This window comes from Furipterus horrens, unplaced genomic scaffold, assembly GCF_987537825.1.
Source record: "Furipterus horrens unplaced genomic scaffold, mFurHor1.1.pri manual_scaffold_3, whole genome shotgun sequence".
Taxonomy (NCBI): domain Eukaryota; kingdom Metazoa; phylum Chordata; class Mammalia; order Chiroptera; family Furipteridae; genus Furipterus; species Furipterus horrens.
Window position 1 is genome coordinate 135,436,332 of NW_028327173.1, and position 108,135 is coordinate 135,544,466.

The window sequence follows — 108,135 nt, forward strand, 5'->3', positions numbered from 1 at the left end:
ATGAATGTTGCATTGAGATCTTCCCAGCTCCTGCCCTGAAATCCCTGCCTTTGGAGAGCAGATAAAAGCCTTCAAGACAAAGAATCCCATTGCCTCTTGCTATGGAGCATGCCCAGCCTTTTTGGACCCTCTTCCCCCAGGTGCATTTTCCCTGCGTCTCCCTCCTAAGCTTCGAGGGCCCTCCTCTTGTCTCTGTAACTTGTTTCCTGAGCCCACTTTTTCTACATCTCACTTCTATTTCTGTGACTTTCTAAATAAACTCTCTCTTTTTTAAAAAAGATTTTTGTATACTGTATTTTTTTTTCTCTTACAATTTGAGTCTTGGCTCTGAATTCTTTACTCAAGTATTGAGGTTGCGGAATCAAGGTCTGCTCTGACTCCACCGGTCTAACAGCTGGTGCTGCTTTCACCAACAGCTGGAGCCAGTTCTTTATCAGGGTGACCCAGGCCTGCTTACCCCCGTTTCCCACCAGCAATCCTGTCACACTGCACTGCAAGCCCTGTTTGCTCCCCCACACACTGCTGCTCTCTTGTCTGGACTGTCCTTCCCTAGCCCCCGACCCTTATGATTCACAAAGTTCACCCTGACTCTTCTGAAAGCCACCTGGCCCACCAGGTGGTCGGGGCTCCTCCTCTGTGCTCCTAATCCTGTCTCCTTAATCCATCATGCCTCCTCCACTGGGGGCTCTACCACTGGCACCTCCTCACATGATCCTGCAACACCACCTCCAGAGAGGCTGCTCCACATCTGAGAGGCTGGAGCCCCTCTTACGTGCCCCACTTCTTCTCTCCCACAATAGGTCATGGAGAGCAGATGGGTCCCTAGAGCCTAGCAGAGTGCTGGGCACAGAGTGGGGCTCAGCACACTAATTAGTTGTCTGTCCCACAAGAAATGTCACTGGTATTAGAGTCCTTTGTAGCCTGGAGTCTGCCCCAGAGCAGGATAAAGCCCCTCTTCCCCCAAGATACAGCCTGCAGAGCCCTCACAGCTGAGTGGAGTGGGGAGGGGCTGGGGGAAGGAGGGAGCCAGGCTACACATGCCCTGATGGGAGGAAAGATAGGCCCAGGGGAGAGGGGATGGGAGGGGGTCCCTTGAGATTGTCCCGACATTTAAAGAAACAATTCTAAAACAAAGGCTGTTTGTACATGGAGAGATAACTGTGAGATCTAAGTTCTGGATTTTTCTTTCAAAAAGATTCATCCAACATTGGTGTTAAATATTGTAACCCCCCAAAAGTGGCCAACCTGTTATAAATGGAGACCATGGACACTGTCCTCCCCAATATGACCATTACTCTTTTTATTGTCGTTCCTGGCAGCAATCTCTTCTACTTATAGGACTCCGCTCCAGGTATAACGGAACACCCTTCTTTTTTTTTTTTTAAGTGTATTTTATTAATTATGTTGTTACAGTACAGTAGTCTTGGGTTTCTTTTTCTACCATTTCTACTTCCCATTCCAAAAGGAAAAAATAAAAATGGGTGTCTGGAAAAATGTGTTTTAAAGTCTTCTTCCCACACACATCGGGGACAGCAGGCTTTGAGTGCCGTGGCGGCCCTGTCCTCAGTGCAGAGCCATGGCAGCGGTGAATGTTAAGGTCTCTGCCTGAAGTGTGTGGAAAACTAGGATTAGACTTGAGCCACTACTGTAGTGCCGCCTGCTTTTGTTGCTCCTACTCACCAGATTAGGGTCTCGTCCAAATCTAACAGGAATCTAACAAGGGCAACGTCAAAGCCACCACCTCCTAAAAATGCACCTGATGGCTCCTGGAAGTGGTTTTCTGTCTGGCTTCCTAGCACTCTCCTGTTCAGTCCTGATGGCAATTCCTTCTTGTTCGGGGCCACTCAGCTCCTTGTTTGGTGGGCCAGCCTCTTGTTGATGGTCAGCTCCCCAGGACCGGGGTCTGAGGCAGATTCCAAGTGTACTGCAGTTCTTGTCTTGGCCAGCTTCCCAGGAGCTGGTTACTGCTAGAGTAACCCCACCCCAAGCACACACCGTCTGGTTTCCTAATTACTGCATGTGCCAAACCCTAATGACTCCCAGGCCTGCCACGAGCGCAGGCCCAGCATTCAGGCCAGGAGATGCAGATTCTGACAGCAAACCTAGAAAAGGCTGGACTGTGAGGCGCCGGAGCTTAACCTTGGCTGAAGCTGAACATTGGAACCACCTGGGTCCCACCCAGAGAGAGGGTCTGCTTAAGGACGGGTGTGGCCAGGTGTCGGGAATTTTAAAGCTCCTGGACAATTCTGATGTGCAGAGTCCATCGAGAGCTCCTTTTGTGTGGTAGCCGCCTTCTCTGAGCCCACTTTGTAGTTGAGTGTTTCTTTGAGTGATTTTGGTTATATGTTATTAGACTAATGTGAGCTCTCTGCTTTTCATGGTCTGGTCATTTCTTTGTTGGGGGCTTGCCATGTGCCACTGTGCTATGAGGCCCTTTTATACACTGTTTTCAGACCTTGAGACTGTGCAGGGGAGGTGCTGTTACTCTCAGTTTACCAATGAGCAACCTCAAGTTTAAGCAACTTACTGAAGGATGCACAGTTCTTAAGTATCAGAGCTAGAATCCAAGTATTGACCAAAACCTCTGCCCTCCCCACCACACCACATGGCCTCTGCCCGCATGGAAGTGATTTCAGCAAATAAAACAATTACTTCTGTCTAACCAAGTTTGCCTAAAATAGGTGAGAAATTAGAATTTGTGCAAATGGGTGCATATATATGTATATATAGTTAAATTTGTGTCTACAATCACATGTATGGAAGGCTGGCACTTTTAAAAACCAATTAATTTTTAACTCATAAATGTGTGAATTATAGAATGATTTGAGGATGTAGAACTATGGAACTTTAGAGCAGAGGGACCACTTGGTGTCTGCCTGTCCAACCTTCGCAGATGGGAAAAAGGCCTGCCGTGGGAATTCACCGGCCATATACCATCTGACTGACAAAAGGCCTGACTGTAGGCCAGGTGCCACATCCCTAAACTGGGCTACTTCCAGTTGATCTCATTGTATTAAGAGAGGTCTGGCTGAATCAGCCTTTGATATAGAAAAGCCTTGTAAGTATGAAACAGATACTTTCCAAAGCAGACAAATACAGGAAGTGCAGTGATTTGCCCAAGGTCAAGTTGAACTGAAACCTAGGTGTCCTGATTCTTAAGCCAGTGTTTCTTCTAGTAGGCAGGGGCAGTATAACTTGGTTGAAAGAGCAGAAGACACATAATTCTAGATTCACCTCTAGGACCTTAGACAAATTACTTGCCCTTTGTATATTTCAGATTCTTCATCTGTAAGTAGCCCTCATGATAATGGTACCCAGCTCCCAGTGTTGTCTGGAGGTTGGCTGAGTTTCCTTATATGAAATGCTCTCAGGAAACACTTCCCTCATACCAGATGGCTTCGGGAGTGCCCCCAATGGGAGCTCAGGTGCTGCTAACTTTATCTCCAGACCTGGATCTTGTTTTCTTGTGATGCTTTACAACCTTCCTGGGAATGCCACCAACAAGAACTAAGTAACGCCTGTGGAGTGGTTGCATCTCCTTAGAGGAAAAGATGGAAATATTCAAATTGTGTACCTTTTCTCCTTCCTGAACTTGCCAGTATTACCACTTGCCATAAATTGATGAAATGGAAATGCTTGCAAAATAACAGGTACAGGCTGTACTACTGCTCATTCCTTGGGGAGCTCTAGCAACAACTTGCTGGGAAATATTTAGCAGAATACTTGGGGACAAAGGCTGATGCCTAATAAAACCATCATATAAATCAAGCTCAGGATGTAAATCCAGGGCTCCACTAATATTCTGTGTTTTAATGGAAGAAACACCTGCTGAGCTATCCATAAAGGACCTTGCAGAAATCTGTTGAAATTGTCATTTCCTTAACTACCTGAGTGCCGGGCCCCTTCACAGAGTTCCCACCCTCCATTTCTACACCAAAGAGGCAGAATGTCTTTTTAGAATGGATGGTTATGCCTCCAAGGGCATGTAAGGCCTTGTCTTAGAGTTAAGAAGAGTTTTTATAATTGTGGATAGTTTTCTATAATGTGGAAAATGGGAACACATTTTTATGATATTGCAAACTTAGGGAACATTTGAAAAAAATCAAGGTCCTTCACTTAATTGAAAATAATGGCTTATATCTTAGTGACCCATACTAGAAACTCAAGAGCAACTTCCTGGGCCACTTGATAGCCATGTGCCTTTGTGCAGGTATGACCTTCCTCATATTCCCAGCCCTTCCTGGTCAGTAAAATGGGGACAACAGTGCCTAACTCAGAGCAGTTGATTGGTAAGTGGCAGCTGCCCTTGTCAGACCAGTTAGCCCTTTGCACACAGTAGGTGGGCAGGTGGCGCATGTGGGCCAGGACATTAAGTCACCACTTTAGGCATAGTGTCCACTCCTGTTAAACCTGCAGCTCTCAAGGCTGCTATGAGCTTCCATGGTGAAAGCTTAATTGCCATTGGCTAATTAAAACTGTGTAGGACCAAGACAGCGAGGAGGAGGCACTTCCCAGTTAATGCTAACTGAGGATGTCCCATTTGCAAGGGTAGAAGTTGTTGACTAGGCTCACCTAGGAATTTTGTGGGGTGACAGGAGCCCCATTGGTAGGGTGTCAGGTGCTATGGAGTTCAACTGTGGGCTCTGGTAAGGGTTTCTTCGGGCTGTAGATTCTTCTACCCAGGCAGACAAATTGGGAACATTGCAGGACTGAATGCCAAGACTTGACCATAATCTTGGAGTGAGTAGACAAGGGCCATTGAGCCTATTGCCAAGTCCTTGAATGCAGGCGCCAACCTTGTTACTATTAATGTCTCCTGAAGGGTTAGGGGAGTCCTGAATTCAAGTTCTGGCTATACTTTTCACTAGCTAGCTGACTTTGGACAAGTTAGCCATTCTCTGCTACTTTTCTCATCAGTAAAACGGTGCTATGAAACTACTTGCCTCCTAGAGGTGTTGGGAGGATTAAGTGAGCCATTCACATAAAGCACCTACAACATTGGCACATTCTAAGTGTTTTGCAGATGGCAGCTGTTATTACTAAGCCAGGCCAGCCTATGCACTGCCCCTGGAATATGCCTTTGCAAGACTCCTTGCCTTTGCTTAAGGGCTTCCCACTTCACCCCTTCCCACCAATGCCTTGTTCAACTTCATGGCCCGCATCCATCACGCGTTCAGGGGTGAAAAAGTTCTGCCTCGAGTCATGGGTGCTAAGGATGCTGGTGCCTTGGCCTTGCTCCTCCTCCTCTCTGGACCTCAATTTCCTCATCTGTAAAATTAGGTGGAGGAGGGTTGAGTCCTTGCAGGAGCTGTGAATCAGCTCTGCTAGAGTCTCAGACATGGGCAGGTGGCCAGGGTGGCCCCAGGTGAGCTCAGCTGGAAGCATCTGCACCTGCAGCCCCACCCTGCAAAACCCTGACCCTGACTTGTGGGGTCTGGCGGTGGGGTGTACATGTGCCAGTCTTGTGCAGCCTGCACAGAGCCCTGCCTTGCAGGCCTGCTCCTAAATCTGTGCCTGTTCCACTCTCCTGGAGACCAAAGAGAATGGCAGAAGTCAGAGGAGGCAGAGCCCATGGCCTTGGCAGGCCAGGAGCCTCCCTGGATGTGTAAGAGGGCCACACTGGGCTTGAGCTTGGATGCTAGTGTGTGCACAAGTGGTGCCTCGGAACAGGACTTGATATATTTTTTTTCCAGTCATCCATTTATTCTTCAGCACACTCACCCTCACTGAGCTCCCACTATGTGTCAGACAAATCTCCATCTGGCCCCTGCCCACTGAGAGCGTGCTTTGTGGAAGGTTTAGTGCAGCATTTCTCAAACTAGTATTGACAATTTGGGACAGACAATTCTTTATTTGGGGGGGGGGGGGCGGGGGCATCCTGGCACTATAGAATGTTTAGCAGCATCCCTGGCTTCAATTCACTAGATGCCAGTAGCATTCCCACCAAGTTGTGATGAAGAAAAAGGTCGCTAGACATAAGCAAATGTCCCCTCAGTGCAATGACGCTTGTTGAGAACCACTGGTCTAGTGTTACCAGTCTGCATAGTTGTACACCTGGATCGCTTAAGAGCTAGTTATTGAATAATTATGTGCCAGGCACTTGACTGAGCCCTTTGATACAGTACCTGCAGAGAAGTGCCAGAGACACACCTATGAGGTAGGTATAGTGAAACATTTTACAGATGAAGGCAGTTCCTAGCACAGTCCTTTACAGTCACAGCAAGTCAACAGCCATTAGGATCCTACCTCTGGTCTAACAATTTGCCATTCTAAGTCTCTTCCATTTCTGTCCTCACCCTTACCTGGAGGGATGGGCAGGGACTGACAGGAAAGGAGAACAGAAGTTGGCTAATGACCTGGCCTGCCAGGAGCCTTATGATGGGACGAAGGTCATAGAACGACCCTTGTCAGGTGCATATATTTTTCATGGTACAGTCTGGTCGCTTCTGTCATCTCATCCCAGCCTCACAGTGTCCTGGGAGGGGGCAGAATAATCAGTCTGTTTCACAGAGGAGTAAGGTGACCCACTGGAACCTGCTTTGCCCAAGACAGTGAGGTGACTGAAGGCAGCTGCTGCAGGGAACCCTGCTATACCTGATAGAGTTGTTGCTAACTGAATGTCACAATGCCTGCTAGGGTCGTTGCTAACTGATGTCAGGCCTCTTACACAAAATGGCTGAGTTCTTACAAAGAGAACCAAGCAGGAGTCTCTAGCTGGGAAGTGAGGGACAACGGCCTCACTATGGCTTCAGCCAGGCTTCGGATGGAGGCTGAACTTCAGCTTCCTGGCCACGACTGCATGGTTCTTTGTAAATATTCCACAGCAAGTTGCCTTTCAAAGACAAGGAAGCACACAGCACAAAATCCCACAGCAGTCCATCTCAAGGACAGCAGCTGGTTTCAGTTTAATGATGTATTAGTTAGCGTTGTTGTAGTAACAAAACAACCCCAAAATCTCAGTGCTGTTACTACAACAAACATTTTTTTCTCATTCATGTTGCAATCAGTGGCTGAAGGGCAGCTGCTGTAGCTCTGCTCCATGTGTCTTACCATTCTGGCACCCAGGCTGAAGGAACAGCCCCAGCCTGGGAAATGTGTTCTCATGGCAGAAGAGAACATGAACCTTCCACACCATGGCTCTTCAGGCAAGTGCACTCCTCCATGGGGGATGGGGTGGGCACTGCAAGAAGTCACATGGCTACAGGTAAGGACATATAAAACCCACTAGATACAACCTATGACAATGACTCAACATGCAAAGACTTTCCACTTTCAAAGACACAAAATCCTAAAATGTGAAAACTGGGAAGAATGCAGAGTCCACTGTCCAAGAATATCACAGTCCTCCATATTACAAAGATCAGGAAAAATGGCAAACCTGTTAGGGGCTCTGGAGGATCCCAGATTGTAGGTTTTTATAGATACACAAACAGGACCCGGCCTTCCTGGCCCCATCTCACCCCAAAGCATCTACAGCAGTGGCTCTCAACCTTCCTAATGCCACGACCCTTTAATACAGTTCCTCGTGTTGTGGTGACCCCCAACCATAAAATTATTTTCATTGCTACTTCATAACTGTAATTTTGCTACTGTTATGAATCGTAAGTTATCTGATATGCACGATGTATTTTCATTGTTACAAATTGAACATAATTAAAGCATAGTGATTAATCACAAAAACAATATGTAATTATATATGTTTTTTAGGATGGTCTTAGGTGAACCCTGTGAAAGGATCGTTCGACCCCCAAAGGGGTCGTGACCCACAGGTTGAGAACTGCTTATCTACAGTATCCCCACAGAGCAACCCTCCGTGCTCATGAAATAACCAGAGGCCAGAGTCTCTCAGCTTTAATGCCTTAAAATTACATGCATGGTTTGTATGTACATGCAGTTTGAGGGCTAGCTTCTCTAAAGCCTCTAACTCCACAAAGGTTCAGAACCAGGTCACTGGATCTTGAGTCAGTCCAATGAGCTCATTCGGTCAGTTGCTATGGTAACTGCAACAGATGGTCCCTTCAGAGAGAGAGGCTGGTTAACACAGCGCACAGTGAGTCCAAGGATGTCATGACCAAGGCACAGAGTTTTGTATCAACAGAGGAGAGTGAAGACCAGCTCAGGCTCAGCACTTTGACCAGGGAGGCTGCAGTTCAGGGAAGTCAGCAGCTCCTCCCTGCCTACAATTTGAGGAAGGACTGTCCCCAGGATAACAGAAAAAAATGTTGGATTCTAGGAGCATGTCCAGCTGATACAAGTGTGCTATATTCCAGGCAGAAGAGGATCAAGAAGGGGATCCAGGGGGCCTGGCTCCACAGCCTGGCCCAGTCACTTTACCTGGTGCACCTTTCTCTCCCGGAGATAATTTCTACAAAAAGGGGAGGATCCCACACAGACCAGAAATGCTGGTGTCAGGCCTTTTACAAAGTACCTGCAGTGAATACAACAAAAAAGAGGGGTTAATTGAATTGCAATCTTAATCATCCATGGACCTTCCCAACAACATTCAAGGTGAACCTCTGGATGTGAGTTCAACATTAAAATGCAAGTTTAGCACATTTATTTGTTGGGTTGTTTATAAATCTGGCAAATTAGCATAACCCTGCCCCCTCAGAATCTTTGGGCCAGTCCTCTAGCACTGACTGTCTGTGACTAAACATGACATAAAACTAAAAGGACATGCTTTCATTCATTCATTCAATAGTGAATGTCCAGGGTAAGCCAGGCACTGTGCTGAAAACAGACTTTACAAAACAAACAAAAACCGTTGTCCTGGCTCTCGAGTCCTGGAGGGAGGGAGATAAATAATCAATGAACGACAGCAAGGCAAAACTGTAGAAGCATTTGTGAGGTACACCCTTAGTCCAAGGGGTGTGACTCCCTCTATGGGAAAAGGGAATCAGGAAAAGCTTCCTGGAAGATGTCATGCCTGAACTTGACTTAATTCAGGAAGTGGGTCATGATGGGCCTGGGGGAATTAAGCCAGGCAGTGCAGGTCACCAGAATATTTGCTGTTGTTGGGCATAAAGCAAATGGACTGAGGCAGGTTGGAGAAACGGGCAAGGCCTCGGCCTCCCAGGTTGAGGGGTGTTAGCATTACCCGGTGTGCTTGATTTGGACAGAGACACAGAGGCGGATTTAACGGCAGGTGCACCGGACACGTACCCTGGTCCCCGACTTCTGAAGGGCCCCGCAAAACCCCAACTTTACACTTTTTTCTAATGACACCAAGTTTGGTTTCATGTGTGCAATTTTAATTACATACAAGTTGTAAACTTGCAGGACACTTCAGAAGTCGGGGCCCAGGGCGCGCGCCCCGTGTACCCACTGTTAAATCTGCCTCTGACAGAGAGACTTGTATCTTGGCTCCACCCAATCTTGGTCGGTCCCAGTTTATTTCCAGTAATGTATAGGGTCTGAATTGCTGGAAATCTGTCCTGGGTAGCCTCTTACTAACTATACTAGTCATTTAAAAAGCAATAACTTCCAACCACATTTACATTTTTGGAGAAGCATAAAATTGGTTCATCTCCACAAATCAGTCTGCTTTCTGGTTAGATTTCGCCCCCAACCCCCTTTTTGTTCTTTTTTTCTTTTGGAGATGGGGGAGAGTGGACCTCAGGCCTTTAAAGAATCTAGATAATTTGCTAGTAATTGAGAAAACTGTTAAAAATTTGTCAATAAAATTGAAAGATTTGGAGCCAGAAAAAAACCACTGCCAAGCAAAGTAATTGATCATATTTAAAGAAATCGTCACCTCCCGTCTGCCAACCCAAAACAGAAGCATAAAGACGAGTGGGGCACCCCTACCCTGTCAGTCACATCACCAATTCTCACCCAATCCGCCTCCTAAACCTGTCTCCAATCCATCCCCTATTTCAGGCCCCACCATCAACCAATACAACACTTCTTCCAAGTCTGTACATCACTGTAAATTTTACCAACACAAACACCCTCTGCGGCCCCGTACGCCACCATCAGAACACAGGTCATGTTCCTTCAGTAGAACATTCAAGGCCTTCACACATGGCCTTCACCTGGCTCTCCAGCCTCATTTCCCACCACACCCAACCATCCTCGTTCCCCTAACATACTGGGCTCATTAAGCCTGAATACAGGAGCATTTGCTTTGCTCAAAGATAGGGAAAACTAGTCCAAGAATCAATTTTTACATCTAGTGAGGGCATTCCTTGACAATCCAGAAACACCCCAAAGCAAAAGAAAGAACTGCCAAATCCATCTGGCTGCTACTGCTACTGACGAAGGTACTGCCCTTAGCACAAGACCGTCCTTTACAGCTTACAAAAGCACTTTGACTCCTGCTCTCTCATCAGCTCTCAAATACATGAGAAATATATAGGCAACAGTTATTATTCCCACTCTAGAGATGAGGAAATCGCCCCAGAGAGGCAGTGGGTACCTAAAGAGTCACACAGCCAGGACTTCAAGAGCCAGTGCTCTTTCCATATAACAGAATCAGGGGACAAGGCACAATTGAGAGCAGGAGAACCACCCTGCTGTCTTTAGGTACAAGAGCCAGACAGCTTTTTCCTCCTTAGACTAGTCCCATTCACTTCTCCCAGTCTCAGGGTACCATGGCTGCAGTGCAATGAGCTCAGTCATCACACTGCCACCTGTTTCGCAAATGGCCAGGGCAGTCTCCATGGTGCCATCTCACGGTGTTGTGTCCAGGGCAGAGGGCAGGAAGTGCGAGACAACTGGCAGTGGAATGAGAACCGGCAGTACCCCAGGGATGATGGGTGGGCATCTTCCCTGTTCTACTCAGCCCCATGAAGTGACTCACCGGGGGTGCTGTAGCACCTCCAGCAGGGTACTCTTGGAAGGCACCTGGTACAGGTCTGCCCTGTCCTCATCCTCAAAGTAGACCTGCAAGATTAACAGAGGAGCAGAGGTCAGATCAAACAAAGGGCTGCAGCAGCATCAGGCATGTTGAGGCCAAGTCTAGGGTAAGTTAAAGAGATATGACTGCTATTAGCTGAATGCCTCCCATACAGAGCAGTGGAATATAAAGTACTCAGTCCTCCCCCAAGATACTAATAAAAGTATTATCGGCCCTGACCCATGTGACTCGGTTGGGCATCATCCCGCAAAGTGAAAGGTCGCTGGTTTGATTCCAAGTCAGGTCACATGACTGGGTTGTGTGTTCAGTCCCTGGTTGGCATATGTACGAGAGGTAACAGAGATGTTTCTCTCTCACATCGATGTTTTTCTCCCTCTCTCTAAATAACTAAATAATTTTAAAAAATAAAAATAAAAAGGGTATTATTGGCTCCATTTTCCAAAGACAGAACAAAGGCTCATCTTACGTTCGTAAGATAGCTCTCAATCCCACATTGGGTGAGGAGGGTGTCCATGCATGGGGACAGCCAATATGAAGTGTCAGAGACCAATGAGGGTGAGAAAGGCAACCACAAATGGCAGGGGGCGGGCTGCCACAGGGAGTGAGAACCCAAGAAGGATAAGGGGTATGTGTGCAGAGTGGTTGAACGGTATGCATGTAGGAAGAGGCACCCCGCTTACACTGGGGCAGCAGCCTGATGTGCGAGTCAAAAGTCTAGGTAGGGTGAAGAAGATTCTACATGGAAGAGGGGACCGTGGTAGTGACAGGAGGGGGACTGATCAAATGAATAAATATATGAATAATAGTAGAAGCCACTATTACAAATATAGAAAGGAAGAAAAGAGAGCCTGTGGTGTTGGATTAGAACTGAAGATACCTGTGAGACCTCATGTTTCTTTCTCTTTCTCTCTCTCTCTCTCTCTCTCTCACACACACACACACACACACACACACATTTACACGCCCACACCCATATTGTACAGATCTTGGCTCCAAATACACTTTTCTACTAAAAACAACCAGGACTGCTTGGGGAAAAATGGTTGATTCCAGAACTGAGACAAAAAAAAAAAAGCACAATTTGAGCCTAGAACAGCTTGTGCCAGAAAGCAAAGAAATGCTTACAAAATGGAAACAAGTCAAAAGGACACAGAAACAAATTTAGAGGGGTTCCCATTGACCAAATCTGAGATAATATGAGTATAACCTAATCATAGTAATAGATTATAACTCAATGAATAAAATAGGAAACCATAAGTCAACTGATATAAAGAGATTATTATGTTGAAGGTTTGATAAACAATGGAACATTTACATCATTTCAAAGTACCTCCCTATAAATTACTAATTACAAAGAAAAAAAGATTTACAGTACAAAAGACTGTCAGACCCCCACCTCAATCAGGTGATCAAAATGAATGTCATCAGTAATGGGACAAATTGAAATTAAGAGCAGCTGACAGGATGCAACAAGACGCATCACTTCTGTGGTATTCTGGTCAAATATGCATAATCCATATCTCGTCAGGAAAAAACAAAGACAAACCCACGCGGATGGACTTTACACAAAATGCCTAGTCTGTACTCTTCAAAAGTAGTAAGATCAAGAAAATCAAGGAAGGACCGAGAAACTCCTCAATAGACTGAAGGAGGCTAAAGGGACATGACCACTAAATACAAAATACAATGTGGGATTCTGAACAGGTCTGTTTGCTACAAAGGACATTACTGGAACAAACTGTAAATGCTGAATGGAGTCTGAGGATTAGGTGGTACTAGTGCAGTGATCTTCAACCCTTTTCATCTCATGGCACACATAAACTAATTACTAAAATTTTGCAGCACACCAAACAAATAGGTATAATTTTGATTGATTCACACTGGATGGCTATCGTGTTGGCTGTTGTCATTTTTTTATTTGACAATCTAAGGGAAAAGAGATCAGTGCCCCTCTTTGTATGTTTTAAAAATTCTTGTGGCACACCGGTTGAAAATCACTGTACTAGTGTATCAAAGTTAATTTCCTGATTTTGATGGTTGATTAGGATTTTGAAGGAAAATACCCTTGTTTGTGGGAAATAGAAACTGAAGTATTCAGGGATGATGGGGGATCAGTCGGCATCTTATTCTGAAATGGTTAGAAGATAAATTCTTTGTACTGTAATTGGGATTATTTTGTTGATCCCAGTGATGGAATATTATTCAGCCCTAAAAAGGAAATTCTGACACGTGCTACGACATGGATGAGTCTTGAGGATGTTATGCTAAGTAAAACAAGCCAGACACAAAGTCCAATATTATATGGCTCCACTCATATGAGGTACCTAAAATAGTCAAGTTAGTAGAGACAGAAAGTAAAATGGTGGTTTCTAGGGGCTGGAGGAGAAAATAGGGAGTTATATTGTTTAATGGGGACAGAGTTTCAGTTTGGGATGATGAAAAGGGAAATGGATGGTGGTGATGGTTGTATAATAATGTGAATGTACTCAATGCTACTGAACTATAATAATAATTATATAACTAATTAAAAAGAGCTAAAAATGGTATTTTATGGTAAATATACAGAACATAAAATGGCAAATGGTAAATTTTATGTTCTGTTTTACCACAATTTTTTTAAAAAGCAATGAAACCTCCACACCCCCGCAAAAAATCCCATAGAGGAACAAAATAAAACTTCTCTTACCTCTAAGTTATCGGGGCAGTATTTCTGCTCTAAGTCCCAAGAGGGCGTTTCACCAAACATCACCATTAGATGATCAATAAACCTAAGGATATAACATGTACTTTCTGGGTATCAATAACTCATGATCTACTTTCCCACATCATAGTCCCCAGACACCAAATCACAGAGATAACAAGAATGTACAGAACATGAAATGCAATGTAAGTCATTTTTACAACAGTGCCCAAACTGTGTATGTGTATCACTTGTCCTATTAGGACATAGTAATTTTCTTTAAATTTAAGTCTGACTCAAGCTTAACAACATTCCTCACATTCAGCCACATTCTAAGCATTAACCCTAGGAAATCACGTTATAACTTCTAGTTATATATTGTCTAATAAAATACACTTAAATTACTATGCATATACCACCTACAATTATTTCACATCTCACCAGATATGTACAAACACCGTACCAACCCCGTCAGTACAATGGTGAGATTGTGTCTGTCCCTGCAAGGGTAGTTAGCAAAAGGACAATCAGCTACAGGATAGAGATTACGCCAAACCAGACTGAAACCCTCTACACTATTCTCTTCCCTCCTCAACCAAGATCCACCTGTCCCTCCTGCAGAGACAGCAGGAAAAGAGCATGCTAGCAAGAGCAGAAGTTCTTGGGCAAGTAAGTACCTGGAGTCCTCATGAAAAGCAGAGATGAAGTCCGACTGGGCATACTCTGGGTACAGAAAGAGCACAGGCCAGCTCAGTCGGCCCTGGTCATCTACACTCAACCTGGCTCCATAGGGTTTCTCAAAGCTGAGCCCATCCAGCAGTTTACCTAGACCTTCTGAGGCTGAATCTTCATCCTCACTGGCAGCTTCAGCAACTAGCCTGATGTTCCTAGCCTAGCCTGCGGTAAAGACAGAAACACAAAGAAACCTTATTGTGTGGAAAGATGCAAACACATTTCACTAAAACAGGGAAACCACAACACTGCGAGCTCCCTGATTCGTCTTCATTATCCCTGAGGCCTGGCACATAGTAGGCATCATCTGTTTAACTCAACTTCCCCCGACGTGTACCACAACAAAGACGAACTAGACACGGTTCTTGCCCTCAAGACCTTGCTCATGGTCTAGTGGGGAGACCTAAGGAAATAAGTACAATATACAGTAAGAAGTAAAGCTGTGGAACTGCAGACCATGAATAATTAGTTCAGTCTGAAAGCTGGAGGTGACTGGGGAACTCTAGGCCTTAAACAAAGACTTCGTAAGGCAGAGAAGTAGAAGTGGGGGAAGGTGGAAGGGCATTCTGCCCCAAGGAACAGCATGTACAAAGGCACAGAAAAGATCAAGAGTGTGGCATGTACAAAAATGACAATGCTTGTTTAGCTAGGACATGGAATACTAAAGATAATGCACACTGATTTAATCTTGACTGTCTCATGGAACTAAGGATAATCTGAAGTCTGAATAGTAGAGTCACCTCTTATGTTTGTGTATGGAGATTCCTAAGGTTACAAATGAGAAGAAAATTACATGCACTCAAAATTGCCTTTGATAGGATCTCCTAACAGGGGTTGGCAAACTTTTCCTTAAAGGGTCAGATAAGAAATATTTGAGGCTTTGTGGTTCAAATGGTCTCTGTTGAAGTTAACTACTCAACTTTGGCATTGTAGTGTGAAACAGTTACAGGTACCACATAAACACACAGGCAGGACTGCAATTTGTTGACCTCTGCTTTAAACTATTGGTAATAGTATGTGTGGTTTTGTGTATACACTGTCTTTTGTACAGTGAGGTTTTTGAGATGCAGTTAAGACTAAAGGAGAGAACCAAAATAAGGTGTGTGTGCAAATGCCTGGGCATTTCAATATTCTACATTTTAGAAAATGACCAAATCTCTGATTATGAATGAGAATTAGATGGAGAATCAGGAGTATTCCATTTTGTTTAACTTGTTTATATGTGTGAACAGACTGCTTGTTGTGGGGGCGGGGGGACTAGTGGAGTGCATCTGAGTAGTGTGAAGTTCTCAAAGTCAACAAGTCACTTAAATGGGTGCGTAATTTAACTCACCAAAGAATGAAACCAAGAACCTACCCAACACCAAGACCAAGTAATCCAAGGCTCACCGAGTGACTTGCTCACCAGGTAAAAGCAAGGTTTGGATCAGACTACATTCATTTACAGCAAGGACCTGACTGACCAACATTAGCTACGTGAGGTTTCTTTACCTCTGTGAGACCACATCATCACCTAGCAAAACAGGAGCCAGGAAACCTACCTCAGAATGCAACTGTGAAGATTAAATGATGCTTAACCCGTAGCAACTATTCAGGATAGGTTACCTGAGACCAACACATGTACACAAGTGGGAGAGCTGACTGAACTCAGGGAGTCTGACTCCACAGCCCCTTCATCACACAGAGAGAAAATGAACAAATCCATTCAGGTAAAGCATCCCAAGAAAGGTTCCCAAGAGGCCTCAGGATCAGTGGATTTGACAAGACCATAAGGGCCTAAGGTTTGAGAACTCACCTTGATGGCCTGGAGTAAAGCCTCATTCAGATCCTGCTCCTTCTTTTCTTTCAACTTTGCTTTCCTCAAATCCCTCTGTTCAGTTCGCTGAAAATGAAATTCAGACCAATCATCACCAGGGAATTTGCTTCCTCGTTACCCTAGCCTGTTCCTAAATTACTATCTCTTGACTCTATGCAATCCAGGCTCCTGTGTCAAGGGACACCAGTAGCTAAATTCAGTTCAATAAACATTTTAAAAGCACATGTCTGGGTGTCAGGACCAGTGACAGCAGAAATTTAAAAATCTACAATTCCATGCCCAAGGAGCTCACAGTCCCTGGTGGTGTGAACCAAGTGCTTTAAAATACAGAGGAAGGAGTGACTAATTCTGCACCTTTGAGAAGGTGGGTTTAAACAGGCAAGGAAGAGTCTAGTCCACCAGATGAAGAAGAAAGGGCATTCTTGGTAAAGGGACTGACATTGCATGGATACCACTATGGGGCCTCTTTTTTTCTTTCTTTTTTTTTTATCCTCACTTGAGGACATGCTTATTGATTTTAGAGAGAGGGGAAGGGAGAGAGAGGACGAGAAACATCGATGTGAGAAACATTGACTGGTGACCTCATATGCACCCCAACCATGCACTGAACCCACAGCCTAGGCCTGTGCTCTGACCAGGAATCAGACCCAGAACCTTTCGGTTTATGGACAACACTCCAATTAACTGAGCCACCCAGCCAGGGCATCCCCCCACCCCCCCCAAACTATGGGGCATTTTAGTTTCATTGGTATGGATGGGAAAACCCAGGGCAAGAACTTATCAGAAGCTCTGTCTTTTTCACAATTATTATATAATCCACAAGAGAAAAATGCCACCAGTCTACTTAATCTGGCAGGAAGATAATTTAATTTCCATTTCCTGCTAATCTACCCCAAATCAGTTGATCCTGCTCTTACCCTCAAGATTGTGATTAATAGGGATCAGCAAACTCCTTCTGTAAAGGGCCAGAGAGTAAATGTTTTAGGCTTTGAAGACCATGTGTGGTCTCTCTCATCTAGTATCTGGTTTTGTTGCTGTTTAGAACCCTTTAAAAATGTGAAAAACATTCTCAGTTCATAGCATGTGCAAAAACAGGCCTCTATTTGGCCTGTGGATCAGTTTTCTGACCACTGCTCGAAAATATAGCACCAACCATTCATCAACTTCCCCACAAATGCCCCAGAAAGGCTAGTTTCTTTTTGTTCGTTTTTTTTTTTTTTTCTTGTGGACAGCCTACCCTTTCAGGGAGATAATGGCTGATAATTCTTGGTCATTCCTTCTCCAATCCAGTCTGCCAAGAGGGCTGCAAAAATCCTTTCTGCTGTTAGCAAGTTTGATTGCACTATCAAGAGTGCCCCACTCATGGATACCACTAGAACTATACCCAATTCCACCTTCCTAGTTGAGCTACACTTGACCACTGTCTGGTCCACATTAGAGAATGATTAAGATGGATTATTAAGGATGACTCGGACTGTGTCTCATGTTTTACTGATTTACAGAATGCAAGTGGGTGAATATGGCTTTCTGCTGTATCTCCTGAAGTTTTGGGTCTCAGTAGCCCACATAAAGTGGAATAACCACCAGGTCAGGTCAGAGGAGCCCTGAACTATGGAGTTCACTGCTCCCTCTCTCTTTTTTTTTTTCTTTAAGATTTTATTTATTTATTCTTAGAGAGTGACGAAGAGAGAAATAGAGGGAGAGAAACATCAGTGTGTGGTTGCCTCCTGCACACTCCCAACCGGGGACCTGGCCTGCAACCCAGGCATGTGCCTTGACTGGGAATAGAACCTGTGACCCTTTGGTTCGCAGGTTGGCACTCAATCCACTGAGCCACAGCAGCCACTGCAACTGCTCCCTCTTTTTAAATCAACTCTGTTGAGTTATAATTTACAAACTTTGATAAGTTTTGACAAATATATACCCTGAGAGCTCAATACTCCAATCAAGGTAGAGAATATTTCTTTCCCTAGAAAGTTCCCTCATGCCCCTTTGCAGTTGGTCTCCCTCCCATCTCAACACTGTATGTTTGTTTCTTTTTATTGCCAAGTAATATTCCATGGTATAAATATACAACTTTGTTTATCTACACTCCTGTTATTGGCTACAAGGCCTATTTCTGGGTTATTATAAATAAAAACAGACTATAGCATTCTTATACAAGTCTTTCTATAAACTTGTTTTTATTTCTCTTAGGTAGATTCCTAGGAGTGAAATTCTTGGGTCACAGGACAGGTATATGAAACTGCCAAACTGATTTCCAACATAGTCATACCATTCTATATCACACTGGCATTGTTTTAGAATTTTAGTTGTCCCAGCAACATTTGTTAAAAAGACTATTCCTTCTCCATTGAATGGTCTAGGTACTCTTGTTGAAAATCAATTGTTTATAAATATGAGGATTTCTGAGCCCCCAATTGTTACATTGATCGATATGTCTATCCTTATGCCAGTACCACAACACAGTAGTCCCTCTCTATATTGCGGTTCACTTATCGCGGCCTCACTGTATCACAGGATTTTTAAAATTATGTTTATTTATTTATCATGGATTTTTCGCTATATTGCGGGATTTTGCGGTACTGTATACATATGTTGTTCAAGTTACGTAGGTTTAAGAGTGTAGAATATGTTTAAGAATGAAAGTAGTGTTTATAAAAGTGTGGAAAAGGTTAATAAGGGAGTGGGAAAGGTTAATAAGGGACTGGGAACGGTTTATAAGTGCGTGGGAAGGGTTTATAAAGCCTTAAAATATATATAAATACTAAAATAAATGTAAGGTTCCTACTTCGTGGATTTTCACCTATTGTGGGGGCGGGGGGGGGTTCTAGAACGTAATATCCGCAGTAAGTGAGGAAATACTGTATCTTGAGTACTACAGTTTTGTAGTAAGATTTAAAATTAGGAAGTATGAGTCTTCTTTTATTTTTCAGGATTGTTTTGGCTCTTCTGGGTCCCTTGAATTTCCATATGAATATTAGCATCAGCTTGTCAATATGCTACAAAGAAGCCAACTGGAATTTTGATGCAGAGTGCACTGAAGAGTATTGTCACCTTAACAATATAAGATTTCATCCATGAACATGGAATGTCTTCCCACTCATTTCAGTTTAGTTTCTTTCAACAATGTTTTGTATTTCCAAAGTATAAGTTTTATGCTACTTTTGTTAAATTTATTCCTAAGTATTTTATTCTTTTTGATGCTATTATAGATAAAATTGTTTTTTTAATTTCATATTGGGAATGTTCATTAAAACTCTATAGAATACAAATAATTTTTGTATATTGACATATCCTACCAGCTTGAACTAATTTGAGTTCCAATAGTTCTTTTAGTGGATTCCTTAGGATTTTCCATATTTAAGACAATATCATTTGCAAACAGAGGTAGTTTTTACTTCTTCCTTTCATTCATTTCTGAAGGGTAGATTTGCTGGATATAGAATTCTTGGTTGAGTCTTTTGCTTTCAGCACTTTGAACGTCATCCCATTGCCTTTTGGTTTCCATGGTTTCTGATGAGCTATCAGCTTTTAATTTTATTGAGGGTCTCTTATATGTGAAGTCACTTCTCTCTTGATACTTTTAAGATTCTCTTCTTTGTCTTTGACTTTCAGCAGTCTATGATGTGTCTGGGTATAGATTTAAGTATTTCCTACTTGGAGTTTGTTAAGCTTCTTGGGAGGGTAGATTACTGTTTTTATCAAATCTGAGAAGTTTTCAGTTCTTATTTCTTCAAATATTCTTTTGCCCCTTTCTCTCTCTCCTGGAACTCCCAGTATGCCTATGATGATGTGCCTGATGACACCCCACAGGTGTCTCAGTCTCACTTCACCTTTATTCTTTTCTTTTTTCTTTCTGTTCCTCAAACTGGGTAATCGCAAATGACCTATCTTCAAAGTTCGGCCATTAAGCTCCCTAGTGAATTTGTCATTTCAATTCTCATACTTTTCAACTACAGTATCGTGCAGGGTTCAAAGTTCCAGACAACGAAGAGAAAGAGTATGTCTTTTTCCTCCCCTAGCAATTTCTGATTTCTTCCTCTCTTGGTTTAGTTCTTCCTTTTTCAATGTATTTTTATTTTATTTATTTGCATTGACTTATTTTTATTGATAATGGTGGTATTATACATGGCAATGTACTCTCATGGCAGGATACTATCCACTTGAGGTAAAGATACTGCAGCATCTTTCTAGGCATTTAAATTTGTTGTGTTTGTTGAGCAATTACCAACCATCCCATTTGTTAAGAGGTTCACTGAGTGCATGAGAGGGCGAAGCAAAAGGAAGTGGTGACAGCAGAGGGTTGCTTTCACCTGGAAGACTTGGATACCGCCTCTTAGTTGGAGTACCTGGTATTGGTCTGGAATACATAAAAAGACAAATCAGTCTATAACTTATCTAGTTTTTTTTCTAGTGATTTAAACTTAGCCTCCATGAACTTGGCCAAACTATCAACTGCACCAAGGACAGAATCAATTCTCTCTAGTAGATGATCTCTAATTTCCTTTGTGTCAGTTAATAATATCACAGGTCTCTTCACCTGACTCACTTCCAGGTGGCTCTGTGTCTCTTCCCTTTTACTCTTGTCATTTGTAGAGTCGGCTCATCTGTTGATATTGCTTCCTTTCTTGTCTCTGTTTCTGTGACAACTAGAGATAGAGCTTGGGTTAACGCTGCTTGTGGTGTGTCCTCCAGGAATGCTGGTGGCTCTCTCTATGCTGGATCTTTTGGTGGACCTGCCTGATGAGGATCTGTTGACCTGGACATCATGACTGATAACGGCCTGCTTGGGCAGCTCTGCAAGGGCCCAGACATCTTGGTTAAAACTTGTTGGTTCATGGGTTTTATTTTTAAAGAAGAAAAAGTTTACAATGACCAAAAGACACAATCTGAGGAATACTAATTAATTCATTAATGCTGACTAAATGTCAAATGGCTGCTGATTTTGCCACCAACCTTTAGTTTGTCTGCTTTAGCCCTCATTTCCAGAAGCTTCTTCTCTCTGGCATCTATCTGCAGCCCCTCATCGCACCAGTGCACAGCCTCGGCAGAGTTTTTTAATTCCAGATGGCATAAGACACCTGCAGAACTCAGAACCCTTAGGATCCATGGACAACATGCATAGGAAGAGCCCCCCTTGAAGAGGAATCCCCACCTCCACTACCTACCAGCCAGCACCCTATATGGAAAGTCCCTTGTACTGCATTCCCAAAACTAGAAAGACTATTTTTTATATCTTAGATCAGTAAGATCTCTAGTGCACTCAGCTCAAAACTCCTGTGAGCCTCCCTAGTCTTAAGGACTCAAAGTAGGAAAGGCTACAGCTTAGTGGCAAAAAGCAAAAGCCTTGGAATCAGACAGATCTGGGCTAGAAATCTGGTTCTGTCATTAACCAACTAGGCATTAGACAAAGGACTGAGCATCTCTGAGCTTCGGGTTCTTTATCTGCAAATGAGAAGAATAAAGCCTGTCTCAGGTGTTTTTTCTAAATGGAGTTTGAAAGTACAGTTTGCCTCAGCCATTAATCAAAGCAGCGGCAAGACCAAAGACATTAGGCCTCTCCTGAAATTGTTCTTGATGTCTACCAGTTTAAGCTGCCTCTCCTTTAATCATGCTCAGTTTTCTCCCATTAGCCTCTTTGGGCTTTCCATAGAATTTCAAAATATGAGAACTATAAGTGCTTACATGTCAACAGAATCCAACTTCATCTTTCAAAGATGAATGAACTGATACTCAGAGTGGGTATCTTGCTAAGATCACATAGTAAGGTAAAACTGACAATTCAATGAAGGATTACAGACGCCCAACTTGAGGCCAATTCCACAGGACTATACTCAATTTACTTGCCAATCTTTATTCAGTACCTTCTTTCCCTATGAGCATGGATCTGCTTACCACCTCCAATCATAAATATCTAAATAGCTAAAGCATAATTTCGATAAAGCATTTTACGTTGGTCCATGGGGATATAGGGAAAATTAATACTTGAGAAATAAATTAAAGTTTGCAAAGCACCTTTAAACTTCTCAAAAAACGGTGAAGTATAAAAGCAATAAAACACTATTATTACATAGAAAGGTCAGACTACAAGAGAAAAAATAACCTGGGAACATTTCAGCATCAGAGTTATTAGCACAGGTTGCATAACTTATCTTTTAATTAACATTAACATGGCATTTTAATATCTCGCCTTTCAATCAACAAAAATAAATTTTTTTAATCCTCACCAAAGGACATGCTCATTGATTTTCAAGAAAGAGGGGAAGGGAAGGAGAAAGAGAGGGAGAGGAGCATCAATTGGTTGCCTGTTGTATGTGCCCTGGCTGGGTACCGAATCTGCAACCTAGACATGTGCCCTGACTGGGAATTGAACCTGCAACCTTTCTGTTTACAGGATGATGTTCCAGCCAACTGAGCTACACTGGTCAGGGCTCAATAAAAAAACGTTTGCAAAAAAATTAGAATGTGGCTTTGGAACTGCCTTATTTTAATTAATTTTTATTCTTTATTAATTTGAAATGAGGAATTTCATTTTCTCTACAAATTCTTAAAACACAAAGGGTTAGATTATTCTCTGGGGAATTCTTTAAAAAAATGGAATGTTGTTATTGATAAGGACAAGGAACTTAATATCAAGATTGCAAAAATAAGGTGACTTCATTAGTTTCTTAGCACCTTAATATCAAAGCTTAAAATGTCTCAACTTTTGGCACAGTAAGTACTAACTTTTCCTTATTTCTAATCATACTGTACAAAACTTACCTCTCACTATTGCTTTGAGGTGGCAGGGTTTTAGTTTTCTGGCAGCTGTCACATCATTGAGAGCCGAACAAAAATTGCCTAATGAAACACCATTTAGTTAAAAAAAAAAAAAAAAAAACCAACAAGTTTTAAAATCAGAATATTTCCAAAATTTTGTGCGTAGAGACAAAGACACTCTGTACAATCTTGGATAAATGTAAATCAGAGCAACTGTTTTTAGAAAAATATCCATAATTATGCTCATCAAAAGCCTTAGAAATGTTTTTATCAGGCAACCAATCCACAGAACTATAGATGGCTAGCTAATAAGCACATGAAAAGATGCTCCACATCATGGATGATTAGAGAAATTAAAATTAACATGAAACTGGCAAAGATTGATAATATCCAGATAGGGGAAAAGGGTACTCCAATGGTAAATTAGAGAGCAAATTAGCATGAACTTTGTGGGTACATTGTGACCCATGAATATTCTTCTAAGTTATCCTACCTTACATAGTTGCTATGAGGTCAAGAGGGATAACAAATGTCAAAGTCCTTTATAAGCCCTACCAGTGACATATACAAAGAATGGCTCTCACTATTATGCATCTGCTCCTCTGGTGTCCCTGTACACGCACAGGTTTTTTTCTTGCAAGGTGCTTGCTCATGTTAGCCCTATAAATGACACCTTTTAAGTTCACCAAGGAAAGGAGCTATGTAGCTCTTGTTCGCAGTACAGTGCCTAGCACACAGTAAAAGTCAGGTCTTACTCATCTCTGTGATGCCAGTACCTGGCACAGCATACTGTCTGTCTGCTGAATGAAGAAAATATATTCCTCCGGAAATTAGAAGACTGGGTCTCTAGTCCAGGTTCAGGCTTTAACCAAGGAGTCCCTCTCCCTGGGCCCATGCTAAATGAAGGCACTGACTGGCCCAAATAATCTCTGAAGTGCTATACCACTCTTATTTTCTTAGGATTTTATAATAATAAAACAGGTTAAATGAGAAAACAGGTAGAGCAGACAATGGTTGAGAAGGAACTCTGCTCAAATGGTGATGAGTCCCAACAGACTCATCCCAGCTAGACTGCAAGGCTTATTCTCTCTCAGCCCCTCAGAATGCCTGGGGTCATTCCCAGGTCCTCTCTAAACTGTGATAAGAAACGTGGGTTTAAAATGATGAAGACTAGTCACTAGCAAATAAGCAGTGTTTCCCAAGGTCATATCTGCAGAACAGTACTGCAAGTGTTACCTGAAGAGGTGGTTTACAGACCCTGAGAATCATGGGGTAAGGTTCTTTGCTGTAGGTTATCTAAGAGTCCTTAACATACCAATGTGCACTGCAAATCCCCCACAGAGAAACAGCACTTTCCAAACTTACTTGTGCAAAGAATATTTTTTACTTCAAGAGTCCCACAGAATACTCTTTGAGAAATTCTCCCTTAGATAATATAGTTTCTCTCACACAAAGTTCTCTATTACCTTAATCCTTCCACAAAAGCATCCTTGAGAAGGCCGGAAGCGGGGGTGGGTAGGAGGGAATGGGACATTTTTTTTGAGGGAATAGAAGCATGTGAGCTTTAAAAAATCCCAGATCATACCAACTCATATACTAAAGTATTTGATGTCACCCATTTGTTCAGATAGCAAAAATTATGCAATCTATCTGGTTTCCCTTTTCACCAACTCTGCCTGGAAGATCAGAATTCAATTAGAGTAAACGATCCTAGGTATCTGGGATAAGCAGCTCTTCTTCCTGACATTCTCAAACTCCCCACTGACCATAATAATGCCTTTATCATAAGTTAACTCTTTAGAAAGCACTCAATAATGGAATAAATTACCCAAATAGTACTGTGCTGCTGCCCGGTTGGTATAAAGAACAGCATTCAAATCAGGGTCAGCACATTTCTTCTTTAAGCCTTCAGTATATGATATCACAGCTTTTTTATAGTCTTTTTCTTTAAAGTAATCATTGCCCTCATTTTTATAGGTCTTGGCCTGTTCTGCAAAGAGAGAAATAATCATTATCTCCTATTTTTTAAAAGGCTCATTAAAAATATTCTAAATCATGCAACAATGAAACATAATAAACCAAGTAGAAGAAACCAATAGGGAAACAAAATTCAAAAAATTCTATAAACCTGCTTATTAACATGGAGAAATAAAGTCATGTGTACTTAATACTACAATCAATTCCAAATATTTTACAAGGTAGATTATTAAGTGCTTACAAAAAAGAAAACATACAGGAAAAAAGGTATACGTACCCTAGTTTTTGAAGAACTTTTTTTTTTAAGTTACTGAAGAGATGGGGGGAAATTATACTTTTACTTTTGCTTATGTTATTTTATTCCCTGGAATGCAAATTCCATCCTCACCCTAGTAAGAGCCTACAAAATTGTTAAGACTCAGTTCAAATTTCTGATCCATTGTGAGCCCACCCCTACCTCCCTGCCTTCAGTGTTCCAGCAGCACCTTGTATACAGCTACATGTTGGCACATATCACACAGGTTTGTCCTGATTCTTTAGGACAATCTGGTTACCCACTGGAGCATGACCTTGGAGACTGGTCTTCTTCACCCCTGTATCCTTAATGCCTAGCATTTAGTAGGTGTCCAAAAAACTGGATGTGGAATAAATAGTGACAGGTTATCTCAGGCTAACTACTACGTGTTATAAATCAGAACGACTCACTTTTTTTTTTAATCCTCACCTGAGGACATGCTTATTGATTTTAGAGAGAGGGGAAGGGAGGGAGAGAGAAACATCCATCTGTTGCCGCTCACACGTGCCCCGATGGGCCCACTTGGACCCCCACGGGACCACCTGGACGCTGCGGAACCCGCAACCTAGGAATGGAATAGAACGCGAAACCCCTTGTTTATGGGACAACGCTCCAACCGAGCCACACCGGCCAGGGACAGAACGACTCACTCTTTACCTCAATTCAATAGACACGGAACAAATGTTAAGAGTCATGGAAGATACCTTCTGGAGATCGCTCGTCATCAAAAATAATTGACTGGAGGCAAGCCAAATCAGGATTCTCCTTGGGATCAATTTCTGATGGCGCTTTCTTCATAAATAGGGGGATCTTTTCAAATTCCTAGAGATTGTTAAGAGAAGAATGAACCACAGAAATGGGATTTGCCACTGAGTAGATCCAAGTCTCTACATCAAAATTTTCTTACTTATTATGATGTGCAAAACATCATGATTGCCTATGTCGCTCCCTACCCAGGCCTCAGTTTCTCATCTATAAATGAGAGTGTAGAATAATGATCTCTAAAGAGTCTTTCCCTTATGACATTCTTACAAGAGTGGCAGTACACATCTTCACTGAGCGCTCAATGTTCCTTCATCTTCGCCACAACCCCATCACATTCGTGCTATACCTAGGGCAATTTATAGATCCAGGAGACGGATCAGAGAAGTTAAGTGACCGACCCAGTAGCAGAGCCAGTGGGTGGAGGAGTCACAGGCCTGACTCCTAAACCTGTCCTCCTGAGTGCACTGACAGAGTAAGAAGGCCCCCAATCCCTCGAGGCCGACTGTTAACACTCGAGCAGAAACCACGCGTCTGCTGGCAGCGTCAGGGGTCTAGGAGCTGAGGGAGCCGCTAAGTCCGCACGACGCCCTCACACGGTGAGGAGCCCACAGGCCTGCCTACCTCTTCCCAGTGGTCCTCGTGGAAGCCGCCACGGTAAGGCTGGCTCGGGGATTTTTCCGTTAACGAGTCCTGAGTGTCGTCGGACGCGGGGTCCGGCTCAGGCCGCTCCATGGCAGCTCCTCAGCTCTCCAGCCACGGGCTCGCGGTCCCGGCGCCGCCGGAAACTGCAACCCGGTTTCCCCGGTTTCCGGCCGCGCGAGGGCCCTTCCCTAAATCCTCCGGGTGGCGCCCGATCGCTTGCCTAGTGTTCCGCGGTACGGGGGGCGTGGCCAACCTGGCTCCAGCCGTCCCTCGGACTGACACCTGTCCCGCCCAGCCCTTCCCCGCCACCCCCTCAGCCGCAGCCCCGCCCCCCGAATGCTTTTGTGGTGGTGGATAAACCCGGCTTCCCCCAACGCCCCACTGTCCACTCATTCGTTCGCTTGTTCAGCAGGTTAACACATATTGCCTAAGCTCCTTCTGGATTTCCAGGACGGTTGTATTCTGTGGGTATACAGGGCTGGGCAAAGCAGATAAAATCCCAGCCTCCTAGGAGTTGATAAGGTAGTGAGGAGAGACAGACAATAAATAAATAAGATGTGAGACTTTGTCAGGCGGTAGCAAGAGCTATGGGAGTAAACGTTTAAACTGGTGGACAGGCATTCAAGCAAAGAAAGCGTGGAGTGGCCCAGATATGTGTGTCGGGGTGGGGGATGGGAGCATTCCCTGTGGAGGGAACAGTCAGGGCGGAGCCCCAGCAAGGGGAGCTTCAGGGAGCAGAATGAGAAAGGAGGTGAAGAGGGAGGGATGATGGGCGTGATTCGGAGGACTGGGGTTTTCCTCTGTGCGATGGGACCTTTTGGAGAGTTTGGGGGACATAAGTGATGTAATCAGACATGTTGTATAATATTTCCAAGATTAACCAACCCCTACCACCCGCAGTTGAGATGGAAACAATGTCTCCAGACCAGGTGAGCCTTTCTGCAGACACTGGGTTACCCAGCAAATGGCTGCCAGGCCCGCATTGGGTGCTAAGCGTCAGGAGGCCCACAGCCTGGTCTAGAAGGAAAGGCAGACAGGCCGCAGACCAGGGGAAACCAGGGCTGCTTACAGGTCTGCACAGAGGAGTCAATGTTACCTGGGATGAGGCAGGATAGTGAGAAGCTAGGAAAATTCCTTGGCAAGTGGAACGGGGGAAACTGAGACATAGCTGAACAAACTGGCCAAGCAATTTACAGCCAGATACAGAAGGTGACCTCCCTACAGATAACATCTAGGCCTCAGCTGTATTTCAGCTCCAGCCCCAGAAAAGCAACAAAACCAGGTGGGTGATGCCAGGTCCAGCTGCTATGACTAATGACTCCCCTGCCCTGATGCTGACCAATCAACAGAGACCACAACCCGGAAAGGATACACCTGGGAAAGCTGACAGATATTCTCCTGAGCTCTCCCTTAAGACCTCGCCTAAACTCCCAGCCTTTAAAACCCTGGAGATGAAGCTCTTGTCCATACAACTGCCGCCACCTGCTGCCCCACCCTTTCATTCCACTTAGAGTGAGCTTTCTATTGCTCATTTTTTTCATTATTCCTGTTTTGCCCCAGAGCCCTCTTCATCCCCTCTCACCACTCTAATGTGTTTATTTTATTTTATTTTTATTGTTTTTCTATTACAATTGCCCACTTTTTCCCTCATTGCTACCCCCCACCTAACCCACCCCTTCTCCCAGTCAATCCCCACCCCGTTGTTCGTGTCCGTGGGTTATTTATACTACTTCCTTTACTAAACCCTTCCCCTACTCACCCCCCTTCCCCCCCTCCCCCCACCCCCCTGATAACTGTTACTCTGCTCCTTGTTCAATTCTGTTCATTTGTTTGTGTTGTTCATTAGTCTCCTGTACCAGGTGATATCATATGGTATTTTTCTTTCATCGCCTGGCTTATTTCACTAAGCATAATTCTCTCCAGTTCCATCCATGTTGTCACAAACAGCAGGAGTTCCTTCTTTCTTTCTGCTGCATAGTGTATTCCATTGTGCAAATGTACCGCAATTTTTTGATCCACTCACCTACAGATGGGCACTTAGGTTGTTTCCAGCACTTGGCTATTATGAACAATGTGGCTATGAATATAGGGGTGCATAGGTTCTTTTGAATTGGTGTTTCAGGATTCTTCGGGTATAGTCCTCACAGTGGAATCGCTAGTTCAAAAGGCAGTTTCATTTTTAGAGTTATGAGGTAATTCCATACTGTTTTCCATAGTGGCTGCACCAGTCTGCATTCCCACCAGCAGTGCACTAGGGTTCCCTTTTCTCTGCATCCTCGCCAGCACTTGTTGTTTGTTGATTTGTTGATGATGGCCATTCTGCCTGGTGTATCTAATGGGCTTTAATGTGTATTTTCAACTTGTATATGTTCTTGCAAAATGCAACTTCTGTGCATACTTCTTTTTTTACCCTCGTTGGAAGATGTTTATTGATTTGAGAGAGAGAGAGAGAAACATAGATGTGAGAGACAAACCTCAATAAGTTGACCTCCATACTCACCCGGATTGGGGATTGAACCCACAACCAGGTATGTGCCCTGACTGGGAATCAAACCTACAACCTTTTTGGTGTACGGGACAATGCTCCAACCAACTGAGCCACCCAGCCAGGGCCATACATTTTTTAACATGCTTTTTTCACTCAGCACTAAGTTTTAGGTTCCATCCACGGTGTTACATGTACCCCCACTGCCTCTAACTGCTCCGTGGTACTCCATGGCACCCACTCACTCCTGAGGATGGATACCCAGGTCCTACTCTCCTACTCTCCCAGGCACCACAAATAACTGTGATAGACTTCCTCATACATTGCTCTTTGCGGACCAATGAGGGGATTTCCCTGAGATGTGCGCCCACAAGTGGAATTTCGGGGTCATTGGGTATACATAAAGTTAATATGACTGAAGAGAGACAGATTCCTGTCCAGAATGGCTGCACTTATCTAGCCTCCCACCAGCAATGCCTACGAATTCCTGTATCCCCATGAGGAGGGAGCATTCTAAAGCAGAAATATGCCCACAGTTCTCCCCTGCTTGCCTCTCCCCTCCCCATGATGCCTTCCCACTGCTCTCTGGATGGAGTCTCCCTGCTTAACACAGCCTCCAAGGCCACAGTGGCCAACACTTGCCCTCCTCTTCCCTCCCACTGGGCTTGGTTGCACATATGTATCTGCACTCGGGTCTTGGCCCCATGTGCCCTGTTCTCCATACACACCCACCATGTGGTCATTTTTCCAAACCCACTGGAGGAGCACCTTAACCCCAAGCTGGTCTATATACCTCCTCTGGATTTCACAGCTCCATGCTTCCCTTCACCACAGTCCTGACCTGCTGGGCTGTTGGTGTCTTTATATCTCTTGTACTTCCATTAAAACAAAGTTTTCCAACGCCGGCACTTTTGACAATTTGGGGTGAATGATTCTTCCCTGTGGGGGCTTTCCTATGTAAATATTTTAGGATGTTTAGCAATATCACTGGCCTCTACCCACGGATGCCATTAGCATCTCTTTCTCCAAGTCATACCAACCAAAACTGTCTCCAGACATTGTCAGATATTCCCAGGGGACCAAAAATCACGCCCTTGGGGGAAACCATTGCATCAGACCATAAATTGCCCAGGGCCTGGGGTTGGGTCTCGTTTATGTTTGTATCTCCAGCACCCAGAGCAAACCTGGTCCAGGTTAGCTGCTCAATAAATGTTGCCCAAATGAATGGCAACCAATCTTCGTGCAAAGATCTGAGGGTAGGACTCAGAGATTCAGATTCTGGGATATGCATGATGTCATGGGGTGGGAGGTGTCTCTTTTTTTCCTCCCTCAAAAACCACCCAAATCATCTTCTCCTTTTGTTCTTATGCTCTCCCTGTTGGGGAGGGAAAATCGAAACTGCCAACAAACTTACTGTGTGGCCTTGAGCAAGCCACCACACCTCTCCGAGCCTCAGCTTCCCCACCTATAAAATGTGGACAGATAGCCTGTGTGAGTTTGTAAATGCTGACTGAGTCAACAAGGTAGGCCACGCTCTACTCAAAGACTCGTGGCACAGAGCAACAACTGCCCCCGACCCTGGGGCCTCTCCCACAAGGAAACACTCAGTGGAGAGAGGTAAGCCAGGTGGCATTTATAATGAGCGTGGCGGGGGCCTTGGTGTTTGTTGTATTAAATATAGTCGAAGATGCAGAAGTAATTCCAGCAGGGAGAATGAGTCAGTTGGAAGGCTGCCGTACGCTCTGGCAGGTCAGCAATGAGCAGCTCAAGGACCTCTCCTTTTATTGAGTTTTACAAGTATAGAAATCAATAGGGAGGGTAAGAAATGAGCTCACAGGCACATTCCAATATTGATTATAATACACAATTACTTACTTGGGATTAAAACAAAAGGAGGTGAATATATAAACTATAAAGAATGTTTCCTGAGGTGGCTAAGATGGCGGTGGAGTAGAGGCAGTGTTCTCTGCTCGCTCCTGTTAAGGAGAGACTCCAGGAACGAATGCGGAGAGGAGTGACTGAGTGGGTGTGGATCGCCGATAGCGTGAACAGGGAGGGGAGTGTGGGAGCAGCGTGGAGGGGGGTGGAGGGGTTTACCACACACTGCAGGCTGAGTCATTCCGGGACCCAGTCGTCTGCAGTACCATGCCCAAGGGCTCAATAGCCGAGAGCTACTTGGAGGCTCCCCCTGCTAGGGGCGCACTGGTAAGTGAAGTCTCGTGGGGAGTTAGGGAGAGGACTCGGCTGAAAAAGCCAGAGGAGTGGGAGAACAGTGAACAACCAGGACTGGGAGAAACTGTGTGATCTGAGTCTAGAGGGAGGCCTCCTCAGCTGCAACCTCCGACCGAAAGCTCGGCATTCTGGGCGCACGCAGCACCCGCGCTAGGGCCCTACAGGACAGAGGGACAGTTTGGGGACAAGGAGACGGGCTGTGCAGAAAAGCCGCTGCGGAACTCCGGACCAGGGGAGAGCTTCTGAGCAGGAGAGCAGTGCATGCCCCCGGAGCTTTGAGTGATGGCGCTAGAATCCCACAGAACGAAGGGTGGGTTCGGGGCTAGGAGAGAGATAGGGCGCGCAGGGCGTGTAAGCAGGGAAGCGAGCGGAGGCTGTGGCTCGGGAATGGAGATGTTTTAGGGCGGGGAGAAGGGCCCACAGGGAAAGGCCACTGCAGAGCTCCAGACTGGTGGAGAGCTCCTGGGTAGGAGAACGCCACGTTGACCGACCACACTAGAGTTCTGCAGAACAAATGGATGGTGCTGGGGCGGGGAAGGAGATAGAGCGCGCAGGCCTATAGAGAGGGAAGCCAGCGGAAGCTGTAGCTCAGAATAGAGACAGTTTTGGGGCAAGGAGAAGAGCCCACGCAGGAAAGCCGCTGCAGAGCTCCAGACTAGGGGAGAGGTCCTGGGCAGGAGAGTGCCACTGGGCCCGGTGCTTTGACCGACTGCGCCAGAGTCCTGCAGAACAAAGGGACGGTCTTGAGACAGGGAGAGAGGTAGGGCACGCAGGCATATAGAAGGGGAAGAGAGCGGAAGCTGTAGCCCGCGAATAGAGACACGACTGGAGGCAGGGCGGGGATCGCTGGCAGGCACAGGCTGGTCCAACAGTGGGAAGGTGTAGCTGGACAAGCCTGAGGAGGGCTGAGGGTGCCACAGGAGGGGACAACTAAACGCAGCTCACAACAGAGCAGCAGTAGGCCCACGAATAAAAGACTAGCAACCCCAGAATCAAGCAGGACGTTCCCACAGCCAGCCAACCAACCAGAAAAGATTTGAAACCCATGGAATTTTGAATAGGGGTGGACCCAGGAAGGAAGGAAGGAAGGAAAAACAAAAAGCAAACAAACAACAACAACAAAAAAAAAATACAGAGACTGTGCCCAAAAGTTGAATTGAGTTTAAATCATCTCATTCTTTTATTTCTTACTCTATTACTGACCCTCCCGTCCTTTCTTATTCTCTCTTCTCTTCTCCCCTCCTCTTCCCTCCCTTCCCTCCCTTTAGCATGTCTCCCCTTCATCCTATTCTTTGTTAATTTTTTAATTTCAAGTTCTTTCCCATTCCTTCCTATTCCCTTCTTCTTATCTCCTTCCCTCCCCCCTATTCTCGTCCTCTCTCCGTTGCCTTTCTCTCTCTTTCCTTCTTCCGCGCTAAGCACTTTCAATTTTATTAAATTTCTTTCTTTATTTTGTCCCCCTTCCCTCATCGTTTGTTTTTCTTTCTTCCCTTTCCCTTGTTTTCCTTCTCTCCCTATATATATTCTGTCTTTCTTTCTTTCTTCCTCCCTAGTCCACTTTATTTTCTGATCTTTTAATTTTTTAATTTTAATTCTAATCTATTTCCCTCCCTCTTCACCATCCCCTTCTTACCCTTTTTCTCTTTCCTCCCCATCCCTTCTCTCCTTTCTCTCCCTCTTGTATTTCTCTCCTTCATCCTATCTTTTGTCAACTCTTCAATTTCAATTTTTTCCCTCCTTAATATCTCCTCTTCCTCTCAATTTCCTTCCTTCCCCCATGTTCTTTCCCTCCCTCATCCTCTTCTTTCGTCCCTTCTTTCTTTCTACGTACTTTTAATTTTATTAATATTTCTCTTTATTTTGCCCCCCTCTCCCTCCCTCTCCATTCATTTATTTTTTTTTATTCCCTTTCCCATCTCTTAGTCCTCTCTATATATATCCTCTCTTTCTCTCTATCTCACTATTTTATATCATGTATTAATCTTCTAATTTTTTTAAATTTTAATCCATTCCCCCCTCTTCTCCCTCCCCTTCTTCTTTCGTTCTCTTTCCTACCCTCCTCTTCTCTACTTTCCCTCTCTCTTTCCTCTCTCCCTTCCTGTCCTGCTATTCTCTACTCTGTATTTTTATTCTTGAAAAATTCTTTCTCAATCTGTTTCCTACCTTCTAACCCCCTCAGCCCTCTGCTTCAATTTTTGGCTGTCTGTCTACCTGGATGTCTGTTGTGTCTATCCTCCCTTCCACACTAAACATATAGCATATACCTATTATATAACCTTAATACTATACACTTCCACTTTCTCACTACATACTGGAACCCTCTCCTCCTTTTCAAACATACAGTGTAAATGTTAATTGCTGTCTTGCATAGCCTTGATCCCAATTGCTAATATTATTACTCTATCACCTTCGCTCTCAAAAATTACCCTCCCTTCATTTAAAACACTCCTATCTGTTTCTCCTATGAAATAAGAGTCCCAGTATCTCCACAAGTATATTAATACGGGCTCATTTGCAACCTATAGTGAGATTGTAGTTGGGGGAGATATTGGAGGGTGTGGGTTTCTTGCCTGGGTTGTGTGATTACGTTTTAACAGCACCTTCACAAAAGATCTCAAGACAAGGTGGGCAGAGTGACTCTCAATCAACTAACCAGAGGAAAAGACCCACCAAAGAGTAGCTGAAATACAACCAGACAGATTAAACAAATAACATAAAGGACAACACAGACGGAGATGCAAGATGGCGGAGGAGTAAGTGGAAGCTACACGAACCTCCTCCCAGGACCAGTCTGGATTTACAACTTCATTTTGGAGAAATCATCTGGAATAACCAAACAAACACCGGCTGGAAAGAAGTCTTATAACCATGGAGAGACAGAAAAGGCCACAACATCCCAACGTGACCAGTAGGGAGTGCGGAGATGCAGAAGGACTGGCTGGGCTCACACGGGTAGCAGCTGAAGGGACTGAGAAACAGCTCAGCAGCCGGGGGTTCCCCCTGAGAAGGACAGGGTCTAAACCCCCAGCTGAGCTTCCCAACCTACAGCGACAGAGTGGAAAGTAAAATAGCATCCAACTGTGGAAAGTGAAAAGCCACAGGGTTTCTTGCTAGCCAGAGAGAAACAGCAGGAGAAAAAGAGCTCTTAAGTGAATCACATACAAAACTATTTTGGCCCCCACTTACCCTGGGCTCAATCAGAGGGAAGGCAGAGAGGACTGAAGACACTTGGGGAGAGTTTGACGCTGTGGCTTTGAGGGGAGAACTGGAGGAGCAGCCGCCCCGGTCCCAGTGCTGACTCATCCCCAGAACTGCAGGCAGACCATTCCCCTCTGAGTGGCGTCAGCCTGAGGGGAAATAGAATCCCTGCCTACAGGAATTAAGCTGCCACACACACGGTCCTTAAGCCTGACGGCTACTCATAGATTGAGTAGATTAACAACTAAAGAAGACAGACAAAGGCAGTAGATCCCTGGAAGTCTCCAAAAGGCTACCTAGGCCCAGGCTGATACAGGTTCTGACGCCACCAGGGGCAGAGCCAGGAAGTGCAGATCATTCTAAGAAGCACCAACAAACAATAGGAGTCACAAAAATGGGGAGACAGAGAAACAACCCCCCATCAAAAGGAAAGGTAGAATCCCCAGAAAGAGTGCTAAATGAAATAGAGGGGAGCCAACTATCAGATATGGAATTCAAAACATGGATTATGGAGAAGCTGAATGAGCTCAGCGGAAACTACAAAGAACTCCAGGGAAACTACAAGGAACTCCAGAAAAACTACAAGGAACTTACTGAGAATTACACCAGCATGAAAAAGGACAGAGAAGCTATGAATAAGAGCCAGGAGGAAATCAAGAATACGATCTCTGAACTGAAGAACACAGTAGAAGGAATTAAAAGCAGGCTAGAGGAAGCAGAAGACCGGATCAGCGAGCTAGAGGACAACGTAGACAAAAACTCCCAGACAGTACAACAGAATGAAAAAAGACTGAACAAGACTGAAGAGGTTCTAAGACAGCTGCAGGACAATATGAAACGTAATAATATCCGTATCATAGGAATTCCAGAAGGAGAAGAAGAAGAGCAAGAGATAGAAAACCTCTTTGAAAAACTAATGACAGAAAACTTCCCTAACACGAGGAAAGAGTCACACAAGTCCAGGAAGCACAGAGGGTCCCAGTGAAGATGAACCCCAACAGGCCCACTTCAAGACACATCATAATTAAAATGGCAACATTCAAAGACAAAGAGAGAATCCTAAAAGCAGCAAGAGAGAAACAACTAATAACATACAAGGGAGCTCCAATAAGGCTATCATCAGATTTCTCAGCAGAAACACTACAAGCCAGAAGGGAATGGCAAAAAATATTCCAAGCAATGAAAAACAAAGGCCTACAACCAAGAATACTCTACCCAGCAAAGCTCTCATTCAAAATAAAGGATGAAATAAGGAGTTTCCAAGAGAAAAGAAGGTTAAAGAATACATCTCCACCAAACCAGCATTGCAAGAGATGCTAAAAGGTCTGCTTCAAGAAGATAAAGAAACAGAGAGAGACAGAAAGGAACACAAGTACAAAGGGGGAAAATGACAATGAATAAGTCCCTATCAATAATAACCTTAAATGTAAACAGCTTAAATGCACCAATCAAAAGACATAGGGTAACCGAATGGATTAGAAAGCATGACCCACATATATGCTGTCTACAAGAGACCCACCTTAGAACAAAAGATCTACACAGACTAAAAGTGAAGGGATGGAAAAAAGTATTTCAAGCAAATGGACATGAAAAAAAAGCTGAGGTAGCAATACTTATATCAGACAAAACAGATTTCACAGCAAAGGCCATAAAAAGAGACAAAGAAGGGCATTTCATAATACTTAAGGGAAAAGTCCATCAAGAAGATATAACCCTCATAAATATATATGCACCCAACTTAGGAGCACCCAAATATGTAAGGAAAAATTTGAAAGACTCCAAGAAAGATATAGACAGCAACACACTCCTAGTAGCGGACTTTAACACCCCATTGTCAACAATGGACAGATCTTCAAAGCAAAGAAACACCAAAGATATTGAGGCACTGAACAACACTCTAGATCAAATGGACTTAGTCGATATATATAGAACTTTTCACCCCGAAGAGGTAAAATATACATTCTTCTCAAGTGCACATGGAACATTTTCAAAGATAGACCACATATAGGACACAAAACAAGCCTCAACAAAGTCAAGAAAATAGAAATTATATCAAGCATCTTCTCAGGTCACAACGGCTTAAAATTGGAAGTCAACCTCAAGGAACAAACTCAAAAACATTCAAACTCATGGAGAATGAATAACATGCTATTACATAATAAATGGGTTAACAATGACATCGAGGAAGAAATCAAAAAGTTTCTGGAAAATAATGATAATGAATACACAACAGCCCAAAACCTATGGGATACAGCGAAAGCAGTTCTGAGAGGAAAGTTCATAGCAATATAGGCCTACCTAAAAAAGATAGAGAAATCTCTAATAAAAAATTTAATCCTCCAGCTACAAGAACTAGAGAGAGAACAACAAGCAAAGCCCAGATCAAGTAGAAAGAAGGAAATCATCAAGATCAGAGCCCAATTAAATGACATAGAGACTAACGATTCGAAAAATCAACATAAGTAGGAGCTGGTTCTATGAAAAGATAAACAAAATTGACAAACCTTTAACCAGGCTCATCAAGAAAACAAGAGAGAGGACCCAAATAAATAAAATCATAAACAAAAGAGGAGAAATCACAACCGATACCACAGAAATACAAAGGATTGTAAGAAATTATTATGAACAGCTGTATGGCAAGAAATTTGACAACCTAGAGGAAATGGACAAATTCCAGGAAACCTATAGTCTTCCCAAACTGAATCAAGAAGAAGCAGAAAGTCTGAATAGACCAATAACAGCTAGTGAAATTGAAGCAGTAATCAAAAAACTCCCAGCACACAAAAGCCCTGGGCCAGAGGGCTTCACAGGGGAATTCTACAAAACATTTAGGAAAGAACTAACTCCTATCCTCCTCAGACTATTCCAAAAGATCCAAGAAGAGGGGAGACTCCCAAACTCGTTCTATGAAGCCAGTATAACCCTAATTCCAAAACCAGGTCAAGACACAACAAAGAAAGAAAACTACAGGCCAATATCGCTGATGAACATAGTTGCTGAAATCCTCAACAAAATATTGGCAAACTGGATCCAGCAACACATTAGAAAGATCATACACCACGATCAAGTGGGATTCATCCCAGGGATGCAAGGATGGTTTAACATTTGCAAATCAATAAACGTAATACACCACATAAACAAAATGAAAGACAAAAACCACATGATCATATCAATAGATGCAAAAAAAGCATTTGATAAAGTACAACACCCATTTATGATGAAAACTCTCAGCAAAATGGGAATAGAGGGAGCATACCTCAACATAATAAAGGCCGTATATGAGAAACCTGAAGCCAACATCATACTCAATGGGCAAAAGCTGAGAGCATTCCCCCTGAGATCAGGAACAAGACAAGGACGCCCACTCTCTCCACTCCTATTCAACATAGTCTTGGAAGTTCTAGCCACAGCAATCAGACAAGAAAGAGAAATAAAAGGCATCCAAATTGGAAAAGAGGAAGTAAAACTGTCATTATTTGCAGATGACATGATAGTGTACATAGAAAACACTACAGACTCCACAAAGAAACTACTCAACCTAATAAGTGAACTCGGCAAAATAGCAGGGTACAAAGTCAATATTAAGAAATTGAAGGCATTTCTGTACACCAACAATAAAAACTCAGAGAGAGAAACTGAAAGAAAAATCCCATTTACCACAGCAACAAGAAAAATAAGGTACCTAGGAAGAAACTTAACCAAGGAGATAAAAGACCTGTACTCAGAACACTACATAACACTGAAGAAAGAAATTAAAGATGATACAAATAAATGGAAGCATATACCATGCTCATGGATGGGAAGAATCAACATCATTAACATGGCCATACTACCCAAAGCGATTTATAGATTCAATGCAATCCCTATTAAAATGCCAATGACATATTTCTCAGCCCTAGAACAAATACTTCAAAAATTTATATGGAACCAAAAAAGAGCTTGAATAGCCACAGCAATTTTGAGGAAAAAGAACACAGCAGGAGGAATCACAATACCTGATATCGAACTATATTACAAGGCCACGGTAATCAAAACAGTCTGGTACTGGCATAAGAACAGACATATAGATCAATGGAACAGAATAGAGAGCCCAGAAATAAACCCAGGTCTATATGATCAACTAATATTTGACAAAGTGGGAAGGAATATCAAATGGAGTGAAAAGAGCCTCTTCAACAAATGGTGTTGGGAGAACTGGACAGGGACATGCAAAAAAATGAAACTAGACCACCAACTCACACCATACACCAGAATAAACTCAAAATGGATCAAAGACTTAAATGTAAGCCATGATACCATAAAAGTCCTAGAGGAAAAAATAGGCAGGAAAATTTCAGATATCCCACGTAGCAACATTTTCACTGATATATCTCCTAAGGCAAGGGAGATAAAGGAAAGAATAAACAAGTGGGACTACATCAAACTAAAAAGTTTCTGCTCAGCCAAAGAAAACATCAGCAAGATGAAAAGGAAACCAACCATATGGGAAAATATATTCGCCAATGACATCTCAGACAAGGGATTCATCTCCAAAATATATAAAGAACTCACACGACTCAACACCCAATACAGACAACCCAATTAAAAAATAGGCAAAGGACCTGAACAAACACTTCTCCAAAGAGGACATACAGAGGGTCCATAGACATATGAAAGAATGTTCAACATCACTAGCCATCAGAGAGATGCAAATAAAAACCACAAGGAGATACCACCTCACACCAGTCAGAATGGCCATCATCAACAAATCAACAAACAACTTGTGCTGGAGAGGATGCGGAGAAACGGGAACCCTGGTGCATTGCTGGTGGGAATGCAGACTGGTGCAGCCACTATGGAAAACAGTTTGGAATTCCCTCAAAAAACTAAAAATGGAACTGCCTTTTGAACCAGCAATTCCATTGCTAGGATTATATCCAAAAAATCCTGAAACACCAATTCAAAAGAACCTATGCACCCCTATGTTCATAGCAGCACTATTTACAATAGCCAAGTGCTGGAAACAACCTAAGTGCCCATCTGTAGATGAGTGGATCAAAAAATTGTGGTACATTTACATAATGGAGTACTATGTAGCAGAGAGAAAGAAGGAACTTCTACCATTTGCAACAACATGGATGGAACTAGAGAGAATTATGCTTAGCGAAATAAGCCAGGCAACGAAAGAAAAATACCTTATGCTGTCACCTATTACAGGAAACTAATGAACAACACAAAGAAATGAGAAAAATTGAACCACAGGTATGTAAACAAGGAGTAGACTAATAGTAACAAGGGGGGAGGCGGGAGGGAGAGAAGGGGGTAAGAAGGGGAAGGGTCTAGTCAAAGAACATATATAGATGACCCATGGACATGGACAGCTGAGTGGGGACTAAATGTTGGAGAGGGAGGGAACAGGGACAGGGAAGCAAGAGGGGGAAAGTTTTGAGACAACTGTAATGGGAAAACAGACAAAAAAATTTTTAGTGGGGCAAAAATGAAAATATGAAAAATGGAAATGCCAGTTTAGTGAATATTAGAAGGACAAGGAATTTCCTTCACACTGTATATTTTTCTCCCTATCTGATCCCTCCAGAGTTTGGCATTCTAAAGAAGTAAGTAATAACATAAGTTTATTTGCATCAAACTAATAAGACCAGTTGTTAATAGAGGGTTGTTTTTTTTTTTTTTTCTTTTTTTTTTTGACGAAGACTGTGACTGGAATGTCAAGCCTAAAGGAGACATGCTTTGGCTCAGGTTGTTGCCAAAAAGCCCTGAGGAACTGGGAATGACTTTCGAAGGTAATAAAAGCCCGTGAGATAAAAGGCCTGGTACCATGGTTGGTTGTACGGTCCACAGCAATCTTTCCAGGGAAGGAACGAAGGTTGTTTTCCTGAAAGATGGCTAGAAGGGACCTTAAGGCACAATGAAAAACCAGAAGGACTTAGAAAAGACAGGAGTGTACAGGCAAGGCTGAATGCCAGGTGTGTGGCCCAGCTTCTGTGCCCTGAAGAGCAGACTGAAGGTCACCCTAAATGTTCCTTGGGTAAGTTCCAGCAAAGCAAAACTAAAGATCATAAGTGATCATTTGCTGCTCTTGTTGTGTATATGCAAATGAACAGAATAAATTAAAAATGGACTTAATGCAGTCCCTTTAATGACAAGGAAGGTAATCTTAGGGAAAAAAACCATTATTCAAGGAAAATCACAATGATCAGCGGTAGACTATAAAGTAGTGCAGCTAACCGTCTCTAAAGTTTCTTTTTATTTAAAATGTTTTCACTTGAAAGTTAAACCATGTCTGTGGTATCATCAAAGATATTTAAGTTACAGGCAAGAAGAATGTCTAGTGCCTTGCAACTGGATGTCTTTCCAATAAGACAGTCTTACAGATTTAGGGACTTGTTTGTAGGTTATAATACATAAATTAACATGTGTTTTCTGTTTTCAAAGGGCATAAGCCTATGACCGCATTACCCGAGTGATTGTCTGCACGTATAGGCCTCACTTAATCCTGTCTGCAGCGCTGCCTCCTGAGACTCAACGGTTTGGCTGAACTAAGTGGCTGGGTTGGCGAAGAATGGGGTGGTCTGTGGGCTGCACTTTAAAACTGGTTTCTCTTTTCTATCCTAATGGCGTGGACTGAAAGGGCCCAGAGGTCGGAGAGGGGGGAAACCTAAAATATTTCCCTCAGCCAAAACTAAGTGTAATGAGCAAAAGGGTTTTGGACAAGTGAGATGTGCCTAGCACACCTTCCTCCAAAGAAGCCTTTTTTTTTTTTTTTCCCTAATGTGGAACATTGAAAAATTAATCCCTGCCTTTTGTCATCTAGTGGTTATGGATTGAATGATGTCTTTTAACCCTTTTTGCCAAATATGTTGCCCCCAGAATACAACAAGGATGCCAGCCTGTTTAACCAAGCACGCCGTTGTCCGGGGACAGCCAACTGACCTGGAGTCTGCACGATCCTTCCCCATGTGGGAAGGCCACCCTCCCCTCCACACCCCCACTCTTATTAGGGATTTCTGGACCCAAGGGTAGGTAGGATGATGACCATGTGCAGCTTGAAGCAGCTAGAGGAGCATGAGACCTTCGCCCACTGTCCTTTATAAGATTATAAAGGGTCTTAATATCTAAGAGGGAAGGATTGTTATTTTTTATTCTTAAAATCATTATTTATTAAAGGGGGAAGAAGGATAAAAAGAATACATAGAAGGGTGAAGCAGGAGAACTTGTACGTACGAGCCATGGGTATGGACTTGGGGGCGGATTGCTGGGGCGGGGGTGCTGGGTGGAGGGGAGTAAAGGGGAAAAAGTTGGAACTATTGTAACCATATCATATCAAAACACTGCTTCAAGGACATCGATCAGAAGCCCAGTGCCCGCATGATCCAGGAGCGCCGCCGATGGCAAGTGGGCAGGTTCTCATCATTAGGACTCCCGCGATGTATGATGGCTGAGTCCCCATGTGGCAGTGGCGATGAGTTCAGCCAACAGCTGGCCAGGATGTTGTCCTGGGCCTGGGCCGCACAGATACATACTGAGGCTTCTGGGTCTTGTCTCAAGTTTTTCAGAGCTGAGTCATGGGAAGGAAAGGGGCCACTTGTGAAGACCAGGTCTCCACATGGGTCTCACACCTTACCTTCCTTCTCACTTCCATGACATGGCTTCGGCACCCTTTGTTCAACCTCCCCTCATCTTACCTTCCTCTCAGCTTCTTCAATGCCTGAAGCAAAACCTGCCTCCTCCAGGAAGTCTTCTTGGAGTGCCCCAGCCTACCTTCAGTTTTCCCATCAGCTTTCCCAGTTACAAAATTAATCTTCCCCTTTTAAGAGTCTGAAGTGCTTGCCCTGAACTAAGTGATTTTGAGTCTGGTTCTCTGAGTCTGGTTTCTTAGACTATAAGCTCCCTTAGGATGGGGCTATGTCCTCTGTCTTGGCGACTCCATGGTACATAACATGTACTCATCTGCATAAAGACTTAACACAACTGAATTGAGCTGAGGACCGTTCCCTTGGGACTTATCCCTTCCCTCTTCTATGACCCACTGTGGGCCTACGCATTCTCTCACTGGCCCCTGAAATCTCACCAATGCAGAGCACAACTTACCGGCTTTAACTTCATGCAGATGCTCTTCCGTCATTACGATCTTCATGAAGGGGACCAGGGACCCTTGAGCATAATCCGAGAGGTGAGCATATCTACCTCCTTACTCTGACCCCACCCCCATCCCACCCTCGGACCAGACCTCCTCAGAGAAACTCTCCCTTACCCTTCTCCAGCCTTGCAAATGGGGACACAAAAGGAGAACTTCATTCTGACCCTGCAGCAGAGGCCCTGGGAGAGGTGGCAGGCTCAAAGGGCAGGGATGGCACCAGGACAGGGGCAGGATGTGGGCTGTAGCCAACTCTGACAGACAGCCCCAGGCAGTCACTTAGTCAGACTGGCCCTTAGTATCCTCACCTGAGACTGGAGGCGGTGCTGCCCCAGCTGCCCCTTCTCTGGGGAGTTTGAACCACAATAACATGAAAGACACCAAGTGCCTGGTATACCCTCCAGGCAGGCAGTTGGCAGGGCCCCTGGAGGGGCTGAGACCCAGCTCCTCAGCGATGTTACTTAGCCCTCCCCTGCCCCCAGCCTGCATGCCTGGCTCCCAAAGTGCCACCAGATCCTTAAATGGCCTATACCTCTTGCAAGGCCCTTCCTACACTTTCTTACCTGGCTAATTCCTATTTATTTTTGAATATTCAGCTCAACATAGTTGCTCCTCCAGGAAATCGTTCCTGCCCCTGCCCCCAAGCTAGGTTAAATGCTTCTCTGGGTTCCCAGAGTCCCTGTGAGTCTCTCTCTATCTGTATATGGCCTGTTGTATTTTACATGTGACTTATGACTCTCCCATCAGACCAGGGGTTTCTTCAGCTTAAACTCCCTGGGGGAGAGGGAGGGCAGTCTCCAAGGATCCTAGAGCATGAGCACAATTGTATGCAGATATGCATTTTCCTAGAATAGGTGTTCCTAACTTTCTTCAGAGTCTCACAAAAGATCGGTCACCCATGGAGGCTGGAGTCCTGCCCCACAGTGGGGGCTGTCTGTAGGCAAGGCTGGCATTGCTCAACTCTGTTCCCCCAGCACAGCGCCTGGCAGAGAGGAGACTCCCGCGGTGTTAAACACCAACACTTTTAGAAGTGATTAATTTGGAACAAGATTTAGGAAGTAATGTCACTCCCCGGGAGAAGCTGCCTCTGAACAGGCCCCCACATTCTGAGGGCTCCCCCAGTCCAGGCATGACTCCTCTGTCCCATCACTGATCATGTGAACGGCATCACCCCCTGAAGGGTTCTTTGTTCCCTGGACTAAGCATAGTGACTGACACAGAGTAGAGGGTCAACCACCATTTGCTAAACAAACCACCGAAGGGATCCACGGATGGATGGATGGATAAAAAACTGCAACTGATTTGAGGAAAGTCAAGGAAACATCACTTTACAAAGTACAGGGCTGGGAGCATCATCCTCTCTAAGCCTCTTTGCAGCAGGGCTTCCTGGTATTCGGTGAAGGGTGTGTAATTATTTTGTGGGGAGCGGGAGTATAGCTGGGAGAAGACATACCCAGCATGTCATCAGAAGGGTCCTGCAGGGGATTCTGGGTGAGGGGAATCTGCTATTTGTTTTTTCCACACAGAGACAGAGCCTGGCACTGTGGCGAGAATGAAGGTAACTAACAGTGAGCACCTTGACGTGCCAGGCTTCATGTTAAAAAAAAAAAAAAAATTCTTGTCTAGTCTGTGAAACAGGAGTTGCTCCCCATCTCACAGGTGAGAAAACTGAGCTCAAAGAGGGGGCATCATGGAGCTGAGATTCGACGTCACTTTTCCACGTCCACAGTGGCAGGTCCCCGCTGCGCCTGGGCCCAGGCTGCACTCCAGGGGGAACTGTTCTGCTATGTATAGTTGTCAAGGTTCTGACCTGCACAAGGACTCCAGGCTGAATCCAGCCTGTGGTCCACGCAGTGATCTCAGAGGAGAGAAGACCTTTCTAATTTGCACCACAACTATCCGCTAACCAACCCTCAAACCCCAGGGGAGGCACCCATCCAGGTGCCCAAAGGGCTGGCAGCTTCCTTCCACGTTGGAGATTGTGCAGAGCCCCAGGAGCAGCACTAGTGCCCAGGTAGGTTACCTATGAACATGACGGAGGACTTCCGCAGGGAGGCTCGGGAATTCTTGGCGTACTCCAGGCTCTGGTTGAGAAATGTGAAGGCGCTGTCTCGGTGGGTGTTCACCTGGGACAAAGAGAACCCCCAAAGTGCTGAGCCCTCATGAGAACTAATTACTCATCCACTCCTCCCGAAGCTGGGAATGGTGACTGTCAGGCAGCCGAGCCCTGGCCTCTTGCCTCCTGAAAATCTCTGCCTGAGCCCCCAGAGGCCAGGCCTCATCTTCTCCTGGCGGATTACAAAAATCATTTTGTGGTCTTTCTGCCTTGAGTGTCTCCTCTTCCAACCCACCCCCCTGCTGCAGCTGGAAGGAAAATTCTAAAATGCAAGTCCATTCAGAGGTGAGGATGCTCATGACGTACAAGGGACATGATCGATAAGGAGAAAGATCTGACCAGGGTGAAGGATTCAAGTTGCAGAGCAGGTGGGAATAAACTGGAAAGTGAGGAAGTTCTTTTTTTTTTTTTTTTTTTTTTCAGATTTAATGTGTTTTATTGATTAAAATATTACATTTGTGCCAATTTCCCTTCCCTCTGCTCCCCTCCACCCGGTGGCCCCCCTCCCTCCAGTTGTCCCCCCCTTTTAGATTATGTCCATTAGTTGTGCATACAGTTCCTCCCAACCTCTCTCCGTCTATTCCATTCCCTCCTACCTTGATCCCCAATTCCTATATCATCTCCCTCCCTTTCCCCATTCCCCCTCCCTGTTGACCTCCCCCCAATATGCTTCCCGTACCCACAGTTCCTTTTCCACTCTCGTTGCCTATTTAGTTTGCCTTTGTTTCATCTCCCTAGCTTCTGTTTTTTTAAACCAGTCCCTTTAACATCTCATATAACAGTGGTTTGGATCTAATGAACTCTTTCAGTTTTATTTTGTCCTGGAAACACTTTCTCTGTCCTTCTATTCTGAATGACAATTTCGCTGGATAGAGTATTCATGGTTGTAGGTTTTGGATTTTCATTACTTTGAATATTTCTTGCCAGTCCCTTCTTGCCTGTAGGGTTTCCCTTGAGAAGTCAGCTGATAGTCTAATTGGGACCCCTTTGTACATAATTCTTTTCTTCTCTCTTGCTGCTTTTAAGATTCTCTCTTTATCTTTAATTTTTGACATTTTGATTATAATGTGTCTTGGAGTGGTTCTCCCTGGGTCCAGTCTCTTGGGAACTCTCCTTGCTTCCTGGACCTGCAAGTCTATTCCCTTCCCCAAGTCTGGGAAGTTCTCCTTTATTATATTTTCACTCAATGTTTCAAGTTCTAGTTCATCTTCCTCATTCTCTGGCAAACCAATGATTCTTATGTTGGGCCTTTTATAGCTGTCCCAGAGGTTTCTGATCCTCTCATTGTTGCTTCCCAATTCCTCTCGCTGCATTAGTTGACTGCTTGTTCCTTCTCCATATTCCAGTTTGTTGAAATGAACTCTGGATTTTTTTCCCTCACCATCTGTCTCGTATGCGGTTTTGTTCCTTTCGTTATGAAAGTTTTTCGCTTCTTTCTTATCTTTTTCCTGCTCTTTTGTGAATTCTGTAAGCCACCTGATAACAATGGCCCAGAACTGAGCCTCTGACAGGTTTCTTATCTGTTCATCTGTCAGGTTCTCTATCTGCTGCCTGGTGAGTTGTGCCACCGGGATCTCTATAGTTGTCTGCCTCATTTTGACAGATGCGTTTTGTTTTCTTGGGCCGGCTGTCGGGGGCAGTGCCTGTGTACGCGTCACAAATCAGCGACCGGCGCCTGCCTGTCCGCGACCTATTTCGCAGCCCTGTGGTGCTTTCTTTGGGGGCGGGGGTCCAAGATGGATTCACACAGTTATTCAGCTAGGAGACCGGGATCCGTCCTCCCGCCCCCCCTGGGCCTCACTGTTCAAGGCGATGCGGTGGCCGCTCTCCCCAGCGCTGGGGTCGCGCACTGCCAGGGGCTTGACCGCAGCCGGGATTCCTCGCCGCCCCGCCGCTGTCCAGGTGCGACCGCAAACAGCACTGCCCTCTTTAACTCTTACCTGCCCAAATGGCACCGCTGGTTTATAACTTCATATGTTGGGCTTCCGTGTAGTTTTATTTTCTGGAATTTCTAGTTATCCTTTGTTTTGAAGTAGTTGTATTCCTCTCTAGTTGTAGAGGGAGACCTAGCGTGTCCGTCTAAGCCTCCATCTTGGCCGGAAGTCGAGGAAGTTCTTAAAGGCCCTTAAAAGCCAAGCAGGCAGAGGGCTGACTTATGCTTTAGAAAATAGGAAGCCAGCATTCATTCTTTTTTTTTTCTTATTTTTAGATTTTATTTATTACTTTTAGAGAGAGGGGGAGGAAGGGAGAAAGAGGGAGGAAAACATCAACATATGGTTGCTGCTCACGCGCCCCCAACCAGGGACCTGGCCTGCAACTCATGCATGTGCCCTGACCAGGAATTGAACCAGAGGCCCTTTAGTTTGCAGGTGAGCGCTCAATCGGCTAAGCCACACCAGCCAGGGCCCAACATTCATTCTTGATAAGGTGATGGCAAAGCAATAATTTGGGCAAAATAATCTGACAGTGGGGCTTGGGATGAATTTGATCAAGTAGAAACTAGGGGGCAGACATCTTGCTAAGAGGCTGTTGTGGGAAATGAAGAGAAATCTGATCTGATCACTCCCCTGTTGACACTCTCCACATCAGGGAGTGAACTCCTGGGCATGACGCAAAGCCTTTATGATCATGTTCCTTCTCGGCCTCAACTTCCGCACTGCCTTCACCTGCCATGCACATTATGCTCCAGTCCCAGGATGTAGCCCAGTTCTCCTCAGATCTGTGCCTGATACAAGCAGTTGCTCCTAACTGCAGCGCCCTTCCCTCTCTTCATCTGAGGAATTCCCTCTCATCCCTTGAGGCTCAGCTCAGAAGCCAGCTCCTCCCTGAAGCTCCCGCAAACCTCAGGCAGAGCTGATTCCAGCACCTGTGATGTTTCTGCAGCATCTTGCACAATCTTTGTCACAGCACCTATGACATTGTGTTGTAATTATTTATACCCGTTTCCTCCACTGGATCCTAAGCTCCCCAGAGAGAAGGAGCCATCTCACTGCACTCAGGGCCTCAGTGCCCTGCACAGGACTTGGCATGCTGCAGGTGCCCAGAAACTGTTGGATGATGGATGGATGAGTGAGTGAGTGAATGAATGAATTGATGACTAGGTTCCCAACCCCTTCCTAAACCAAACGGTAGAACTTAACCTTCGCGTGAGCAAAACTAGGGACAGAGAATCCTGCAGAGTCACAAGCTGGCAGCCCACGGGCCATAAGTGACCAGCCGAGTGGTGACCCACACAGTGTTTTAAGCAAGCTAAACTGATTACTGATTAATGTCTTATAAAAATCTGGGTTTCACTCTGGCCAAGTAGCTCAGTTGGTTAAAATGTCTTCCCAATATGGCAAGGTTATGGGTCAGATCCCTGGTCAGGTCATATACAAGAATCAACCAATGAATGCATCAATTAGTGGAACAATAAATCAATGTTTCTCTCTCTAATAAAAAAAAAAAATCTGGGTTTCTAGCTTCTGTTGTGAAGGCGAGGACCTGGCAAGAGTGGCTGCACAGTGAGTTGGAGCACTCCACTCGGGCTTTCAGCAGGGACTGGGCCCTGCAGGCTGCCACAGGCACTACCGCTGCCACGTCACTCGTGATCATGTCTGCCCAGTCCCTGGGCACTGCAAGTATGTGAATTAGCGCCCTGGCCAAGCACTTCCTCCAGGGCGTTTTCTCTCTGTGTAAAATGATGGTAACGATATTAGACACTGGGTGAGGAGATTTTGAGCCTTCCTGAGAATGGTGGTCCTGAAACATCTTCCCAATCTGATATTTTGTATATATTTGTTAGGTTGGTATGGGGAATACTGACATGCTCGGTCCAAATCTCCCTTTGGGTTTGAAAAATGCATTCTCCCAGCTATGGAGATTGCTTTGGCTGAAGAAAACCGTTAACCCAAGGTCACATCCCTTCCCAGGGGGGGCTGGCGGCCAGAGACAGGCAGGATGTAAAGATATGACCCCCGACTCCAATTTGGGGAATCTCACGAAGTGCTGGCTGAGGCCTCCCTGCAACCACGAGGAGGCTTGACTGCTCTACCACTCTTGCTCCTCGCTTTCCCTTCTGCAGGTGTTAACCCCAAGGGTGCACCCTCTTAAACCCTGTGCGTGCTAATCCGTCTTAGAGTCTGCATCCAGGGGAACCCTGCCCATGACAACAGGGAGCGTAAATGAGACCAGATGGCAAAGCTTCCTAAATGTTATGCAGAGGTACTGGGCCATATCCAGCACTTTACTACCTTAGGATGTTCTCAGGTGTTACCTAGAAAAGGGGTTCTGTGTGGTCAGATAAGTTTGGAAAACCGTAAATTAAACAGCCATGAAACGTGCCCTTAGCACGGAACATCTCAGAGACTTCAAAGAGCTGATGGTGCTGCAAATACCCAAGAGGAAGATGACAATGCAGTGTTTCCCAAACCTAGTTTGGGACGTCTGAGAACATCCTTTCTCCCCAGTAGGGCATATCCTATAGAACTGGTGTCATAGCCCTGGCTGCTGCGGCTCACTTGGTTGGAGCATCATCTCATAAACCAAGAGATCTCGGGTTCTATTCCCAGTCAGCGTACGTGCCTAGGTCTGGGGGCCGGGCCTGTCAGGGTGCATACAAGAGGCAACTGATCGATGTTTCTCTCTCACATCGATGTTCCTCTCCCTCTCTCTCTCTCCCCCTCCCTTCCCTTCTCTCTAAAAACCAATAAGCATGTCCTCAGGTAAGGATAAAAAGAAACAAAAGAATTGTTGTCATAGACAAGACACTCTGGGAATTCCTGTTGTAGAAAAGGGAGCCGGTAAAGCCCTTTCAGCAAGATAAACAGATGTGTGTTTTCACCAGACCACTCTGGTGGCCTGAGTGGGGAATGGATTGGAAAGGTGAGATTAAAAGCTGGGAGACCCACTGGAGGGCTAGACCCAAGTCCTAGCTGAGAGACATCCATGACCTGAACTAAAGGCAGTGACAGTGGGGGTGGGGAGGGAAAATCAGATTCAGACGTATTTAAGATATTTAAGATTGATCCAGTGTGGAAGGTGAGGGAGATGAAGGCGTCTAGGCCGATTCTGGGTTTCAGCTTTGGGGCTCAAGAGGGACAGAGCAGAATTGCAACAGGAAGTCATAAGTTTGGAAGAGACATGCTGAGCTTGCAGTGCGTGTGGTTCAGTTTGGGGGTTGTGTGTGGTAAACCCCTGGAAAGGGAACACTAGGAGTAAGGAGAGAAGTTAGAGACCGAGATGAACATTCAGGAGCCAACAACTCATGGGTGCTATTGGAATTTCCAGTCAAGATGTAAAAAGAAAGAAGAGGAAAGGAAAGAACTGCCCACCTCCAACATACTCATAAGGAACCACTGGCGTCTTGGAAGCACTCACAAGGTAGTTGCAAATCTTGGCCACCGTCCGTTGCTGGCTGTCCCAGGGCTTCCGGCTATAAGCTCTTTTTGGCAAGTCCCACGCCATGAAGCAAGAACAGCGGGACAGGGTCTTCACGCAGCACTGAGGACCAACAGAAAGAGAATACCAGAGCTGTGGAGTTCCGGGACAGCCAGAACATGTTCCAGAAGAAAGTCGTGTGAAACGGCACTTTGGAAAATCAATTCCTATTTGAAGTGGACAAGTGCAGCTGGTGTTTGGAAGAGGAATTCTGACACAGGTGCTTTCGGAAAACAGACTTCTCACCAGAGTGGTTAGTGACTCCGGATCAGTTTCCATAGAGGGAGAGGCACCCGCAGGGCCAGGGGCCTGCGCACACTCACCGGGCCCACCTTGGTGTTGCCCTCTTGCATGGTCAGCAGCAGGGGAACCAAGGCGCTGATCAGCTGTTCCTCCATGGCAGGGGTGCGGGGCGACGACCGCAGCTTCCGGACCACCTTGCCGTACAGCTTGATGCAGGAGGAGCGCACGTCTTCTCGTGACTGGGAGAGACGTGGAGGCTCAGGCACGCTCCCTCCTCCAGGAGGCAGCCTGGGCCTCTGCGCCTCACAGGGACACACCACGGCCTTCCTTCCACTCATTCTGAGTGGCCCTCCAGGCACAGGAGGCACAGAGACAGAGAAGAGCAGAGGCCCCCTGGTGGGCCTGATCTGGGGCTGGTGTCTCCCTGCTGGAGCCCAGGTCTGGAGCTCCTCCCGCTCTTCCCAGCCAGGCCTCCTGCTCACCCAAAACATGTCTTAGAGTCAAGTGGGAAAATGAGCCCTCTGCCTGGACCAATAAGAAATGCACCTCCTGTAGGTGGACCAATAGCAATGAAGCAAGTCACTGGGAGACTTGATTATAAAAGAAGAGCTCCCTCCATGCAAGCCAATTAGAAAAGGACCTTTCTATGCAGACCTATTACAAAAAGATGTAGACAAGTTGGAATGATGAATGAGGTACCCCTTCCCCTGGGCTGACTTGGCCCTGCCCACTTGGCACTGCCCAGGTGCCAGTGGGCCATGGAGGTATGGCAACCTGCAGGGAAGTAAAGAACCATCCTCTATGGCCAACTCCCACCCCTCCCACCCACACCCAAGGGGGTCCCTTACATCACTGAAGTGTGGCAGCAGGATCTGCAGCAGCTCCACATAGGCTGAGCTGTCATTCAGTTTCTTGTGGTCCAGCCCCTTGAAGATGGTCTTGAGGTTTTCGCCTGCCTCCATCAACAGCAGCCCATCCACATTCTTCAGAGCCTTCACCATGAAGGGCAGAAGAGCCTGCACCTTGGTGGTCTGTGGGGCAGGAGCATTTGGAATGGGGCCTCCTACTTGGGCTAACAGGTGGGAGACCCAGCCTCTGCTTCACCGAGAAGAACTCAGTGCAACAAGGCTCACTTCCAGGCCTTTGCTTCTGCCATCCCTCCGGCCTGGGACACCCTCACTGAAGCTTTTGCTGTCCTCAGAGCCTTCTTTGGCCCTGCCGACTCCTTCCTGGCCTGAATACCCGAAGCACTTGGCTGTCTACTCCCTTCCTTGTATAATTATTAGTTAGCTTTAGAGTCTACATCTTGTCATTTCACCTGCTATATATATATATATATATATATATATATCATGAGCCGTAACAGTGCTTGGTAGAAAAAAACAAAGCACTTTAAGAAATGCTAATGATGTCCCAACAATCCTAGCCTTGGTTTCCTAATCTGTAAAGCAGGAATAACTACTGCCATCCCCAGCCCCTCTCACACACACGCTGCCTTTAGGGACATTATGAAAACTCTGGATTACAAACTACTTCAAAACAAATGAAGTATTTAGGGAATTATTAAGGGATACCCATTTTACAGATGGAGCAGCTGAGGAAGGGACAGAAACAGGCTCCGATTCTGATTCTAGCCACCGGCATCTGAAAGTCGATGACAGCAAGCTCCGTCCTTCCTCCAACCCAGAGTCCAGCTGGGCTGGGCTTTCCTCTACCCTTGGCTTACCTTCTCAGTCTTGCGGGCCAGGATGGCCAGGCCTCGGATGGACAGAACCTTCATGATGGGATCGCGGTGGTTCAGGCCTTCCACCATCCGCCCCAAAGAGTATTTCTCAGGAATCTGCTGCACCTGCTCCATCTGGAGGAGCTAAGGGAGGAACAGTGATTACTCCCTGGACGGAGGGGATAGGCAGCCCTCTGGGTCCCCACGCACTGGTAGCACAGGCCGGATGACCAGGGGCCGGGTGTGGGGCACGAACAATTATTGCCCAGTCAGCAACGTCCAATGCAAGCCACATGTACAGGCCTACACTTCCTAATACCGCATTAAAAGAGTGAAAAGAAATAGGTAACATTAACTTTACTAATACATATTATTTAACCAAGTATATCCAAACTAGTATCATTTCAGCATGTAATCAATATAAAAATTATTGATATATTTCACACTGAAACTTGGTGTGAATTTTATACTCCAAACACATTTCAATTCAGACTGCATTACAAGGGTCACTAGGTCCCATGTGGCTGGTGGCAACCATATTGGACAGTCCAGCTTTGGTTAGTGATAGCCACTGGTCCTCTGTCTCCACCCGGCATTCAGTGGTGACGGCCCTGTGCCCTGTCCTTTCTGCCTACTCTTCCCAGTGAGCCCCCCATTCTCAGAATCTTAACTGCTGTCCCTGGGTAAATAACTCCTAAGTCTGTGCCTCCAGCTCAGCCTCCATCTGGAGCTTCCAATTTGGAAAACCAACAGTTTACCGCACACCTCCACTGGATGTCCAGCACCTCATGTCAGAGTTGAACATGTCACTACCCAGCTCAGAGCCCCCATTCTCCCCCATTGCCTTCCACCATCAACCCTAATTGCTCTGGGGCCCCATTCGTGCCTGCCTGCCCTCTAGCCACACTCACTATCAACCAGCTTCTAAACAAGCTGCGCACCATTCATGGAATGACCCAGACTGTTTTGTCCCTTTAGGGTGGACAGGATGCCCTTCTGCCACAGCAGCCACCTCCGCTCTAGCCCATGCTTACTTTGCGTGACTCCATCTAGAACTCAGCCCCTGAGAAGCCATGTCTGACAGTGCCCCCAAGACTCACCTCGGCAGCTGGCTCCCTTCTCTGGGCCCCCTAGGGCCCTGAACATGGAGACCTTAGGACTCCCCTCTGCTAATGTATCTGCCTGCCCTCTCCCATTGTGGGTTTCCTTGAGGACACAAATGAGTGTTTCTCCTTTGGGTCCCTTTGAGACAGCTGTGTTGTGGCATATGTGCTTAGGGGACACTTGTTGCCTGAAACATGAAATTTGGATCCTTTCCTCACTAGAATTGCCCTTCCTCCTGTGTCCCCATTGCAGGGTTAGCAATCCCCCCACCCCCAGTTCTTTTCCCAGCCCCAAACCAGGCATCACTCTCATCTCCTTCCTCTCCCTCCACACCCTCCCCACCCACCACAACCACTGCTCTTCAATTTCCTCCTAGTTGTCCTCATAAACACTTCTCCTACCTCTTACCTTGCCCTATATCTACTGAGACTAGTGAGACCATGTGTCTGTATAATGAGAAGAGGGAGCTGGGGAGAGGGGCTCCTACCCATCCATACAAGATACTCAGGCCTGCTATGCACCAGGTTCTGTGCTGGGCACTAGAAATACAGGAAAGAGTAAAGATGATGATGATGGTAATAATAGCAACAGAGTTGACTCACAGAGAGCACTTCCTGTGTCCTGGAACTGTTCTGAGTGCTGGATGTAAACTCACTGAATCCTCATCGAAACCTATGAGATCGGCAGTTCATTATCCCCGTATTACAGGTGAGGAAACCGAGGCACAGGCAGGTTCCGTGACTCACCCAAGGTCACAAAGCTCCCTAGAGGAGTTCTCCGGCCATTGGTAGAAGCAAGTACACATACGACACTCACAGCATAGGGGCCTGGGGGGCTAGGGAGGAACATCTGAGCTACATCAAAGTTCCAGAGTGTACGCAGCAGGCCTGGCTCTGGCCAGGAGCAGACCACCACCTCTTCTGGGAAGTAGGAGAGCCTAGGGGAGGACCCTTGCTCCCAGAGGAAGGGCCACTGCTCAGGGTTCCAGGGGAATGCTGCGGAAGATTAAGTCTAGAGTCCTTGACCTTGTGGTGAACACAAGAGCATCCCCCAAGATCTGGCAAGGTCCAACTTTCCACCCCCTCCCCAAAGAAACTGTGTGGCAGCCACTTAAGACTAAGGCTGATTGCAATAGGAGAGTCAGTCATGGAGACGTGGTCTGAAGCTCTCTGGACTTCCTGAGCTGCGTGACCTGGAAAAATGCCCCTAAACTTGCGCCTCACAAGTCTTCCTTTGCAGCACTGCTGTGCAGATTAGAAGGGTAACTAACAAATGAAAGCGGTCAGCACAGGGTTTGGGACATAGTAGGCCCTCAAGAAATGGTATTTTCCCTTTCCACACCGGAACCATGCGGAAAATTAGAAGTAAGACCCATGCTTATCATCCTGGAGGTGATGTTCTGCTGGTGCCTGCAAAGCCAGGCAAAGTGTCCATTCCGACCCTCACTCCTCTATTCAATCTCCCCATCTGGGAGCCCTCTGAGGACTGGGTCTGGGGCTGCAATGCATGGCCCCTGTTCTGCAGACTCGCAGTCCAGAAGAGGACTTCTGCAGAGGCAGAAAATATGCAAGGAGTACGTGGAATGCCATGCTGCCTCCTGTCCGCCTGGCAGACTTGGCTCACCTGTCAAGGCCTGTCTCAAATGGCACCTCCTCCAGGAAGCCTTCCTTAACTGAGCCTCCTGCCTCTGAGCCCCACTGTACAGACCCCGGTGATAGCCCTGACCCGCTCCACGACAATCGGCAAGTCAAAAGAGGCACACAGGGCTAGGTTAAGAGAGTGGGTTTTGCAAGTGTCCGTCAACCGATGAATGGATAAACAAAACATGGTATATACATACTACGAAATATGATTTAGCCTTAAAAAGGAACGAAATTCTACAACATCCGTGAATCTTAAGAACCTTATGTTAAGTACAATATGCCAGATAGTGTAGATTTCACTTATCCAAAACCTAGAAAAGGCAGATTCACAGAGACAGGAAGTAGAAGGTGGTTCCAGGGGCCAGAGGAGGGGGGGATGGGAAGTTTCAGTTTGGGAAGGAAGATGAAAACGTTCTGGAGATGATGGTGGTGATGGCTGCACAACACTACGAATGCACTTAATGCCACTGTGCTGTACAGTTAAAATTATTAAAGCAGTAAGTTTTATGATATACATGGTGGGGCAAAAGTAGGCTTACAGCTGTTCGTATGGAAAATAATACAATAATTAATAAATAATAATACGAAAATAATGTACTCACAAGTGTAAACCTACTCTTGCCCCATGTGTATTTTACCACACGCGCGCACACGCGCGCACACATACACACACATACACACAGTGTTCTAAGAGCTCAGATGTCTGGGTTTGAATGCTGGATCTGCCACTTACAGGCTGCATGGCCTTAGGAAAGTTATTTAAATCTGTGCCTGTTTATTCCTCTGAAATGGGAGATAGAATGGTATCTGCACCACCGGATTGTGTGAGGATTACATGAATCGGTATGTGTAAGGCTCCTAGAATGTGCCTGGAAGGTAGTAAGTGCTCAGTACATGTTCTGTTATTATAAGTCAGTCTCCCCTTCTGGGTCTGACCCTATCCATGTCCTGACTCATCTTTCCCCAGCAACCCCTTCCTAGTACCCACACACACACTCACTCAGCTTAGATGTCACTTGCTCAAGGAAGCCCTCCCTGATGCGCCCCATCATAGCACACATCACTCTACAGCACCCCATGTTATAACGGGGATGTCCTCTCGCTCCTTTGTTGCACCAAGGATTCATTGAGGGCAGGACAGAGTCAAACGTATGTTTATAGCTCCAATCTGGTGCTTGGCATACAGAAATGCCCAGCAAAGGATAGCGGTTGCCTGGGGAACAGAAGGGGTCTGAGAAGAGTGGAATGGGGTGAAGGAGTGGAGAGAGGAGGAGAAAAGGGAGGGAAGAAGGAGCTCTTCACATTCAGGAGAACTCATGCTCACGACAGACTGTCAATTGTTAAGTACTACTTGCGCGGGAAAAAAGACCGCTAATGTGAACTGAAGCCTATGCTCAGGGGAAGGCCTGGGAGCAGCCCCATCCTGCACGCGGTGCCCCATTGGTACCTCCACAAAGAAGGCGGTGGCGGTGATCTTGTGCTTCTCATCGCCTCGCGCCAGGAGCGGGATGAGCAGGTAGAGGATGCGGCACAGGTCCTCGCAGGAGCAGTGCACCATGGCCCTGCAGGTGGGGAAGGGGAGCAGTCCCTCAGGCTCTCCGGCCCCAGGGAGGCCTGCTGTGCGGGAGTCTGGCTGAGACACTGCAAACCATGGACAAGACAGGGTTACCTGGGCTTCTGCAGTCCCAGGATTTCCCACCTGGACAGGACCTCAGAGGCCATCTAGTTTAACTATTTTGTTTTACAGATGGGGAAACTGAGGCTTAGAGTAGGAATGTGGCTTGCCCAACAGCACAGGGCAAATCAGTAAGACAGCCTGGCTTCAGACTGCCCACTGAACAGGACCACCCCAGGAGGAGGAGGCCGGAAGGAGAGGGTGTGAGGACCCACTCACTAAGCGCCCGGCAGCAGCCAGGTGCTTTCACATTGTTATTGCATTTGATCCTCCCCATTAAGCCTCGAGCAGATTACCATTATTATTATTCCCATTTTCGTAAATAAGGGGACAGGGGCTTCAAGTGTAACCTGCTCAGGATCACAGAACTGGAAAAATGGCAGAGCTGGCACCGCAGCCCAGGGCCCCCCACTCCAGCTGCCTTGTTCATTGTACCAAGTCAGTGGTTCTCAAAACGTGGCCCCTCGATCAGCAGTATCAGCATCCCTAGATACGTGTCAAAAATTCACATTCTCGGGCCCCCATCCCAGACCGACTGAATCAGAAACTCGGAGAGTGGGGCCCAGCAATCAGTGTTGAAACAAGCCCTGCTTGCTCAAGTCTGGGGACCACTGCACTATGCTCCATTATCAGTGAACCCAGGAAGTGTGGCAGCTGTGCACAGAGACTGGAGTAAGGCAGCTCGGGTTCAAATCCTGGCCCCACCACTAGCTGTGTGACGTTGGCAAGTCACTTAACTTCTCTGTGCCTTGGTTTCCTCTTTGGGAACACTGGGATAGCAGTAGTACTATTTCATCAGTCGCGGTGAGAATTAAATGGAATAATCCACATACATACAGCTCTTTGCATGGTGCCTCAAGCATAGTAAGTGCTCAATAAATGTGCTTGTATCCTGAGACCCCAAGGAGACCCCATCCTGGGCACTTGGTGCAGGGCTGAGGCAGGCATTCCTGCAGGACTCACATCTTTAAAATCAAGGTGTCTGTCCTCTCCTGACCCCATGGGAGGCTGTGTGTGGTTGCAGGGAAGAGCCCCAGTTGGGGTCAGCAGGTCATTTCCCAGCTTGGCCACTTCCTGGCTGTGTGACCTTTGGGACACAACTGTCCCTCTCTGGCATCGTCCTCTGCATCAGTAATTCCTGCCCCACCAGGCAGCATAACGATAGTAAGAGCTAACCTGTGTGTCTGAGCTCTGACCATATGCCAGGGGCTGTTCCAAGTTCTTTACTTAATCCTCACCCCAAATCTTGGCTCTGGGTCCTATTATTACTTCCTTACTACTGAAGGGAAAGCGGAGACATGGACAGGGATGTAACTTGCCCTGGGTCACACAGATGGGACACAGCAAGCGGGCATTCAGACGTAGGCAGACTACCTCCAAGGCCACACTCTGAACCTCTCAGCCATCCCATCATTTCTGTAGCATTGGGGGTATTAAATTCATGATGCTGTGAGGAAAGGTGCTTTATAAACAACCTAAGTGCTCTGCGGTTGCCAGGTACTGTGGTAAGCAGTTTGCTCTGAAGAGCATGTACCATCGTTCACATCTATATTGTCTATCCACCAAGGCAGACAGGATCTGCTGGTTTTAGAGGAGAGGTGATGGACTGAGGGAAGGGTTTTGCCCAGAGACATGCAAACCCAAGTCTGTCTGAAGACGCTGAGGTCCCTCCCCTCCCTCCAACCCCTGCCTCACCTAGCCAGCAGGGTCACTCCTCGGTGGTGGTTCTCCGCTTGTCCCATGAGCTCCCAGCCGCCCTGCTCATCCAGAAAGGTGGCCTCGGACGAGCAGCCCATCTTCAGCAGCAGGGTTTTCACCACTTTGACCACCCAGCTGCCAAGATAAGGGAGCTGAGACCTCATGTCACCCCGCCCCCAGCAGGCTGGGCCGCCCTCCACCCAGGACTCTCCCACCATCAGCTCCCATCTGGCCAGACAAGCTCCTCTCTGTCATGCTAATCAATAGCTAGTGGTGTCCAGTGGATCCACAAAAAGTGGCTTTTTTACAAACAATTTTTAGCTTTGAGAACAAGAAAGTAAACAGAAGCAAGACGTCCCTCTCTTTGGAGCTGCTGCTTTACCCTCTCTTTTCCCCTGAGTTTCTTTACTGAATGGAGAGATTGGATTGGAGCCTCCCGCCGCCCAGGTCCTGCCTCAACCTTGCCCTCCACCCCCATCAAGCCCATGGCGGGGGGAGCTCCATGGGACAGTCCTTTCTGCTCCTTCAGACACAGTCTCCTGTCCAACCCTGAGTCCTTCATTCGCTCAGGACACTTAAGTAGTGAGTCCCAAGTCTAGGTGCACAACAAAAGTTCCTGGGGAGCCTGCGCAACCCAGGGACTATCAGGCTCGGACGCCGGTCTGTGCTTTGAAGGCCCTGGGTGGGCCTGAGGAGCCCCGGTACGAGGGAGCAGGAGGAGGGCTCCGCCAGGGGCTCTCATCCTCCTGCATGCCTGCCACGGCCCCGGCTGCTCATGGGAATATCTTGTATATGTGTGTGTCTGGATATGCACGCGTTTAGATCTGTGCATGCGTGTATGAGCCTTTAGTAAAATAAAAACTGACAATGTGTGTAATAAAGTTTACATTTAAACACAGTTTTCCAGAAAGCCAAACCCTTGCTTTAAGAGTTTAAGACACGGTTTTGTGGGCATAGTTCAGCTGATGCCCACGGCTGGTGGTTCTCAGGATCCCGGACAAGGTATCAAAGCATTTTGGAACTCAGGTGATGTTCAGGAATTTGCTCTGAATTTTTCTGTTTGGGGTTTTGTAACGAATATGAGTCCAGTGTAGAAATTCAAGTCATGCAATCCTTGTGCGGATTCTTTGAAACATGTGCTGTCGGGGACAGTCCTTCACCAGCCATGCCGTTAAGAGTTTCTAGTTACACACACACGTGCATACATGCACACACATGCATACACACACACACACACACACACACACACACACACACACACGAGGGGATGGAGTGGGGCAGACCCCAGGTGTTGTTCACCCTAACAGCCGAGGGCTCACCCTCCCCAACTCTCCCATCCACTGTCCTCCCTCTGCCCCTGAAACTCCCAGCACTGGCTAAGCTGAGATTTATGCATTTTGTTTAGAGAAGGAAGGTTATACCTTCCAGTTCCAGTATTAGCAGCACCTTTAATTAAAACAGAACGAACCACCTGCGTGTGCTCTCTGTTATGTGTCTCCATGTCCGGTGGCAGTTGGTCGCCTCTCGCTAACTGGTTTGGGGACAGCATTGAGCTCAGGGCTCAGAAGCTCCACAGGAAAGAATGTGACTTAAGAGGTTTCAGACAGTCACAGTAGACCCCTGACCTCATCTGTGCAGCCCACAAAGAATGTAGATTTAGGCCAAAACTTCCAAACACAGAGCTACGTCATTCATAGTTTGTCTTCTCTCACTTCACCACTTTCTCAATAAGGCTCCAAAGTTTAACAAAAATGACCTTCTTCATCACCCTTCCTCCCCACCTCACTCCCGAAGAGACACCTGGAAAAGCCGAAAGAAGGCCAGCCTGCGCTGCTTTGTAAAAAGGCAGAGGTACACTGTTGGGAGAAAGCTGCGGGGTAGGGGGTGCATTTCCTTCGGCTCTCCAAACACCAACTCTGCGAGCTTCACCTTCCTGGAAGGTCCTTGGCTTTTCCCAGCAAATGGAGCCAGTGTTGCCCTGTTCCTGCACTGGGATGGGGGGTGGGAAGAGGGCAGGGAGCAAGGATCTAACACCAGCTGCTTCAGAGCCCGGGGCTGCTGCAGAGCATGGAAGCTGGACTGCACGGGATGCACTGTCAAGCTCTATCTATGGTGTCCGGTCCAGCAGGACGCCCCCACCCCCGTCAAACCCAAGTCTGTGTGACAGAGCTGGTGCCCACACTCATCGCCTCCACCCACCTCTCCTCACGGGAGGGTGCGACAGTCTCTGTGCACTTAGCCATCTCCTTAGAGCTTTTCCATTCCTTCACCGGGGCCTGGAGCACCCACGACCCACTTGGCTTCCACGCCCCGATGCCTAGTTTCCTCGGGCTGCCCTAACCAACGGCCACATAACTGGTGGCTTAAAACAACAGAAATTTATTCTCTCTCCATTCTGGACACCACAAGTCCCAAATCCAGTTGCCAGCAGGGCCCTGCTCCCTCTGAAGGTCAAGGAGAGCACCCGTCCCGGCCTCCGCCTGCTTCCGGTGACTCATGGCGTTCCTTGGCTTGTGGCTGCGGCACTCCGGTCTCTGCCTCTCTTCACGTGGCCTTCCCCTCCGTGTGCGTCTTTTCCTCTTCGTGTAAGAACACTTACTGCTGCATTTAGGACCCACCTGGCTCGTCCAGGAGGATGTCATCTCAAGCTCCTCAATTATCTTCAAAGACTCTTTTTCCAAATAAGGTCACACTTGGAGGTTCCAGGTGGGACCCAGCATGCAGCCCTCTCCACCCAGGTACCACCCTGTGGCTTTTCTGGTCCCCTTCAGCGTGGCACTTGCCCACCTCTGGTTTTCTGTCTCAGGTGCTGCCTCCTGCGAGGCAGAGGTGAGGGTGGGCGCTCAGGCTCTCTTCCAGCTCTCTGGTGCAAGCGTCAGCGGATTGAAGCCCTCCATGTCCGGAGTTTGCACCTTCACTCGGCAGCCCAGGACTTTTCCACGATGTGTTCCTCTTCTTCCTCCTCCAGTTCCCCCTCCACTTTCCTCTGGTTTTGTTTTCCCTCCAGCCACCAGCTTTCTGAGTCAGGGGTGACACCCTCATGGCAGCACCTGTGAGCGCCAGGGGAATGAGTGCCAGTGTCCTGCTGTGATGCCATCCTCTTTAGTCCTTACAACACACCTAGGGGGTAGAAATCTCTTACCCCATTTTATAGGCAAAGGAACAAGCCACCAAGACGTTAAGGTAGTTTCCCTAAAGTGCAAAGCACAAAGTGGTGGAACCATGACTCAAATCCAAGCCCAGCTGCACAACTGCTTGCCCTGTGCCCCTCAAAATGCACCACTGTGAGCATAACACTCAAGAGAAGCCAGAAAGGAAAAAGCTAACAAACCGGTCTACATACATTTAAAATCTCTGAGTGGCAAAAACAAACAAACAAAAAATAAATAAACAATAAAATAGTTGCCAGTCACGTAACAAACTAGAATACAAATGACAAAGAGCAGTGTCCTTAATATGTAAAGCGTTTTTACAAATAATTAAGGAAAATTCCCAACAGTTTTGTATAAAATTGGACAAAGGACAAGAACAAGTGGCTCACAGAAAACACAAATAGCATCTCAACCTCAACCCCGCTCACAAGAAGAGAAACACAAACTAAAATTGCAGCAAAATACAGCATTCTCTCACTTATCGCAGGTATTACGTTCTAGAGCCCCCTCCCCCGTGAAGTAGGAAACTTACATTTATTCTACACTCTGAAACCTACGTAACTTTAACACCATACGTATACAGTACCGCAAAATCCCGTGATATAGCGAAAAATCCGCGATAAATAATCAAATATATTTTTTTAAATTCCCTGATGCAGTGAGGCTGCGATAAGTGAACTGCGATATAGAGAGGGACTACTGTACCTTTTTCCCCCCAGTTCTCAGACTGGCTGAGATGAAAATGTTTTATACAGTATTGTGCTGGCAAAATGCGAGGAGACAGACACTCATACACCACTGGTGGCGGTGCCCTTGTTGGAGGCTATTTGGCAAGTTCGTTGCTTTAGGATATATTGCAATTTCTCTTCCATCACATCACTGGTCAAGAACCCTTTTCCCCACACATTCCTATTCCACCTGACTATTTAGATGCAGAAACCTTCTTTGCTGCAGCCATTCTGCTGTCAGGAATTCCTCCTATACATACGATCGCATGTGTGCACATACAGACATGTGGACAAGCAAACTCACGGCAGCATTGTTTGTAATCAAAAAGGGCTTCAAAGTGCCTAAATGAAGAGGACTCTAGTGAAATAAATTACGGTACATTGAAATTAACATTGAAATTAATTTTTTACATGGAAATATCATGCAGCTGTGAAAAATAATGGGTGGCACTATATGTAATGATCTCCAAGACATAATATATGCTAAAAGCGAAAATGTGTAACTGCGTAAGGGTCACAGTTCCATCGGTAGAAAAACAGAGAAATAAATGTGTGCTTATCTTTGTACACACCACCTCTGGAAGGTCATGAAAGAACTCTGTCCTTCTGGGGAGGGTGACTGGGTGAAGAAAATGTCTTTTGAGATTTTTACCATGTGCATTTATTACCTATTCCAATTAATCATTTAAAACTGGATGTTCAGGCCTTAGATAAAACCCCCCTGGGGAGGGCCGATTCTCTCCCGCAGCCCAGCACTAAGCAGAGTCTGACACACAGCAAGGGTTCACAAATAGTTGCTGAACAAATGATTGCCTCTCATAGAAGTGTGGTTCTGTTTTCTCTTCAAGTCTCACAGCTGATTTCTATTTACCGATTGCCCTAAAGACTTTCAGAAGGGCCCTTGGGGGGTGGCCCTCCCTGAGCCAGGAACAGCAGGAGCATACCGCACAGGTACGAAGGCAGACAGCTGTGCATCCTCCTTGGCATCCTTGTGGGAACCCACGAGGCCAGACAGGTTGAGGCCGATGTGGTAATGCACCTGAAGGAGCAAGGCCAGAAGCAGCTGGGGATAGATGCGCCTCACATGGTCCAGGCAGCTGTCGACGGACAGGAGCTCACACAGGCCGCTGGCTGCCTGTGGGCAGAGAAGAGGCGTGTGGGAAGTCCTGGCCCACTGTCTCAGCATTGCTGGCAGGGGGTGGACTGCTTCTCTAGGAGGTCAGACCTGGATCTTTGCTCTACTCTGGCGTGGCCTGGGAAAGCCCAGATCTTCCCGAATCCCGACTCCCACTTCTGGCTTTGTGGGTGAGCCCTGCACTGGAGCAATAACAAAAGCCTGCCTCTTTGATGTTGACACACCCCTGGAAGATCATGGTGGTGGTCTTGATCCCACTGTGCCAGTGAGGAGACAAGAGCAGAGGGGTGATGGGACTTGCCCAAGGGTCACCTAGCCCCTGGGGTGCAGGGCTGAGTCTTGAACCGAGGGTTTCAGATAGGGCTGTGGCATGCCCTTCCTCGTCCTCTTTTGTACCACAGGAACACAGACCGCAAAGCGGCACCAGCTGACCCTTTACTTTGGGCCATTAAGGTGGACTGCCCTCACTGCCTCCCCATGTGGCCAGCAGCTAAAAGAAACAAGCCACAGCCTGGAGCAGGAGCCAGGAGGGACCTGTTCTGAACTCCATGACAACCTGCCTCACACACCCTCCCCGACACCAATCCTCCCAAGCCCTGGGAATTTGGCTTCGTTGGCATTTGTCCCACCAGGTTCCCAAGGACCAAATTTGCACTCACCGCTGTCCCCCTCCAACTTCCCCACCTACATTCACTCTGGTCCTGGCCTGGGCCCACCCCTCACACTGGGCTCACTGAATCCTCCCTGACTTGCAGGACAATGTGGGGGCAGGGAGCAGGCAGTAATGGGTTGGGGTCACAAGACCTGATGGCTCTTTCTGGCTCCACCGCTCCCTGCCCCACTTTGAGCCTCAGATTCATCCTCCATAAGGTGAGGTCACTGGGCCTCGTCCAGCCAGCCCCACAGATGTGGTGAGAAGTGAATGAAGGAGAAGGGAGACTGTTTCCTAAAGAAATGATTGAAATTTGTGCCACCATGCAGCTGACCCATTTAATTGTGAAGTGAAAGAGCCCATGACTTGTTCCCATGGAAATAAATGACATAATGTGGGCTGGAGGAGAACAATAAACGGCCCTTATTTGTAATTCACGGCTTAGGAAACCCTTTCACGCATCCACTATCTCACTCTTCTCAACAGGTAAGACAGAGAGGCAGGAGTTATGACTACTCATTTGACAGATCTTACTATGAAAGCTAAGGAGGGGGAAGTGACTGGCCAAGGTTACACAGAGAGGCAGTGGCAGAGCTAAGATGAGTCTCTTGGACTCAAAGCCTTTCCACTTGTCAGCAGCCCAAAACTAATACTTTATTCAAAGATAGCAGTCTGCGGTGTAGAGAAAAGCCTCTGGTGATGTGCCATAAGGCTCTGCTCTTGGCTTAATCTTGCTCAAATGGTGTATCAATGCCACAAGGTAAAAATTTGCCCACGCCGTATCTATGCTCAAACTATGCTTGTTCAGCAAGACGCATGGATGAGTGACTGGAGAATACATGGGAGGAGTGAATTAAATGCCGAAATCAGGGAGGGCACGGGGCGCCTGATCCATAGAGCTCGATGCTGGCAGAGAGATCCGATGGGGAAGCACGGGATCTGGGTTTGAGTCCTGCCACCACCACTCAATGGCTGTGTGACCTTGGGCAAGACACAGACTGTTCCTAAACAGGAGGATCTCCCTCTGTAAAGGATAATACCACCCACTCCTCCATTCCCCATATCTTTGCTTATTTGCTTCCCTCCCTCAGAATGTCTTGCTCTCTGCTGAGTCTCCAGAACTTACGTGTGCTCAATAAACAATTGTTAAATATATCAGTTGAAATTTCTTGAATATCTGCTCTGTGCCAGGTAAATGTTAGACGTTTACTATTCCAGGCCACTGACGTAACTGTAAGTAGCAGCACTGCTGCCATCGATGGATCACAGTCAAGAGCAGACAGACAGACACTTACCCAAGGCCACACAACTAGCTGCTCGCAGAGCAGCACCCTAGAAGCTGGGCGGGTTGACTCCAGCAGGAGGGGGGAGGAGAAAAGGGGCAGGCAGACAGGTCTCACCGCTAGTGGCTTGCTGGAGGCCCCGCCCTTCTTGGTGACAGGCTCCTCCTTCAGGATGAGCAGGAGCAGGTCCAGGACCTTTACGACGTCACGGCTCTGCTTGTACAGTATCAGCTGCCTCCACATCTCTGCTCCATTGCTGGGAGGTTGGGGGTAAGATAGTTATGGGGACCAGGCCCGCGGGGGCAACCCAGCTTCCCACTGTTACCCATGGGCATGCTAGCAAATTCCTGGAATGGTCCAGAAAACACTCCCTGTGAGGCAGGGGGCTAACAGCGATACAAAACCCTATTTCCCAGCTATTATGCCAGGTGCTTTACAGACAATTTATTACTTCAGCAAATATCGAGCATCTGCTATCGTCCAGGCACTAAGCATATCTCTGGGGATACAGATACGAACAGACATTTAAGACATTCAGGGTCACTGAATTCTCACAATGACCCTCAAGGTGGGTTGTTATTCCCATTTTAGACATGGAGAGTTGAGGCTCAGAGACGTGGAGTCACCAGTCTAAGACAACACAGCTCATGAGTTGTATCATCAAGAAGTGACCGGGTCTGGTGTCCCAAAGCCTGTGCTCCTTCCCTCAGGCCAAGGAGCCCTTTGGGGCCTGGACCCTGCATCTGTCACATGATATCAAGAAGCCCACGCCCCCGTCCCTTAGGAGGCAGTACCCCAGGCAGGGGAAGGCGCCTGCGCCAGGCGGCACCGGCCTGCGGGCATTCTGATGGGCCGGTGAGCTACAGGGTTAACCCAGCCCTTTCTACCTTCTGCAGGAACATGTGAGCCTCCCATTAACTTTCCAGCTCTGTTCCCCTGGAAACCTGATAAAGATAGTATGTCAACTATGTTGCTAGGTAACATTGTTTATGGGAAAAGTGACCCAACTGGTAAATTGCATCTGAGCTGGGAGGAACTATAAATTAACTATAAGAACCGATGGGGACATTGTAGCATTGAGCTTCCTGGGGTGACTGGGCTTGTCCCTGCGGGGACCCTGGAAGCCAAGTCTATAGAGTTGTTAGAAGAAATGCTAGTCCCCGTGTGGCCTGAGCCACTTAAGCTAAGGCAGCTCCCGCACCTTCCGCCTGAGACCCACGAGACCAACTCTTGGAACCAGGGCCAAGGCTGGGGTAAGGGAAGTGAAGCATCCAGGGCACAAAACGTAAGGAGTCCCTCACTCTCAGGCTCACACAAGTGCAGGCAGGCAGGTCACCTGAGAGCAAGGGCCTCCTTGAATTTTGTTCCTGCTCCGTCTGGCCAGCTTCATGGGCTGCTGCAAGGTCTCCTGCAAAGAGGAGCCCCTGATGCCATCCTGTCCTATATCCTGAGTGACTCTGATTTCAAGTGTGGCCTCCGCAGCCTTGTGAGTCTGCATGTCTAGTGGCTCCAAGAAGCAAACCCTCTGGTGGGCAGTGCAGTCACAAGGTTTAAATTCTTGCAGGTGGGAGGACAGATATGTGTCACCCCAGCCCTCACCACTGATGTCCTTGGCTTCTGTGAATGACACCAACTCTCCTTCTTAGAGACACACCCCATTTGCATAGCTCTGCACAATTCTGTTACCTTCACTCTCAACCAACCATCTTAAGATGTGGACCACACGCTTTCTGCCTTGATTTAGTCATTCAAAGGTGTGGGAGCATTTCCAGGGCCAGGAGGCTGCACCAGTCACACTGGTCTCTCCTGGCCATGAGCTCACCATTGGCCACAGTCCCCTCTGCCCATCAGACCACCCGCTCCCTGAAGGCTGAGGGCACAGTGCGCCCTCCTGCACGGACCCGGCACAACTGGCTGCGTTACTCGGCACAACCACCCATATGGAGTGGGAATGCAGGCATTATTTCTTCCTTTGGCCTGTGGGGGAAAACTGAAGCCCAGAGAGCACAAGCAGGCTACCCAAGACCACACAGCAGCTGAAAGCTGAGTCAGGACTGTCACTCAGGCCTCCTTTCTATGGCATCATTATAGAGCTCTGGGCTTGGAGTTGGTCAGATCTGAGTTCAGGTCCTCATTTTGTTGCTGGCTCAGTGGATGCCTAGGGTAAGAAACTTCCCCTGAGCCTCAGTTTCCTCATCTGTAGAATGGGGTTATTGCACTATTAATGCTGAGCAAAGACAGCTAGCAGTGTTTGGGAAGTGCCTAATGGTCGTCGTAGTACCACAGATCACAGAAGAGGGGCCGTCTAGAAGGGCAAGGGACTCCTCTGGGTAGAAGAAGAGTCCCAGGCCCGGGCGGGGGCTGCTTCAACCCTCTGAGGCCAACCCCCACCTTGGTACCTGTCTAGTGGGAGAGGGCACAGGAGCAGGGCCTTCACGACCTTGGGCATAAAGGAGCGGGCCAGGAGAGAGACGGGCAGCAGGGCCACCTTGCGGGCCTGTGGCTCCTGGATGTGGCTCAGCTGCACGTAGACAGCCTCCACGATTTCTGGGATCTGGAGGACGGCGGGAAGCCATGAGCACGCAGAGGGCCAATGGCGAGGCCAAGGGAGTTGTGGGGGCAGGGAGACGGAGGAGGAAAGGAGTGACAGGATAGAAGGGGACACACAGGAGAGAAAAGGGGAAGTGGGCAGAGTGCCTGCTCCTTCCCTGAAAGCGAGCTACTCTGTCTTCACTGCCCACCCCCGCTGCCCCACACTGGATGGGTGAGTTCTTCCCCGCCTTGAACTCAGCCACCACCACCCCTGCCTTACCTGAGGGATGAGCAGGCCCTGTGGGGTCTCCCAGCCCAGCCCCCACTCCCAGGGGCCTTACCACTTCCAGTGTCCTGTCTTCGTACCACACCAGCACTGAGCGGAGTATCTCCTCTGAGGCCAGCGGCATCGTCTCCCCTGAGTCTTTCCCCCGAGCCTCCGAGGCACCCTTCAGCCCTTCCAGGGCTGCTAGCAACACGTCCTTTACCTCCTCGGGCCCCAGGAAGCTTCTGAATTCCTGAAACAAAGGCACAGAGATGCTGGCACACATGGACAGACCCTGAATGAGCCATACACAGTTGCATAAACACCACCAAGCACACCCAGAGGTCAGCAGGGAGAGCCCGCAACCTCTGGGGAGGAGCTGCAAAACAAGAGGCGACGTGGCCCCAGAGCTGGGTGACTCAGCCCACTCACTGTGGCTCAGACCAGAGGGGTCATGGGCACTCAGGATGGCCCACGTGGTCAGGGAAGCCTTCCTGGAACATGGGTGAGGAGGGGAGGGCATTGGGCAGGCTGGTGCTGCCCTTCTCCCCCATTCCCGGGAAGGCCCAGGGCTGGCAGGCAGCAAGCAGTCACCATGAGCACACGCTGAATGTTCTGGCGTGGGATGACGGGGTTGTAGGGCCACAGGAAACGCTTGTTGCTCTCATACAGTTCCGTCTTGGGGATCTCTTTCTCATCCCTGGCTCCTGTAAGAAGAGGACCTTCTCAGTGAGGCCTGATCACCCTTTCTCTAAAACTTCTTGTTAAACATAGATGTAGGAAGTGCATAAATCATAGGTACCCAGCTAAATAAATTTTCAAATGCTCAACCTATCCACGTAACTGGTGCCTAGGTCAAGAAACAGAATGTGATCAGCACCCCAGAAGCCCCTCGTATGCCCTCTTTCAGTCCACTCTGTCCCTCCCCTCCCCTGGGGTAACCACTATTCCGACTTCTCAGCCCACAGATTAGATAACCTTACTGTTGGACTTCTACAAATGGACTTATATATTATGCGATCCTTGATGTCTGGCCTTCACTCAACATCATGTGGGTGAGATTCATGGCCCCTGTTGCAAGCAGCATTGCTTCATTCATCCTCAGTGCTGCCCAAGTTCCCATGGTATGAATATACTACAATTTATGTATCTGTCCTACCTCTGATGGACATTTGGGTTGGTTCCAGCTATTGTGCATAGTGCTGCTATAAACACTCTAGTATGTCTAATCATGTCTTTTGCTGACTACATGGACACATTTGCTAGGCAGATAACTAGGAGAGAAATTGCTGTGTCCTTGGGTAGACATAGATTCAGCTTCAGGGGATACTGACAAACAGCTTTCCGCGGTGGAGGCCAGTGATGCTCCCACCGCAGATCCTGAGAGCTCCAGTGGCTCACGTTTCACCAGCGTGCGGCACTGTCCCTTTCATTTTTGCCATTCCGGTAGGCGTATGGCAATGCCCCTTAATCGGCAATCCCCCTGCTCCTGGCATTCCCAACTCCCCTTTTCTGCTTTCTTTTTTCTTTAGGACTCATCATCATCTGACTTACTATAGGTATTACTTTTTATATTTTGTTGTCTATTGACAACAAGAAGGTAAGTTCAACAGGGTGGATTATTTGGTTAATTGATTTTATATTTATTTCATCACTGCTATGTCCCAGTGCCTAGAATAGTATCTGGCATATGATGGTTTGTATTTTCTATTGAAGGAAAAACATTTCAGATGCATTTTATGAGCCCTTACTATGGCCTGACCTGGGTCCTTCCTGGATCTCCCAGTGTAGGCAAGACATGGGCATGAGAAAGGTCCATCAGGTGGAGTGACCACATGAACCAAGTGCGTGGGTTTTTTGTAAAGGGAAGGAGCTTGGGACCTGGAATCAGGCAAACGCAGGTTTTATATTCTAGCTTTGCTGCTTCCTACGGTCAGGGGGTCCAGACAAACCACTTTTCTCCTGCAGAATCTAACAGAGTGGATTTGGCCTAGGCTTGCCAGATAAAATACAGGATAACCAGTTAAATATGAATTTCAGGTAAACAAATAATTTTTAGTGAAAATATATCTCAAATATATAATACTTTCAATCAGATTATTCATTGTTTATCTGAAATTCACACTTAAGGGAGTGTTCTGTGTTTTTATTTGTAAAATCTAGCAATACTAACTTGGTCTATACTATTCCTGACCTTAAGGCTGATTATTAACATGACTTATATCACTTTTACCCATTACTCAGGAGGTCTGAGTGGTTCCTGGGCAGCAGCGAAAATAGTCCAGGGGACAAATCTTTGTCCCAAATGTTAGAGGTCAAGAAAAGCAGGGACACCAGACAGATCCCAAAGGCCTGAAACTAATAAGACCATCATTGTAGGCATGGAGAAAAGAAAACTTGCCCTGGCTGGTGTGGCTCAGTGGATTGAGCACCGGCCTACGAGCCAAAGGGTCACTGGTTCAATTCCCAGTCAGGGCGCATGCCTGGGTTGCAGGCCAGGTCCCCAGTTGGGGGTGCACAAGAGGCACCCACATATTGATGTTTCTCTCCCTCTCTTTCTCCTTCCCTTCCCCTGCCTCTAAAAACAAGGAAATAAAGTCTTTAAGAAAGAAAAAAGAAAGCTCTATTTGACAAGTGCCTATAATGTTTGGTACTGAGCTGGTCTTTTTACATATATGATCTCATTTAATTTTTCAGAAAGCTTGCGAGTTATATGCTATTTTACCCTTTTCTACAGATGAATAAATCTAGACCTGGACAAGGAAAGTACTTGTCTGAGGTCATACAGCTAGGGAGGGCCAGAGCCAGGTCTTGTACCCAGGTCACTCTGCCTCCAGAGCCAGGGCAGTTTAAACAACATGCCAAGGTCCCTTGGTTTGAGGCAGTGTTGGGACTGTGGAAAAAAGAAGGACACAAGTAATCGATGATACGGTGCGCTTCTAGGTGCAGTGCCTTCTGGGCACCTGTGTCAGCCCATGCTGCAACGCTAGCTCCCTGGAAGAACATCCCAGGAATGTTCTCCACTTACAGGTTTGAACCACTGTGCTTCTAAGATACAATCTGTTCTTTGTTCATTCATTCCATAAATATTCACTGAGCACCCACCACGTGCCTGGCCCATGGCTAGCCCTTGGGGATTCATCGGTGAACAAGACACAGCCTTGCCCTGTCCTCAAGTGAGATTATAGTCTAGTGGAGAAGACAGACCAGGAACTAAGAGATTAGGGCTATCATGCCTGAGTATATATGGTTCCACGGGAATGTGAAAATGAGAGTCACAGATTACATTTGGAAGGATGAGGAAAAGCTTAGATAGAAGGATTGCTTCAATCAAAATAGGTTTGTTTATAGCCTTTGTCCCTGGTCCTGTGGGGACTAATTCTTTGTACCTCTACATACCCCATCAGACCCTGTGCTGGTCTCCACCATCTCCCACCCACCAGTGCCTTGCTACTGCCTTAGTCAAGTGCCTAGCTGAATGCCTGCCTGCTCAGAAGCTTTGCTTCAGAGGTGCTCTAGACTTACGATTTCGGAGGTCCAGGATGGTATAAAGGATGGCGATGCCCTCCAGAGCCTCCCGGCCAATATGCTCATCGGGATCCCCGATGCGAACGGTGAGTCTTCCCAGCAGAAGCCCCAGGCCCGTGAATCCGAAACGTACCTATTTGTGTTATAATAATCTTAGGGACTGAGTCTTATAGGTTCAATAATGCTATACAGCAAATGGTAAAAAGAGATGGAATGTCTGTCCCTGATAGCGGAGCCCTCTGAGGACGGTAAGAGCCACCTGGGAATCTCTGGACAGGTTGGACAGGTGCACAGGCTCCCTCAGAACTGGGAATATTCCCCCCAGGAGGCCCCCGCCCCATCTCCCGGAGGCCACTCACAGAGTAAGGCAGGGTGAGAAGTGTGTGCTTCAACACAGAAACATTGCTGCTCACAGCAAGAGCTCGTTCATGGGCCTTTCCAGAGTTCATCCAGGGCCCCAGGGGCTGTGAGGACAAGGGTAAGACTCAGAGCTCCAGGCTGGCTGCCAGCCCCTACTGCCTGGGTGGGCAGCCCAGTCTTCACTGATCAGCTTCTGGGGAGAGCATAAAGACCACTCCCCACAGATCTTCTCTTCTTCTTAGAGCATAGGGAGTCATGGGGTCCAGAAGCTGAGAATAGGACTGAAACACTAGAGGGAGGATGGTCAATGAGGAGAGAGATGAAAAATGGAGAATCATGAGGCTCAAAGAAGAAGACAGGGGCATGAATGAACAGAGCAAAGATACGGGGGCAGCTACCATGGGAGTATGGAAGGGAGGGAGAGAGTGAAGAGGCACGGGTCTGGGACAGGGAGGCAGAACACGCACAAGATCACATCCTGAAATCAAATCACTCCTTCTGGGTCCAGCACCCATCACCCCCTCCTCCTAAGCCAATCCTCCTTTCTTCTCCACCCTTCCCCTCCCCCCTGTCCCCTCACCTCCAAAATGCTCGTCAGCCCAGCAGCAATGGGGCACTCAACAAAGAGAGCATTGAGCAGTGTCTGCAGGGCTTCCAAGGTATGACAGTAAAGTGTCTGTAGACAGGAGAAGGACCAAGCTACTAGCAGGCCTCTGGAGCAGACCCTCACCCCAGGCAACCCCTTGTGTGGACCCAGGAAGCTGCTCTTCGGTCCCACCCGAGACTAACTTAACGTATGATACTGGACACATTACTTCCCCTCCATGGGTTACAGTTTCCTTATCCACAAATTGGTCGTTATTATCGCTGCACTTTTTACCTTATAGTGAAGGAAGCAGATACCCAACATTCACTAAGAATCTACCATAGGCCAAGTAAGCAACAAATGAGAGGGTGAGTGGGAAAATGCTCCAGAACTCTAAGAGCTAGGTAAACTTTTATTATTGTCTCTAGGGAAGCGCTCTGGTTCTTTTTTTAATTGCTACTCCTAGACTTAAATAGGTTTTCCAAGTCGCCTCTTCAGGGCCGCCACCTCTCCCATGCCCGGGCTCCTCCCCTGTCAATCACACCACAGGCCTCGGTTTTAGGAAGGTGCAGGCATTACACATACACAAGGCTGAGCTATGGGTTGGAGCCACTCTGGAAAGGCCCTCTCTCCTCTGCCTTCCCTTGTCCTGCCAGTTCCCCATGTCTGCCTCTCACATTGGTATTGCCCAGGCTTCCTGAGTCTGTTCATTCACACCAGGGTTGCACCACAACCACCAAGCAAACCTCACTCTCCAGCTAAGCCCCTCGGTCCTTCTCATCTGCAGCCCAGCACTGTGCAGCGCTGTCCTCTGCTGGCTGGACCTGTTACTACAAGGGGTCCTTCGCCTTCCTGGGCCCAAACAAGGATTGCCCGCCCTTCCTTTGGGTCTTATCTCAGGGCACCACCTCTGGGACCCAGAGCCCTCTTACCGCCACGTGGTCTGCCCCCACAGCTCTCAGCCTCACTTCTCAGCACTCTCGCCCGACCCTGGGCTCCAGCCACACCGCCTCAGTGTCATCCTTGCTGTCACCATGTTCTCTCCAGCCTCAGGCCTCTGCACAGGCTGTTCCCTCGGCCCGGCATGCTTTTCCTTCTGCCAGCCCCACTCCCTTCAGCTAACAAGCTCTTCTTTAACCTCTCAGCTCCAGCACCAAGAATCCTGAACCCCCGCCCACCTAGGCCAGGTCCCCTCCATTCCAGGCTCTTCATAGCAGCAGTACTTCTTGCTCGCAGCATGTACCAGTGTTGTAATTTTGCATTAACTGCATAATTCTCTGATAAGGTCTATCTCACCCCTGCCCTTGCGCCTCCTCTATCCCACCCCTGTGCTTCTAGTAGGCCCTCCGTTAATATTCAATGAATGAAAGGATGAATGAATGAATGAATGAATGAGCTTTACTCTGAGCCGAAACACCACTCCCTTGACTTCCCCCACTGACCCTACACCCTACACTAAAGGTCACCTCTGACCGCTCCTCCTAGGACAACTGCAGAGGTTGAAAGGCTTTCATGTGTTTGAGCTCCTTGAGGTCCTGCTTCTCTGGGCCACAGCCAGTCTTTCTTCCTTGTGACCTAGCCCTCAACCAGCCTCCTCTCAATCCTGGCTACCTCCTCTGGCCATACCAATGCCTGCCCACCTGCCTCTCACTGGGCAGGGCTCAGAAGTCAATAGAACCCTCCAGATGAGAGACTGATCCCTATTCCAAAAATCCGTTCACTCACCAAACATCCCTCTCATACCAAGAGAGGGTCAGCACATTGCCCCAGGCCCTGCAACTCGAGCAAGCACCCTTCCTTTCCCTGCTGGGAGTCCTACCATGTACCTCACTCTGAGGACCCTGGACCACCCTAGGACCCACCGGGGAGGGCGCTGCTTACCTGTACGGTGTCAGCCTTGGCCTCATCTTTCTCCTGCATGGCCTGCACAGAAGGCAGGGAGAACACACTCTTCACACACGTGTTCACCAGCTCTGACCTTTCCCAAAGATCCAGCACAGGATGGCTGTGACTGGTGAGGAGACAGAAAGCAAAGGCATAGAGTGAGGGAGGCTGGAGCTATGAATGCAGGGCTGGGGCGAGGGTACCTCGACGGGGTGCCAGGCGTGGGCCTGAGATTCAGATCCACAAAGGGTGAGGTGAGGTGGGGGGAGGAGGGAAGTGGGTGCGGAGGGCGGACAGCCCTGGGAGGGACTGGGCACGGGGAGAGGAGAAGGCCCAGGAGTGGGGTTAGGGCACAGCAGAGAGGCTCCAGAAGACAGAGGTGGAGCCCATGGCAAGAAGAAGAGGAGATGGGTGTCGGGGAGGGGCTGTGGACACCTCAGCTGCGTCAGGGTCTCCATGGCCTGCTGGCGGACGGGGCTGGAGAGGGAATCCAGTGGTTCCTCCTGGATCTGCCTCTGAGCAGGGCACACAGAAGGGCCGATGAGGGGAGCAGGCCGCTGCAGACCACCAGGGCTGCGGCTACCCCTCCAGGAGCAGCTACAGCAGCCCCTCAGCCTGGGCAGAACTCCCCACCTCCACGCTCTGGCAGCCTCCAGTCGGAGGGAGCCAGCTCACTGCTCAGACCTGTCTGGAGCCTCAGTTCAAAGCCACCCAAACACCCCACGTTCTAACCAGCTGCGTCTCTGAAGCCCCATGGTCGGGAGGTTTATTTAAACCACAGACTAGCCCAAAGCAAAAACACCACAAAGGGCCCTCGAGAGAAATCCAGTTGAATTCCTTTTAAAATGTCCTTCTAATTACTTCTCACTTTTGATTTACTACCTACAGACAATAGGTGCTCAATTAATATTAGTTAAATGAAGGTATCAAGGGCAAGGATATTTTCCCTCTCTAAGGGACTCAAAGCTAAGTATGATTTTGGAAACTTCTCTGCTTATCCCCACCCAGCACATGCTGGTGGATAACTGAGAAATGACTGTATTTAGCAAAATGATAAGAAAATTCCCCACCAGAACTAACTTTTGGTATTAAGTAATAAAACTGCTCCCAGGTACACAATGCTCTACACAAAACCATTGGATTGTGTTCTCCCCCGCCAAGCAGTGACACAGGCATTGTCACAGATGAGCAGAGTGAGGCTCAGAGAAGGGACATGACTTGCCTGGGCTCCCTCTAGACAGGCAGAGAGCAGCTAGAGGTGGAGCTGAGACTCAAGGCCAAGTGCCCTGCCTCCTCGTCTCTCCTCTCCCCGCCTAGCCCCCTGGCTCATCAGTGGGTAGACTCAGGACTTCCGCTCCTCCCACCCCAATGCCACAGACCAGACGTGGCTCTCGCACCATCATCTTCTTCACCATAGTCTTCTTCTCTCCTTCACCTTCCAGCACATCCTGGCTCTTCTGGAGGGTGATGACATTCTCAGCCTCGGGGGCAGCAGAGGGCAAAGCCACAGGGTGAGAGCCGCACTGAACCCAGCTTTCAGGGGCTGTCCCTACCCCTGCATCAGCCACCCGCCGCCTGCAGGCATGTCAGCTTGCTCCTCCCCAGCTGCCAGCCCCAGTGTTGCTCAAGAGAAATGAGAAACCACAAAGGGAACATCTGGGGAGTGGGTGAGCCTTGAGAAGGTGACCGCAGGGGTGTGTGGATAATCCTTGAAGTCCAGCGTTTGGAAGAGGACAGATATCAGGGGCTGCAGAATTCTCCCCCTTTGCCAGTCAACTAAGGGAGAAGCAGCGGCTGCGGGGACAGAAAGGGTCCCCCACACCTCAAGCTGAAATCTCACCATATGTAATACCTCCTATGGGCCTTCTGCTATCTATCCTTCTTAAGGACATGTCCTAATCAGATTAAGGCACTCTGCTACCTGAGAGAGGCAACACATTTACTAAGGTCCAATTCATCTATTCATTCTCCTTATCTTAGGGCAGAAGAAGGAGAAAAAAACATGAAATAAATAAAATAATGAATAAAATGACTTCATATAGTAAAGAAAGCAAAACAAGGTAATCAGATGAACAGTGTGGTGGGTACAAGATCCCACAAGTTCTTTCTTACTCTGCCTATCAAGATGGCTCTGGGCTCATCCCACCACTCGTTTGGACCAACAGAAGGCCATGCAAGTGCTGCTGTGCAGTTTCCGGCCTAACCCTTAAAGGAACTGGCAGCCCTTCCCCTCTGGAACCCAGCTGCCATGGAATGGCAACGTCAGGTACACAGAGACTTGGGAAGATGGGGTCATCTTGGATGTTCCAGGCCCCCTCCCCCAGTGATCTCTGTCCACACCACACAGAGCAGAAGAACCACCCGCTGAGCCCAGTCACACTTTAGAATCATGAGAAATTGGGCCCTTTCCATCCTTACTTCCCTGGCTGTCAGAGTGAACTTTTAAACCTCTAAGTGTTGAGGCAGTTTGTTAAACAGCGATTAATGACTTTGGCTACTAAAGTGATGGGAGGGGGATGGCTCACTTAGAACAAACTGTGCAGGAAGGCCTCTCAGGGGAGATAATATTTAGACTGAGTCCTGAATGACAAGAAAGAGGTAGCCATGTGAAAAACAAGAAGGAGGGTCTATCTGTCTCTCCAAAGTAGAATGTCATTTCACTAGTGTATCTCTAGTGCCTGAAACAGTGCCTGGCACATAGCAAGGGCTCACCTAAATTTGCCGAGTGATTGCAGTAACGAACTCTTTCTGTGCAGGGACCGTGCTCAGTGCTGTGCATACATTATGTAACACAGACCTCACTTCAGTTTTATTTAGGCCTATCTTATAGGAAGAACCTTCCTGACAGAATAACAAGTGCAAAGGCCCTGAGGTAAGAATGAGTTTGGTATGGAACAGAAGAAGGCTAGTGTGGCAAGAGCAAGGTGGACAACTGGAACAATGCCGTGGGGTAAAGACAGATGCTTCCCAAATGCAACACCTCTTCATAGTTCTGTCACCTTCTCCCCACCCCCACCCACATGCTGCATTGAGCTGGCCTCTGAATCAGCCTGAGGGCAGGGCAGGGCCTCCCCCCTATAAGTCCTTATCCCCTACCTCCAGACTCTGTCCATCAGCCAGCCTTGCCCACATTCTGTGTGTCATATTCGTGTCCACCAGCCTGTCCCGTCTGCCCCAACTGGCCCTCAACAAGTCCTGCAGACACTGGCTTTCTCTGGCCTCCCGAGGCCTGGTGCGTGGCCAAGACCTGCGTCAGGCCTATGTCCTGAAACAGGCCATTTCCAGCCTTTCTGTCTCCAGTACAGACCCTCTCACAATTCATTTCGTTGTTTAGAAAACTTACTGAGCACCTCTGATATGCCAGGCACCACAGTAGATGCTGGGAATACAGCTGGGAATAAGACAGATCAAAATGCCCAGTGCATAGGAGATACATATAGCGAGAGAGACCGATAAAAATAGGAAAGCAGTGCATTGGATGGTGATGAACACCATGGAGAAAAGAGGAGCTGGGCAGAGAAACAGGGATGGCTGGGGCTGGGGAGTGGGGGCTGGGGGCATCCCAGGAAGTCAGCTGTTTGTTGGGCAGGATGCATACCAGAGTCATTTTGTAGCCATCCTCTCCCTTCCCTGGCACGTTCACCAGGCATGAGGCCACGTCATCAAAGGCTTCTGCATGTCGTTGTTTCGATGAGGGAAGAAAGGAGTAGAAAGATATAATATACCTAGGGACCCACAGTCCCTTCTCTCCTCCCCAACTGGGCTTCTCTAATCCTTACTCTCCCGGCAGCCAGACTGGGCTCCCCCTACCCTGACCCTTCAATGGCACCCCAGTTCACTGAGCTTAAAGTCAGCATCCTTGTCAGCGCCTTCAAGGCCCTGCCAGGTCAGCCTCCCTGACCCCAACCCCAGCCTTACTGTCGCTGCTCTCCCTCACTCACCATGCTCTGGCCACACTGGCCAGACAAGCTTCCAGGCTCAGGGCCTTTGCACAAGGCAGTTTCCTCTACCTGGACCAATTCACTGCCACGTCCCCTTGCCCAGGTCCCACACCTGTCCTTCAGGTCTAAGCTTGCCTGCCTCTCCTCAAAGAGGCCTCCCCTGACCTTTGGGTTAATGGGGGTCCCACTGTGATCCTCTTGTGCATCAGCTTACTCTCTTTTTTCAACCATTATCACAATTTATAATGAAACTCTCATTTGTTATAGTAGTAGATACTTGCTATTTTGTCAGCCCCAGGTTTGCTCATCTTTCCTTTGGTAAAAGAATTCCTGCCTTCCCTGTGGGTTACCCATTCCATATAGTTAGATGAAGCTGAACCCTTGAAGCCCCACCTATCCCCCTCTTCAAATAGGCGTGGGCCTGCAACCCAAGCTTGGCCAATAAAAAGAGTCCTGTGCCCATCGCCACAGTGACTGGTCCAGGGATGGGCTCTTGGGTGAGCAGGGCAATAGAGCTCTTTATTTAAGAAAGTGTGTCTTCTCCTTCTGAGGACCTATGAGAGCCTAGAACTTCAGGGCCCTCTTGGCCACCAGAGGCTGCTGGAGCATTAAGCCAAGAGAAAGAAGCAGAGACATCCCAATAGTAGTAAATACAGCCAGCACCAAGACCTTGGCTTCTAAGTACCATTCTCCACTAAAAGGAACAAGGCTCCTTGGGCTGATTCTAGGACTTGGGCAGGAAAAATAGAAGATGAGCTAGAAGACAAGGAAGAGACATCTTGAAACGGACAACAAGAGAACTCAAGCAACAATGAGGCTATGTCAAAGGGCACAAAAGCTTGCTTGAAGAGGAGTCCACTGGTCAAACTGGGGAAAGTTTCGGTATCACAATAAATAATGGCAGCAACACATGATACAGTCCATTGAATAAACTAGGAAGCCACAACTCCATACTAATATAAACAAGTAAATGAATAAGTAGAAAGTTTGATGAGGAATGGGGTATTTACAGTTTCAGATAACCTCCTCACACAATATTTATTACAAAGGGGTAAATAGTGACTTCACAGTGGTGAACTTGGCAGCAACCATCTCACTCATGTGACCGAAGTGAGCATCATCAGTGACGGAACAAGCCAAAATCACACACCACCAGGTGGGACGCCATGAGAAAAGGCTAGCTCCCCTTCCATGCTCTTCCTGCCAAAGGCGCATGACACGGAGGTGATCATGGGGAAGCATCAGACAAACCCAAACCTGGGTGCAACTTACAAAACAGCTGGCCTGTAATCTTCAAATGTATCAAGAACATGAAAGTCCGGAGATCCAATGTGGCTTCAGTACCCTTGACTCCTCAGAGGCCCCCTGCAGCCATAGTCAGCAAGGGCTTGCAGGACCTGAAGCACAAGTGGAAGGGGTAGCCCAGGCTGCAGCCATGGGCGGGGTGGCCAAGTACACCCAGAAAACCATCCACAAGACTGCTAGCCAAGCCTCTGACACTTTCTCAGGGTTGAAAGGAAAAAAATAGGCTTCCTGAGGTGACAAAAGGGAGCCGTGCGTGACTCCCCTCTAGGCCCTGAGCTCTGCTCAGCTGCTGCCCCCTTGGCCTGACAGCTCATTGAAGCACATGTTCAGAAAGAAAAAAAGAACATGAAAGTCAAGGAAAGGCTGAGGTGAGGACTGAGGAAACAAAACAAACTAGACAAAAAAGTGCAGTGAGTTATTCTGCACTGGATCTTTTTCTTCCAGAAAAAATTACCGGGACAATCAGTGACATTTGAATGGGGTCTGCGAATTAGATGGTAACAGTGTATTGACATTGATTTCATGATTTTGATGGTTAACCTTTGTTCTTTTTTGTAAGAAATAAAAAACAAAATTCAGGGATGTGGGACATCACTTGGCCATTTAATCAAATTATTCACAGACAAAAAATTTTATACTGTGCTTTCAATTTTTCTTCAAGTTTTCATTGTTTTAACATGTTTTAAAGGAATGAAAGAGAACTAGAGGCAATCTTTTTCAGACAAAAAATGATAAAAGTTTACCATCAGCAGAATTCACTAAAGGAAATTCTAAAGTATGCTCTTCAAGCCATAGGAAATCAATGTCAGATGGAAGGTCTGAGATGCAATAAGCAATGAAATAAAAGAAAGATTAATATTTGGGTAACTATAAGAACATTAACTACATAAAATAATAATGATGTTATAGGATTAAGAAAATAATGAATATGCATTACCAGGACAGCATATAAATTAGGGGGAAGGAATTAAGTGGGGTTACTGTGTTTCGATCACAAAGGACCACATATTTATATGAAAAGTCCAAAACAGGTAAATTTATACAGAGAGTAGATTAGTGGTTGCCTAGAACTGGGGGACAATGGGTTTGGGATGATATCTAAGAGGTTTGGGGGTTTCTTGGGGGGTGGGGGGTGTTGATGAAAACGTTCTACAGTTGATTGTGGTGATAGTTGCACAATTCTGTGTGTATTTTAGTACCATTAAATTATACACTTAAAGTGGGGAAATTTTATGATATCTAAATTATAACTCAATAAAGTTGTATTTTAAAAAGTTCAACATACAGAAACAAAATTTCTCTATACCATCAAGCATCATCAGTACAAAAGAGGAATTGTATTAAAAAATAAGATATGATTCATGCAAGCAATAAAAACTATAAAGTACATAGGAATTAACCTATCGAAAAATACAATAGATCTTGAGGGAGAATTTTTCAGTTCTAGTAAAAGCTATATCCTATATAAAGGAAAACTTCAATAGATGGATAAATTAATAGCATTCCAATACAAATGCCAGCAAGATTTTTCTGAAGACCTAGACAAACATATTCTAAAATATATATGGACCCTGCCCGGTGTGGCTCAGTGGATAGAGCGTCGGCCTGCAAACCAAAAGGTCGCCAGTTTGATTCCAGTCAGAGTATATGCCTGGGTTGCACACCAGGTTCCCGTTTGGGGGCATGAGAGAGGTAACCACACATTGATGTTTCTCTCCCTCTCTTTCTCCCTCCCTTCCTTTCTCTCTCAAAATAAATAAATAAAATCTTTTTTAAAAGAAAAATACTTTTAAGAAGAGAAATATCTACAGAATAGAGAAAATATTTGTAAATCATATATCTCACAAGAGTTTAGAATCCACAATATATAAAGAACTCACCACTTGGCGTGGTGAATACACAATACAATATACAGCTGATGCATATAGAATTATACACCTGAAACGTATATGATTTTATTGACCAATGTCACCCCAATCAATTCAATAAATAAAAATATAGAGAAAACTAAAAATTAAAAAAACTCTAACAACTTAACAACAAAAAGATAACCCAATTTTTAAATCAGCAAATGACTTAAACAGGACACTTCTCCAAAGGAAGTGGGGGGGGTACACACACACACACACATATATACTTGAAAAATAGTCCGTCTGGAAAAAGTCCAGCCATGGTTAAAGAACAAGAAAGGTTTGTGCAACACCAATGTAAGCTGGTAGCCAAGGCGAGTGGACTGGAATACACATGTGTAAATGATGATGACTGCACTGTACTAGTCAGTGAAGGTGGTAGCCACCGCTGAGTGAGCATGTGTGCTGCGTGGCTGTCACATCCAAAGTGACTGAGCGAGTAGAGCATGAATCTGCATCGGTTCTGCATTCAGCTTGAACACGCCTCCGAAGAAACTGTTCGCATGACTCAGAAGGCTGCGGCTAGGAGCGACAGGTGATTGCAGCTTCATGAGGACGATGTGCTTGCTCATTCATCACATCTTGTGCAGAGTTCTTGGTGAAACATCAAATCACCCAGGTGACTCGGCCCCCCTTACAGCCCAGGTTTGGTACTTCTGGCTTTCCCCAAAACTAAAACCAATGAGTTTCAGGAAATACCACAGGGCAGCTGATGGTGACTGGGAGAACTGTGTGAGGTCCCAAGGTGCCTACTTTGAAGGGAACTGGGGCATCATTGTCCTATGTACAATGTCTCTTGTAACCTGTAGCTTCTTCAATAAATGTCTCTATTTTTCATATTACATGGCTGGATACCTTCTGGACAGACCATATATATAAAATATTTTTAAGAAATGTGTATATATATATATATATATATATACGTATATATATATATATATATATACGTATATATATATAACCAACAAGCACATGAAAAGATGCTCAACATCATTCGTCATTAAGGAAATGCAAATCAAAACCAAAAAGAGATACTACTTCACACCATTAGGATGGTTATAATTTTTTAATGGAAAATTACAAGTGTTGGCAAGGATGTATAGTAATTGGAGCCCTCAAATTGGATGTGGGAAGTTGGAATCCCACTGCTTGTGGGAATGTAAAATGATGTAACCTCTGTAAAAACCAACTGGGTAATTCTTCAAGAAGTTAAGCATAGAATTATCATACAATCCAGCAATTCTACTCTTATGTATATACTCAAAAGAATTGAAAATTGGTGTTCCAACAAAAACTTGTACACACATGTTCGTAGCAGCACTATTAACAACAGCCAAAGGTAGAAATACCCCTAATGTTTGTCAGCTGGTGAATGGATAAACAAAAATGGTATATCCATACAACGGAATTTTATTCAGCCATAGAAAAGAATTAAATACATGCTAAACATAAACTTTGAAAATGTGCTAAGTGAAAGAAGCCAGACACAAAAGGTCACATATTGGATGCTTCCATTTATATAAAATAACTAGAATAATCAAATCTAGAGATGCTGAAAGCACATTAAAGCAGACAAAAAAGTTGCCAGGGCAGAGAAAGGAGGGACTGGGAAGTGATGCTTAATGGGTACACAGTTTCCTTTTGGACTGACAAAAAATATCCTGGAACTAGGTAGTGGTGTTACCCAACATTGTGAAGGTACTAAATGTTACTAACAATACATTTTATGCTAAGTGTATTGTATCACAATTTTTAAATGCTTGTTACAGACAACAGGGGATAGACCCACTTTTCCCTACTCCTGCCTCCTAAATACAACTAAATACCCTGAAAAAAGCTCAACAGACAAGTCAGTGAACTAGCTAGAGACCTCAGGACTTAAGGGATGACATGATAGTGAGTGCTCCCCGGTTTTCTTTTTATCTCCCATAAAACCCCGACTGAGCACCAGAGAGGCCTGCAACACAGTTCTGCCAAGAATGCTTACAAACGCACACACACATGCGCACAGAGAGAGAAAAAGGAGAAGAAAAGCTTGCTTTCTGACCAAAAGATCAGGAAAGGAGAAGTCCAATAGAGGGGAAGTCCCAGTGAGGTGCCCAAATCCCCACTCTTCATCTACATCTAGGCAGTGACAGGCCAATCCAACTTCAGTGTCAGTGTTAGCAGAGCCCTGCATCTCTGGGCCCTCCACCCAGTGGCAGAGAACTTGCCAGGTCCCACAGTTCCTGGATCTCCAAGGACAACACATGTCCCAGGGAAGCACCGTCTGCCCCTACAGGCAGCCCCAGCAGTGCCAGAGGAACAAAGCAGACCAAGGTTGACTCCCTGCTGAAACAGAAGATTAAAGTAGGGTCAAGAGACTTTTGATGTCCAGAGCACCAAAGATACAATCAAAAATCACTCATCATACCAAAAAATAGGAAAATCTTATCTTAAGAAAAGATAATCAACTAATGCCAACACTGAGATGAATCAGAAGTACAGAATTTCTGAGCATTCTTGAAACATATAAAAATACAAAATCTCAATCAATACATAAAGTTATTAAAAATACAATAACTGGAATTAAAGTAGAAGTTATTGTAAAGGCACAATAACTAAAAAAGAATTTTTAACTCGCTAGATGAGCTCAATAGCAGAGTAGAGATGACAGACGATAAATCAATGAACTTGATGAACAGATCAATAAATTTACTTAATTTCACTGACAAAGAGAAAACAGGCTGAAAAAATACAGACTCAGAGATATGTAGGAGGAAATTATATATATAGATATAATCATTTTTATCATGAGAATTCCAGATGGAGAAGAGAAAGAATGCTGAAAAAAAAATTTCTAAGAAATAGTAGCTGAAAATAAACCAAATTTAGTGAAAGATATAAACATACAGATTCAGGAAGCTGAGAAAATCCAAAATGGGATAAACCCAAAGAAATCCATTTCAAAACATCATGATTAAACTTCTGAAAACTAAAAGAAAAAGAAGAGAAATAAAAAAAATCTTCGGAGAAGCCAGAGAACATTACCTCTAAGAGAACATCCCTTTGAATGGCAGTGGATTTCTTATGTGAAACCACGAGGCCAAAGAGAAGTGCTATACATTTTTCAGCTGCTGAAAGAAAAGAACCGCCAACTACAGATTTTCTGTCAAGACTCTTTCAGGAATTAAGTGGAAATATTGATATTCTCAAATAAAGGAAAAATGCTTGTAAATCCAACTACACCATTTCCCTCTCGGACCTCCTCTGTGACTTCTCATAGGCTTTCAGACTCTGGGGTGGGGGTATAGTTTACATATTTTTTTAAAAGACAGATTGCTGGACCTTGCTCTCAGAAACTCTACTTTGTAGCTCTGAAGGGGCCCAGGAATCAGCCTTTTGGTCAAGCTCTTCCCTACCTCCTCTCCCCAAAGTAATGATCACATAGCTGGTGGATGGACACCCTGATCTGCTGTCTGATATGTGTATTTCCTTTACCAGTAAGCTCTGCCCACATGCCTCACCCCTCCATCTCTTCAGCGACATCCATCCCCTTCCCTGGTGCAATCCTTGAGTCACTCTCAATTAAGTTGCATCCCGTGCTCAAGCCATTCACAACTTCTCCCAGTGCCTCAAGTGCATTGACCAACCTTTTGACTTGGGGACTTTGCAAATACTCTTCTTTCTTCCTATAAACTTACCCAAGGCTACCCAACTAAACTTCCATCACCTCCCCTGGCTAACATATAGTCACGTATTAGATGCCAGCTTAAGAATCTCTTTCTTCAAGGAGTCTTCCTGAGACCCTCAAATGTGGGTGAGGAACCTTCCTCACATGAGCAACTCTTTTATCAGAGGATTGCTCTGTTTATTTACTTGTACATATACGTCTCCATCTAGAAAATGAGCTTAGTGAGTGTCTAGCTGTCTAGTTACCCTTGTTTTCCCAGCACATGACATAGTGCCTAGCACGCAGGGAAAGTTCAGAAAATATTCATAAAATAAAAAATTGAATGAATGAATGAATGACAACTCTTCAACGTAAGTGTCATTAACCTTATTTACTGGCATATTAATTCAGACTGTTCACAGATATAAAGTGATTTTTGCAAAGTCCCCAGCAAGTGGCAGAGGCAGGATTCAAGCCCAGGTCCTCTACACTCAGGTTTCCCTACAATATTTCAGAGATTCTCCAAGCATGAATCACTGAGTGAATCTACGTCTTCCCATTTCTCATTCTCTAAACCCTCTGCCACTATTAAGCCTCTATCCTAAAAGGAAAAGATCAATGAAAGCAACAAAAGTCTCCCAATGCTTATAATACACAAACCCCGGGCTTTGGAATTAGATAGACCTGAATTCAAAACCTGCTCTGTCTCCCACCAGCTGTGTTAGCCTGGGCACGTAGCCTTACCACAATGAGCATCAATCTTAATATGCAATCCACAAGATTACTGTAGGGAACAAAGTGAATAATGCAGAGAGTGATGATCACAGGGCCTGGCCCCCAGTAGGCCCTCAATAAATATTCATCCTCACCATCTCTTCCTCCCCCTGGGTAAGGGTACAGTGGGGGCAGGGGGACTTGAGAAAAAGACCAAGTCTTGCTTCCGGGTTGTCTGCCTTCTCTGTCCCCCAACCTATGGGACTGCCTCCTTGAGTCTTCTTCTCACTCTCTTCCTCCTCACCTGCCCCCAACTCTCACCCACCGCACTCACAAAATTTTCTCCGTGAGCTTGAAGTTGCTGGTGTAAAGTTCAATGCCTTACCTCCTTCTGGAGTATCCATGTGGTAACAGAAAATTCAGCTTTAAGACAAAGGTATGAAGTTCCAACTGTGGAATTAAAACCCTAGGAGAGAGACTTTTACCCAGGAAGGGTGGGTGGGGTCAAGACCGTAACTGCCTTGTGAAGGCTGTGAAGGCTGCCCCCACTCCTGGAATGTTTCCAGAGCCACCTCTCAGGTTACCTAGGCTCCCCCAAGCCCAGGCCAGTGCTACAGTCTTTGTGAGGTCGACATGATGACACAGGAGTTCCCAGCCAATGGGGCCCTTGCTCATGCCAACGCACCAGTGAAAAGCAGTTAAGTGTTCTTCTGACACAGGCTTGTAGACCAGGACAAGTGGAACAGGCAAACTGAGATAGTTAAATGACCAAGCAGTTTACAACCATCTGGTAAATCGTGAAATCCTTTGTTTCCTAACCAGAGGATAAATAACTTAAATCACCCTACTCACTGACATAGATAACAGAAATCCAATTAGTGCCAACCACACCCAAGGACAGATGAAGTCAGGGAAATAAATCTCATTTTGGCTCCTCAGCAGAAAGCTAATGAACATGCTATTGAGATCTCCCCTAGAGCTCCCCCAAATCTCCCAGCCTTTGAAACCCTCAAGAGGGGGCGCGCCGCGCGCAGGGCCGCCGTTGCCACCGCGGTTTGTCGCCGAAGGGAAATGGCGGACCTGGAGGAGCAGTTGTCTGATGAGGAGAAGGTACGTATCGCAGCAAAATTCATCATTCATGCCCCTCCTGGAGAATTTAATGAGGTGTTTAACGATGTTCAGTTACTGCTTAATAATGATAATCTTCTCAGAGAAGGAGCAGCCCATGCATTTGCACAATATAACTTGGACCAGTTTACTCCAGTAAAAATTGAAGGTTCTGAAGATCAGGTATTGATAACAGAACATGGTGATGTGGGAAATGGAAAGTTTTTGGATCCAAAAAATAGAATCTGTTTCAAATTTGATCACTTAAGAAAGGAAGCAACTGACCCAAGACCATATGAAGCAGAAAATGCAGTTGAATCATGGAGAACTTCAGTAGAAACTGCTCTACAAACTTACTAGCCCAAAGCAAAAACACCACAAAGGGCCCTTGAGAGAAATCCAGTTGAATTCCTTTTAAAATGTCCTTCTAATTACTTCTCACTTTTGATTTACTACCTACAGACAATAGGTGCTCAATTAATATTAGTTAAATGAAGGTATCAAGGGCAGGGATATTTTCCCTCTCTAAGGGACTCAAAGCTAAGTATGATTTTGGAAACTTCTCTGCTTATCCCCACCCAGCACATGCTGGTGGATAACTGAGAAATGACTGTATTTAGCAAAATGATAAGAAAATTCCCCACCAGAACTAACTTTTGGTATTAAGTAATAAAACTGCTCCCAGGTACACAATGCTCTACAGTAAACCATTGGATTGTGTTCTCCCCCGCCAAGCAGTGACACAGGCATTGTCACAGGTGAGCAGAGTGAGGCTCAGAGAAGGGACATGACTTGCCTGGGCTCCCTCTAGACAGGCAGAGAACAGCTAGAGGTGGAGCTGAGACTCAAGGCCAAGTGCCCTGCCTCCTCGTCTCTCCTCTCCCCGCCTAGCTCCCTGTCTCATCAGTGGGTAGACTCAGGACTTCCGCTCCTCCCACCCCAATGCCACAGACCAGACGTGGCTCTCGCACCATCATCTTCTTCACCATAGTCTTCTTCTCTCCTTCACCTTCCAGCACATGCTGGCTATTCTGGAGGGTGATGACATTCTCAGCCTCGGGGGCAGCAGAGGGCAAAGCCACAGGGTGAGAGCCGCACTGAACCCAGCTTTCAGGGGCTGTCCCTACCCCTGCATCAGCCACCCGCCGCCTGCAGGCATGTCAGCTTGCTCCTCCCCAGCTGCCAGCCCCAGCGTTGCTCAAGAGAAATGAGAAACCACAAAAGGAACATCTGGGGAGTGGGTGAGCCTTGAGAAGGTGACCGCAGGGGTGTGTGGATAATCCTTGAAGTCCAGCGTTTGGAAGAGGACAGATATCAGGGGCTGCAGAATTCTCCCCCTTTGCCAGTCAACTAAGGGAGAAGCAGCGGCTGCGGGGACAGAAAGGGTCCCCCACACCTCAAGCTGAAATCTCACCATATGTAATACCTCCTATGGGCCTTCTGCTATCTACCCTTCTTGAGGACACGTCCTAATCAGATTAAGGCATTCTGCTACCTGAGAGAGGCAACACATTTACTAAGGTCCAATTCATCTATTCATTCTCCTTATCTTAGGGCAGAAGGAGGAGAAAAAAACATGAAATAAATAAAATAATGAATAAAATGACTTCATATAGTAAAGAAAGCAAAACAAGGTAATCAGATGAACAGTGTGGTGGGTTCAAGATCCCACAAGTTCTTTCTTACTCTGCCTATCAAGACGGCTCTGGGCTCATCCCACCACTCGTTTGGACCAACAGAAGGCCATGCAAGTGCTGCTGTGCAGTTGCTGGCCTAACCCTTAAAGGAACTGGCAGCCCTTCCCCTCTGGAACCCAGCTGCCATGGAATGGCAACGTCAGGTACACAGAGACTTGGGAAGATGGGGTCATCTTGGATGTTCCAGGCCCCCTCCCCCAGTGATCTCTGTCTACACCACACAGAGCAGAAGAACCACCCGCTGAGCCCAGTCACACTTTAGAATCATGAGAAATTGGGCCCTTTCCATCCTTACTTCCCTGGCTGTCAGAGTGAACTTTTAAACCACTAAGTGTTGAGGCAGTTTGTTAAACAGCGATTAATGACTTTGGCTACTAAAGTGATGGGAGGGGGATGGCTCACTTAGAACACTGTCCAGGAAGGCCTCTCAGGGGAGATAATATTTAGACTGAGTCCTGAATGACAAGAAAGAGGTAGCCATGTGAAAAACAAGAAGGAGGGTCTGTCTGTCTCTCCAAAGTAGAATGTCATTTCACTAGTGTATCTCTAGTGCCTGAAACAGTGCCTGGCACATAGCAAGGGCTCACCTAAATTTGCCGAGTGATTGCAGTAACAAAGTCTTTCTGTGCAGGGACCGTGCTCAGTGCTGTGCATACATTATGTAACACAGACCTCACTTCAGTTTTATTTAGGCCTATCTTATAGGAAGAACCTTCCTGACAGAATAACAAATGCAAAGGCCCTGAGGTAAGAATGAGTTTGGTATGGAACAGAAGAAGGCTAGTGTGGCAAGAGCAAGGTGGACAACTGGAACAATGCCGTGGGGTAAAGACAGATGCTTCCCAAATGCAACACCTCTTCATAGTTCTGTCACCTTCTCCCCACCCCCACCCACATGCTGCATTGAGCTGGCCTCTGAATCAGCCTGAGGGCAGGGCAGGGCCTCCCCCCTATAAGTCCTTATCCCCTACCTCCAGACTCTGTCCATCAGCCAGCCTTGCCCACATTCTGTGTGTCATATTCGTGTCCACCAGCCTGTCCCGTCTGCCCCAACTGGCCCTCAACAAGTCCTGCAGACACTGGCTTTCTCTGGCCTCCCGAGGCCTGGTGCGTGGCCAAGACCTGCGTCAGGCCTATGTCCTGAAACAGGCCATTTCCAGCCTTTCTGTCTCCAGTACAGACCCTCTCACAATTCATTTCGTTGTTTAGAAAACTTACTGAGCACCTCTGATATGCCAGGCACCACAGTAGATGCTGGGAATACAGCTGGGAATAAGACAGATGAAAATGCCCAGTGCATAGGAGATACATATAGCGAGAGAGACCGATAAAAGATGGAAAGCTTCTTGTGCATCGGATGGTGATGAACACCATGGAGAAAAGAGGAGCTGGGCAGAGAAACAGGGATGGCTGGGGCTGGGGAGTGGGGGCTGGGGGGCATCCCAGGAAGTCAGCTGTTTGTTGGGCAGGATGCATACCAGAGTCATTTTGTTGCCATCCTCTTTCTTCCCCGGCACGTTCACCAGGCATGAGTCCACGTCATCAAAGGCTTCTGCATGTCGTTGTTTCGATGAGGGAAGAAAGGAGTAGAAAGATATAATATACCTAGGGACCCACAGTCCCTTCTCTCCTCCCCAACTGGGCTTCTCTAATCCTTACTCTCCCGGCAGCCAGACTGGGCTCCCCCTACCCTGATCCTTCAATGGCACCCCAGTTCACTGAGCATAAAGTCAGCATCCTTGTCAGCGCCTTCAAGGCCCTGCCAGGTCAGCCTCCCTGACCCCACCCCCAGCCTTACTGTCGCTGCTCTCCCTCACTCACCATGCTCTGGCCACACTGGCCAGACAAGCTTCCAGGCTCAGGGCCTTTGCACAAGGCAGTTTCCTCTACCTGGACCAATTCACTGCCACGTCCCCTTGCCCAGGTCCCACACCTGTCCTTCAGGTCTAAGCTTGCCTGCCTCTCCTCAAAGAGGCCTCCCCTGACCTTTGGGTTAATGGGGGTCCCACTGTGATCCTCTTGTGCATCAGCTTACTCTCTTTTTTCAACCATTATCACAATTTATAATGAAACTCTCATTTGTTATAGTAGTAGATACTTGCTATTTTGTCAGCCCCAGGTTTGCTCATCTTTCCTTTGGTAAAAGAATTCCTGCCTTCCCTGTGGGTTACCCATTCCATATAGTTAGATGAAGCTGAACCCTTGAAGCCCCACCTATCCCCCTCTTCAAATAGGCGCGGGTCTGCAACCCAAGCTTGGCCAATAAAAAGAGCCCTGTGCCCACCGCCACAGTGACTGGTCCAGGGATGGGCTCTTGGGTGAGCAGGGCAATAGAGCTCTTTATTTAAGAAAGTGTGTCTTCTCCTTCTGAGGACCTATGAGAGCCTAGAACTTCAGGGCCCTCTTGGCCACCAGAGGCTGCTGGAGCATTAAGCCAAGAGAAAGAAGCAGAGACATCCCAATAGTAGTAAATACAGCCAGCACCAAGACCTTGGCTTCTAAGTACCATTCTCCACTAAAAGGAACAAGGCTCCTTGGGCTGATTCTAGGACTTGGGCAAAAAATAGAAGATGAGCTAGAAGACAAGAGACATCTTGAAACGGAGAACAAGAGAACTCAAGCAACAATGAGGCTATGTCAAAGGGCACAAAAGCTTGCTTGAAGAGGAGTCCACTGGTCAAACTGGGGAAAGTTTCGGTATCACAATAAATAATGGCAGCAACACATGATACAGTCCATTGAATAAACTAGGAAGCCACAACTCCATACTAATATAAACAAGTAAATGAATAAGTAGAAAGTTTGATGAGGAATGGGGTATTTACACAGTTTCAGATAACCTCCTCACACAATATTTATTACGAAGGGGTAAATAGTGACTTCACAGTGGTGAACTTGGCAGCAACCATCTCACTCATGTGACCAAAGTGAGCATCATCAGTGACGGAACAAGCCAAAATCACACACCACCAGGTGGGACGCCATGAGAAAAGGCTAGCTCCCCTTCCATGCTCTTCCTGCCAAAGGCGCATGACACGGAGGTGATCATGGGGAAGCATCAGACAAACCCAAACCTGGGTACAACTTACAAAACAGCTGGCCTGTAATCTTCAAATGTATCAAGAACATGAAAGTCCGGAGATCCAATGTGGCTTCAGCTACCCTTGACTCCTCAGAGGCCCCCTGCAGCCATAGCCAGCAAGGGCTTGCAGGACCTGAAGCACAAGTGGAAGGGGTAGCCCAGGCTGCAGCCATGGGCGGGGTGGCCAAGTACACCCAGAAAACCATCCACAAGACTGCTAGCCAAGCCTCTGACACTTTCTCAGGGTTGAAAGGAAAAAAATAGGCTTCCTGAGGTGACAAAAGGGAGCCGTGCGTGACTCCCCTCTAGGCCCTGAGCTCTGCTCAGCTGCTGCCCCCTTGGCCTGACAGCTCATTGAAGCACATGTTCAGAAAGAAAAAAAGAACATGAAAGTCAAGGAAAGGCTGAGGTGAGGACTGAGGAAACAAAACAAACTAGACAAAAAAGTGCAGTGAGTTATTCTGCACTGGATCTTTTTCTTCCAGAAAAAATTACCGGGACAATCAGTGACATTTGAATGGGGTCTGCGAATTAGATGGTAACAGTGTATTGACATTGATTTCATGATTTTGATGGTTAACCTTTGTTCTTTTTTGTAAGAAATAAAAAACAAAATTCAGGGATGTGGGACATCACTTGGCCATTTAATCAAATTATTCACAGACAAAAAATTTTATACTGTGCTTTCAATTTTTCTTCAAGTTTTCATTGTTTTAACATGTTTTAAAGGAATGAAAGAGAACTAGAGGCAATCTTTTTCAGACAAAAAATGATAAAAGTTTACCATCAGCAGAATTCACTAAAGGAAATTCTAAAGTATGCTCTTCAAGCCATAGGAAATCAATGTCAGATGGAAGGTCTGAGATGCAATAAGCAATGAAATAAAAGAAAGATTAATATTTGGGTAACTATAAGAACATTAACTACATAAAATAATAATGATGTTATAGGATTAAGAAAATAATGAATATGCATTACCAGGACAGCATATAAATTAGGGGGAAGGAATTAAGTGGGGTTACTGTGTTTCGATCACAAAGGACCACATATTTATATGAAAAGTCCAAAACAGGTAAATTTATACAGAGAGTAGATTAGTGGTTGCCTAGAACTGGGGGACAATGGGTTTGGGATGATATCTAAGAGGTTTGGGGGTTTCTTGGGGGGTGGGGGGTGTTGATGAAAACGTTCTACAGTTGATTGTGGTGATAGTTGCACAATTCTGTGTGTATTTTAGTACCATTAAATTATACACTTAAAGTGGGGAAATTTTATGATATCTAAATTATAACTCAATAAAGTTGTATTTTAAAAAGTTCAACATACAGAAACAAAATTTCTCTATACCATCAAGCATCATCAGTACAAAAGAGGAATTGTATTAAAAAATAAGATATGATTCATGCAAGCAATAAAAACTATAAAGTACATAGGAATTAACCTATCGAAAAATACAATAGATCTTGAGGGAGAATTTTTCAGTTCTAGTAAAAGCTATATCCTATATAAAGGAAAACTTCAATAGATGGATAAATTAATAGCATTCCAATACAAATGCCAGCAAGATTTTTCTGAAGACCTAGACAAACATATTCTAAAATATATATGGACCCTGCCCGGTGTGGCTCAGTGGATAGAGCGTCGGCCTGCAAACCAAAAGGTCGCCAGTTTGATTCCAGTCAGAGTACATGCCTGGGTTGCACACCAGGTTCCCGTTTGGGGGCATGAGAGAGGTAACCACACATTGATGTTTCTCTCCCTCTCTTTCTCCCTCCCTTCCTTTCTCTCTCAAAATAAATAAATAAAATCTTTTAAAAAGTATAATAAAATGTATATGGAAGAATGAGGGCTTGCTAATAGACATCAGAGCATGGTTTGGATGCTGTTACCCTCAGAATAATTTTGAGACATTTTAAAGAGATTCTTACCCTACCAGATACGAATACATATTTGCAAAGCCATGGTAATTTTTTAATTGCAATATAGTATTGGTCCACGAACAAACATAAATATTTAGAGATCTAAATAATTGAGAGATCCTTACAACATCAAAAACAGGAGATTCATTTCCAAAACACCTGTATATCAGAAGTGAGTGAAGGTTCCAGATAGGACCCCAAGGCCTTGCTCAGGTGGGGAACCTCAAACGCTCTATAATAGAGGTGAGCTGAGCCTAGAGCCTGCCTCCTCCATTGATCTGGAGAGCCAGGTCTGAAATTTATCAAAAAAGAAAGAGGCATACATTTTGAAAGGAAGGTATAGTTAGTTGACTTGTAATCTGGACATAATAAAGGTATTATCATATGGATGATGTTAGAGTTAAGGAGACTGAAGTTCAGAGAGATTAAGTAGCTTGTCCCAAATCCCTCAACAAGCAGAGGCTGAGCACTGAATCTCTTGTGCATAATTAATATATTGCATGTTATCCACTGATTGATGTTCCCTTTCTTCCCCTCTCCTCTCCCCTCCCTGCCCCACAAGTCTAAATACAAGTTTCTTCCAGGACAGTGCCCTCTCTAGGGCTGTCACCCCTGCCACACTCACGTTCAGGGACACTTTGGAAGGCTCTGGTGTCCTTGTCTGTGGTGTTGTGGGTGGGGAACAACAGTGGGAACTGGCCCACCTCAGCACCAGCCATCTTGCTCAAGCTCTGCTGATCTTCCTCCAGGGGCACAGTGTGGATGGTGTTGTCCTCAGAATAATCGTGCTGGCTGCTCAGTGTCAGCGTGGACATGTCCCTGAAGATGAGGCTGGAGCCCAGATTCAGAGTCTCGCTGGAGCCCAGACTCAGAGTCTCCTTGGAGCCTAGTATCAAGGTCATGTATGAGGGTGGAGAAAAGGCGGAATTGGGTCCATAGGTGCTGGAGTGCAGGCTAATATCATCATTGGAGCCAGGACTCAGGGCCAAGCATGAGGCCTGAGTGACGGTCATGTTCAAATCAGACTTCACATTGCTATTTGAAGCCACATTGATGGTTCCCTTGGAACTCGCGTTCCAGGCTGTACCAAAGGCTCCTTTCAAAACAGACCCTGAGGTGTTATGTGAAACCAAAGTGATGGTCTCGTTGGTGTTTGGGATTGGGGTCCCACAGGAACCTGGAGCCACATTCAGGTCCAGCTTGGAGGTAGCTCTTGAGCCCACACTGAGCAGGTCATTGGAGCTGGTATCCAGAGAACAGTTTGAGGCTTGAGTAAGGAGGCCTTTTGAGCTTGGCCTGGAGATACATGAGCCCAGAGCTAGGGCTTCTCTTGAATAGGACCTTATAAGTGGATCTGATTCAGGCCTGGGAAGATTGGAGTTACTCTGACCCAAATCAAAAATTGTGCTTGAGTGGCAGTTGAAGGCCTCCTCAGAATTCAGCCCCGAGGAGTTGTTCCAGCTCAGACACTGGGCCTCAGTAGAGCCAGGGCTCAGAACAAGGTTTGAGGCTGAACACGGGGGCCCCTGTGAGCTGGGCCTTGAGATGTGATTCCTATCCAGGCCCAGAGCTTCACCAGAGTGGGAAGTGGTGATCTGGAGGGAGGCTGGAGCCATGGCCTCACTGTCAACAGGCCTGGGGCTGTTATCAGACACCAGGCCAGGGGCTGGCTCAGAGACAGGACTCGGAATTAGATTAAGGTCTGGAAGAAGAGCCAAGCCAGGATTCACGGGTGGATTCAAGATAGGAACAAGGTCTGTATCTGGGTTTGGCCCAGAGATGGTGCCAGAGCCTAAACTAGGGCCCCGGTGGAGTTGAGACTCGGTGTCATCTTTGGTTCTTCATCGAGGGCCACACTGGCCCTTGGACTCAGAGCCATGTCTGGTCTAGACGTTCCTCAATGCCACTGCCCCTTTCTCTCAAAGAGCTGACCGTTACACTCTCTGCAGTGTTCCTAAGAGAGAGAAAAGGCAATGCCTCACTTGTTAAAATTTCTCCATGGATCCCCACTATCTTTCAAATGAGGCCCTGTGTGACTTACAGGGACCTCCATGACCACGCCCAGCCCACTTTTCCAGCCCCACCCTACACAACAAAATATTCATCACCCTTTATTCCAATGACTCCATTAGTAGGCCAGCCCCTGCTGGGCAGAGCTCCACCCTGGCAAGAGCTGCATATCTTAGTCCTTGGGGCATCCACAGCACCTAGCACTGTGCCAAGTGCATGGTAGGAAGTCCATAAATGAGGAACCTCTCCCACCTTAAGTAGAAAAAGGGAAGGAGGAGCTTCCTTATGAGTCACCCCACTTCCAACCAACCCCTAACTTGCTAGAACTGTGGCCTAGACTCCCAAAGCAGACTTAGCAGAGCTGCCCACCGTCCCTAACGGTTTGCCTATTCTGGGTGGGGCTGGCTACGTAGAGGACAAGCTGGGGCAATCATCAAAAACACAGCCCGCCTCAACCCAGCAATCTGACTGCTGGCTGACCTCCCTAATCCCCCCACCCTATCCCGCCCCACACCTAGACCACAGCTCGCCTGCATGCATGGTACTCCCTTCCCGACTCCATTCCACCATCCCTCAGTTCCTTTGAGCTTTTTCAAAGAGCCAGGCTCCTAGGTTAGGTCTGGGCCTTCTACATTTGGGCACCCCTTTCTCCAGCCTTCTGCCCTGGCTAACACCTACAGCTCCACCACTTCAGATTTCAGCTCAAATATTAAAAGCCTTCAGGTCTCCCACATAAGTGAGGTCCACTTGTAAGTTCCCAAGGCATCTGGTCCACTTCCCTTTTCTTGGCACATAATATCTGGTTTCTCCACTAGACAATAAGATCCACGAGAGTCTAGCACAGCACCTGGCACACGTCAAATGTTCCATAAGTAAGCTTGTTGTTTCATCTTTTTATCTCGTCTCCATTTCCTCACCCATTCTTTCACTAGCTGATTTCATCACTTACTCATTTACTATTCGCTCATGCACTCATTTACTAAATCACTTACTCCACAAACTTTGCTGTGCATCTTTACAGCTTGGCTTTGGAAAGGCCGTAGATTTGGAGTCACGTTATCCCAGGTTCAAGTCCCAGCTCATCCTCTCACTAGTGTTAGTGAATTTGGGTAAGAGACTTTCCCCCTCTGACCCTCATCCTCCTCATTGCTAATACGGAAGACAAAGCCTGCTCCCCAGGGTTGTTGCACACAAATAGCCCTCCTACTGCTTTCTATAAATCATTGCCATTTGCTCTATTTCTCTCTGCCAGGCACTGTGGGCAGAGGGGAGTAAGGCCCATTGTGCATTGGGAAAAGTAAGGCAGAGCACAATGGGAGCTGCTTTCATTCCAAGCAAGCAGCTTCACGTCCTGCCTCAGAAGTAGGAAAGGTTCACTCACCATTGGCACCAGAAGCAATTTTACCCTGAAGCTAATGAAATCGAAAATTCCAGGGCTCCTTGCTTGATAAGTCCCTTTACAAAAGAACTATACTTAATGTTGCATCCACAAGGTTTTGCTCGAAGCAAAGATAAAGCTTTTACTAATTGTAAAAATTTACATGCCTGGGGTGTGACTACCCAGTGACCTGCCCAGTTAGGAGTTTATGATCAAATCTCCCCGTGAGGTTACTTTCCATAGAACCCCTTTTCTCATCCACCATAGTGAATTTTCTCCTGTCCACCTCGTATCTGCCCTGCACCTCTCGTTCCCTCCTGCTGCTTCAGGGGACTGTGTTGTCCCAGTTCTTTCTCTACTTGCTTCTTCCCTGTGGCCTGTGAACATGGCTAACTTTTCTCTCAGCAAAAATCCTTCCTTCAAGTTCATTGCTTCTCCCAGCAGCCCCTCACTCAGCCCCTCACTCGCTGCAGTGACCAGCCTCTCCCCAGAACCCTTTTGGACTCCTCCCTCTCCTCACCTGGTCTCATGCATCGAATGAACCACCAAGTCCTGTTACCAGACTCAAGGGGTCCATTTGCCTGCACACATCAAAGCCCAATAAGACACTAACAGGAGTTTGCAGCCAAGAAAGTAAGGATTTATTAAGGCGATGGCGCCATGCCCGGAGTCACAGGTAGCTAATGCTCAAAGACCTGGCTCCCCAATAGCTTCCAGGGGGATGAATTATATAGGGAAAACATCATTAATCGTGGTTACTAAAGGAGTTAGGGTCGTGGTCTCTACTGATTGATTAGTGCTAGAGTAGGGGGGTAATTGATCATTGCATCTGGTCCTGATGTCGGCCATGGAGTTGTTCTGTCCAATTTCACAAGGATTTGTTCTGTGGGATTGTTCTGCCTTCTGTGGGTCTGGAGCTAAAACACAACTGAGGCCAAGATATTGTCTTTAGTTTGATTGAAAACTCTGTAGTCACTAGGCCCAGGACTACTGGAGGCTGACCAGAACCTCATTGTCCTGAGGGATTAATGATTAAGCAAGGAGGAGGGAGGTGGGTGAGCCAGGGCGCTGGGTGAGGCCAGCTTGGGTCAAAGGAAAAAATAAAATAAAAGGCCAGATTAAAGAAAATAAGGTCCCTGTGCAGTTACAGTTCTTTCAATTTTATGTCCAAATCTCTCCTGTTCCTCCAACCCCACACCCTCTAGCCTGGCTTCGGTCCTCATCATTAGACCCGCTCTTCTCCGGCCACTCTTCTCAATAATGTCCCACAAGGCAGGCTCTCCCCTCTGCTAGCCACGCTCCTCCTGCAGCTAAGCAGCTTCCCTGACAGCTCAATGCCCCCTTAACCCCTTCAGTGTCTCCATGCCTGCAGGGTCACGTGCAAGCTCTTCAGTCTGACTTTGAGGCCCCTTTTCAGTCATCCTCTGTCTGCCTGTCACCTTGTTTCTGCTCCCTTTTTGATTTTTAAAAATTGTATGCCGAAGCGTCATACAGATATAGGAAATGGCGCATACTCTCAATGCTGATGCATTTTCACTGAGCGAGGACACCCATGCAACCAGCACCCAGATCGAGAAAATAGACCATTGCTGCTCACAACCCCAGACACCTGCCAGTTCCCATCCCCCACAGAGGGTACCAGACCTTGACTTCCAACACCACTCTACATTTGTCTGCTTTTGACTTATACACATGGAATTACACAGCAACACCCTTTGAAGTTTTTGGCTTCTTTGGTTCAATATTATGTTTGTAAGATTGTACATAGTTTGGCATGTAGAAGCTCTTCCTTCTTTTAAATGTTGGCTCCCCTCTACATCCTTCCTGATTTTGAGCTCTTTCTGGAGGCTTCAGGTAGCTGTTTTGTATATTTTGTTCAGAATTCCTATCTCTAGGAGGGTTGCTCTGATAGATCGGAGCCCCACTGGCGTTGCCAGAGGTAGACTCTCCTTATTGTTATCTTATTTTTCTCCTCTTTTACTTTCTTTAGGATTACCACATTTGCCATCTTTTTCATTCCTTTTTCCCCCCCTTTTCTATGTCATTGAAAGTTCCATATTCTATATCTATCCCTTAGGGTTACTTTAGCCATTTTAACATGCATACCTCATACCGCAAAATGTAAAATTAAGTAATACTGTTACAAGGACCGTAGAAAAATCTAACTTCAATCAGCCACCTCCCAACTTATATATTATTATTATTTTTAAAACATTTTTTTGTTTTATTGGGTTTCTTTTTTTCCTGTTTTAGTTTATTTCTTTTTTTTATATACATTATTCTTTACTTTATCAACCAGTTCAACTATCTGGAATGCTAAAAATATGTATTTTCTGAGAAAAGCTTTCATATGTCTCTGACCAAAAATTATTCATTTCCTTTGTACTTTCAGGAAATTATGTAAATTAATTGGGCAGTAAGGGATTCTAAAATCATGGATGGCTGTTGTTCATTCCATTGGTCACCGAACACTCTCCCCTGGGCGCCTGTCTGCAGGGCAGGGCCTGCTCTCCAGGAGCTTGAGTCCACTGGGAACATAGACTCCTGGGGACAAGACTAATGCAAGTTGAGGGAGGGGCATGACAACACAGATTTCACAAGTGAGGGAAAGGCCATTTGCCTTTCAGAAGGAAGTTCACTCGCCTTTCAGAAGAAAGTTTTAAGGATGCTCTGTGTGTGTGTGTGCAATTAGTAAAGGTTTAAATATTAAGGATGTGCTCTCATTTTTAAATATTGAAATCCAATTACACAGCCCGTGAGAATAAGCACCTTTAGCACTTTAAAAGGGGAATCATTCTAAAGTCTTTTCAACTCACTGATTATGTTTCCCCTGAGCAATAATAGCTTACTATAGGGATACAGAGTGGCTCTCGAAATACCACATGATTCCACTGCATCCTTACAACTCCCTTGTGAGGTAACTAGAAGAACAGTTCCCAAGAGCCCACCCACGTCAGGAGGCAGGTGGTGTGTGTACTGTTCATTCTATCTAATCCTCACAGCTGAAGGGGGCTGTTACACCCAGAGGGGCCCTGTGGCTTGTCCTGGTCACATCATTAGCAAAGGGAGGAGCTAAGACCCACTACAGTTAGGTTCATCTAACATCAGAGTCTGTGTTCTCCCTGCCTCCAATATCAGGTTGCCTCCCTATCTCACAAATGTAAAAAGTGAAAAAAATGTGCCATTCAGGCCCTTAGCTGTAACACAGGTATATGTTTTTCAGGAGAGGAATACAAGACACCATAAAATTCAAAGTTCAGTATACAATTAAGAGTTCTTCACTGAAATACTCAATTCTGTAATTATTGTTTTAACAGGCAAATCAGTTTTCTAAGTGAAGTTACCAGATTTTACACTGCTGTAAGCTATAAATGTGAATGCTGGTAGCTATTACTGACTTCTGTGTATTCTGACTTCATGTCCTAAAGTAAAATAGCTAACTTAAAAAACAATACCTTAAATAATTTACAAAAACTTAACTGAGGTTTTAGTGCAATTAAAACTGTAAAGCACCCTGGCTGGTGTGGCTCTGTGGACTGAGGACAGGCCTGCGAACCGAGAGGTTGCTGGCTTGATTCCCAGTCAGGGCACGTGCCTGTGTTGCGGGCCAGGTCCCCAGTTCGGGGCGTGTGAGAGGAATCGATGGATGTATCTCACACGTCAATGTTTTTCTCCCTCTCTTTCTCCCTCCCTTCCCCTCTAAAAATAAATAATTTTTTTAAAAAATTGTAAATCATACTGGATAACAAGGTAAATTCACACAACAGAATACTATATAGCAATGAACAATCTATTTTATAGATCCAATTTATAGAAAATACAAAAACTAAACTACAGCATTGGGTCCTGATGACAGTTAACTGGTTACTGTGGGGGGGGGCAGTGAAAGTCGGGGAGCAACGGGGTCCTTGGGGTACTAGTAACACTGTTTCTTGATCTGGCTACTGCTTAAAAAGGTATGTAAGCTATGAAAATCTCTCAAACTCCACATTTATGATTTGCATAAAGAAAGTCTTCTTAAAATGAAAAATGCTAGATAAGCTCTGTTTACCAGAATTCTCTTTCTCTTGCACTTTAGGGGAACCAATTATAACAATATTAGCTCTACCTAGTTTATAAAACTTAAATATTGATGGTATTTAGAAGTTAAACAGATGGTATTCTTGGATTTACGATATTAAATTACAGAATAAAATAATTTCTTTTAATGCTGATATTCATATTAACAATTTGAAGCAGGCACTATAGAAGGACCAAAAAAGATTTTTATCTAACTGCTCATGTGAAACCAAGATTTAAATCCACATTAGAAAACACAGAACTACTCCTTTGTTTAAAAAGCAAAGAATGAAGCTAATGTTGGCAGTCTGAAGAATGCATGACAAACCAAAACTCATTTAGGCCAGATGCATTTTCACATAAGAATGCCTTATCAAAATGTTCTAATTCATAAGTACATTATCCAGGGAGGAAATGCACTGATTCTCAAAGTTAGTGAGTTCAATAATTCAGCAACTATTTTTTTTTCAACATCCAATGCTGTGATCCTTTAAAAAATGATAAATTTAAATTCTCAAGTTTACAAAGAAAACCTATATTCATATCATGAAGCTGCAGGCTTTAATTTTTAATCCATCAGTGCATTTTAAGTAAAGTTTTCATAAAATCAAATTGTTAATAATTAATATGGATGCAAGGTTTCATCATATCCTGGGCCTATTTATAATTTCTTGTAAGAGATAATTAATGCTTTTCAGAGAAACCAATCACTAATAATATTAGCAAACATTAATTAATCACTACCATGTATAGGGTTGGCCAAAAAGTTCATTTTTCCCCATAAATGGCTCTAGTAGCACTTAGCTGTCTTTAACATCATTTGAAACAATTTTGTTAGATTGTATTGTGACAGCTGTCATATTAGCGTGCATTAAAAAAAAAAGTTACCAAAATTGGTGAATTTTTGTGTAGTCATTTTAATACTGAAGAGGGAAGAAAATACGGAACATTTTCAGCATATTATGTTTTATTATTTAAAGACAGATAAACATGCAATTGAAATGCAAAAAAAGATTTGTGCAGTGTACAGAGAAGGTGCTGTGACTGATCAAATGTGCCAAAAGTGGTTTGCGAAGTTTCATGCTGTGTATATCTTGCTGGATGATGTTCCAAGGTCAGGTAATCCAGTTGAAGTTGATAGTGATCAAATTGAGACATTAATTGAGAACAATCAATGTCATACCATGTGGGAGAGAGCCAACATACTAAAAATATCCAAATCAATAAAGTTATTGGTGAAAATGAAAAATGTGTCCTTTAATTCATAGAAAAGACTAAATAGATTTTTTGGCCAACCCAATACTATACTAGCCATATGGTATATTCAAAGTGTTTCCTTCATGAGTCACTACCTCCAGGCAGAGACTGCTATTTGCAAGTATCTGATGCCTCTCCCTGCAAAAGGATTGTGCATCACCAAACTCTGAATTCAGTTCACCACGAGACTTGCTTTAGCCAATGAAATGCAAGCATGTCACTTCCAGATAAAGGCTTTAAGAGCTCAGTCTTTCTCTTACCTCATCCATGATCTTTGAAGTGTTAAGTCAAGATGTTCCCTCCATCAGCCTGGGTCCCTGAATTACCACAATGAACACAGCCTCCACGCTAATCCACAATGTACATGAAATGTGAGTAATAAATATTCTGTGTAGTAAACCCATTGAGGTTGAGAGGTTGTTTGTTACTGCAGGATAATGTGACCTATACAGACTGACACAAATCTGTTTTCTAAAAATGGAAAGTGAGTCACAGAAAGGTATTTTGCCCCAGAGTCCCCAGCTTGTAAACAAGGGAAACTAAGCATTCAGAGAGTCTAAACTCCAAAGCCCACACTTTCATTCAATTCTTGTCTTCATAATTTACAAAACTTACCTATTTATTCTTAAAACTGTCAATAACAAATATGTGATTCCTGAGATCAAAGGAAAAAAGGTCAGAGATATACACAAGTTTTTGTATAAAGCTGGTTATCATGATTGGTGTCTATAATACAAAAAAATCAAAAACAGCATGAAAAGAGTAATTTTAATTACCAAATGTACCTGAATTATAAACTGATCAGTGCATGTGCCTGTGGGTTTGCAGAACACCACACAGAAGTTACAGACCCATCTGGAAAACCAGCTGTTCTCACACATGCCCAAGGCAGGCCACACTATTTGGTTACACACTCGAGAAACTGTGCTGGGCCACGGGAATGCAGACAGGAAAGACGGTCTCTGCCCTCAAGAAGCTGCTGCCCAGCATGACAAGACAGTAGGGCAACTGACACAGCAGGATGTACACGTTTTTGGAACTTCAGTTCACAAAAGGACTTCTCACTGAGGCTGGGAAAGAAAAGAGTGTCAGGGGGGTCTCTAGGAGGAAATGACAACTGGGTCATGTTCTAAAGAACAGTGGGAGTATCAGTTAGTACAGAAGGCTGAAGCATTTTCCAATAAATGGGAACATGGAAGGCGTGACGGTGAGGGAAAACATGGCAGGGGGGAGTTTCACCTGAATGGGCAGGCTGGACCACAGAGAAGAGAGGACCGGCCCTGCAAGGCTTGCTGACAGCGGACTAAGGATAAGCAGCAAGACAAGGATGAGTTACCTATCTGGAGCTCCTGTGCCCGGGCTCCAATACGCTCCCATCAACTCTCACTTTGTAAGACAAAACTAAAGGTTGCTGGAGCCACTCATTCACGCCTCCCTGGTGACCTGGGTGTGATGAAGGGAGAGCTTGTAAAGGGGTATCCCTGTGAATCAGTCGGCAGCAGGACTTCAAAGAGGCTGAAGTACCTTCTCACAGACAGAAGGTCAACCCTGTACTTTATTGTAAAGGCGAAGGTGTAACAAAAGAAGCCACAGCCAAGTCAAGTCGGTCAATGACACGTCTGTGACCCTCCCTTACAGGCTTTCACTTATTTTGAGCTGCACAGAATTTATTTTGATGTAGCTTTTACCGCTCACTTTTGTAACCACCACTGCAAACAAACCAACTACTTGAACTCAAGCCTCCATCATTGTTCATTTTGTTAAACAAAGGTTCTCCCTGAACAGAATCTGATTTAAGACTGGACAGCTTTATCCTAACAGGGCTACTAATCCTTAGTCTCCAGAGAAACTTCCACTTTTACTAACAATTATATTAATTTGTTTTATAGTTACAGCAGTCCTAGTTTGGAAATAAATGGATTTTCCAAGTCACTCCTGGGAGGTGGGAGGATCAAGGGCGGGACCCAGCCTGGTTCCCATCTTTCATAGCACTTTCCACCTGCCACCTGCCACCTGCAACAACAGACCAATACTCCTGGGTCCTGGGCAACACACCTGGCTTAGTGACCTGAGACTCCATACTGGGTTTCTCTGAACTTCTTCAAGTCCCTCATTTATAAAACGAGGAGTCAGTCTAAATAAGTTCCTTCCAACTTTCATGTTCAATGTTTTTACAAACGAAAGTTACAAGAAAAGATTCTTTTCCTCCACACACACACAAAAACCCACCAAGATGGGTGTTAGTGCCTGAATCAGGGTCATAATTCAAGTAAGTTTTAGTAAAGGCATAATTATAAGTATAAACACAAGTATTCTCCCACATTGACATACTAAAAGCAACTCTAATAAAATTGTGCTTTAATGACACCAATTAAATGTGGTTTTTCCAACTAATACCTGCATCAAGTCAATAGTATCATTATTATATATCTGTAATACAGAGTAATACAGAAAATTACACTACAAAATATGTTATTGAGTGCTAGAGTCAAACTTTTCAGGGCCAGCGCTCTGGATCCAAAAGAATTTTAAAAAGAGCAATCACACAAACCTCTTTCCCAGTCCCCCAATTCCTTCATGGCTTCCCCATCCTTTCCTTTCCCCCAATACAAGGTTAAGAGCTGCTCAGTAATCCAAGGTACTTTGTATTTAATTTCCCTTAAAATAGTATATATCTGTTTTCATTTGCTGCCACAACAAATTACCACAAAACCTGGCAGCTACAAACAACACAAATTTATTATCTCACAGATCTGGTGGTGTCTCCCCCCAAGTCTCACAAGGCCAAAATCAAGGGCCGTGCCCCTTATAGAGGCTCTGGGGAAGAAGAATCCGTTTCCAGGGACACTCAGGTTGTTGGAAGAACTGAGTCTGTGTAATACAGGACTAAGGTCTCTGTTTCCTTCACAGCTGCCTGCCAATTATTTGCAGCTTTTAGAGGGCGCTACATTTCTTGGCGCATGACCGCCTTCCTCCGTCTTCAAAGCCAGGGACAGCATGTTGAGTCTTGCTCATACTCCAGACTCTCCTGCCCCTTCTTCCCTCACATCTCTGTGAGTCTTCTACGTCCCTCTTCCACTGTTAAGTATTCCTGTGATTACACTGGGCTCACTCTGATAACCCAATGCCATCTGCAAAGTCCCTTCGGCTGTGAGAGGACATAAACACAGGTCCGAGAATTTAAAGGGTGGGGATCTTTGGCAGCCGTTATTCTGCCAACCACATCATAAATACAGAAAAGACATAGATTTCTCTGCCAGAAAACAATGAAAAATTATTCTGTTCAAACCACACAGCAAAGCAGAGATTTATGCTAAATATCAATGAACAGAAATGAAGAAGACAATGACCTTGTAATCGCAAGGTCACACACAAAAATCCCATTAGTTATTAGTGCCTGGAACAATGAAACTATATATACTAGAACAAGGGTCAGAAAAACAAAAATATAACTGTCAAACTATATGAACTGCAGAAACTAAGAAAAATGTGATATTCTGAATCAACTCTTCAACTTTCTAGAATTATTCACAGTAGATATTGTAAATCATACTTTGAATTTTAATTTTAAAAATACACTAAAACATCTTACAACCTACCTTAGAGACTCACATAAATCTGAAGGGAAAATGGTGATAAATAATTACGCTGCTTTACTGCAAGTCAAGCTGCCAAACTTAAACATAGCATTATTTCCATCCTAAGTTCTCAGATATGTTATTTAACTTGATGGCATAGATTTGATATAAAATAAATATAAAAATATCAAGAAAAATGTTAAATAGCCTACTTTACTTTTATCTTTCTATGGCATCATGCAGAGTTAGCTAAATATAGTAAGACAGCATCAAATGAAAATATCCCAAAGTTTTTCTAGAATTTCAGGAGACAACTTTTTTTCTAACACTAAACTTTCACCATCTGTATAAAATTCATAGTTTTCAGCTAAACATTACTCCCTGAGACAATTTTTCTTGATTATGACAATAAAGCTTAATATATCTCAGATATTGTTCCTTCCAGCTCCAAAACAATCAACAAAAACTATTATCTATCTTCAAAGTCTTAAATATTGTATGTAAATTGTTAAACCATATAGTTGAGAAGTGGCTAGAGCTTTGTCAATAATGACAGAAATTTCACAGGCTTGGTTTAGGTTTTCTGAAAGCTGTTTTCGGATCTCAGCAGATACGTTTTGCAACCATCGGGACCAGAACTCTGAGCTGCCATGATACATTCACATAAAAACTGTTTTTAAAGTCTTAAAAAACCCTTTAAGACAGAAAATTATTTTTAATTTAAATTTAAATTATCTCCTTACTGGTTTGTTCAGTTTTTCTATTTCTTCATGATTCAGTCTTGGTAGCTTGTATGTTTCTAGGAATTTATCCATTTCTTCCAGATTGACTATTTGTTGACATATAATTGTTCACAGAATTCTCTTATGATTCTTTGCATTTTTGTGCTATCAGTTATAACATCTCCTTTTTCATTTCTAATTTGATTTGTGTCCTCTCATTTTTTGATGCGTCTCACTAAAGATGTGTCAAAAAGCCAGCTCTTAATTTCATTGCTTTTCTATTATTTTTTTTGTATCTTATTTATTTCTGCTCTTATCTTTGCTATTTCCTTCCTTCTACTAACTTTGGGTTTCCTTTCTTCTTCTTTTTCTTCTTCCTTAAGGTATAAAGTTAGGTTATTCATTTTTAAATCTTTTTGTTGAAATAAATTGTACTCCATTATGGAAGCACAAGTTATTTGTTTTAGGTTTGCATTATTGTATATTATCAAAAGATATTCTGGACTGCAACTTATTACTACTATTTCTTTTTTATTTCTTCTTGGACAGGTTCAGAATATTCATGCTTATGATATCTAAAAGTATAAAACTTTTCAAATGGGAGCTAGGTCATCCTTTGCCACCAAGATCCCTTGCCACCAAGATCCAAGGCTAGAGAGATAGACAGTAAGTGCCTCAAAAGTAAACCTGATTGTAGCCTATAAAATTAGCTTGAACTAATGAGTTTACATTGAAATTTATGTATTAATTCTACCAGTTTACCCAGTTACAATACATTATTTGCTGACTGATAAGGAAGAGTCTCATTATCTTATCAAACAGGAGAGCCACTCCAGTGAAAACAGTTGAAGAGCAGTCCTGGCTGTAGCAATCACATTAAATAGCCCTAATTTTTCACTAAAATGTCATTTTAAGACCACTGATATTTTCCATACTGAAATATGCAAACTGGAACGAAGTGATATTCAGTCACTATTTAAAAGGAAAAGAAAAATAACCGAAAAAGGAGATTTCCACATAGAACAATCTCAGGAGGGAAGAGCTTTCCACAGTGATGTTGCTAAATTTAAACCATGTTGCTACCAACACATTCACCTCTCCGGCAACACCACCACCACCACCATCATACTATTTACTGATTATGTAAGAGCAAACCAGTTGCCCTCTCTCATTAAAAAGTAAATGAACAAACATAAATCAGCGTAAACTCTCAGTCATGTCATGCTGGTCCCTTCCACGTTTCCCCTCAGAAAAATATCCGAATTCTCCAGAAGACTCACGAGAGCTCCAAATGTGACTGTTCTCCTGGCTAACTCCTCCTACAGCTTACAGCTATCAGCTCACAAGCCACTCCTTCAGTCTTTCCTGCCTACCCAATTTCAATTCTGTACCGTCTTCCCTCGCACCTTATTCTTCTCCGTCACTGTGCTTTTCCACAATGTGCAGTTAAATACGTACTCACATGATTACTTACTGTTTGCCTACTTGCTAGACAATTAGCTC

At 45.8% G+C, this 108,135-nt stretch overlaps 1 protein-coding gene and 1 pseudogene across 2 annotated transcripts; both read right to left on the reverse strand.

Annotated features, from left to right (window-relative positions):
• Window positions 1–7,601: 7,601 nt before the first annotated feature.
• LOC150015986 (hsp70/Hsp90 co-chaperone CNS1 homolog) lies at window positions 7,602–26,719 on the reverse strand. 2 transcript variants are annotated; one of them, XM_090270179.1, is made up of 10 exons: window positions 26,507–26,719; window positions 25,825–25,942; window positions 24,677–24,838; window positions 22,852–22,929; window positions 21,046–21,170; window positions 16,066–16,152; window positions 14,216–14,430; window positions 13,545–13,626; window positions 10,802–10,884; window positions 7,602–8,428 (listed from the first exon to the last, which is right to left on the reverse strand). In XM_090270179.1, the coding sequence occupies exons 1-10, from the start codon at window positions 26,615–26,617 to the stop codon at window positions 8,326–8,328; spliced, it is 1,164 nt and encodes a 387-aa protein (XP_090126305.1). In that variant the 5' UTR covers window positions 26,618–26,719; the 3' UTR covers window positions 7,602–8,325. The 2 variants fall into 2 exon arrangements, with proteins under 2 accessions (XP_090126305.1, XP_090126306.1); XM_090270180.1 differs by lacking the exons at window positions 13,545–13,626; window positions 14,216–14,430 and having other exon boundaries at window positions 7,603–8,428.
• Window positions 26,720–41,743: 15,024 nt separating this feature from the next.
• Window positions 41,744–95,507, reverse strand: LOC150015987 (maestro heat-like repeat-containing protein family member 7; annotated as a pseudogene).
• Between the last annotated feature and the right edge of the window lie 12,628 nt (window positions 95,508–108,135).

Coding starts and splice junctions, on each gene's coding strand:
- LOC150015986 (XM_090270179.1), bottom strand. CDS start 26,617: ATGGAGCGGCCTGAGCCGGACCCCGCGTCCGACGACACTCAGGACTCG. Junction 22,930..24,676: donor AGCAGCACAGTACTATTTGG/GTAATTTATTCC, acceptor GTGTTTCATTAG/GCAATTTTTGTTCGGCTCTC. Junction 14,431..16,065: donor CTTTACTCCAGGCCATCAAG/GTGAGTTCTCAA, acceptor ACCGCAGGCTAG/GCTAGGAACATCAGGCTAGT.